Genomic DNA, 123,234 nt, shown 5'->3' on the forward strand with positions numbered 1-123,234 from the left:
AAAACCACCATAAAAGCATCTTATCAATCAGTAAATGATTGATGATTATTCAATTTGATATAGGTAACTTTTCACAACTAGATTTTACCTTACTCCAAGTATTGTAGTCTATTGTTGCTATCATAGTTTTTATTAAGTCAGAAAAAAGCTGTTGACAGGTATCCTACAGCCTACGATATAAGTTCTGTAAGACAATGGAATTGAGTTACCGTATTAGAAATAGAAATTGGAAATGAATATTTATGGACATTCCTTATAACCTAGGTTAAAACCTACAACATAAATAATTGTAGAGAATGACTTTGATGGAATCTGCCTTAAAAAATTTCCTCACAAGTTTCTTCCCTCAGTAAATTTGGATAAGTGTTTCTAGAATACATTGATTTAGAGTAGCCTACCTACATAATTTTATGAATATTTCAGAATCTATGTTTCTGGTTGTACTATTTATTTACTGAGAAATAAACAATTTGCACAACGAAATTTGTAAAAAAAATCAAATAATCTCCATGATATAGTACCCTACAATTCTCGGTTACCGGTACTTATGAGACTGCATTTCTCAGTTGAGTTATTTATTGAACTGCACTTTAAAAACCTAGAAATTTCAATAAAATATATTAACATTTTATGAGTTAGTCTGTAGGCCTACCGTAATTTATTAGCCTAGGTAGGCCTACCTATTAATTAATAGTTTCCTCAGAAATGTGATCGAATTTTTTAGAAAGCCAATCCATACGTATTTGAATTGCTCACCCAAAACAAAATTTGGATTCAATTTCGTGTATCTGGGAGAGAATTGGGAATGTACGGCTCTACCCACATCTGAATTGCAGGCTTAATATTACCACATTTATATATAAGTTATGTATCAGCTCTATACAATTTTGCTTTAAATAGTTCACATCAATCCCATTATCTGTCCACATATTCTCTGCTGAGGCATATCGGAACTGTTTCTTCAGCTTTAGTAAAATATACCCAATTGAATCTATCCTCCTTACCGCGCCAGTTGTGCTACCATAAAATCATAGGCCTAACACTTTTTTTGGTATCTTTCATTGGACATCTCCAGTTTTTTTTTAAATTTATTGTTACAATTGCGACTTGATAGCAAGTATTTTAAGCAAAGGTGATGATGATGATGATGAGTGAGTGAATGATGATGTTTGATGTTTACCTACATTGTGAATATACGGATACAGTAGGCTATACGGATCAACCAATTTTCTGCCTTTTACAAAAAACAATAAGAGCCAGTTCAAACCTAGGGCTGCTTTCACATTGGTGTATTTTGTCGTTTTGTTGCATTATTAAGCCTCATGTTTTCAAATTCATCTTTATAATATTCAAGATTATAATAAACATATGTAGGGACAAAATTCAAAACATGAGGCTTAATACATTAATACATGCAACAAAACGACAAAATACAACAATATGAAAGCAGCCTAGCTGTCTCAATACAAATTGCCAAGTCCGGAGTGATACAATATAGACTAATGAATATACTTACGATTTCAGCTGTAAGATCATATTGTCAACTGAACAAGGCTCAGCTCATGAAACTCTTATTTTTCTCATTCTTGTTAGATACCCTACCAGACTAACATAGATCTGCACATCATTGCTGATAAATAAAACTTTACTTTGTATTGATTATTAATAAATTTACTATTGACCATTGTTGGCCATTTATTTGTTGTTATATTATAGAAGATACATAGCAAATGAGATCAAATTTCCATTATAAATGTGGTCTTAATAGTGGATCAAATTGTTTCCTACAATTTTAGGTCAAATTGATAATTTTTGAACCATATTGACCGAGCTTGAGTCAATTTCCCATCTTTCCAGAGGGTCTTCTTTGCTTGGACAGACTATGCCTATTTCACTGAATTTGATCCAAGGTCAAATTCAGGATCATGGTGATTAATGGGTGAATAAATGAAACAACATTGCCATTTTATTCATTATTATTTTATATTCTAGCTCTAGAATGGATAGATTCTATTTCAATGTTTACTAATTCACATAGCAGAGATTGAAACATAATAGATACTACTCTATTTTCACAAGAGTATATATTGTTGATTTTTATTAGTATTCTACCTACCATATTTTAATCTTTAAACAAGACATCATCAAGTATTTCTCGTGGACTGAAATTTCCAATATTTTAAACTACTGTAGCTTCAAATAATAATTAATGCATTTAATCTTCCATCAAGGCATTTTCTAATTCATCAAGGTAGTTCAATAATTCTGAAATACAGTTCAAGCAGTCAACTTTGAAAATAATTATGATTCCCGCTTTTGAAAACATACTGAAAATGTAGTACCAAATGTCACCACATAAGTAGGTTAGTCTTGACCGTCCTGACATCTACCAGAAAATATCGGAATGTCAACTGTCATGGCTGTCGAAGGAGTACCACTCATCAAGAAGGCATTGATGTTTTGCGCACCATAAACTATGCCACGAGAGCGCAGCACAGTAGTTGGGTCTAGTGGTAGGTTGGGTCAGATGTCAATTGGGTCAGATGGTTTTGTGATGTTTATAACATTGGGGCAAATGGTATATTAGGTCAGATGTCTATTGGGTCAAGTGGTTTCGCGGCTTTTCTCGATTTAAAAAAAATTGGGTCAAGTGGTAGGTTGGGTCAAATGGGAATTGGGTCAGTTGGTATGCACCCAGTTAAATCATAGAGAAAACATTCGAAGATTCAATCTTGAGTGGGCCTAATGCTTTCTCTATATGGTTTGATATTGAAGAAAAATTATCTAAAAGTTTTAATAATTAATTACAGAAAAATTACTAGGAATTTTTCAGTCAAGGCTGAGTTTCACCAGTAGGCTTACCTTAAACTTTAGATCTCTGCTGTATTTTCCTATTATTATTGTTGATTGTATTGCATTAAGAAGTGGAATTCGATAATAAAAAAGAAACAATTATTACTCTACCTCACTTTTAAATATTGATACAATTATTGCACTTTGATTTCAAATTTGATTCTTCATTTTTAAAGACTTGCGATACTTACCTTTCTGACAATGGACAATGCAGCCAACATTATATTGTTGAGGCTATGGAGATATCATCGTATTCTATTGTTTGATATCAAAAACACAATAATAAATATTAAATTATGAAACAGTAATTCATAAAATATATTATAGACATGATACCGCGATTCACATACATAATTATATAGATTATCACAGTCGTTATGAGATTATCTCTATGATTTTTGTGAGATCGGACATGATCAGCTGTTATTCAAGGTCATTTTACAGCCCTAGGGCCGTAAAGTTTTACCGGCCTGGTCGGAGAACAATCACTTTTGGCCTCCATATGACGCACGTAAACCAGCTCATTACATCCAAGTGTGGTGAAAAAACATTTTTGCCCATGGTGAGAATGTTATTTTCGCCACACAGAAAAATAAACAATATAAATATGAGAATAATTGTTTATTGGGCACTTTCAAAAGCAAAACAGGAAGGTCATAGCTCTAGCAAATCTGAGGTAATCTGAATATTAGGAAATTGTCCAAGTATTTTTATTTTTTATTCTGATTTGTCTAAATAACCTAAAAGATTATGCTCAATAATTATGTAAGAGGTTGAGTTTATACTTTTTATTCTTCCAAATGACAATAAGATTATATTATTATAAATGATTTGATTCTTGAATAATAAACACAAACAATGAAGTTTTTTGATCAGCTGTTTTAGCAGACTTGAAATTTGGCCAATCTGAATGTCAACGTCAACAACGCTTGTTGTCATTGACTTCGGAAGTTTAGGTTAGAAGTTCTATCCTACTCTGAAAATCGAATTTGAATAGTTTATAATATACTGTATATCTTATCTGTATTATATTCATCCAAATAAAATGATAGTATCTTATTGCAGAATACTTATTCAATTCTAGAAGCATAAACTGATTCCATTTCATAAACCATTTTGTAAACACGTTCACATCAAATCAGAATATCAGAATCAGCTGACTTTAAGGTTATTTTACAGCCCTAGTTTTACCGGCCTGGTCAGAAAACAATCATTTTCGGCCTCCATATGATGCACGAAAACCAGCTCATTACATCCAAGTGGGGCGAAAAATATTTATTATAATATTACCAAAACTTATATTTTATTACTAGGCAAATTATGATAATGAATCAACTTAAGCACAATATTCCTTGAAACGATCATTTGGCACTAGGCTTAGCCTGCATGAAACATGACCGATGAAAATATAAAAATACTTATGTTTGAAAAGAAATATTTTTATCTGGTGCATGCCAATTCTTACATCCATAAGCACTGCATGAAACTACCATACTTTGAATATTTTTTATTGCTTCAATAAAAAAATATTATCATTTGAAAAAGGCTCTTTTTCTACACAGCAAATACAAATACCCGACTTCTTGCCCGAAATTTCTGGTAGCTACACTAGCGCAGTGGCATCATAGCGGACTTCGCTCTTCTTAATCTTATTCTCTACTAGCCGTCAGGCTCGCTTCGCTCACCATATCTGTCTAGCCAGGGGGCTCCGCCCCCTGGACCCCCGACTGGATCGTCCAAGAATGAGATCAGCAGGCTTGCTTCGCTTGCCTGCATTTTTCATTTGAGCATTTTTATCATATGTTAGGACAATCCAGTCGGGGTTCCAGACTAAACATCTGGCTAAACAGATATGGCGAGCGAAGCGAGCTTGACAGCTAGTAATATAATATTCCCAGGATTGAAGTAGCAGTGCCCAATCAATTTTCCGCGATAAATGCATTTAAATCTTCAACTTGGTGCCAACCTAACAAAGTCAACTCAACTTAATGCCAACCTGACAAAATTATTAATTCAGTTGCCAGTTAACAACTGTTTCAAAGAGGTACTCTATCTAGATTATAGTTCTATAGTAACATATGATATGGAAATTTCAATTATAATTAAGAGATTGGGAGAAGAAGAATATACATGCTAAAAGACAAACTTTAAACCCTTAAAAACAACCCTTAGAGTTGAAATATTTCCAAAAGATTTCTTAGTGCGCCTCTAAAGGGCCAACTGAACATACCTACCAAATTTTAACGTTTTTGGTCCAGTAGATTTTTAGTTCTGTGAGTGGGTCGCATGAATTGGGAATATCTGGAACTCAAAATATCGTGCAGCTGGCCGGAATTGGAAATATATGGAACTCTGAATATTTTGACAGGTGGAACTCTGAATATCGTGCAGACTGGCGGAACTCAAAATATCTTGTCAGCTGGTGGAATTGGAAGTATGTGGAATTGGAAATATATCGAATTCACAATATCGATCGTTATTAGCAAGACTGTGTAGATGTGGGATGAAACAAATTGATCACAAAACAAATGAAGGGTTCTATAGTTAACCTAAAATAAATTCATCAACACATCAACAGTCGTCAGTCTTTTTTGTTGAAACAGGTAACAGAGTTTTGAAAGCTTGCATAATATGTATGAATATAATGATTATAATTGAAAAAGAATGTCAGACCAGGTCCAAAAGTATTCTATTCCCAAATTTTGATAATGAAAAACAAGTCCAAAAAGATCAGCCAAGTTGTTTCTACTGTTTGAAGTTCAAGTCCAATATTTCCATTCAAAATTAATATATAATGAGCTATGAATTACCCTAAGTGGGCTAATTAGTCCATATCATTCCAGAAAATGAGTCAGACTTGAACCATTTCTCAATAACAAACACATTACCAGTACTCCCACTTTGGCACTGATATTCTGAGTTCCAGATATTTCCAATTCCGCCATCTGACAAACAAATAATTTTAGTTCCAGATACTCCCAATTCCGCCTAGCAACATATTTCGAGTTCCGGATATTTCCAATTCCGCTGTCTGACAAATATTCGGAGTTCCACCCAGCAACAGTTTTCAAGCATAGGACATTTAACATTAATATTTTTAGTTCCAGATATTTCCAATTCCGCGGCCCTCTGTGAGTGAGTGAGTCAGTCAGTCAGTCAGTCAGTGAGTGCCATTTCGCTTTTATATATATAGATATCAATGATTCATACTGAATGTCGATGAAGCCAACATCTGCTGCCACATCCACCCATCTTGACGTCACAACAGTGACGTCACGCATCATATAGAAATAATTATTACATTGTTGTTAAACATAGCTTGTTTTCCATAGCAGATTGTTATTTATTTATGTAATTATTATTTATGAAAAAGGTAATCACATAACACATTATAACTTAACCGATATCCTTTTTGTCCGTAGCTTGAAATAACCTAAAAACACCATGAATCTGAAATACACACAATCTGAAAGTTTTCCATACGATGCGTGACGTCACTGTTGTGACGTCAAGATCGGTGGATTTGGCAGTAGATGTTGGCTTCAGAGTCTAGACTTCCCAGCGTGTCTATTCTATAATTGGTCTAAGGTCGATGCTATGTCGTGTCGATGCTGTGGTCACTGTATAAATACAGTATGGAAACTTGGCTAGTACCCTGACGCTAAAATCCGCCATCTTGTTAGGAAGCGCCGCATTGTAATAGTATTGATGGCAGGTTCGGATCACTTTAATGCTATGGTTTGTCGATGCTGTGGTTTGAGCAGTTTCTCTTTGTCTCAGAAACAGAGTAGCGGCCAGCAACAGTCACAGCTATCACATAGTTATTCAAAAGTATTCTTCGAGTATCTATAGTGAGGTCCACGTTTTAATGGAAGTGTATGATTTGCAATGGTATTGCTATCCTTGTCTATCGTTCAACAAAGCAGATGGCGCTATCTCTTTCACGCATTGCAATGTTGCCGCATCGTTTATCAACAATGTAGAAATTCAACTAATTGACAAAATATTTCATCTCAATCATGAAAATTTATTATCACATCTTAAAGAAATATATTTGACAAATAAAATATGATTAACTATTTTCGAAAATAATAAACAGTTAAATTCATCAGATATACCAGTATCAGCTGTTTTGGTCGAAAGGCTGAGATCCGGCATCCTTTTTCTCCTTTCTTCCTACACTGCCATATTACAACATGGCCCTCACTATATCAGCTGATTGCGTGTCGGCAAGATTCAACTTGCTCATCAAGGGGGTTAGGGTCCAGGTAGAGTTATGTTTTTTGATGTTTCAAATGTGAAAGGATAGGTTAGGGGGTTAGGATTTTGCTTTGAACCACATGTTTGTGAACATGTTCGTGAAATGAACCACAACATGTTTATGGTTTGTTCTGAAGATGACTAATAAATCTAAAGTATTAAATGTGAAAGGGTAAGAGTTAGGTTTTATTTAGGTTATATTTAATAATGTTTTATTAGGATAGGTTGGGTTTTTGCTTTGAAATTGCAATATGCTGCTAGAGGGGCTAGGGTCTAGGTGGAGTTATGTTTTTTGATGTTTCAAAGGTGAAAGTATAGGTTGGGGCATTAGGATTTTTCTTTGAAATCTAAATTATCAAATGTAAAAGGGTAAAGGGTTAGATTTTTTTTGGGTTATATTTGATAATGTTCCATAAGGTTAGGTTAGGTTTTTGCTTTGAAATTGCAATGTGCTAGAAAGGGCTAGGGTCCAGGTAGAATTATGCTTTTTGATATTTCAAAGGTGGAAAGATAGGTCATGGGGCTAGGATTTTGCTTTGAAATTGCAATATGCTGGAAGGGATTAGATGTTCTTACCAAAAGTTATGTTTATTAATGTTTTAAATGTAAAAGGGGTGGTTAGGGGGTTAGATTTTGGCTTTGAAATGACAATATGCTGACTTAGTTATGATGTTTTTTAACATCAGTTAAATAACAACAGTTATATTTTATTAGTTATATTTTTCAAAAGTACTCTTTCTTTTATTGAATAAAGTGATAATATATTGATTATTATATTGAATTCAATGATAAATCATCAGTGGATAATAATATCATCATCAAATAGAATGACAATTGGCTGCAGTTACAGTGCCCATTAGCCATCATCACAGAGAACGTTACATTCAAAGAACTGACTGAATGGAACGGGAAAAAACCGTTACTAACGCATGTGCGATACGGTGCTGACTGAGACCGTAAGTGGTTTGTGCTTGTCGATGGTTTGTCCATCGCCTACTAGATATCTACAGGAGCTTCACTTTGTCTCAGAAACAGAGTAACGGCCAGCAACAGTCACAGTTATAACATAGTTATTCAAAAATATTCTTTGAGTATCCATAGTGAGGTCCACGTTATAATGGTAGTGTACGATTTGCAATGGTGTTGCTATCCTTGTCTCGTTCAACAAATGTGAAAGAGTTAGGGGTTAGTTTTCATTTAAGTTATATTTAATAATGTTCTATTAGGATAGGTTAGGTTTTTGCTTTAAAATTGCAATATGCTAGAAGGGGCTAGGGTCTAGGTGGAGTTATGTTTTTTGATGTTTCAAAGCACAGAATTACAAGGAGTTTTATAGGAGTTTTTTCTGTTTCAAAGGTAAAAGGATAGGTTAGGGGGTTAGGATTTTGCTTTGAATCACATGTTTGTGAACATGTTCATGAAATGAACCACATGTTTGTGAACATGTTCATGAAATGAACCACATGTTTGTGAATATGTTCATGAGATGAACCACATGTTTATGTTTTGTTCTAAAGATGACGAATAAATCTAAAATATTGAATGTTAAAGGGTTAGAGGTTAGGTTTTATTTAGGTTATATTTAATAATGTGTTATTAGGATAGGTTAGGTTTTTGCTTTGAAATTGCAATATGCTAGAAGGGGCTAGGGTCTAGGTAAAGTTATGTTTTTTGATGTTTCAAAGGTGAAAGTATAGGTTGGGGCGTTAGGATTTTGCTTTGAAATCTAAATTATCAAATGTAAAAGGGTAAAGGGTTAGATTTTTTTGGGTTATATTTGATAATGTTCCATAAGGTTAGGTTAGGTTTTTGCTTTGAAATTGCAATGTGCTAGAAAGGGCTAGGGTCCAGGTAGAATTATGCTTTTTGATATTTCAAAGGTGGAAAGATAGGTCAGGGGGCTAGGATTTTGCTTTGAAATTGCAATATGCTGGAAGGGATTAGATGTTCTTACCAAATGTTATGTTTATTAATGTTTTAAATGTAAAAGGGGTGGTTAGGGGGTTAGATTTTGGCTTTGAAATGACAATATGCTGACTTAGTTATGATGTTTTTTAACATCAGTTAAATAACAACAGTTATATTTTATTAGTTATATTTTTCAAAAGTACTCTTTCTTTTATTGAATAAAGTGATAATATATTGATTATTATATTGAATTCAATGATAAATCATCAGTGGATAATAATATCATCATCAAATAGAATGACAATTGGCTGCAGTTACAGTGCCCATTAACCATCATCACAAAGAACGTTACATTCAAAGATCTGACTGAATGGAACGGGAAAAACCCGTTGCTAACGCACGCGCGATACGGTGCTGTCTGAGACAGAGAGTGGTTTGTGATATCTACTAGATAGTTACGTATACGTAAGCAACGGTTTGTCGTAGGTAACATTGTTGTAGTGTAGCGTTTGCGTCATTTCGTGTATTGTTTTCTATTTTGCAGACGTGGTATTCAAGTTAGCTACAAGCAACAATAAATCACAGTCGGAATTATTTTAATTCCTATAATATCTGCAATTAATTACTTAGCTATTGAAGATGGATTTTATCAGCTCCATTCCAACACACATGGTAAGTTCGTCATAACCTAACTATAAACTACTTACCGGGAGCATTATACTTTTTCTAGATTTACTATCAATTATTTTGAATAAAAATTTCTCCACAATAAAAATACATAAGTTATGTTGTGTTTGAAGGGACGGATTCTAGGATCCAAAGGGTCAAAGAATTTCACACGTCGTTATTAATGTGATTCCCATCTACGTTAGTTAGGCAAACCAATACCTATGTCCAATATCCTTTACAAAATCCAGGAGTTTTTTCCCCTATACTAACATCCCATTCATCACCTGGTTGCTTGCAGCCAAAGAGAGCCCCTAGTCTATCGCAATCCAGTATGATATGCTTGGCAGTCTCTTCAGACTGATTAGAAAGCCTACACATCTGACTTTAATTAGGTCACCTGTGTGTTCTTTGCAAGATCCAGGAGGTTTTTCTACACTAACATCCCATTCATCTGGTTGCTCGCTGCCAAACAGAGCCCTTCTCCTTGCCCCTATATAGTCTCTCGCAATCCGATGTAATATGCTTTAGGATGATTGGTCCTCATGACCCACGTGATTTCCACTTCTGGCCATTTTTTAGCTTCTTCCGCTGAGGGATGGGTCGTCAAATCGCTTCTAGGCTACCATCGACTCAGCCTCTTGACCCACATTTGTGCCTAGAGTTTTACTTATTTCTGGTCTCTTGGTTTTTTCTTTTTGCTCCTCCAAAACTTTGAAGAGTCAAAAGCCTCATCTTTCTCAAAAAGTTTTGCCTGAATGGCCGCCCTTCTTTGAGCAGTGGCCTGAGAAGCTCATCCTACCTCTCCAGTTGTGATGATGTGATTGAGCTTACATCATACATGTCGTGATCAGTAGAAGCCTTCTCAATGTTAATAGCCTCTACATAAGAGTGCAACAGAATTTCCTGTGTTCCTGAAGCACCCAGATTTCAGATTAAGGAACCTGCCCTCATGGGGCAGATCCCGTGGGTTTGAAGGCATGGCCACTTCTGGAGTTGCCTTGGGGTTTAGTTTGTACATGTGGTTCCCACGAACAGCTAGGGAAGTGGAGTCAACCCAGAGCCCCGCATGTCTAGGCAAGGCAAAATACTGCAGGAGGGCTCCTAGTATCCTGCAGGCACCGTTATAGACACCATATAAAAGCACCGCTCATCAGCACGGTCCACATAACACCTTCGGTTGGCCTAAGAAGAAGTAAGAATGAAGAATATGACCAAGGAAGGCCGACAGACAGAAAAAAATAAAGAAAGGCACAAAGCTAAGTCAATGGAAAAAGTGCCATTCTAGAAATTAAACCTTCCAAACCATATTAAGAAGGAGGAGAAGGGTTTGGAAGACGGGCTTTGGAAAGGGGGTCCCTTTTAGTCGCCTCCTACTACAAACAGATGTTCGATAAAGCTCCCCCAACCCACAGGGGGCAATGTAAATAAGTTACGGTAAGTTTACTAAGACACTAAAAGCAGAGAGCAAAAGTTTTATTATGATTTATGGTTTGGGAGGATTGCTATTATTATGGTACCGGTAAGCCTATTCCCAAACGAACTGTTTGGGAATATCATCACAAAAAATTCAGTAATTTCTATCCATAACCAGCACTTGCTGGATAGATTGCGTAAAAAAGTAAAACTTGATAGCAAAACTAAGATCAAGATGGGAGGTCAGTGATAAGAGTTTCAGACTCACAATCTTCTCACGAAGTGCCGGCTTAAAGATTTTTTCTTGATGCTCAAGGAAATACACCGACATCCTGTTGTAAATCTTAAGTGCACGGACAGGGCAGTTATTATGTGATCGAGTCAGTCTGGGGCAAATTGACATAATTCCTCCTTCTTGTGTTGTGGCTATGGCTATGCATATTTCCTCTCTGCTGAAAGGTATGTAGGCCTCTTCTCAACAGTAACAGCAAACTAAACTGACTATAGACTGTCATAATCTTCAGTCGCTTAAAGATTGGCGCACAGTGTTCCAGCCGATGAGACGAGGTGATGATCCGGAGAACCGTCTTTTGCAAGAGCAGGATCGTTCTACAGCCGTCTGCATGACCCCAAAGCACAGTACCATAATTGATATGGCTATGGAAGAGGCCATGGTATGCTTTTGTCTTGTAACCAGGTACTACAAAGAAACGACCTCTCAGCTTGCGCATCAAATATGTGTCTCTTGAAAGTCTATTGCAGATCATGTCAACATGCTGCTTACATTTTAAAAAAATGTCTATGAACAATTGTCTGTTACTTCCAAGAATTATTTTATTTGTCTGTTACATAAAAATAGAATATTGAAAAGAAAAATATCAAAAAATACCAAAACTATTTGATATTGTGAATTCAATTAATTTCTTGTATCTTTCAGGACTTTGATGGTCAACATAAAGCTGAGAAGTTTTCCAGAATCATAATCACCCTTTTTGGAGTAAGTAATCAGTAACGTTAATTTTATTATAAAAACACAAAACAATCTATTATTCATTAGCACATGTGTACACTATTCATTTTTAAAGGTTGTGGACCTACTAAAGCTGCAAAAACGGGCTCCCAGAATCATTTTTGGGTCATCCATTACAGGATCATTACCCAAGTTTTGAGTTGAATTGATTACTGCCATCTTGATCTTGACAACTAGTTATCAGTTTTTTTTTGTCATTGATCCTACAATGAATGAAGAAAAAGTATAAGTTATAAATACAAATTATCTTGAATAGTAAACCAGTACCTCTGGGACATAAAAAGACTAAAATATTTTTTTAGATTTTAGACAGATCACTGAATTTTTCGTTGCTCCCAAATCGCTCAACTTTTTTATGGCATAAATCATATACAGACTCTTGAATTATTCGTTGCTTCCGAATCGCTCTAAATTTAAATTTTCTTCACTTTCTGAATAAGCCCCCCCCAAACCCCTAAACATTGTGTACCGGAACTTATATTGTTTAAAAACAGCTCTAAGTAGATATACTTAAGCTAATACAATACAGTAGGTAAATAGAAAATGGATCATCATCTTATATCCTACTTACTAAAAGCTTTATATAAGCGTCAATCAATCTCTTTATGAGATTTTACATTTCTTTATGAGTTGTATCATGAAAATGAAAGAAAACCATAAAATAGAAATAGATAATTTGTTTTTTTTAATAATGATAATTCATTACATCTCAGGAATGAAATCTTAATTTTCTTTCGCTACTTAATTCACCATTTTCCTTTCTCAGGCCGTAGGACTTATATGGGGTTACATAATTCAACAGTTTTCACAAACTGTCTACATTGTCGGTGCTGGATTCGCATTAGCTTCTATTGTAAGTATTTTTTATTCAATTTATTAATTCGATCTACCTGATTATATTGTGATTACATTTCATCATGGATGAAGATGATGCTTAAGCTTTTGTTACTTGCTTTAGCGCTTGCAAATCTCAATGATGCATTGCCATCGGACGGAGAAAATTTCAGTAATTCAGAAGTCTTGATGCAAGACCAGCACTTGCTGGATAAAAATTTTATTTACAATGAAACATCATTGTAATCCATCATGATTATGATGATAGCTTCTGGAGCGTATTCCGGTGTGATATCTACCGCTTCCTCGTCTGCCTACATCTATTTTTCCATCAATCTGCATTTCCCAAGCCTTTTTAAAGTAAGAGTTGGCGATGTAGACTACTCCTTAAGTGATTTGTTCATTTTTTTTAATAATTAAATTTGACTATATTGTTTAATAATATGAGCTAATGTCCATTGCACTCTTATTCTGTATGTGATCATGTCTCGTGTAAGCTTACCCTTAAATGATGCGAAGAAAACTCATTTCTGATTCTTGAATTAGTGACTCATCATTCTTGGTATTTGTCCATACCTCACTTTCGTTTTCTTTGCTAGCCTTACCGGTGAATAATTCCACAAGTATGGCTTTTGATAAATAACAACCGAGATCCGTATTTGACATGGTTTACCGGTTCCATGATCACAGTATTCGAAACTATTTTGGAAGGGCTTCTTGTCCCTAAATGCCATAACTTTTGATTTTTGAGCTGATATAGTCATATTAAAATTCCCTACTGGCAGCTTGTGAATTTAAGGGTGTGATTGAATGCGTATATATGCATGCAAGTGCACGTCAAATCATGAGTGAGCCGAAAAACAAAATCTGGAAAGTGCCATTGGGTCACGTTGTGACCTTGTCTGTAGCTACTCACACTGAATGCAACCAGCAAGTGCACGCGATTTCATCCATAATAAAGTGTGCACTGCACATAAATACGCATTCAATGTGACCACACCCTAATACTTGCAGCTTATCCTCTCTTGAGGTTATTAGCAAACATGTAAAGCAGTATAATATGCTAATATAGTAGAATTACTAATTAATAGACTCTATTGATGATGTCGTAACAGCTGGTAATAGGTTTTTATTAATTAAATAATTCAGTTATAACATTATTTTAGATCTTTTCATTCAATGCCGTTTCCACACACACACACACACACACACCGATTTCTCGCCTACATTATACGACCACGACACCAATAATGTCCTCCAATTATTGTCGATATGCCAACTCAATCAGCTAATGCGATGATATTCTGAGTTTCCTGGTTGTATCGTGTCTGCTAGAAATCAGTGTGTGTGACGGCCACATCTCTTCTTCACGGAAAAATAAAGTTCCATTGAATTGTACGTTGCAGTTCTCTTGCAAATATTATTTTCTAGACGGCAGGCGGCTTTATCATCCAGAATTGATAACAGCAGACGAGCTTTTCCAGCTAAATAAAACAGCCAATTTTTGGCGGATCTTTGGCTTTACAGTATTTCAAAACTCCTCCATTACAACATTTTAAAACTTGAGCTGAGCGTATGTACCAAATTTGAAATAAAAAATGCTGGAAACGTTAGGAAAACGCTGTAAAACCACTCATCTTGGGCGTAACTTTTGAGTCCTCTCAATACAAAATTTCTAGACCCTACCAAATCTGAACATTTCATCTCAATAGTTCTTGTAAAATCTGGTAAAACGCTGGGGAACGCTAGAAGGAAAACGCAGTAGAACCGCCATCGTGTGCGTATCTTTGGCGTTATCCTGAAATCCTCTTAAGACAAAATTTCTAGTACCTAGCTTGGCATCCATACCAAATTTGAACATTTTATCTTAATTAGTTCTTGAAAAAACTGAGTAAACACTCAAAAACCGCCGATTTTTGGCGGATCTTTGGCACTATTCTAAATCTATAACTCCTCCAATACATCATTTTTACACCTCATCTAAGCCTTTACACCTATTCTGAACATTTTTTGCCGACTAGTTCTTGAAAAAAACTGAGAAAACGTAAATTTTCGGCGTATCTTTGGAGATTTTTCAAAATCCGTTCTTAGTGCGCCTCTAGAAGGCCAACTGAACATACATGCCAAATTTGAACGTATTTGGTTCAGTAGATTTGTAGTTCTGTTGATTATGAATGAATGAATCAATCAATACCATTTCGCTTTCAATCAATCAATCTCTTTATTCAAGACATACTATGTATATTGTACATGAATGCGTCATCTTATTAAACAATACTTATAATTCTTAAACATAAATTAGAAAGATAGAAAGAAACAATAACAATCAAGGTAGGTACTGTATCCCTAATTCCCCCGATAAAATACATAAAAACTATACGTTTCTAACTCTATTAGGTACTTTTTCAACTCGATTTTGAATCTTGCCGTCTCGCTTCTGACGTTACTCGTACCTCATGAATTTCATTCCCATATATGCTGGACTTTGTTAAAATGTTTCTCTTCTATGTTCCATTTTAATGAAATCATTTCTATATCTTGTATGACAATTGGGAAGATTAATTGATTGCCTATTGAATGAGTGCTCGTTACTTTATACATGTAAAATTGTTCTGTGGATGTAAAGGCCATACACAGTCATAAATCCTAGTTTCTTAAAAAGTGACCTACATGACTGTTGATTATTATTAATATTCAATATTATTCTTACTGATTCTTTTTGTTGTTTGAGTATTTTGTTTAAATAAGCTATATTTGTCCCTCCATATATTTCAATTCCATATGCAATATATGCGTGTAAAGTGGCAAAATAAGCAACATGTTACTGTGTTGCAAATGGGTGCCAGCCTTCTAAGTGCATAAATTCCTGAACTAATCCTCCTGCAAATTTTCAGTACATGTTTTTCCTGTTAAGTGTGCTATCAAGACAAATGCCCAAAAATTTAATTTTTATTATCTAGTAGGCCTACATATAAATTCTTAATATTAGAGCTTCTACAAGTGAAATGGACAAATTTTGTTTTATCATTGTTTAGTAATAGATTTCTTCTACTCAAATAGTTTTTTAAAATCAATATTGAATCCTTACATTTAGTTTCTAGTGAATTAAAGTTTTTGTCCACTATGCATCAGCATTCATACACAATTTGGTATTTTCAATGGCATCATAATTTTATTATTATGCATATTTCGGCAGTCCTCCCAAAAACAAAGTAAAAAGAATGGCCCTAACACAGATCCCTGCGGTACAAAGTACTTAATATTCCTTATACTAGATTTAACGTCAAAGAGGTTATTTTAATAAAAATGTTTGATATTCACATACTGTCGCCTGCCTTCTGAATATGACTCTATCCAACTCTTTTCCCCTTATTCCATAAGGTTCAAGTTTGTCCAAAAGTATTCTATGATCAACTGTGTTAAACGATTTTGTCAAATCAAGGAAGGTGCCAACAATATTGTCCCCTTTGTCTAATTCATCTAAAATAAATTCTACATATTCAATCACAGCAGTTACTGTAGACCTGTTTTTTCTATACCCATGCTGTTCCGTATCAATTATTAGTTTATAGTATTTATTAGTTTCAAGATAGTTCATCAAATTAAATCTTTATTATTGTCATAAAAAAAACATTGATTGCATGGACAAAAGTCAATTGAACATAATTATTCGTATAGAACATACACAAAAGAAAATATACATAAATTCACACAACCACATAATCTGAGAACAGATCAGAGTTAAAGCAATAATTGAGAACAATAATATTATGTGGATAGGTATTTCAGTTAATGTCAGATAAAAGTTTTATCTTCAACTATAACATTTATAGCACTTGTTGAGATATTCCTAAAAGACGCTAATTTCTCAGTCACTAAGATCAATACTCCTCCCCTTCCCCCCTTGTTGAACTTCTAACATACCAGTTCAAGAGAATTGTATTTGACAGATCAGTTCCTCGAAGAAATTTATTGATTGATGTTTATGGCAAAATTTATATTTCAGCATAATACATTTCTTTGATTTATGATGTAGAACAAGGTCTATAACTACAGACAGAGGTCATGATACCAATGCTAATTTTGGAGCGAGACACTACTATAATATTATACTAAACCACAGTTCTAACCGTTTATTTAGTCTATGACTAGACTATATTCTTCAAACTAATAACACGTTTGCGGTTCATCAGCTCAGACTAACAGTCAGTAAACAAAAATTTTCAACAAGCAACAAAATGGCCGCTTGTCCAGACCTCTTTCTATGGACTTTGATGTAGAATAACCGAGGCAACTCGAATGAAAAAAAAAAATCGAGAGATCTGAGATATTTATCGTTGATAAAATTTACCGGTTTCAACATATTATTAATTATTCATTGTTGATGTTTTTTGTTGTAGGTAAGCATTCCTCCTTGGCCGATGTACAGGCGAAAGCCCCTGCAATGGCAGAAGCCAAGGCCTGATAATTCCACTGAATCAAGTCAAAAATCTAGCAAAAAGAAGAAGTAAAACATTCCAAATACATTAAATTCTTATTTTAAGTTAATTTCAGTACCAGTAAAGGTATATTATATTCTAAATTAAAATATTATTGAGTGATGCAATGGTTGAAAATTTGTTTTATTCATAGTAATATTGATTTATATATATTTATGATTATATTAATAACATAATTTGTAATTGTTTTATGGCAAATAAATCAATATTTATTAAATTAATTTCAATCAGCGATTAGCTTGGTAGTGAAGTTGGGAACATCATTTAGCCAAATGTAAACCCTTTGTAAACTCTAAGGGCCGATTTCCGAGCTCGGGATTTGCTAAGTTCTAGACTTTACAGCTGGAGTCAGAAAATTGGCTTTCCGAAACGGGGCGTAGTCGTAGTTTTTATGATAATCTTTATTTTCTCGTTTCTATAATATTGGAAACGTTTTCCTTGACAAAATGAAACATTCCTTAATAATTCAAAATAGCTGAAAATTTACACTATTTTCAATTATTTTATTTTGGGTTCAATTTTCTAGTCATTCGAAATTTAATTTAAACGTGGACTGGGACTACGCCCCGTTTCGGAAAGCCAATTTTCTGACTCTAGCTGTTCATAGTCTAGAGCTTAAATAAATCCGGAGCTCAGTAAACTGATAATATCGACCATACCCTATCGTTACGATCTATATGAGAGCTCTACTGAAAATAGATCAATAGCAGCTATGAATAGAATCATACGAGGGTTTTCCAGATTATACTCAGTGAATATTTTGGAGCTGTGGTCTATTGAGCGGCGATTCCACACCAGGCATGGTCTTCATTTGAATAAGAGAGGTAAAATGCTTATCGCAGACAGAATTCACAAAATTGTTATGGCTGGATCTCTATGTCTCCTTGATGGTACAAGTGGAGGTAGGTCAGGTAAAATTGATAACTGTAGTCGGGAGTATAATGCAGTAACTGAATCGTCTGAGATATTGGATGCTCCTCTTTGTGACTTACCGGTGAAGACAGTACTTCCATTTTTGTTGGGAACGGATATTGGGAAAATGTTAGTCATGGACCTGGTCCATTAGCATCTAATTATGTAGCAGTTGACCATGTCAACCATGAGTCACAAAATAATATTAACCAGAGTATTCCAGTCTTGACATCTTACAGACCTATTAATTTTTTAGAATGAGGAAGCGAACGGGAGCACCTGTGAACCAGATTCAGTATTCAAATCTCATTGACTGTACTCCCGAGGCTGAAGTGGGACAAGATGAAGGGGTTGTGCACATGCCGAAACATGAAACATTGAATGTCTTGCACTACAATATCTGTAGTATTCGTAACAAAAATACAGATTGAAAACTTACAGGCCAATAATCTTCTTAGTAGGATTGACCTCCTTTGCCTTTCTGAAACTTGGCTAAATGGCAGTGAATCAGTAAAGGTTGAAGGCTTCAACCTTGTATGTTGTTTCAATAGAGAATTACGTAAGGGAGGTGGTGTTGCCATTTATGCAAGACATGAATTGTCCTCCTCTGAATTTCCCCTGACAGGTGTTTGTGAGTCGGTCTTTGAGGCAGCAGCTGTAAATAATAGTTTTTTAATTGTTTGTATTTACAGATCTCCGGACAGTTGTATTGATGTATTTATTGAAAAGATTGAGCTACTCTTGTCCTCCGCATTCAGGAGATTCAAAGGATTACTTATAATTGGTGACTTCAATGTGAATTTTATGTGTAATTCTAGCTCCAAGCGGGAGGTGTTGTCTGAATTTGGGGCCTATGGCTTGCAGGATCTTATTAAGGAACCTACTCGAGTGACATCACATTCCTCTTCCTTGTTGGATAATGCATTTGTTACTGACGACCTTGCCGGCGCTGTTTCTTCAGGGGTTGTGAACCTGTCTTTGTCTGACCACTTTGCTCAGGAAGTGATCATTCCGTTGCCTCTTCATCCCGCAAATCCTCATGAATTAGTTAGGAAGAGATCCTTCCCAAATCATACAATTTTATTTATTTGAATATCACGAAAAAGCTCAATATAAATAAGCCGATAATGTGATTTATTATACAGATATTAATTAATTGTGTAATTAATACTAGAGAATTATAGATGATTTGTGTATTATGTAATGAATAAATAAATAGAGTAGTAGAAATGGGCATGACAAGCTACATAAGTCGTAAGGTCCGATGGACTAAAGTATCCGCGATTCTGATCGTACGATTTGAGTAACGCTAAAAGTGTCATACATGACATGTAATATTTTTGTATATTATTTTTGGGAGTTAGAATTTAGTCGTGCAATTGATTAGTCTATTGATTGAAGTAATTGGTAAAGCGATTTAGTCTCTAACGTGTAAATTGTCACGTCCATTACCTGAGTATTTTATTTTTATTCTTTATTGCTGTCTTACATTGGAGGTTGGCAAGACTGATTTGCCTGAGTGAAAAGCTACAGATTGTGCTCCTAAGTAAATTTAAATTATCTGATTGTCTAAAAGATTAATTTCTTCGAATTGTTTTATTTCGGAAAAGTCATATATCTAGTTATTTTATGTAGATAGTGTGTGACTAACTGGTACCTGATTATGATTGGTGTGTGTGAAAGTTGACTTCGTGTATTATAACCTCCAATTGTGTCTCCACGCCGCTTTCAAGAATTCTCTTGCTAAGAAGCTCAGTAAACTTTAAACTGTAGTTAGATAGGCACTACTGAGGCATTGGATTCATACTGGCATCTATTCGGCAACAGAAACTGTGTCATTCAATTCAGAGAGAGGAGCTTATCACCTTGCTTCGCCAGAATATGATAAGAGTCGGAGCTGATTGATGATAAGGTGACAAGGCGCCACAGTGGTGACAATAGATAACAGTTTTCGGCGTCGCAATAACAACATAGACAGAGCGCCTGATTTGAATAAACAATTCAATTATATATTTGCTTAATTATTGTTATTGGTGCATTAATTTTCTTGCATTGAAATGCCGTGTTAGGTTTCCTGGCTTAGTTCATTAAATATAAATTCCTTACCCTCTTCGCATTCCTGTTATATATACCCGTCACTTCAGGAGCTTCCAACTTCTTCCAATAGCCTTGAAAGCTCTCTTGGCTCGTCCTATTTATTTATCCTGTCATTCCCAATTCCATTTACTATTTTGTTATAGGCATTATTAAAACTTAATCCATCCATAATTAAATTGTTAGTGAAAACAAGGGCCTGACTTGGTATTTCACAATGAGTAATTTTACGATAGGTATATGTAATAGTAGTCGTGGTAACCCCAAACTCATATTCAATAATTTTAGTTTCAGAAAGACGGCTGACACTGCTACTGGAGATGTCCAGTGGCGTTGTCTTAATAAAGCTTGTAAAGCTTCTCTAAAAACAGATAAAAACCTATCTAGAATAATCATCGATTTCCCTGTCACTCATAATCATTCTCCCCCAGATGGTAATGCTTCTGATTCTATCAATGGCAGATCTTGCTCTACTCCCAATACAAATGCAAGACTCAATATAACTACAGTTGAACTGGAAGAAAACGTCTCTATAGTGAACCCTCCATTAGATAATGTGTCTTTTTCCCCAGATCCCTATAAATGCAATAATTGTTTTGTTCTGGTGGAGAGGTTGTTAAGTGAAAACCGAGCTTTAATAGATACTAATTCTCGATTGAAGATTCAATGGGATGCAGCCATCGATAGATCGATTATGAACGACAAGCTGATTATGGAGCTTAGAGACAAAGATCTTGTTGATATTTGTACACAAACTGAGTGTTTGGATGAAGATGTCTCATAAGTGGTACTAGTAGTATCCATCCTAGTTTTAATGAGCAGGACAAAGAGGGATACATTGCTAAATTAATTGAGGTAATTGAAGCCTATAAGAACAGTAAACTGATAATATCGGCCATACCCTATCGTTACTATCTATATTAGAGCTCTACTGAAAATAGATCAATAGCAGCTATGAATAGAATCATACGAGGGTTTTCCAGATTATACTCAGTGAATATTTTGGAGCTGTGGTCTATTGAGCGGCGATTCCACACCAGGCATGGTCTTCATTTGAATAAGAGAGGTAAAATGCTTATCGCAGACAGAATTCACAAAATTGTTATGGCTGGATCTCTATGTGTCCTTGATGGTACAAGTGGTGGTAGGTCAGGTAAAATTGATAACTGTAGTCGGGAGTATAATGCAGTAACTGAATCGTCTGAGATATTGGATGCTCCTCTTTGTGACTTACCGGTGAAGACAGTACTTCCATTTTTGTTGGGAACGGATATTGGGAAAATGTTAGTCATGGACCTGGTCCATTAGCATCTAATTATGTAGCAGTTGACCATGTCAACCATGAGTCACAAAATAATATTAACCAGAGTATTCCAGTCTTGACATCTTACAGACCTATTAATTTTTTAGAATGAGGAAGCGAACGGGAGCACCTGTGAACCAGATTCAGTATTCAAATCTCATTGACTGTACTCCCGAGGCTGAAGTGGGACAAGATGAAGGGGTTGTGCACATGCCGAAACATGAAACATTGAATGTCTTGCACTACAATATCTGTAGTATTCGTAACAAAAATACAGATTGAAAACTTACAGGCCAATAATCTTCTTAGTAGGATTGACCTCCTTTGCCTTTCTGAAACTTGGCTAAATGGCAATGAATCAGTAAAGGTTGAAGGCTTCAACCTTGTATGTTGTTTCAATAGAGAATTACGTAAGGGAGGTGGTGTTGCCATTTATGCAAGACATGAATTGTCCTCATCTGAATTTCCCCTGACAGGTGTTTGTGAGTCGGTCTTTGAGGCAGCAGCTGTAAATAATAGTTTTTTAATTGTTTGTATTTACAGATCTCCGGACAGTTGTATTGATGTATTTATTGAAAATATTGAGCTACTCTTGTCCTCCGCATTCAGGAGATTCAAAGGATTACTTATAATTGGTGACTTCAATGTGAATTTTATGTGTAACTCTAGCTCCAAGCGGGAGGTGTTGTCTGAATTTGGGGCCTATGGCTTGCAGGATCTTATTAAGGAACCTACTCGAGTGACATCACATTCCTCTTCCTTGTTGGATAATGCATTTGTTACTGACGACCTTGCCGGCGCTGTTTCTTCAGGGGTTGTGAACCTGTCTTTGTCTGACCACTTTGCTCAGGAAGTGATCATTCCGTTGCCTCTTCATCCCGCAAATCCTCATGAATTAGTTAGGAAGAGATCCTTCTCAAATCAAAGCAAGGCAAAGTTCTCAGCCTTTCTTAGCCAATGTGATTGGTCTCCTATCTTTCTGGATGAAATGTGCCTGGATGCTAGAATGAATTACTTTGTCAGTAGCTTTAGTTGGGCTTTTGAAATGGCATTTCCTGTGATAGAGTTAAAGGTTCGCAAGCACAATAGAGGACCATTATGGTCGAATGCTCATCTAAGTTATCTCTGTAATAGGAAGAGAGACCTTCATTTGTTTGTGAAAGCATTTCCTTGGAATGAGCTCTATCGTGACCTATACAAAAGGATCAACTTATTCGATCTCTCAAGAAAGATTACTCAAAAAGATTTATGAAGCTGAGAACAAATCAAAGGCGATTTGGATGTTGATTAAGAATGAACTCCCTTCCAAAAACTCCCTATCCAATTGAGACTGGTGGTATCACAGTTGACTCTCTGAGTGAGGTTGCTGAGGCGTTCAGTGATTACTTTTCCGTAGTGGTCTCTTCTGGCCATGACGATGATCATGTGGATAACCCCTCTTTCATTACACTGCTTGCGAACTCAGATTCTGGAAATGATGTTATTTGCGAGCCCTCAGTGTGGACTGAACAGGAGGTTGTGTATATGGCTGTTAGGTTGAAAAAGAAAATGTCAAGTGGAGTTGATGACATACCATCAAGGATACTGAGGGAATTCTGTCAATGTGTCAGTGGTCCTGTGACCCACTTACTGAATGAGTCACTTACCTCTGGATCGTTCCCGTCTTGCTTCAAAATTTCCAAACTCAAACCAGTTTTCAAAAAAGGCTCTCTGAAGGAAGTTAATAATTATAGACCAATAGCTAACTTGAACTCATTGTCAAAGATTTGGGAGAAAGGAATTTATGACCTTTTGTTTGCACACTTTCAGGGAAACAATCTCTTTTCATGGTCTCAGTATGGATTTCAGCCTACGAAGTCAACTGTTGATGCTCTGGAGGACTTATCATAAGTGATATTTATTCATCTCTAGATCGTGGTCACAGAGTACTGGGTTTCTTTGTTGATCTTAAAAAAGCATTTGACAGCCTGGACCATGAGATTCTTATCAGAAAGCTTTAGTAACTGCCTATCTCTGATAAGATCCTATCTGAGTGGGAGGAGCCAAGTTGTGGAGATTGAGGGTAGTATGGAGGGTGCAGTTGTGAATGCTAAATTTAGATCTAAGCTTTGTCCTATAGGAAGGGGAGTTCTACAGGGTTCAATACTGGGTCCACTGCTGTTTCTTATATATATGAACGACCTCCCTGCTAATGTTCATTCAGCCAAGTCTGTTCTTTTTGCTAACGATGCAAATTTCCTGGTAACGGCTAAAAATATAGAAGAACTTCAGTTGACTGGAAATGCTGTTCTTTGTGAGGTGACCAACTGGTGCAGGGCAAATAAGTTGGAGGTGAATATTACCAAAACATCTTTTATTGAATTTCAGATTCATAGATCACCTCCAAGCCTGGTCCAATTCAGTATAGATGGTGAGGATGTGCAGTCCTCCTCTTCTGCCGGTTTCTTGGGATTGGCAATTGACCAGGGCTTATCATGGACTGTTCACATTGATTCACTCCTGAAAAAACTGAATTCTGCAGCTTTTCTGGTGTCAAGGCTTTCTAGTATGCTCGACCGAGAGGCAGTTGTCACTGCCTACCATGGATACTTCGAGCTTCTACTATCCTATGGAATACTTCTTTGGGGGGGCTCAGGAAACTCTCTGCCGGTCTTTAGGGCACAAAAGAGAATAATTCGAATTATATTCAGAAAGCCACCGAGGTCCTCATGCCGTTCTCTCTTCCGATCAGCAGCAATAATGACTGTCCCTGCTCTTTATATATATTACGTATCTATATTTGCCTTCAAATACAAGACAAATTGGACAACAGGGTCAAATATCCATAGTCATAACACAAGATCCAGAGGTTCGTTGAGAATTGAGCCACACAGAACGACCTTTTACAAATCTAGCTCACAGCATATGGGTAAGAAAGTATTTAATTCGTTGCCGAACCACTTGAAAGAGGCTCAAACACTGACAGTTTTCAGGACAAAACTGAAAATCTGGTTGATAGCCCAGTGTCCCTATAGTTATATTAGAGAGAAACAAAATAAGACTGAAAAAATGTATTAAGAATCTATCGTGTTACTTTCGAGTGCATTGTTAATGTTTCCAGATTTTATTGTTTCTATATAAGTATGAGTTGTAACTGACATATTATTTATAAGTTTTCAAATATTATATATTCACAATTTAAAAACTTTATCTAGTCTTACTTTGTAAATGAATGTAAAAAATTTGAATGTATGTGACTATTGTCTATGCTTACCATTGTTTAGCCATGACAAGTAATAAATTGAATTGAATTGACATTCATTTATGAGTTGAAAATAGACATTAACCAATACAAAAACAAGATGAAAATAGATTAAGCTGCGTTTACACCAAAGTTATCAACAAAATGTTTATTTTTCCGTCCTTATAGATTTTATTAGATTGAACATAACTTATGATACACATGATGTGCTTGTCAAGCTCCGTTTAATCTAATAGAATCTATAAGGACAGAAAAATAAACATTGTTAATAACTTTGGTGTAAACGCAGCTTTAGACAATTTCAATAGGCTATATAATTATGTGTACTTATAACTACATAGCTATAATTAACATTTAATACACTAGTAGTTCTGTGAACAGTAGACCTCGCGCAGTTATAACGACGTCCTAAACCATAAGCACATCCACACTGATACACTATTTATTTGATCAGATCATGCTTACACAAGATTTAATAAATTATCATATAACGCTTTCCGGAATTTAGCGCGAGAAAACCAGAAGACATCTAGGCGCCCATACGAGCTGTTTATATAAGTTCTTTGCATCCTATTAATAGTGCATAAAAATTGCATTCAATGAGGCATGCAATTTTTATAGTCTACACAGCTGCTAATTTTTTACCAAGTTACATTGAGATATTGAATTGCATGCGTCATGGCATTCAATTTATAGTCAACTCGACAGCTGATTTATGATGAATAATTCTATAGTCTGATTTTCACTCTAATATTGACGTATGAAGGAGGCTCCTTTTTCCTTTTATATTATCCTTGAAATGCAAAATATTTCCAAAAACCTTGTATATACGACGACGCGCAATTTAAAAAGGAACATACCTGTCAAATTTCATGAAAATCTATTACCGCGTTTCGCCGTAAATGCGCAACATATAAACATTTAAACATTGAGAGTTTGTTTGTTTGTTTTTAAAGCTTCCCAGAGACTCTAATCAGATAAATGCCAAACCGTCGACTTGAATCTTAGACCTCACTTCGCTCGGTCAATCAATGTTTTTGTAGAAAAATAAATTTAAAAAATCTGGTGTGGCGCACTCACAAAACTTTCCTTGCCGTTATGAAAATTGATCACCTGACGCTAGTGTTCACGCGCATCTCAAGTCTACTATTTTAAGATCAAGGAAATATAAGATCAAAGGTCTCAAGGAAATATCTCGTAAATTGCCAGCTTTTAGCATACAATTTGGTACACAATGCATACCATGCAGCCGCTCTCCTAACTTTAAAAATCCTTGGATACCAAAATACGATCTTCCGACTACTTTTGACAATTGAATAATTTCAATTATTTCTGAGAAACTTTCTCACTTTTACCACCTACTTATGTTTGAAACAAAAAGTTTCTAGCATGTCGAAAATTTCATGTTTTCTATTCGAAATGTCTCGACATTGACGAACATAATCATTAATTGAAAAATAACTATAGGTCAGATAAAAATTATCCAGACACCAATAGAAAAACACATTCTCCCCGTTAATTTGATATAAAATTATTACGATTACGACGCCCTATGGTTCTGAGAGAAGTGATATTGAAAAAAAAATTCGTGATGTTTCCAATTTTATCATAAAAGTTAAATTTCCTTTTAATCCTTCAACCCTGGATCTTTTCTAGCACTACTGAGATATCGGGGATGATATTCTACATCCTTTTCTGACGTTGAATTTGAAATTTAAGAAAGTTGCAATTTTACACTATTTAGCAATCCTGTAATTTCTTGGGATGGAGGGCCAAGTCTCAGTCTGGGCAGTTTAAACCGTACATTATTGTACTTTTCCAAGATTAGGATCTTGTAAGGAAAGGTGGTGTTTTAACCATTCATTTTGTGAAGTTTCTATTTAACGTCGGTTGCCAATTCGAGACCTGAGGTGCTAACCTAAGGACCCGAGATCCATAAGGTAGGTTTTTAGATGATAGGAATTTTTAGCTCCACAATATTAATTACAATTTTTTTATTTGAGCGGCCCACAGACAGATTAGTGAGTAGCCCAATTAAACATTTTTCTTGTAATAGTATATTACGCTACAAGCACAGAAAGTTAGTGTTTACGGTATGAGGATAGATTCCCGGGCTTGGAATATGTTATCCAAATACCGTAAACACCTTTCTGAGAGAGTCGCGTACGATATTTTTCGCCACACTACAGGTATAGCTGACGCCAAAAATCGTGGGTCTCTTGTGCGTCCCAAAAGCTGATGTTTCAAGTTGAGTTGTCATCTAGCTTGGCTTAGGTGATGATTTTTAAATCAAAAGATACATAAAAAAATCTGGTGTGACGCACTCACACAACTTTCCTTGCCGTTATGAAAATTTATCACCTGACGCTAGTGTTCCCGCGCATCTCAAGTCTACTATTCAAAGATCCAAGCCAGCTGGTGACAGGACTATAACGCTGGAGACACACGAGGTCTGCTATCTCTTCATAGTGAATGATTTAATAGAATCAACAGTTGCCAACAGTTTGCAATTGAAATAAAGACATTTTCTTGAATTTCGAGCTTATTTTAAATTTTAGGTGAAAATGTTACTGAACATTAATTGTAGAGATTTTCATGCTCAATCTTTTCCATTTGGAATTTTTTGTTAAAGTTGTATCTGAAGCCTGACAATTGGGAATCTAAAATCAAACTTTGCATAAATGGGGTGGAGCTCCTGGAATTTTTACAGATATGAGACTTGATAGAGTTGATAGAGCTTATCAATGACTATTTTAGGTAAGAATTTGATCAAAATCGTTGGAGCCGTTTTCGAGAAAATCGCAAAAAACCCTGTTTTTGACAACATTTTCGCCATTTTGAATTGCATCAGATCGAAATTGTTCGTGTCGGATACTTAAATCGTAAGGACCTTAAGTTCCAAATTTCAAGTCATTCCGTTAATTGGGAGATGAGATATCGTGTACACAGACGCACATACACTCATACACACACACATACAGACCAATACCCAAAAACCACTTTTTGGACTCAGGGGACCTTAACGTATAGAAATTTAGAAATTGGGGAACCTTATTTTTTTCGGAAAGCAATACTTTCCTTACCTATGGTAATAGGGCAAGGAAAGTAATAGATGCATTGCATCAGCTGTGAGTAGGTTACACCATGTGACCCACGAAGCCCCCTAACTTTTTGGCATCAGCTATATAAGAATAATAAATCGAATAAGAATGTTTTATGAGGGGGGGGGGAAACTTTGATGTCTCATATCTCAAGAACCAGACGTCGTAGGGTACACAAAGTGGGGTGAAAATTTCCGATCTCACCCTCCTGAACACAATGCACCATATGGCACAGTTGTCCAAACACATTTTCAAAAAGCGGCCGGAAAGGGTACTCTTTCCGACCTTAGCCGGAAAGAAGCATGTTTTGACGTCAGACGAGAGTCGTCTGCAAACAATGTCTTTCAGATCTACGTAGGGACTGGAAAACAGCTGCTTTCTGTGCAGTGTGGCGAAAATTAATTTTATTTTCAGTATCAGTTGAGGTTTGAATCTTTTGTTTTTTAAATCTAAGACCCGGTTGCACAACAGCCGGTTAAATTTTTAACCGTGATTAATTTCACGAGAACCAATCAGAGAAGGCGTTTTTGAAAAGACGGCTTCTCTGATTGGTTCTCGTGGAATTAATCACTGTTAAAATTTAACCGGCTGTTGCACAACCCGCACTAAAAGTATTATCTTATTATTTATCAGTGAAAGTAATTTTAAATAAATTGTTTATCCATTGTTTAACATTGCTGTCAATCACACCCACCAACCCATTAGTTCTCTCTCATTTTTGAATCATATACTAGCTAGTAACCCGTGCTCCGCAATGGTCTAATTGAAAACTTGACGTACTAAAACCATGAATTTGAAATAGAACTATAACCATCTTTGGTGAATTAAGAATCTATTTTTTTGCACCACTTTCTCATTATTTTGTTTTATTGTGTGTTGTTTTTGATGTTTGCATGCATTATTTTTATTAATATGTAACAAAATTGTATGTGTGTGTGTGGAATAAATAAATTAAATTATAGGCAAAATTTCAAATAAGTCCAGTAGTTCAGACGTGATGATAAGTCATTCTTGAAATTCCTATCCCGTAGGCGTATAAGCCAATTCTTTCCTTTATTATATACAGAGTGATCAAAAAGTCCCTCCGCAGTGAAATATATAAATACCGTAAATACTCAATCACTCAGAAACAAGTATTTATAACAACAGTGTTTCAATTTATTGAACTTACTAGTATATTCATTACAGTAGATGTTGAAAGTACCTTCCTTGTTTAGGTGGAGTAAAGCGGTAGTAAATTGTCAAAGGGGTTTTTAAACCACAGAGAAGAGGAATCTCCTACTTTGTGTCCAAACAGAACACAATATGCCACTACGCAGCTACTGCGGAGAGACTTTTTTATCACCCGGTATTATAGATTTGGTGGGGTCGCATCCATAAAAATTTCTTTTTTATATAATATAAAGTATATTACAAAAGGCAACGTTCACACTGAAGGTCGCTCAATAATGCCTCATTCGTGTAAGTTCTACATGTATGAATATAATAATAAATCATCCTTTACAATCTTATTCATTATTATTGAATTTTCGATTTCACTTTTTCTTGAATTTTAATTCAAAACACTCGTCGCCTTCCAAATCCAAGTCGATAGGAGTGTCTTGAAGTCTCACCATTTCTCCATCGAACCACAATCTCATTCTATCAACGCTGCAATTCAGTTTTCCCGCTAACTTTGTTAATAGAACATGCATAGTCTGGTCCTTCTCTATCTTGACATAACTAGGCGCTTTCTGTCCTTCCACTAATATTTTGAAGTTCAACAGATTTTTGTTGTTAATCTCACTATCTGCATCTTCAGTACTATGACTGTCTTCGTTTTCGATCGCTTTCGATGATATACTTCCCTCTGCAAACAAAAACCGTATTAATATTTTGATAAAATCATAAAAGAGAAAATTTGTTATAGAGTAGTTTGAAAAAACGTATCACCATACCGAAAGATTGCCGGTCAGATAGCCGAGTTCAGTTTGCTAGTGCTGCCTGGTCGCGGGTTCGAATCCCGCCGAATCCCATCGAATAGGCATGGATGTTTGATCATCTCATAATTCACCCTCGCACTTCCCATTACCCACGCACAAGCAAAAAGCTCATGTGGGCATCATCCGCAATAAAAAAAAGAAAACCGGAACTATCACTGTATTATAGCCGCTTTTGCTAATAGAATTCAACTGTATATGAACACTTAATACAAGATTAACCTTCGCGCTGTTGTAAAAAGTACAACAGTGTCAGTTTTTTGCTGCACAAAACTATTGAAAGGGGTGGTGTCAGTGAATGAGTCACCTATGCATTCCACAATTTTCCCTCATCACTCCACTAGGTTGCAGTATCAACTGTGCAAAGGTTCAGTCTTTACGAGCCATTTAGTCGCACTGTGCATAAGATGGGGAAAGACTGTAAACGAACCAATAACACAGAATCGATGGCTTTGCTTGATGTATCTTATTGGGCTATGAAATGGTAGTCATCCAAAAGTTCGTAGGCGTAAAATAATCCAAGAAGATGGAAAAGTAATTATACAATTAATTAATATGTTTTGACAGTAAACAGAGTACATAACACAAGGAAAATTGGATGTTGTAAAAAATACAACACGCGACTGCCCGTGTGATCGAGTAGGGCGCGACTACCGGAAGGTTAACTGAGTTTTGGCTAAACCATGATACGTTCCCTTAACAACAATTAAAATTAGATTCAGACTAAGTGAAATATTGCACTCAACAATCACTGCTAACTTGAAATATAATAAATAGAAGAATTAATGGTTTAGACCATTGATATATCCATCCATTAAGACTGGATGGATAGGGTGCGGAATGGGGAGATACTGCGTAGAGTAGGTAGGAGAGGAAAGGAATATTATGTCAGTGATAAGGAGACGGAAGCGGAACTGGCTGGGACACTTGCTGAGGAGGCATGGCGGCCTCCTTGTGATGGCAATGGAAGGGACTGTGGAGGGAGGGAGGGTGCTGGGGCGGAGGAGAGTGAAGATGTTGGATGATGTCAGGGAGGAGGGAAAATACTTCATGTTGAAGAGAATAGCACAGGACAGAGAAGAATGGAGGAGGAATCATGGATGGATCTGCCCAAGAGCAGAATACTGATGATGATGATGATGACCATTGATCATCTATTGATGTAGAAAGTAAGAAAATTACCACATTATTGAATTGGACCCATCTAACTCACCTAGGATATCGATTATTCTCAATTTAATACTGAGCGGGGTCTCGTGATGCTTCACTATTTTCCCGTTTCTTGTAGAAAGGACAATTTTATTTACATCATAACCTTTCGTTCTTGATAGTTCTTCATAGATTTTTGAAAATGGTTCAGCCTGAAAATATGAAGAATGTTGTTGCTTGAAACTATTCAAAATATTATTAGTTTCAACTTATCATTCTTCAATTTATAATTTTCAAATTAATAGTATGTTAGTAAGTACTAAAAGTATCTTTGGTACTTATAATACTAGTAGTATCAATAGTATGTTAGAGTTAATACTTAATGTAACTCAGTATTTGATCAATTATTTCAAAAAGCATTTTAAAAAATCTGTCGAGAGGAAATCAGAGTGAAATTTTTCTGATAAACCTCATCTGATTATAAAACATCTATACTTGACATAAATGGTCCTACAATAATAACTGAAGTTATGAATGTAAACATTTTTTGCATTCTTGGTAAAAGTTTATACCAAGAAGAATTATTTAACACACTCAAATACATTATCAACATGATCAACCATGAACCTTGTCTATCAGTATTAGATTTTCTAAGGAGAATATAATTATTGGATAAAAGGAACTATAATTCGATTTATCTTAATACAGAAATTTTTAACACAATACTCTTACAACATGAAAATATTAGAAGGTTGATCTACTTTATTCAGAGCATTTATGAAGATTTCTGTTAAATTCATCGTCATGTCAATTAACAGACTAATTATGTGATGCGTCGGTATATCAAATAAATATTTATCTAGAATAATACAGTTCTAGTGTATAATAATCATAGATTTATAGTGGAGAAACCCCTCAATATGGTACACAAATTCCTCATCCACCTCTCCTACATGCAAGCTCTCAAGCTATTTTCGAATATTTAGTTGTATTACTTTAAATTTATCACCGAATAAGTGTTGAATGTAGAAATGCTCACAGCCATAACAACGTTTTATGAAAGAAAAACAAGTAATTATCGATTTCTTATGGGATAGGGCAGGCAGTACCAGATTTGACTTACTTCAAGCCAATCATCCACGTATTTATCATCTTACTAAGGCGCTAAAATTATTTACTATTTTTATTTTAACAAATATTTTACTGTTTTAATAGTTTACTTCAATAGCTACTGTGGTGCTAAAATCTCGGATTCTTGATCACTGATTTGAATATCTCAAAGCACGTGTCTACAAAGTTGCCAACAGATATCGCAATTCAATGCTAGGGGCGATTCAAAATTCTGGCTTCACTTCTTATCATGATGATAAACTTTCAATTTATTTATTCTTATTCTATGTTTTTATCTACTTCCAACTGTGACTTATTTTTACATACCCTTCCATGTGGAATAATTAATCCGCCTTCACACATCCACTCTATCTTGACATTCATGATATCATTCAAGTGATCATTTCTCGATGGTGTTTCATCATCAGATCCTAGTAATATCACATCATTCTGCTTGGAATTGAACTGAAATGAAATCGGTACGTGATTAACAAATCAAGTCAACTAAATAACTAAATAATTCATTTAATTACTAGCCTATAATGACAACATTTTTCAACAAAAGTATTGTATATCTAAAAACAAAACCAGATTTGGAAATGATTATCAAAATGATTGAGAATTATTCGAAAACTTCTGCGCATGGTTTGTGAAAATATAGAATCTGAATAATTTAGGGAGTTAAAAGTTGAATAAGTGTATTTTTTGGAAAGAATATACTGTAAAATAATCGATAATTTTCTTGTTTTATTACATTCTGAAAAAGTGAAGCAATTCTGATTCATAAGCTATTCATATGAAAAGTTCAATAGTATGGGTAGTTCTCCTCATTGAAAATCTAAATAACTGAACACACTGTTTTTCATTCAAAAGCGTATGGATTTTTCATGTGTAGTCTTTAAAAAGTGATTATGTTTTACAAGACGAAACATTTTATAATAACTCTTTGGTAAGAGACACTTTGTAAGACAGTGTCTAATCTACAGCAAAGTTATTTTAAAAATCTTGATTCCAGGTTTTTGTAAGGTATAATCTTTAATAAACTATAAGCTTTAATCATAAGATACTGTAGCCTATGAAATTTTAAATCCATATTACCAAGAACACCTCATATCCGACTATTCGGGTTATCCGAACAAGTGACCAGTGTATGCGCATCTGTGTAAATAGATGAGCTCAGAGTGCATGTTTCAACATGTAAACTAACTCATCAGTGCTGTACGTTGTTTCTTTGTTGAACTTGAATAGTAATTATGATTAAAGAAGCAGCACTGTGTGTATTGAGTGCGTGTGTACTTATAATATAAAAGTTTCGCAAATCTGATGACAGTCACTGCGAACGTTATTTAATTATTTATTAATTTACAATATTTTATTTCGATACTGAACCGAAAAATAGCAAGCGGCTAGTAATATAAAAAGTGCGTTAATTGTGTGAAAAATAAGTAGGAATTGAAGGTGACGCTACCTCTTGCCTTTTTGAAAGGAATGCTTGGACTTGAAGTGTATTGAATAAGCAGCGGCGAGATTCAACAAAGCAAGCGGCGCTTTGCACTTTGGATACAAACTACTACACATTTCTATTCGATTGAGAAATATGTTGATAATCACATAAATAAATACCTTTACAGCTTTAGAGCCAGCTATGGCTTTTTCATTAGATTTGGAAGAAATAGCGAATGAAGAGTAGCTGTCCTCTTCATCAGATCCTATGCAAATTACATTTGGATTTTTTCGTTTCCTGCCACGCTTAGTTCTAGTGTTTCGTCTGAAAAATCAATACACACAAATTAGAAAAAATATATGTAGTGAATCAGTATGTACAATATTATTGGTATAAGACTGTAGCTTAGTTCAAATAGATTTGTATTTTTAACAGAACACATTATGTGTGAAAACTAACAACTGACGTCAAATTATTAAAAGTATTTGGCATTATTTTTCCTCAAGTCTTGAAAAATACTTTGAAACATGAATTTTAGGCGGATTTCAGGTAGAACCAATGTCCTTCCATCAACTGATGAACTGAACTACAGCAACTTTCAATAGGATGCGGCCTAAGAAGAATGTTAACGTCGTACAAGTTGGTTCAGTCAACTTGTCAGCCAGAGTTGAAAGCAGAAGAAACTCCCAAAATAGGTTAAAATAGATTCTATGCCAACGAGTAGGCATACAAAAGAGCAGATTCTATCACTATAGTGAGGTCCACTTATAATAGCAGTGGAAAAAGATAGAAAAACAGCGTTGCCGATTCTCTGACTTGCCACTGCCTTCTATAGAGGATAGCTGATACCGTTATATTTGATATAATATTAACTGTTCATTTTTGTTAAAATAATCAATTATATTTCTACATAGTCAAAGCACGATCTGGCAATGTTGCGGAACTAGCAGAGGATAGCACTATCTGCTTTTTCGAGTGATAGACAAGGATAGCAACACTCATGTTGATTAAATACTGCCATTATAACGTGGACCTCACTATAGGAACTAGGCACTCATTAGAATCAAATAAACCTCAACTTTTAAAAACACTTATTTAGTGAAAATGTACTTACTATAATTATAGTCCATTTTCAATTTTTCTCGACGGTTCTATATGTATTATGGGGCGCTGAATTCGAATATGAAATTTGCTGACACGCCAGAGGGTGGCTTCACCCCCAAACCCCCAAAATTTCGGACTTTTTCCAATTTTCCCATTTTTTCTCGTGAAACACAAGTTTCTCAAGAAAAATCATTCTTGACAAAATTAAAGAGAATAAGATTTCCAATAAATTGAGTGGTCGCGCAGGATTCTACCATCCTTGGTTCCGGAGCTACGAATTTTCAAAAAAGGGGTATTTTTAAAGGGGTTTTAAATACTATGAATTTTCATTTTCAAAGTCTCGACAGTTTTTCGATAATAAACAGTCATGCAAGATGGGTTTAAGGCAACATAGCTTATAGAACATGTAATTCTTTTTCATTTGAGATTAATCGCAAGTTTCTATCATGTATCTTACTCGTTTTAGAGACTCTTGAATAACAGTAAAATCGCAGAAAAAATGAGAAAATTAAAATTATATTTTTTTGAATTAGCTGTAGCTTTTGAACGGTACTGAAATCAGGAAAACGATTCATGGGAGCAGAAAGAGGAAAAAATTCTCTACAACCTTGACTACTTTTTCGATTTTTTAACTGAAGTGTTTCACAAGATACGCAACTTTGGGGGGTACGAGGAGATCTGATCATTCTGTCAAAAGTTATAAGTGTTTAAAATTTTGATCCTTGACGTATCCTTATGACGTACCCCCCACTAGGAGATACTGAAATTAAATGTTTCTAACGGGTGATTCTCATAGAAAATAGCCCTCGTGAGATGAGTTCAGCCGAAATATGTATTTTTGTTAGGAAGGCCTTGAAAAGGTATTATAATGAAAAATTTGTATTTTGGCTGTAGGACATGATTTTCTATTTTTGGGTATATTCCCCCTCCCCCCACTACTAAATTCGAAAATTTCTAAGGAATCCTGTTCATAATGAATTGTTCTTTCACGTGATGTGTAGTTTTTTATCTATACTAGAAAAATATCCATGTTGTATAGGGTAGAAGTGGTAGGTTTGCATAATTTTGAAAACCCTTTAAAAAATACCCCTTTTTTGAAAATTCGTAGCTCCGGAACCAAGAATGGTAGAATCCTGCACGACCACTCAATTTATTGGAAATCTTATTCTCCTTCATTTTGTCAAGAATGATTTTTCTTGAGAAACTTGAGGTTCACGAGAAAAAATGGGAAAATTGGAAAAAGTCCGAAATTTTGGGGTTTTGGGGGTGAAGCCGCCCTCTGGCATGTCAGCAAATTTCATATTCGAATTCAGCGCCCCAAAATACATATAGAACCGTCGAGAAAAATTCTTTCGGGGCTGTTTCCTGAAAAACGACCATTTGACTAGTAGTGAGGATCGTTCGACCTGTTGTGAGTAAGTTCTAGATTAGAGTGAGTTTCTACAGTCTGATGATGACACACCCCAGGTCTAAACGATCCTCACTACTAATATTAAGTGCATTTCCACTTCAAAAGTGTTTTTAAAATTGAAGTTTCATTTCATTAGAGAAAAAGTATGGATATGCAACACAGTAATCGCATAGAGTGTAATATTGTCGAGAACGTAGTGAATAACAGTTTAAGGGGGATAATCAGGATTGATAACTTCTAGCTGGTCTTTGACAACGGAAACAAACTAAAGTCACTTGATAATGAACACAGAACTAACATTATGTTAGTGTTGCTATTTAAAAAATCTTGCATCAGAGTCTGGTCGATGAGAAAATAATATAAATTAGGTCTAGATATAATATAAATTATGACAGAATATAGATTATTATTTGTGAATCAGCTTACTTTTGAGTAGAAGGATTTTCACTACTGTGTTCCGGAGGTACAACTCTTCGCGCTGATCTCCGTCTTTTAGATGTGATGAAATCAACGTCATTATCAATTGACACGTTCAGATGAGTATTTTTTATTCTGGGAGATCTTCTCACGGGAGCAGAATCAACTACAATCACAGGTTCAATGCGTTCGGGAGATCTTCTCAAGGGAGCAGAATCAACTGCAATCACAGATTCAATGCGTTCTGAAGGCCGATCACTGGTGTCTAAGAGAGAGGCATCGAACAAAGCAGAATCTAATGTAGAATCCTGAGTACAACTTGCAGCATTAATATCAGACTCACTCGCATAGGAGGCATCAGGATCAATGCCCTTCTTTGTTTTTTCTGCAACAAAAGAGAACAAGAATTAATCTATTTGTAATAGAATGACTTCGAGTGACTAATTTTTCATAATACAGTATAATTATATTAATATATCATATAATTTTCATATACTACATAGATGGATAATTAACATTTGAGACTCCCGATCACTTATTGTATTTTTTGTTTAGTATTATCCTTAATTCTGAATTAGATTAATATCTTTTGATTCTAACTTACTATAGAGTATCAAGTATATTTTCTTTTAATTTAAATTTATTTTTATGATTTGAAGGTTTTGAGTTTTCCTTTTTTCCAATTTCCATTAACCCTATACCCTATTAATCATCCTTAGACCATTTTTAATACCTCATACTCTTTTTTAAATTCCTAAACTCCCAGTTTCATGACATTTCTTTTCTTAGTTTATTATTAAAGTTAGTATATCATTCTATTTATGTATTTTATCTTTTGTAGGCACCTGCTGTAAAATCTTTTAGGTTTAGCTGGACCAATTTTTTAATGCATTTTACTAAATAAAATGATTGATTGAATTCTGCCGACATTTTCAGCCAAAATTTTAATACCAATTTTAACAGCAATCATTTGTCTTAAATATGCACATGTAATCCCAATCCGGACTGAACACATATAAATATATTGATCAAAGTGGCTCATCAGAAGGAGCTTCTATTAGTTAGAGGTTTTTTCATGAACAATTTGTAGGATTGTGACCCTGCCTACAGTTCACGTACTATGTTAAAAAAAAAAAACATTCTGACACAATCTATCCAGTAATACACCTGGCTTTCATCATGGCATTGGATATTTGGAATATTGGAAAAATAAATAGAATGAAACATAACTGAGACGGTTGAAGGTTGAAGCAGGACCTCATAGAAGAGAGCAGCTGGTTGCAACCGTTAGCAACTGAGCGGCTATTATCGTGGAGTTGTTACTATAAGGAATTGCACTTCAAGACGTGCTGAATTTATTTTTATTTGCGCGTATTCAGAATGCATGACCTCTTAATGAGGAGCGTAGTTTAGTTGACTCCATAAGAGACAATACATCCTCCTGAAGAATTCAGCGCGTCTAAAGCGGCCCATAGACTTGGTTGGCCACTGTTTCCCACAGACGGTCAACCTGCTTTTGCCAACTTCATTTCCCGATCAGCTCTGCTGCTGTAGCGTTTACACTCGACATTTACAGAAAATGAGTGATTTCTTATTTTTTATTGAACTATACTAACTATGAGACGAACCTGGTTGTGAATAAATAAGGCTTTTATATAATATGACCTGGTTATGAATAAAAAAGGTATAATCTAACATTTAAGTTTAGAGCATATATTCCATCTTTTTAACAGGTCTATGCTTTATAACAGGCTTATGAAAAAGTATTACATTACAGATTTAATGTTTACACACAATTTTAATGTTTTTTTAGAACAACATTTATTAGAACAAGAACGATTAACCGCCTTCACTTAAGAAGTTGAAGAAATAGGTAGGCCTACTTCAAATAAAAAATTCCTCCAACAAATTGAATAAGCTCAATAAAAAGCAAGTTCTCATTTTCATTTGGCAAGATTTAACAATTGTTACTCAGCATACAAACAAATTGTATTGTGTTTTGAGATTCTGCTCCCTGGTTTACTATTACTGTGATAAGTGAAAAGGCCTGATTTCATGAAATAGCCTGGATTTGAGCAACAATACAATGTTATGTTTTTGACGGCTGCAAGAGATCTTTCAAGTATGTCTATATCATCTGCATATCCAAGTATTTGTGTTGACTTCATCATCAATGTGCCACTCCTATCCACTGAAGTCCTCCTAATAGCGTCAAATAGACAAAAAATAGTTCTAGAGACAAAATGAAGAGCATTGGTGCCAAACTATCTCCCTGCTTCAAGCCATGCGCCACACCAGAACAGTCAGTTAACTCTCCTACCACTCCAACTTGACAGTATTCTCCATTGTTGCTCTGACTAGCCTTACTAGCCTTACCATTGAGTAGAGCTTCTCATTTACGATGCTCTCATAGGCCTGTCTAAAATCAACAAACATGGCATACAAATTGACGTTGTTTTACCAGCAATGTCTGTTATTTGACTGAGTGTAAACAACTGATCTGTGGTTGATTTGCCCGGCCGAGATCCTGCCTGATATTCTCCAATAATTATATTTTCCACATATCCTTCAAGCTTCACCTTTAGAGGGTGTGTTTAGGAGACAAAACCCTCTATAGTTGTGGCAGTTGAGCTTGTCACCTTTCTATGCTTAGGACTGTCTGTGTGTTCCGTATGTGTAGCCGTCTGCCCATTTGCATGCCTCCATATTTCCAAAGTTTACCTGGTATTCCATCTGTCCCTGGCACTTTATTATTTCTTAGGGGTTTGTTCCCTTTAGCCTTGAAAAATCCTTTGAGCTCCGTCTGCAAAGCAGCAGTTTTTTTTTTTTTTTGCTCATTTCGGACCGCCCGGGGTGTTTTTATTTCCCTTGTACCACTTTTATCTAGAAGGCATCCCCCAGTCCGCCACCTGATGAGACGCCCACTAGGAGACCAGTAACTCCCGTGGGAGGATAAAATATAATTGATTATTTTATACAAAAATCAATAGTTAATATTATATAAGATATATCGATATTAGCAATCAATCTTATCAACGCCGTTCTTCATTGCCATTATAACATGGACCTCACTATAACAACAGGAAAAGTGTGTTAAACATGTGTGTCACACATATTCGACAGACAAGTTGAGTTGTCGGCGAAAGGCTTCAACCAATTTTTTTGAGTTAGGTTTTTACCTTTACTTTTTTGTTGTTTATATTTTCCTTGCTGCTTTTTTTGAGGTTAATTTATCTTTGTATCATTTTTAACTATTAGCCTATATTATTTTTTTGACTTCATTTATAAAATGTATTTATTTATTTAATTAGAATCTGCTGTTTAATAGGTGTTTTTCGTTTGAAGCTTTTTGTGTGAATGTCCTTTTTGTTGAAAGACATGTTTAGCACACTTTTCCTGTTGTTAGTGACCGGCCTAAAGGTGGAATTCCTTAGCGAATACGGCTGCACTTTAGTATATGGGCCGCGGAATCTAGCATTGGGACCTACATAGATCGATAGAGGAGGTCAAGACGAGATCAATCATGTATAACATTGTTGTCGATTTCCAAGGATTAGGTGATAAAACATGGCAGAAATTTCAAAATGTTTATATCAATTTTTTTTAATTTTCCATGGCTACAATAGGTTTAAAATGGTGCAATGTTATGTAAAATTTGTCGAGGAATCCAATGAAACCAGCTTCAGGTTCGTAACTCCTGTAGTTTTTGATATATTGCAAAAAATGTGCAGAAAAGTGCAATTTTTTTGCTTTAAAAGGTTAACTTGTTTTCATGGTGATTAATAGGTCTTTTGAGCTATTGGATTTAGTTAAATCAAGAATTCCAAAGAAAAAATGTTCAGTCACTTGATAGCATATACTTTTATACATAATTGTTTGAGATATTTGGGCAAATAAAAATATAGCAACTCCATTATTTGCTACCTAAGATAATCTTAGGTTAGGAGAAGCTTGGATCAGGAAAAGCTTAGGTTAGGAAAAGCTTAGATTGGGAAAAGCTTAGATTAGGAAAAGCTATGATTAGGGAAAGCTTTGGTTAGGGAAAGCTTAGGTTAGGAGAAGCTTGGATTGGAAAAAAAAGCTTAGGTTAGGAATTGCTTAGGTTGGAAAATGCTTAGATTGGGGAAAGCTTAGGTTAGAAGAATCAAGGTCAGGAAAACCTTGGGTTGGGAAAAGCTTAGATTAGGAAGAAGCTTAGGTTAGGAAAAGCTCAGGTTAGGAAAAGCTTAGATTAGGAAAAAGCTCAGATTAGGGAAAAGCTTGGGTTAGGAAAAGTGTAGGTTAGGAGCTTAGGTTAGGTAAAGCTCAGGTTAGGGAAAGCTTAAATTGGGAAAAGCTTAGGTTAGGAGAAGCTAGGGTCAGGAAAAGCTTAGGTTATGGAAAGCTTAGATTAGGAAAATGCTCAGGCTAGGAAAAGCTTGAATTGATTATATATTTTGAAAATCTTTTAAAGCTTCTGATTTGCATTGGAAGCTGAATAGAATGTGATCCTCGATATTGGTCTGCACTATGCCTATGAAAACATATTGAACTCTTCAAAAACTGAAATACTAAATTTTCTTGCATTTTTTCCAAATAGGCTATCTTGATAATTTATAACGTCATCTTAACGTCTTAACGACGTTAATTTCCTAACGTTAATTTATAACGTCATCTTAACATCTTAACGACGTTAATTTCCTAACGTCAAATCTATTTCAATGGATTCCCTGCAAAAATCTAAATGAGATTTAGTCAATTCAATAGTCACTAAAATTAGTAAAAATAATGGTTAAATATGAAAATTGATAAGTATTGAGTGTGCAATTTTTTTTTATTTTCCCAAATATCTGGAACAATTTTGAGTTTAGGCTATCAAGTGACTGAACATTTTTTCTTTAGAATTCATGATTTTACTAAATCCAATAGTTTAAAAGACCTATTAATCACCATGAAAACAAGTTGACCACTTTTAAAGCAAAAAATTTGCACTTTTCTGCACATTTTTTGCAATATCTCAAAAACTACAGTTGTTACGAACCTGAAACTGGTTTCATTGGATTCCTCGTCAAATTTTTCATAACATTGCATCATTTTTAAACTTATTGTAGCCATAGAAAAATTCTTTCAATCTATGTAGTTCTCTAAGCTAGATTCCACGGCCCATATACTAAAGTGCCCCCGCGAATAATCAATATTTTGATGTATCAAAATCAATGATTTTAATAACAATAATAAAGACACCAGATACGAAACTGTACCTCTCCTGAAGGCTCCCCCTCCTGAATTTAGAAATTGGTTTAGTTTCCACACTACTGTTATAGGAATAGAGTATAAGAATCACAATTTTCTTGCTGGAAGCAAAACATCAGACGGCTAAACTTTATCCCAACCAAAAATTTGATGTCAGGTAGGCTATTTCGGCACTGGACCTAGAATAACACCCATAAAACCCCTAAAAATTAGTTTTGAAATCAAAGTGTCAAAGAAATGCCTTGTAACAAATATCTATAACATTCTACATAATTTTTACACATAAATATTTTTTTTAAATTTGTTTAATTAAAGGTTTTTCTTACCGGCAATCTTTGCGTAAGCTTTACTTAGTATCCCTTCGTCATCAGAGTCACTATCATCTTTAAACATAATTGGCTATTGAAATATATGGGTGAACTAAAATATTAATAAAGAATTGAGTTTAAAATCTTGAATAAAACAAATAGCAGCTTAAATTATTACCAAATTCGATTTTACATCAATTCAACATCAACATAACCAAACAGAATACAGAAAGTTTACTTTATTTACTCTTTCTTTAGTCTTTTCCGCCGTGCAAAGTATAGAGATGATAGTCATATAGAGATGTATGGTGAAACTACTTTGCTTTATAATATTCTCTCCAGATGTTATAAGAATTATAAGTTCAGAATATTTTATGTGAGAAGATAACTCATTTAAAAAAAAAATCAATAGTTCAGTTTTCATACCATGTTTTATTATAATATGAATTTTAATTTGAATATAAGCACTCTATTTATCAGCTGAAATTCGTGACCCAACCAAGCGGACCGGTGTTGAAGAAATCCATTTCCTTTTCCGCTGTAGGGTTTTCGTGTCTACGATATGGCGTCGGTGTAAGTATAAAATGATTATTTTTATCCAATTGCATCTACCTAATTTGCATTCAAAAATAATTTTAACTCATTTAAAGCTTGTATCATTAAAATTTATACATTAACAAATATCATCAATCTATTCTTGAATGTTTCATTTTCAATTGAACTGTGACATGTCTTCAAAGTTTGGTTATGATTTCACGACTTAATACTTATGTCATTAAATTATAATTCTCTATCTAAATACTCCTTATTTATTTGATATATTTTAAAACTCTGTCTTTAGAATGAGGTAATTTCTTTCAATTACATTTTCTAGTCTTTTTTTTAATGAGTATTCAACATTCGGAATTATTGGCATCAGCATGGGTGATTGAGAAGTAGATGAGAATACTTCTTGTTTATGTGTAGGCTATAATCTTTACGATTAGTAAAAAATGGGTAATTACTCATACTTATAATATTTTTTCTATCTATTTATATAGCTTTACTTGTTTTATATTGTTGAGAAGTAAATATTATTGTTAACTCAACAAGAAAGTCCCTGGCTAATTGTTTTCAACAATGAATACCAGGGGACTTCTCTGAGTGCTCTAGGTTTTGTATATTGATTTTTCAATTTTCATTACTATTATTATAAAGCTTGAAATTTCAAAATTATTAATAAATATAGTAAAATTCAGGTTATTTAGCATCTGTAAAATTGTTTTATCTTGATCAGACAAAGCAGATGTAGTTTACTATGTACTAGGCCTATCCATAAATATGATGAACTACAATAATAATTAATATCAATAGTAAAAATATATAGGCTATTTGGCTTTGAAAATTATGAAGAAATAAATAATTTTAAGATCATACATATTAGTCTCTCAGCGACTCTAGCCTTGATGCATATAATCTATAAATTTATTAGATTCGATTATTAATTCCATTAGATTTTTAAGTTGTTTAAAGGCTATAAACATAAAACATTAAAAGTGTTTGCTACTATATTTCTTTTACTAGTCGTATCTAATGAATCATCAAATATATTGTTTATACGGTTCTTATCTGATGAATAAACGAATCCAATAGATGTATACGGTAGGCTATTACTCTAGCCGCGCGGCTTGAGTCTTTGCAAAGAAATTGCACTTTTATATAGGAGGAAAAGAAAGATGATTCACAATTTAAATTCCTCCACATTTCTATTGACTTTACAATGTAAATCTAACTATAGGTTAGGTAGACGTACTCTTGATTTCATAGTTTTGTAAAGTCTAAAAAACTATAATTTTAGTCAAATATTTAAATCGTTTGTTGTTTTACTAATCAATAGTATTTTATTACAGTAAGAAAGAAGCCACTCCTAAGAAGGACACCAAGAAGGATTCCACACCTGCAAAGGATGGCGCCAAGAAGGTGGCTGGCAAAAAGTTGCCTGCTGTTCCAGAATCTATCATGAAGAGGAGGAAAGCCAGGCTTGTTCGTAAGGCTTCCTTATTGAAGAAAACACTCAAGGTACGTTGCGCGATATTGAACAGGGTGGCCACCTACCGGGAGAACTTTGAATTCCTCATGATTTTACTAACCGGGAAAAATACTGTGAATTACTCATGAATTCTTCCAACTACTCATGAATTAAAAAAAATCAATTAATTTAGTAAAAAAAATGTATACAGTAACTTATTTAATTAGTAAACTTTCTATAATTTTTGGTCAGCCTATGCTTTTTTAAATGCTTCTTAATGTGCTAATGGTCTAAGGGTGTAACTGAAGACTGTTGGCCTAGTAGATTTAACATTAATTTCTGGCTTCATCCGATTTGTTAGCTTATTTTGAGTATAAAACAGTGAAAAAAATTTGGCGCTCGCTTATCCTTTATTTTAAAATGATAATATTTTCAGTCATGAAATAAATCAATTACATTTCAAAATTTAATATTTTGATGGCTTCATTCTCTTTAGAATGAGACTTATGAGAAGGTAGGAAGTGTCAATCGGCTATGGTACTGTACATACTTATATGGCTTCATTAGTAAAAGTATGACTCAGAATACATAATAAATGTTCAAATGTATTGATAACTTCGACATTGTAGTCTATTTTTGTGAGGAATGTTTCATTTTTTAACTTCTCACTGAGTATTGAAAATGGGCCCTGTCCAAAAGCACTCCACACACACATTAGTTGTTGAAAGAACGTACTAATTCCTCACAAAAATAGAATGTAGCACATGTGTCAAAATTATCAATATATTTGGAAATTTAAATCCGCAATTTGTCATGGAAGATCAAACTAAAAATTTCCATAATAAATTCTTCACGAATGTATCTTGTTCCTCAAATACCGGAACTATACCTGGAAGAATTGAAATTTTACTCTGGAAAACCGGGAATTACCCATGAATTTTTTATTTTTAAATGGGTGGCCACCCAGTTGAATAATCAAGTCAATTTATTTTCCCACATTGTATCACTAAGATACTTAAAATTACATAAATCAATTACTTATTTCTACAATACATTTATTCAAATGGGTAATTATATATTATCAGATTAATGTTAGTTTACAGATTAATGGGTGGGTAATTTCATGGGGGGCTCGTTGGAGTAAGTGATAACGCGCCGGCCTAATAATCAAGAGAACTATGAGTTCGAAGATCTGTCGGGGCAAAAGTTATTGACCACAGCACAATCGCATAGATACGGACACCCAGGCTTTCGTGGGAGACGATAAGCCATCGGTCCCGACTACCTTAAAAGTAGTCGTCATCTCTCATCATCATCCCTCTCAATCATTACCCACGCACAAGTCTATAAACTGATATGGGCATCACCCTCAGTATTATTATCAGGCCTATAGATGGCGTGCAGTTTTGCAGATGGCGTGACAAAGAAGACTATATGTCTGTGAATGGGAGAATCTATCTAATAGAAGTTTATATTATCGTCAATCGTACATTAGAACGGGCGTTTCACTTTTATAATTGCATCACCTTATTCAGTCACCCACGCTTTAACGAAAAGCACTAGAAGGCATCAACCGAAATTGATTCATTTGAAAATAATTTGCCTTGCATAGTATACTATCAATTATTAGACACAGATCATCATCAGGCAGTGGAAGGGTTTATGTGTTATAACTTCAATATTTCTATACCGTACTAGATCTAATTACAGTTTATTGACAAAGGTGGCTATAAGTAGCTATTATAGTAGGTAAAACTAGACCTCTTTCAGCCTTATTGGTTCCTGTGCTATTTACAGCTTTTGAATCAGAAAAAAGTTTCTCAGCCCTCCCTATTGTATAAATTACTTTGTAATTCTTGACACATAGCAATAAAAAAGTATGTTAGGTTGATTATTCATTTTCTTAATGTATCACTGGTTGATGTCTGCCTATGATTCTAAGGGGCTGGTTGACCATAAGAATCTTGTTTTATATTCCAATATCATCGTTATAATTGTAATTTCCTCCACACATTTTGATTCAAGTGAGAACGGTAGCAATAATAAGTTTTTTGTTAATTTCCAGAAAAAGGCGTTGAATCACAAGAAACGTATCCAGATCTTCAAGCGTGCTGAAAAGTACGTCAAACAGTACAGAAGCAAAGAAAGGGACCTGATTCGTCTGAATCGCCAGGCCAGGAACAAGGGCAACTACTTCATTCCTGGTGAAGCCAAGTTGGCTTTTGTCATCAGAATCAGAGGGTGAGTGTAGCTAGATGATTAGTAATCTTCTAAATTATGTTATTCATAGCTTTGCACCAATATCTATCAATTTGTATAAACCATCACCTATGAATTAATGATTTTACTGTTGAAATTTTGAGTAAGATAAGTAGTATTCTGAATTTACTTTGAAATGCAATTAATCTAAAAGAAAAGTAATTGCGATAAAAATGTTGGGTTACAGTCTTTCAAGTCTTGATCTCTGTCCAGTGTTGATACAGCTAACATTATTGTTAGATTCTTATACTAATGGTTTACTAAGGTATAAACAAGATTTATCGATATGTTCAAAGTAACAGCAAATTTCTCACAAATGATTTTTGAAATGTTCCATTTTTTATATCTATGAAAACTTATTGAACTTATCGAGGAGAATAAATTGTATTTTGCTTTTTGTTAACAGTGTGAACCAAGTATCCCCGAAGGTCAGGAAAGTTCTCCAGCTATTCAGACTGAAGCAGATCAACAATGGTGTCTTCGTCAAATTGAACAAGGTAAGTGAATGTGCTGAAAATTGAATTGCAGCATTGCTTTTAATCCATTTTAACTTCACATCATTTGATCAAATGATCTAATGAAGAATATCCTCCTTTAATCTTGGTTCCATACAATCAGGAGTTTGGCATTATGAGAAAAGTGTTTTAAAAACCAAACATTCTTCTTCTATCCAACGCCCGGCTGTTCAGCCATTAGACGCCTTCCCGTCCAGTAGAGCTTTGCTTTTCCTTCCACAGTGTTTCTTTCTTCTTCCAGAGCTCTACACCTAGCCAGATGGATGTTTAAAAACTAAACATTGATCTAGAGTGAAATAATGACATTTTGTTTTGAGAATTGAACCTGACTGGTTCAGGTCTGGTGTCATAGTTTTCATGTTGCACCTGACTTTAGGAATCCTGACATGACTTCACGACCGGTAGGCAGCCGGCGTTTTACATGCTCTTTCGAAACACGGGAGTGTTCCGAGATAATTATGTTGAATTTATTTTTAAAATATCTTAGAATTATCACTGTACACATATTCATAATAGGCACAAGGTTTACATTGGTCAACAGAAAGAAATATGCATCTGCTATTCATAAATCTGTTTATTTATTAAATAGCGAATCTATGATCTGTGAATCATAGATAGGCCTATTGATTGGGCTATATTGAGTGAGATCAAATATGGAAATAGGGTTGCACTGCGCTGAACAGGTATGATGATGATGATGGAATAGATTCAAAAATATGCATATGCATGATGTCTCCTATGTTAAGTAGGAGGTAAAGTGTATTTGAGCATGTTCCAACTATTTTTATTTTTTTTAACAAAAATCAGTTAGGAAATTCTTATAGATTTTCTTTTTGTGTTCCAAACATTGTTAGACACTAGTTATGTAGCTGAATGGCTACAGCACAAACATTTTATGATCACTTCTGTCTTCTCTACTTAGTAGTTCGGTAAATATCCATTATAATTTATTGACAGTAAACCTAATGTGGGTAGATTGAACAGGCATTTGCTTGAAACTGTTGAAATTCCCAGTTTAGACACAACATTACCAAGGTTTATTGATCATAGCGCATGAATTATTAGTAAACTTAGACTACATTTATTTCTATTCCATTTATGGACGATAAATATAATAACGCGAAATTCAACAACATTAGCACATGATTCCTTCAATTACTATTTCGAAAAACAGTCCCAAATTTCGATTGATCGCCCTCAGACGATTTTCATTGTTTCGAGTTCCATAGCTAGGTTGGGTAACAATTATTATATTCTTCGGATATATTGAAGGAAGTCTTGAAGTCTTGAAGTAATTACCGTAAAACAGTTTCACGTTCTATAAGTGCGCCATCATAAATATTATGTAATCTTCATAAGTTTTTATCTTTTATAATGAATGATTTGTTGTGTTTGCAGGCCACCATTAACATGTTGAGAATATGCGAGCCATATATCACATGGGGCCATCCCAACCTGAAGAGTGTCAGGGAGCTGATCTACAAGCGTGGTTTCGCCAAGGTCAAGGCTCAGCGTATTCCCATCACATCCAACGAGATCATTGAGAAGAAACTCGGTAATAAACATTCTATTTTCAATTTACATTCTTTCGAAATTGTACATTTAGCCAATTTTTGTAGGCTTGAAGTATAGTTTCGGAATATTTCGTGCATTACTATTGAATTCGATTTCGTTTTGCTGTGGTTATTAGTCCGGTCGCTGTAAGAAGCAACATGGGCCCTGATAGTTTAGTTTGCTGCCCTGATTCCTTCCATATTTTAGCTCATGGGCTGGAAACTAAAGACTTCATCGCATTCTCCATTCATGCGGCTTCCAATAACTGAGGAAAAAGTGCTTTTCCTCCCTCGGGGAAATTGTCGCCCTTGGCTTCACCACGGGCTCCAAACGTTCCCCTTCAGGGAGAAGAAGTCATACTTTTTCCCCTAAATGTTCAAGTAACTATTTCAACCTGCAACCTTCTTGAATTGTGTTACTGCCGTATCAACTATTATTATAGAAAATAAGTAATCAATTGATTGTTTGTGTTTCAGGAAGCCACAATATCATCTGTGTCGAAGACTTGATTCACGAAATCTTCACAGTCGGCTCAAAATTCAAATACGCTTCAAACTTCCTATGGCCCTTCAAGGTAAGCCAAAATACTTATTGTTGGTCTGTTCAAGTCGGTTCATAATATTAGTTATCACACGGCATTCGTTGATAAAGAAACTTTCATGCCTAGTCCACATGTTTGCCAAGCCTGCAATGTGACCCGTGCCCAATCAAGGCCAGCGGTAGGCAAACCACACTCGGGCGTTGGTCATCATTGGCCTTCATTGGGCCAATATGTGGATGCGGCATTAGTGTATTTCACCTCGCTGTAGAACCAAGTATTCACAATGTAAGAGGAACATGGCTTACCAAACCACCACACTGAATTATTGAAAAATTCTTTTCAATTGGAAAACATATATTTTTAAACTTTTTTCGTACTTGAGAAGTTGATATTGTGGTAACTATCTATATTAATTAAAATTTCTTGGATTTTTTTTTTCATTTTTATTTAATAGTTCAAACGTATAAACAGCAAAACCAAAACCAGTTTCAGGATCAAGATAACAACGTGAGCAGAAAACTACGTTTTTTCTATTTTTTCTGACAAGATAAAAGAAGAAAGTTCTAGTTCTATCTAATCTATGTTCGTGGAAATAATAAGCGTATAAAATTCATTCTTTAAATTCCAATGTGTATTTTCCAAACCTGATTGCTGTCGATAGAAAAATTACCTTACAATAACTTCACATATTGCAAACTACGTAATGTGTTTTGTCTTCCTTTATATTGTACATGATTTTAATTGAAGTAACTACTTATTGGCTTTCTACGACTTGTCTCCCAAAACGGGACACTTCTCTTCTGTAGCAGTGTATCACACTATTTATTTCGATTTGTTGGTATTAATGCTACTCTTCTGTAACAATGCATCACACTATTTATTTTGATTTGTTGGTAATTATTGTATTATATGTTGTTGCAGTTGAACACACCGACTGGTGGATGGAGAAAGAAGACCAACCACTACGTCGAGGGTGGTGATTTCGGTTGCCGAGAGGACAAGATCAATGCCCTTCTTAGGCGTATGGTTTAAACTCTGATAATAAATGACTATTTGTTAATAAATGAGGTTTCTACTCTGAATATTACCTCTCCTTTATTTGTTAGCAATTTGAGGTAGAGCCGTAAAAGTGTTTTGGATAGAACTTGAGCACGTCTGGTCAATTCGTTGGCCTGTGATTTGTACCTAAGTTTATGAAGAAATGGAGATTGGTGACGTTTTTGTATAAATATGATATCAATCCGGACTAAGCTTATGTGCTCACTCCAACAACACACTTATTACGCTCTGTTCACAATAGAATGGATTCGGTATATACTCCGCTACATTCAGTTGTAGCATAATATAGGGCACCAAGTATCAACATTTATACAAGGTAATACATTTCACTTATTTTTTTATAAATTAACGATCAGCTATTTTTTAAAACTTCGAGGATCGGTTGCACAAAAGCTGGTTAAATCCTAATCGTGATTAATTTTACGATAACCAATCAGAGAAGCCCTCTTTTCAAAAAAGCCTTCACTGAATGGTTCTCGTGAAATTAATCACGATTAAAATTTAACCGGCTTTTGTACAACCGGAACTAAGGTTTTGACAACCTGAGAATGGCTACCCAGCCGTAAGATTTAGTCAAAAGTGTGTAACTTTTAAACTTGAAAGTCTTGAAAAATAGACTGCTAGTAGTCGTGAAAAGTTTAAGTGAATTAATCGCAGTTCGTGATGGAATCCAATATTCATGATAAATATATTTTTTTTTTTTGGATTTATTTAATAGCAACTGTAATGCTAGGGTGATGTAGGCCTAGATCATCATCTGATCCAGTTTGAGATACTAATCGCTAGATTAGAATGGCATCTGATACTTGAAAACTAGTGTTGAAAGAAGATGAGCTATTCATAGATCAGGGACCTGTTGCATTCTAAAAAGTCTTGTGAAACTGGAACCGCTTACTGGATTTACTGTGCATATAACAATACTATCTGCTTGTTCTATGTAAGCACAATTTAATTATTTCCGTTTCAAAAAACTTCTTGAATCTATTAAGGCAGGCCCAACTTGAACCAATTAATGAAGCAATAAAAGAGTTTTATTGGGGCTTTTTTAATTCGTTGATTGAAATTTTTTATTATGAAGTACAATATTAATGAAATCGTTTTCAATAGGATTGAACCATAGATGAAGGATAAGTAAGGATAACTATATTATTCTTGTCTCTGATTGAACATACTAAAAATTTCATCCTAAAGTAAATCCACTTTGTCAACTAATTCTGAGCCTCCCGGTCACAACCACTTGAATTCATGGTTTATGTAAAATTTAATAGTTTCAATTTCCACCTGCTAATTTCATTTTCGTATGATATTATTTAAAGTCCATACAAAAGGACTTCCAGGAATATGTAGCGCAGAGAAATGGAGGGAGATCAGCCAATTACAGTGATGAAGTCATAAAAGGAAGCGCAGTTGCTATTGTTGATTAGGCTCAGTGCTTACACTTACTAGAGACTACAGACCTGGCCGCTTTAGCACGGCAACATCGCCGCTGCTGTATCCCTACTTTTCTCTGCTCCGCATATCCCTCCAAGTCGGAATTAATTTTGTATGGACTATAGTATCTTTCAATGTGAATAACTTAGAAACGTTTCGAGATATCGATGTGCGGCTTTCGCCATTAATTTTCTCTTGAAATTCTGTGTCGGAACCATGCATATGACCCCCCCCCTTCCCATTGAAAAAAGAGGTTGGATTCAAGATGGTGAACCAAATTTTTGAAGCGACAAAAGTAGTTTTTGTAATCCGAATAGGGTTCCCAATAAAACCTAAGCTTACTGTCAAATTATTCTTTTCAAAGAAATATGCTGTTTCCATAATGTCCACCAACTCTGTAGAATTGAAGTCAGGTAAAGATTGACTTGAACTATAAAAAAAACTCACTTGAACTTTAGTCCAGTCAATATAGACATAAAAGAGAGGGTGTGCTTGCAATTTATATTGTAGTTCTGATTTTTTGATATATTATTTGGGTACATAAGAGAAGTCCAGAACCAATGTCTTCATGCAAAATTTCCTTGTGCTAGATACAGAGTGGCCCAAAAACCTCGTATTTTCGGTTCATTTTCCAGTTTTCTACTATTTCTGCCAAATCTCGTAATCGGACAGAAAAATCTGCTTTCGCCTTTTTTTTAGATTATAAAATTCTGAATAAAATGAGATCATTCGGAACTCTATCTTCAATGAGTACTGAGTTATGATTTTTCAAAAATGAGTGAATTTGAAGAAAAAATCAATTTTGATGAATTTTAGTTTTTGATCAACAATATCATCCGATTTTTACCATTTAGATGTATAATTCAAAATCCCTCTGGGCGTATTTTTGTGCTCTACAATCCGAGATTAGGTAGAGCGCTCTATCTCATATAGATTTCCAGGTACACCTGACAACAATGCTCCTTGTATTGTGAAAAACACCTAATTTTCAGCTTCAACCATCATCACCAACTACATTGTCCTCACATTGATATTTCGCACAATGACATAAGTTCATGAGATTATGTTCTATGAGAATCACCTGTTAGATGCACCTCATTTCAGTATTTCCTAGTGGAGAGGCGCACTTAAGGACACCTCAAGGATAAAAATTTCAAACATTTATAACTTTTGACACAATGCTCAGATTTTATCGTACTACACTTCATTCTTCTCGGCTCGTTAAGGCGGTCCAAAATTATGCATCGTCAAATTCGGTTAAAAATTGGAAAATTTATTGTTGAGTGTACTTAAGCCCATATTCCAATACACAAAAAATGGCCAATTCCTATATTCAAAGCTTTGTATCTCGGTAACCCCTTATTAAGAAAATCATTACTTGTTCTTGAAATGTACAATACAGATTTCTCTTTCATCTGCTGTTGCGAATTTGTCTTATGATTGAGGTGTCCTTAAGTGCGCCTCTCCGAATGATCTCATTTTATTCAGAATTTTATAATCTAAAAAAAAGGCGAGAACAGATTTTTCTGTCCGATTACGAGAATTGGCAGAAATAGCAGAAAACTGGAAAATGAGCCGAAAATACGAGGTTTTTGGGCCACTCTGTATCTAGCACAAGGAAATTTTGCATGAAGAAATTGGTTCTGGACTTCTCTTATGTACCCAAATAATATATCAGAAAATCAGAACTACAATAAAAATTGCATGCACCAATGTATATAGTGACTGGACTACTTCTCTTTCATTGAATTATCAATCGAATTGCCTGTGGTAGTAAAGATAAAAGTACTCTGCTGTACCATGAAAAACACGAGAATAAACCCTAGTTCATCATTGAAGGCAGAAGGGAGAGATATCTAGCAAATATTCGTGACGTAGAGTTTTATCAATGAAGACTCTGATTTAGTAGATTATTATTATCTGGCTATATCAGTCAGATTACAACATGAAATTTCTTCTATACCGTACTTGACGTGTTCAATGAACTAGTGGTGTTTTTAGTCGGTTGAGTCCATTTTGTAGAGTAGGATTAATTATGTTTTAATTAATTTTGAACCTTTTAATGATTAATTCAATTTGAAAGATTTTTCTCGTTCATTATCAGTTTGGTACGGATTTCGGTGAAACAGTGTTCCGGCCCAGGGATTTTTGAGCAATCAAAGTTCAATTCAGGTTAGTAGCTGAAAGTTAAATATTATATTTTACTGCCTGAAAATATCAATAATATAATAGACTAACGCATTCGAGTTGTAGTTGAAAAAAATTTGGGTAAATATTTTTAATACGTTTATTATGTTCTTCATTCATTCTTATTTATGTTTCAAACGTGAGCATGTTGTTTTTTTATCTCATTTATCATTCATTATGTCTCCTTGTTATTATTATATCTCCTACTTATTATCTCGTAGGGAAATTAAAGAAAATATTTACAAAAATAATTTTTGTTGCTTTGTATGCGGTTATTGGGGTTTTCTCAGATGGTATAAAAATACTCTAGAGTAAAAATACAGATCTTTAGACAATCATTGATCATTTTTACCAGTCAGCTACCTAATTTTGGTATAAACGCAGCTTTACAGATCTTTAGACACAATCATCGATCATTTTTACCAGTCAGCTACCTATTTTTAGTGAATAGGCTACGGTAGTTTTGTTGATCACTGTTTTTTATTTTATTGAATTTTGTCATTTTGAAAATTCGGTATAATTGTTTCTAGTTTCTTTTTGATCATGCTTATTGTATCAGCGACTGCTCTGTAGGTCTTCTTTAAAGTGTCCTTTTTAATATTATTGGTACGGTAACTGTTTTATAAAAGTCATTCATGGATGGGCCTATCTATTAAATCATCTAAACTTTCTAGTAAACAGTAGGCTATTACTATCTATATACTTACCCCATTATTAAATTAATGTCAAGAGACGCATAAATCAAATACAATGCACATTAATCACTGTTGTGGTTGATGATTAAATTTTCATCAATAAAAAGTGATCGTCGCATTGTTCACATCTGTACCTATGTACGGTACTTATAGTGAGATTCTCTTCAAACTATGAGCATTATATTTATTGAATGGAAAGTTTTAATGTTTTTTGCATGAGCTAGAAGCTCTGACTGTTAAATAAGTGATTCTCTCTACTAACAGTAATAAACCTCACAAAGGAGAGAGGTTGTATGCTTCCAGTAAGAGAGGATTACTAAGAAAAATATAGTTGATCATTAGATCACACTTTGCTCCAAGTTTAAGATCAAACTGCTGCCTTTAAAAAAGGCTGTGCAAATGCTACAAAAAACTTTCTACTGGTGAAATTTTTTAGCGTTTTTCGATTTTTATACAATCAAGCTATCAAAATGAAAAAGTTTTCTCAGGAAAAATTGTTTTTCTCCGATCATTAGCCTACTTTTTGAGATAAGAGAGCATAAAGTTTTAATTTTTGGGACAGGTCATTTCAAATTCGGTAAGAAATAAATCCATGAAATTTGGAGGATAAATATTGTCCATTGTATGGTATTGTTGATTGAATAAAACAATTTTTTTAAGAATATCAATTTATGAGAAAGTTATTCAATTTAGCCTACCAAAAATGTCCAAAATTAACTTTTAGTTGAATATGTTTTGGTAAATTGAATAACTTTCTCAAAAATTGATATTCTTAGAAATTTTTTTTTTATTCAATCAACAATACAATGGAGAATTCATCCTCAGAAGTTCATGGATTTATCTCTTACCGAATTTGAAATGACCTATCCCAAAAACTTTAATGTTATGCGCTCATAATATCTCAAAATGTAAAGATCTGAAAATATTTTTTTAATTCTATGTTGATGCATATAATGAGGAGCATTATTTGAAATTATCACAGAAAAATAAGTTGGATTTTTCTAAATTTTCTATATAGGCAGCCCTACAGTATTTTTTAACTCTGAGAGTACAGTATAAATAATTAAGAATTGTTGCAGAAAAATAAGTTGGATTTTTTAATTTTTCTATATACAGTATTGTTTTTTATATTATAAGATTTGTTTGGGATTAATCTATAGGTTTTGGAATTGTATTGCTTTTTTCAATTTATGAGTATAATTTTGAGTTATTTTTCAATTGTTCATATACAGAATTTTCTTTACTGTATATAGTTATATCCTGAAATTTATCCAATATTCTCGCTGTATTGGCAACTGATATCAATTTGATTATTATATTATATATTTTTATCATAAAAATATACTATCTTTGCCTACATCAATATAATATACTGTCATATACTTTCATGTACTTGAAGTCATATCATTTGGACCTGTTAGTAGGCTAACCAAAATCAGTCTTTTGCAAAAAGCCCATTGTAATAGCAACTAAAACAGAATAATATCCTGCGCACATTAAATAAGGAGCTAAAAAGGATATCAATAGAATGGTACGGTACCTTTCGAATTATAATTGCGCTATCTTCTTATATATGCCTATACCGAACATGCTCGCGTGTATCTAGGCAAAAATAAATGCATCAATTATTCAAGTTCCTAGAAATCTAATAAACATACCTCTGATTGATTGAAAAATAAATATAATTATAAGGATATCATTCATCTAATATTGTCTTGTATTCGCCTCTACTATAATATAATAACAGAGATTCTAAACAATAGCTCAAGATACGCTAGAAGAGTAAACTTGAATATTATCCTGGGATGTTATGTAACCACAGCAAGTCAAATAGAAACAGGAATGGCCGATAGCCTGAGTGCTGTGAACTTCCAAGATTAGCTGTTAGTCTGTTTAGTAGCCAGTTTATAGGCTTACCGCTAACAACCTGTTGTGTGCTTCATTCATTCTCTTCATCTAAGATTCTTATAATATTCATCTGTCTAAAAGGTAACTGAATCAAATATAATTAATTTTAAAGTATTTATCTTAGAACGTAGTAAGGCTACCGTATATCTGAAGCCTGTACTGAATAAGTTAGTAGAGGTATGCAGGCTAACACTGCACACACGTGATTTTTATAAAAGTTTCTATCAAGTAAGGCATTCAAATTTGATTTGTTTTTTGTTTATCAAAGTTAAGTTACTGTTTAATTTTCTCATTTTCACTTTTTAGTCACCATTTTTATTGCCACATGAGAGCTGTAACAACAGTACCTATATAAAAATGTACCGAACGATATTTTTCTCTTAAAATGTTCAGATAGGCTTACCCGTACCTTTTGTAGTGAAGTATCTATTATGTAATTTGATAGGTTAACAATTGTATAATTTTCAACTTGTTGTAGTGAATAATGCAGTACCTATGGTATGTACTTCAAAACTGTAGGTACTGCTCTCGCTGCTCTCCGGTTTTTAACATTACGCTAGCGTACTTATTGAACTTATAAGCTCCTTGAATGTTTTATTGACGGTAGTGACAAAAACTATTCACGGAAATAATACGGTAGTGGATAGTGTATTTTATAATAAATTTTATAGCTTCATTCAAACGTTTTAGTGCTGAGAAGAAATTAAAAAAAAAAAACAAATGGGAAAATGAAAAAAATATTGTTCCATCTCAAATAATTAAATTATTATTTTAGTCCAGAGAAATAATATCCAATTTATACCGGTATAATAAAAGCATTTATAAGTTACCGGTACTATGAAACTTATTGTTATAATAAATTATTTTGCCTTATTCTATTCTGATAATTATTAAATTATTAAGACACCTTTTTATTTATAAAAATAAATATGATTTATTATTTCTATATCATAAATAGATAATATTTCATAGAAATATTAATAATTGTTTAAAAATTATATATTTTGTTATAATATTATGGCTGTAATTCCTATTGTTGCTGTGATTAAGTTTTGTTCAAGCGTTTCTTATAAAGCCAATCTAATGAAGTTACAGGTCATTCTGCTCTTTTGTCCACTCATAAATATTAGATTTCTTCTCGCTATGTTTATCTCATTCCAACTCAATACCAAATGCACAGGCTGTGAACTCTTAAGACCAGATTTCTGACTTCTGTTCAAAGTCAAAATATCGCTATTTAATTCCTGTGTAAATAGGGGGGAGATAATATGTTGACTGATCACGAGAGTATAATTTATTTAATAAACACAAATTTCATACTGCATTCATTCGACTTAAAGTTAGGAAACTTTCCATAAAACGACTTCCTTTTATCAGTTTGATAGAACAGTTGTTTATTTTTTATTGCATATGAGGAACATCGAATTCCTGAAGAAGTTCTCCAATTATTCAGAGCAAATAACAAATTTTGTTTTATATCAACAAACTAGCTTTGTTTGTCAATTTGAGCATAATATCAATCCACAGAATACTTACCGTATTACAGATTGTTTATTATTTTTTGAATTAGATACCTACTAAGAATAATAATCTGGAGTAAAATTATTATGGTGTTAATCAATGAGTTAGAAGCACATAAATTATACATTCATTTCATATTCCATCTAGCTTAAATGAAAAATATTTGGAGCTTTACTTTTTTATTACTTCAAATTCAAGATGGGTTGATTATATAATTAGCATCATCCCAACTTCAAAGTAACTATTGCATGTGCGTTCAAAAAAAAATTAAATTTGTTTTTAGTACGTTGACTCTAAAATTGTTTCTCACACTGGTATCAAATTCAAAGTACCTAGTTTTATCATTGTATAACATTCTACTTGAAATCATTATAGGAGATTTCTCTGATTGTACCTATGACATTCTACTTAAAATGAAATTTTCAAATGCATGAAAATATTGTCACTATTTTTTAATATCTATTAATTTATTATTTCATTTCATTTTCATTGTGCTACAGAATGCTGAGAATCTGCTATGAAGAATCTTATTTGTTGAGGCGAAAATGAGTGGAATACTGAATGGAACATCATTATATTCGGAGAGCTATCCTTTGCTTTCAAGTGAGTAAAACTAATTCTATTTCAGTTTTTCCTTTTTTGATTCAATTTATGCTATGAACTCTGTAAATATTTAATGTGATAAATCAATGTAAGGAAACACGCATGATATCGAATTCATAGATAATAATATAGCCTATGCTCACTTACTACAGTACCGTGTAGCATCCTTATTAGCCGCCTACTATGTCTATAGCGACCATTCTAAACAACTCATGTATAGAATTTGTAGAAAGTATTTATTTAAAATAGAACTAAACAAATATCTACATCACATAGATTGAAATGTTGAAGAAAATCCAAGTACTACAATATTGGTTTCAACATCTTTGCAAATTGTGTAAAAAACACAAGAATAATAAAAAAATTAAAATATAAAAAATACAGGAATATAAAATTCTGGTCTACTTATACGTGATAACATAAAAATTAATGATTAAGTAGTAGATTAATTAATATAAATATTAGTAAATTTGAAATAATTTTTGGAAATTATGTATGATGATAGCCTAATGTATAATCCATGGTAATGAGCAACTAAATTCAAAAACTTAGTAGAGTTGGCCTATTATATTAGCAAATGAGCACTGTGTTAACATTCATTGCAATTCTCGTGAGATAATTTGAAGTGTGAATAAGAGTGCAGTGTCTATTATTCACATTATAGAATACTGTATTAAAACTAATCCATAAATTCTAGTTCAATAACTTGAAAAAGAAAATACATATTAAAGTTATAAAAATCACAGTACCTTAACTAAGGTTAATTGCTATAACTATAAGCAATGCATCCACCAGTCCCATACTAGATATATCCAATTGGCAAAAATATTTTAAAAATGATGAAGAAAACATTCTAATTACAGAATTTTTGCATAATGACATCAATTTTCTATCAGCATTTAGAGAACAAATACTACTGGTGAGCAAATGTTTCGCGCGTAGAATGCAGCCAATAATAATTTGTAGTCTCTTCAAGTGTTATGTTTGAAAAGAAGCTAGGTGCTGCTGTTGCCCTTCACACGTCACTGTGTCAACCGAATTCGACATCTTCTATATTGTTCTTCATTACTCGAACATTGTTTGGTGTAATTGCATAGCGCGCTCTAGCAGCCATGCAAAATTGTCTTGGAAAAATCTTAGCTGTTAGTTTTAGTTTTGCTTATGTGACGACCGGATGAGCTACTAGAAAAACGTATCGTTCGGTTTCGATCAAATCGGATCAGTATGCCAGGTCATAAAATTTCAATTTATTAATTTGATTATACAATAATTTTAAACAAATCTATAATTCGTTAATATTATACGAAATGTATAATTTATTGATTTACAAGAAATTCGACTGAGTCATTGTCAATATCGTAGAACCTTTCCATAATTAAATAAAAACACACACATATATGTTGTCAAATTCTACACCAGTCAACTTGAAAATGTGACCTGTGTGATCACGAAACCGTGTGGTGGTTGTGTACCGAATAAAACTATGTAGAATTTAACAACATATGTGTGTTTTTATTTGATTTACAAGTAGTAAATCTATTATTCATTTACTGATACAACAATAACATTCTGTGTACGATATGTTTTGGACAGTAACCAGAAAAAGATCACATTTTATTTGCAAAATCTAACAAGCTTGGAGAAAATTTCTATTCTTGTGAACATTTCCCCCCTATAAGAACCAATAATGAATTAGGTTTTTCATGCAATTTTCTCTGCTCATCACAAAGTATAGATTCACTGGAAATCAGGGTGCTATTCAAGAGTACTATTATATGTATAATTATCAGTTTCAACTGGTGGAAATTTGCCAATTATAAATTTGGATAACTGGTAAAGAAACATAGATATATGAAATGATGTGAGATTGCTCATTATCGTTAATTGTAAGCAACTCTGTATACTATAATTTTGACATGTCGGTGATTTTTTTTGGTCAGAGTTCCAATGATGAAATTTCTATTATACCAATTTTTAAATGACAGTAAAGATCTTGAATTTGGACAGAGGCAGAATGGAATTTGGTGAATTTCACTAGTGTTGAATCGAAATAAACATAAATGGTTGGACTGAATAAAAGTAGTTTGTATTATATTCTTACACAGAATGTGATCTCAACAATAAAATTATCTTGTCTGTGATATTGCATAAAGTTTCATCGATGGCTATTCAATTAGCTTTTTATTTGTACTAGAATTTGATAGTACCTATAAAACGTTAACAACATATACTTAATATAGGTATTTTTGACTTAGGTATTCAATATCTTTTACTAGACATCGAGAAAACAGGACTTACAATGTAAACTTGACTCTTGTATTATTTAGAAAACTTAGCCGCAAATTTAGCATGTACCTGGTAATGTATCGTATGGATTGAATTCCAATATGATTGGGGAAAAAATCTTTTGATACAGGATACCTTGGTTCTCAACCACATTATAGGATAATCTTATTACTATAGCAAGATCAACTTCAGTATCTATATATCCTTAGTGATATAGTTATATCCATCAGTGTTTCCGTTTAACTAATGCTGACAGATTCAAGTGAATCTTATTACGTGTTCAGCCTTGCAAAAAAGAGACACTTGGAAATATAATAATATATGTTGATAATTTTTGTTTAAAACTTCATCAACTTTTATATTCGTCTTATAAAATTAATTGAGATTGACTACTAATATTAATTATATGATTCAATCAAAATAATCACATTCAAAGATATTATTCTATCATTCAATAATTATTCATTGATAAAGCTACTAGATGTAAGATAATTTAATATTGACTTTTTTTAGGCCTATCCTACTAAATCTCTAGTATAATGTAGTTGGTTTAATTAGTTTCAATTTTATTAATACGGTACAATTTCATATATTTTGTTTTGTTTTTTTGTATCGGTGTGAAAAGGTTTTGTTCATATTATTATTTCAGATGATACCGGCATCGGGGGCAGTGGCACAAATGAAGGCACCATTTCCAATATAACAAAGAACAAACTCTATAGTGCTGAAAAATCACCAAATCCAATACAAAATGCTCCAAAACAAACTTATTTTGCAGATGAAAAGATTGCAATACCGGACACGGATTCTGTAAGTAAGCTCTATTCCTTTCAAGTGTATTTTCTGTGCTTAGATTCTTAGATTGTATTATGGAATCAGATCTTGCAGTTTGTAATGCTGATTATTGAACTGTAGAGTGTTTAGTCTTCAGTCTTCAGACAATAAGTCAAACTTATTTCAATATTTTATTGAATACAACATAAAGCATAATTATGAAGACGAAGTCATAAAATAAGTAACCGTCACTTACGGTACCTACAAATGCCAAATCCAACTGAAAATAATTTTCAACTCCATTTTATGAATGAATTGTTTAGCATTATAGTAAGTTAAAAAAATAATTTAACGTTTTTTGAAAATAGTTATTAAAAACACTTGAACTTTGAAAACCAGTGTTTTTGTAGCGAAAAAGTTGGATGCTCATTGGATAAGTGATTGATATTATGAAGCTAAAAATGTTTCATGCAAAAAGTAGCCCTAAACTGATTGTAAAGAGTAATTTTTTAAAATGCTGAATTTAACACTTGAAGTTGATAAATTCTATGTAACTGTTACTTTGAAAACAGTTGATAGTTGGTACATAATACCATAGAGAAAAGATAGACAAAAAATACTCTAATATTCATGGAAAATACATCATTTTACGCCGGAATGAGATTTTACAATAAACTACCAGCAGCCATTAGAGACATAAATTCGGTAAAATTTTTCAAAAAAGCAGTCAGAAAATTTCTAATTGAAGAAAACGTGTACTCCATTTCACAATTTTCATTTAGTTAATATGTTACCAGTCATATGAGTGAAACTCAAAAACTTGATGTAATGTGACAATGAATAAATAATTAAATAGCATGATGCTATCTTTCCTCTATGATACTAAATAAGCTTAATAGCATAATGCTATGTTTTCTCTATGATAATACATAAGCTTCTAAAACTTGACTTCTTAATTTTCTCTTATATTTAAACTCAACAAACTACTCAATCATTAGGTAAATTACTGATTAAAACACAATTCTTATTTGTAGTATATTAATTTATTAATTCATTTTTCATAATTACGATCATTGTTTCCCTTATGATTGTTTCACAGAACTCCTTCAGTTTTCGTAAATTATGGGCTTTTACCGGACCAGGCTTTCTTATAAGCATAGCATTCCTTGATCCAGGGAATATCCAGTGTGATCTTCAAGCAGGAACCTCTTCTAGATATCAGGTGAAAATCAGATTCTTCAAACCAGTTAGCAGTACCTACTAGAATCGTTCTGATTGGTTGCACTCACTGTCAACACCTAAGGTTCCCTTGACAACACAAGGGATCCTTGGGTGATGGTAGTGCAGAAAGAGAATATTAATTTGCTGTTTTAAATGTGAGATGTAAAATTTTATTAGAAATTACAGTTTAACCAACTGCTGGAATATTATAACTGTTTAATAATCATTTCAAATATCCAATTGCCGGAGGCAACGGAGAGGTGCCGTACCGGGTTTGATTCCCGATCTAGGCGCAATTTTTGGACAGTTTCATTCCTTCTGCTATTTAGTTATTCCGTCAATATTAGCAGTAGCAGAAGTCCTTAGTTCTATTTGTATAGATTTCATTGGATATTTGTAATAATTATTATACATGAATAGTTTTATATGTGTATGTATTATTCATTTTTATAGTACGTTTTATACTATTACGTACATTGTACCTTCATGTTATTTATATATAATTGATACTGTATTGTAAGTTGCAGTCATGTTGCAATACATTTAAATTTCAATGAATGTTTGGACAGTTGCTATGGGTAGTGCTGTGGTCGACAGTGCTGGGTTTCTACATCCAATGGCTGTCAGCCCGACTGGGCGTGGTGACAGGCCTTCATTTGGCCGAGGTCTGCTACCGTCAGTATGGCAAATGGCCGCGAGTCTTCATCTGGCTCATGATGGAAATCGCCATCATCGGATCGGACATGCAGGAGGTCATCGGCACCGCCATTGCACTCTATCTGCTCTCCAACAAACTGTAAGTACTATCAGAGACACAAATAATCTAGGTATCTTTATTAATAATCTAGAAGATATCCATGAACAGTATCTTTACTCCATGGTACTATTCACTAATGCCCGATTTCACACGATACTCCTTTCAAATTGACTTCCGACTTGGGATGGTCATGCGCAGCATAGAAGGCACAACGGCGGCTATGTTGCCGTTATGTACCGGCCAGCCTTCTCTAATTTCCAGTGAGTATTCAAGCGCCCATGTTAACTTAGGAAGTTTCCTCTCTGCAATCACAGACTCGACTGACTATATTCGACAAATTGACAACTACGCTTCCACCTATGACTCAATCAATCACTGCAATTGGCTGATCTCCCTCCATTTCTCTGCGCCGCAAATTCCTCCAAGTCTGAAGAAGATTTGCACAGAGTATAACTTACGGTACCGACACTCATTTCAGCACCACACTCTCGCCAAATCGCTTTCCAATAATATGCTTTCGCAAAATTATCGCGCTTCAGTACGTGTCGCCTTATTATGTCATCTTTTTTTATTGCGGATGATGCCCAACTGAGCTTCTTGCTTGTGCGTGGGTATAATGGGAGGTATGCGAGAGTGATTTGTTGAGATGTTCAAACTATGGGATTCTGTGTGATTCGAACCCGCGACCAGGTAATACTAGCAGACTGAAGGGTGCAACGCCTTAGGCTCAACTCACACTTACGCGACTCGGGTCGAGAAGAGACTCGACTCTAGTCAAGAGCATGTGTTTCCAAATTGTGACACTCAGACCAGTCGATTCTAGTCTCCGAGACGTCACCATTTGAGAACACATGCTCTTGACTAGAGTTGAGTCCCTTCTCGACTTGAGTCGCGTTAGTGTGAGTTGAGCCTCAGTTGACTCGGCTATTTTGGCCGGCGAGGATTTTTATCTATTGTTTCACGCAATAACTGTTGTTTTTCTCAAGCAATAAAGTCAAGTTTTATGCTCTTAAATAGCTATTTTACAGCTTAAACCTCTGTACAGAATGGGTACAGAATGACTGACAGCAATATCAGTGTAGGCCTACACACAGTGCTCGTCTACTATACTTTCTTTGAAGTTTAATATTAATAAATCTTCAATTATAATAATAAGCAAGCAACCTTCAGGACTAAGGGCTCTCAGATTGTTTGAAATAGTTTCAAGTGAGATTGATTGTGAATTAAGCTAAAGAATGAGGATACAGTAATGATTTATTAAAGCGTTTTATGGATTCGATTCGGATTCTTCTGGATATTGAGATTTCGTATTATACGTACTTTATTTATTATCCTGTCAGCAAATCAATTCTATTCCTTATCATGCAGTATTCTTTTTGTTGCTGTTGGAAATTGATGTTTTGATTTTGATTCGGAAGAGCTCATTTTGTATTTTTCAGAATTCCCGTTTGGGCCGGTGTACTTATTACAGTGGTGGATACATTCACTTTTCTGATGTTAGACAAGTATGGCCTACGTAAGCTGGAACTGTTCTTTGCTATTCTGATTGGAGTAATGGCTACCTCCTTTGGATATGAGGTTGGTAATTTATTCACGTTTTGACTTTTCTTACTGTATCCCTCATAAGTATGTGACTTGTGTCTGAGTATAGGGGTCAAAACATAGTGAAGCGACGGAGGAAACGGGTACAAGGAAGAAGGAAGGTGCAACAGCTATTCCAAATCCTCCATACTTCATTGCCCAACTCTGTATATTAACACTCTCAGCTACCTTCTCTGCTACACTCTACCAACGCCGCTGCACTATGTTTTGACCCTATAGTGAGGTCCACGTTATAATGGCAGTGTTTGATTAGCAATGGTGTTGCTATCCTTGTCTATCATTCAACAAAGCGGATAGCGCTATCTCTCTCTCGCTTTGCTCTCTTGCCAGATCGGCTTTTAACAATGTAGAATTAATAATTAATTAACAAAATATTTCATCTTAATTATGGAAATTCATTATGAAATTATTGAAAAATATAATTCCTCGCTTAATAAAATATAATTGATTATTTTAAACGAGAATGAACAATTTATATTAAATTAATAAACCTGTATCAGCTACCGTCAAGAAGGCATTGACAAGACAGTGAGGATCGGCAACATTGTTCTCCTATCTTTCTCCACTGTCATTATAAAGTGGACCTCACTATAACAGAATGTGTCCTGGCAGGTGGTATCGAATTATATAACACGTGATTGGAAAAATAATAGTTCATCAGAGTAGCTATAAATTTTCATCTCTCTTACTCTACTCAACTATAAAAATGACAAAAAATGTTGAATTAAATATCTGTTTCAATCAGAGAAATTTTGCTTTTTTAAATCTATTTAATGTTGACGGTTTTAAAACTATTCAAATTACTTTGAATCAACATTAAATGATAAACATTACTCTGTTGGCATTTTATAATCTTACAATGTTTTTCTTTGGTTGTAGTTCTTTGTTGTAACACCGGACACCACGGAGCTGATGAAAGGCCTGCTGATTCCGGGATGTTCGGGCTGTGACTCTCACAGTCTACTGATCGGAGTGGGAATCGTTGGAGCAATTATAATGCCGCACAATCTCTACCTGCATTCGGGACTTGTAAAGGTCAGCCAACAATTATTATTCTAGTCGAAAAGTATTTTAATATTTTTTTTTCAAAGTGGAGATTTATGCAATGGTAAAAGGTTAGTGTTAATGAGTGCCAAAACTGAAAACCTATTACCTATTTATTCTTGTATAGGTACATATTGTCATCACGGCATATTTTTCTATAAAAACCCGAGCAATATAATTCAATAGAATTTTGAAAGTATAGGCGCCAACCTCTGAGGCTTCTATCTCCTGCCTATACTCTTTGAGCTGCTGTAAAAGTTCTTGTTTTTTCACTCGTATTATTTCATCATCATACATTTACTACAACCCATCCTGGGCTACTTAATTCATTCAAGTACGGGTATAAGATGTTTCACAATACTTTCCATGATGGAATTTCATTGTGCTTTAATATATTATGTAATCGCGTATTTATTCATTTTATTGTTTATTTTATTTGGTTGAATAAACTTTTTAATTTTAGGGACAAAACAATTCTGTGTACTTCGAATAAATAATTGCATCAAATTATATAAATTTTTATCAGGCTATATTTGAGTGAAGGAAGTGAACTACAGTGAACGCTAAATCAACCAACCTAGAAAACATAATAAAATTACAATGAGCATATAAAAACTACTTGCTTAGTAACTTCTTTAAGCAATTCCTTAATTTCATGATAAATTATCTAGCCTACTTATTAATATTCTAATATTTCATATATCTTAATGTGATGTCAGAAACATTGAATTTCATCTTGATTATTGTTTTCAGTCACGAGAGATCGATCATTCTAAACCGGCCAAAGTGAAAGAGGCAAACATGTACTATTTTATTGAGACTGGAATCGCTCTGGCTGTTTCCCTAGTTATCAACGTTTTTGTTCTCGCCGTTTTTGCACACGGCGTATTCGGTAAAACCAATCATGAAGTGGTAAGTTGCAAAATTCAATAAGAACTAGGAAAAGTAGAGAACCATCAATAGGGTAGCGCATTTCTCAATTTCTCATAGGATGTCGAGGGAGGCGTACCGTACCGTATCATTTTTTACTCATGCTTCTCGCTTACTATACCTGCTTTATTACAGAAGTACGGTATTTTGTTCGTGGGAAAACTATGCTAACACTAAAGCATTATCTCACTCTGTATTTTTTCATTGACAATTGGAAGAGATGATGTTTCAATATTCAAAAATCGTTCTATTTTAATAGTCTCTAATTTCATCTTGAAATTATGACTACGATGAATTAGAAGATTTACTAGGTAGTTGAATAATGATTTTGGTTTAGTTTATATATTGGGAAAATATTTCATAAAAAATACTTTTCAGCTGTATACGGTTTAAGCCTACAACAATATAATGTACCTACTGTAGTTATTCTTATGAGTTACTACTGTATATAGGCAGTCATTTTAATAATCGCCACAATAATACGCAGTCATTTCAATAATAATCCACGAAATTCAGCAAGCTAGGATATTGATATTTTATTATATCTAATATTAGTCTATTATTCTATATAATATATTTTTTACTTATTTCCAGAGAGAAATATGCATAGCGGCCAATAGTTCCTATCTAGAAACAATACAGGTGAGCTGAGTTGATTCTTATTTAAATTCTTGCATTTTTTACAATAAGTCATGGTACCAAAACTATGTTCAATCTAAATTTTACTCTGATAGTATAATAGCTCAAAAGTAGCCTATGCATCCAATAATAATCTCCGAGTGTAAAATATATTTCAAATGTAATCAGGACTAATATGAATATTTATTTATTTAACAACAATGACAAAACAGCTTTATCATAAAATGATTGGAAACGGAAAAACAGGCTTAGCCTATAGCCCTTACTATTCCATTCCTGAATTTCAATTGCATATTAGTCCGAAAGAGGAGTTATATAAATATTCGTCAGGATTCAATAGTTATAATTTATATTTATAAAAAAATAATGACAGTAGATAGAACACATTCAGAGATTTTGTAGTATTGTTCGATAGTGAAATAAAAACACCTAGGTTTTGATGATATTCCTGAAATTGCTCTTAATATATAGAGAAAATCTTTTTCAATGTTTGAGGGATCATTATTATCAATAGTTGTGGTTTGAGTTTTGAGTAGACCATTTCCATTTTGGAAGAATAGACAAGATGTTGTTTTTATTTCAATATTATTTTTTCAATAGCAATGATATTATTATTTTTATATCTTCTATACCTATTTCATACGTTATATTTTATAAATATTTATACGTTATTTATCTTATTTTATATAATTTCACTATCGAATAATACTACTAAATCTCTGAATGTATTCTATCCACTGTCATATTTTTATATATAGAATTGAATCTGTAGGAAGAATGGCTGTCATGAAATTCGCAGACTTGATTAAAACAATTATTTCCATTGAGGAATAGATATCTTGTTGTTGTTTTAATTTACCCTATTGCTTGATAGGATTATTAATTTATTTTATGGGAATCTCAGTTCTATAATATGAGAAGCAAAGTTTAAATTAGTAAATATGAATTAAATCAGAATTGATTGTTTTCTTGAGACATTATTTTTTGTTGTTGTAGGATGACAACCAGATGGCTGAAATGGACATCTACAAGGGAGGAATATTTCTGGGCTGTCAATTTGGGGTGGCGGCCATGTACATATGGGCTGTGGGCATTCTGGCTGCTGGGCAGAGTAGCACCATGACTGGATGCTATGCTGGACAGTTTGCTATGGAGGTAAATTCAAAATCAAAATCAGAATAAAACTACCATTATTATTATTAATCGGCTGATGTACTTATTTGTGACATAGTTTCTTTGTCAACTCCTTGTGGAACACTCTATTATTGCATGTTGTTTTCCATTAGAACTGCGTACTATTAAATCACTTTTTTGTTATTAAATAGAATGACTAGCAGTCGTTCCATACACTGATAACCCTATAGACACCCAGTCAGACAGTCAAACCCAATAGACACCAATAACATCATAGGTACTAAAAATTGGCATCCAAACCTTCCACTCGTCTATAAGTACAACCATGAAGATGGAAGACCTGCCGAAAGATCTCGTTGTCTCAGTAAGTGAATAAATTCTTTTAAGAAATTTGACTGTTTATCGTTATATTCAATTTAATAACAAATAAGTGACTCTATTATTAGTTGGCTGATGTACTCATTTGTGACAGGATTTTCTTGTTATTAACTCTTCTCAAAACTCTATTATTGACTGGTGATTCCCTCAGCCAGCCCTGCCTATTTTCACCTACCATACCTACCGGTACCTACTTCCACTTCCCTGTCACCTCTTTTCCCTTTCTGTTGAACCTTTTACCTGCCTATTACATGAAAAACCATACCGTGGCTTGCAAGGTATTTCCCTCCTCTTTTTTCCAGCACACCACATCAATTATGCAATTTCGTCTTCATTTTTACTATAAATTACTATTTATTTTTACTTCATTTTATATTTATTTTTACTATTACGGTATTGTTTATTAGTTCTTCTTATTGTATGTTTGTGTGGTGTGAATAAATTGAATTGAATTGATGTGCTTATTTATTACATGGTTTTCTTGTTAACTCCTTGTGAAACACTTTAATTAATTGGCTGATGTACTCACTTTTGTGACAGGATTTTTTTTGTCAACTCTTGTGGAACTCTATATATTATTAATCGGCTGATGTGATCATTTGTGACAGGGTATTCTTGGTAACTCCTTGTAAAACACTCTAATTAATTGGCTTATGTGCTCATTTGTGACAGGGTTTCATTGTTAACTCCTTGTGGTAAATTAACTATTATTAATCAGCTGATATGCTTGTTTGTGACAGGGCTTCCTGAACCTGAAGTGGTGTCGGTGGAAGCGAGTGCTGTTCACGCGGCTGGTGGCGATTCTGCCCACCTTCTCCATCGCCTTCTACTCGAACATCGATGAGTTGAGCGGCATGAACGACATGCTGAACGCTGTCATGAGTCTGCAGCTGCCGTTCGCCGCCATTCCCACAGTTGCATTCACCAGCGACCCGCGTATCATGGGCGAGTTCGCCAACGGAAGGTGCGCGGTCACCTATTATCACAATAACATTTCATTTGTTTTGGGGTGTGACATTGTGACACATAATCATATTTCTTCAATGTTGTTTTCCATTACGAACTGCTTATTATTAAATCACTTTTTCCTATTGGAAAAAACGACTAGTAGTCAGATTTTTTACAATAAATTTAATGAATTAATCACTCACTGTGACAACGAGATCTTTCGGCAGGTAACTCTTCTTCTTGGTTGTCATGCCAAAAGATCTCGTTGTCACAGTGAGTGATTAATTCATTTATTGTGAAAAATCTGACTGCTAGTCGTTTTTCCAATAGCAAAATGTGATTTAGTTATATCTGTTTTGAAGTGTATAAGTGCTGCTTGCATAGAGGGTAGTTGAATTTTAATCGTGATAAATTTCACGAGAACCAAAGTAGCCTTTTTTCGAAAAAAGCCTTTCCTGATTTGTTGTCGTGATATCAATCACGATTAGAATTAAACATGATTTTGTGCAACCGGACATGAATCTTTGCAAATTTTAAAAATAAGAGTAGATAGTTTTAAATTTGGAATCATTTGAGGATTGCAGTATTGTAGTATACTATACAGCAGTCTTTAGTAATGTAGTATACTACAATCTGTAGTATTGAGTAACTTATGACAATTAGTGAGTAGTTCATCACAGGAACCAATAATTTCGATTCCATCAATGTCTTGCATATTTTTCATATTCAACCCTTTCAATTCCATTACCTTTACAAGATTTTCGCCGAAAGACAAACGCACGGAGCAATAGACTTGTATACGGACACACACAGTATGCAGACAAACTGAGGAAATATCCCTCTCCAGGTGATCGAATGTTGCAATGCACACGGACGGGTCGGGACCGTCTATATGCTTAGGTCGTCTGCTCACGTCTACATGCAGAAGTTTGATTTTTCCTCTCCGTACCTGTGTCTGTTATCCTTAACGTCGGGGCCACACATGTCAAACAGGGTTTCGTCCGATCACCGATGACAACGGCCTAGAATGCTGCATATCATATGATTTGTCTTGCCACAAATCCTTCACTCCACAGAAATATCTGTCATAAGTTGGATTGAAACTCTGAATGTGGCACCCAGCTTGATAATATATTATTATGATTTCTGAACTCGTTTCTTCTTGCTTTGCAGGTTGATGCGAACACTGGCACTGAGCTGTATGTTTGGTGTCCTGGGCATCAACGCGACATTCCTGCTCTTCCAGGTGGCTGACTTGATTGACAACTGGCTCATTCAGATAGGCGTCCTCATCTACAGCACGTTCTATGTTACCATTTGCACTTACCTGGTCGCTCACATGATCAATAGTATGCGACCGTCCCCAATGCCAAAGGCCAGTAGCAGTTGAACGCACAACTCAACCAAGAAAACCATAAATATAATTTGCTGAGAGTAACTATGAGAGTACCAGCATTTGATTGCACTTGCTTCAAAATACTTTAGTCAATAATAGCTCCGAATATGTGAAGCACTATCACAAAAAAAAATGTGTAAGACTTTTCCAGGGTGCTTTTAAATTTTTTATGGAATGAATTTTGATCTGTTGAATGTATATTTTATTATGTGATTGGTTGGCATCTGCTATTGTTATGTTTTATATTTTTGTGGAACGAATTTTTCTTGGTAGAATATTGTGGTGAAGATGAGAAATCTTTCTGTTTCAGAAATATCCATAGAGTTGGAGAACAAGCCATACTTGATTGAATATTACAGTAATGAATATTAGGATATAGAGTAAGAATACAGAAAGGATGACTGTTTTCTTTATGATATTAGTGACTTTTTGAATATAGGGGTGCAGATGTGAAACATCCTTTTTTAGAAATATCAGAGTTGGAGAATGAGCCTTCACGGTTGATTGATTAGAAATTAGTATTATACCGTATAGTACATTGAATCTATATCAAAAGCGTCTTGAACAAGCATTCCATCTCGGCGCTCTTTCCCTACAATCTTCAAAAGTTTGAAAATACTGAGAAGAATTCAATTTCTTAATGACCCATTCTTGTTCAATCTTTGAATTGAATGTCTAGTGTAAGAATATCCTCAGTTTAAGAATATCCCACATGCATTGCAACCGTCATTCCAGCTTCCTCCAATTCGCTAAAACCATGTAATACTATAGCTATTCAGTTATTATAATGCTAGTCACATATTGGTGCATTATTTGTGATAAATTTTATCCAATTTGAACTCGTCAACAAATGATAATGTTTGAGAAACTAAAAAGTGATAGAAAACTAGTTTTATGTCAATTCTTGAAAACTTGATACAATTCGTTTTAGGTTCTAAAAATCATGCCTGTTTCACATCACTCTATGCAATCTTTGTATCAGTGTTCATCTAAATATCTTTGTTGAATTTCCAATATATGTGCTACTGTATAGCAAATTACTAATTTAAACTTCTCTGACTCTCTTCCACATATTATAGAACCACATAAGAGTTTATTTCACTAAAAAAATTTCACTAGCTTGAATCTAGGTACATTTAATCACTGTCCAATCTGCCATAAAAATTATTATAAGTACTTTCATCTCCGTTTTTATTAGCTGATCACTAATCCTATCTTAAAAAATTTGACTTATTCTTTTTCTGAAAAAAGATATTTTAGTATCTAAGAATGTTATATGCACTGGAGTGTTATTGTTTTTAAAAGATTTATGATTAAATTTTTTAATGAATTTCTGATTATGAATAACTGTGATATTGAATCTGTCAATAGTCTTCCTCTCAATATAGCCTACGATTTGATTGCTAAGCCTTTCTCAATTGTGATATTATAACTTTTCATGTATAATAATCAATAAATTTATAGTTAAGTTGAAATACTTTATAAGTCTTTTCATATTCCTCTAAAGCAGCCTACTTTCATAAACTTGATGTCTCACAAGAGTATACAAGGTATTTCTTTAACTGATAAATTAACATAATCTATGAACATATTCCAAGTCATACTTATTTGATAATAATAAATTAATCATAAATTGAGGAAACTGCAATTTTGTTGAATCACTATTCACTGTTGAATACTTTTGTTATTATTCTGAAATGTATTTTATGAAACTTGCTAGAAGAAATTTTTTTACAGTATCAAAATTTACTTTGGAGCTGTTATTGAATGAAAAATGAACTCTGTTGCTGCAGACGATGATAAAGAAAAATCAAGGCCAAATGAGAAGCAGCCAAAAGCTCGATAGCCTATACCCTATATCAAGCTAATTGTCCAAACTTCCGTTTCAAGCTAATGAAATAATTTGTGAAAAGTTATTCAATTACGAATGATTATATACGTATAAAGCCGAGGACACTCATCATGTCATGTGCAGTGTTCCGATCCGACTCATGATAGATATCTCTCTTGGAGGGCGATGGTAGAGTAGAACATCAGGTCATTTGATGGACAGGTGTGGCTTGCCATATTCAAATCAGTTGTCCATTTCTCTGTCATGCAGTCGTCCGCCTGTATGATCGGAGTGTAATCGGAACTCTGCACAACAGCCGAGTCTCTTCCTATTTCCAGGAAGCATAAAATTATATAATAGTTATTTACTATTTTTTCAAAATTACGTGGATAATCTACATAAGAGTTGAAAATTTTCTGCAAAAAAGAAGAGTTTGATTGGTACCTTCCATTCTTGAACCGCGCATGCTACCAATTAAGCTACTGAATCACTTGGAGAAAGCTCTGTTTGGTTAAGCTGTTATAGTTAGTTACGTAAACTTTGAATCACAAATTGAATAAATTTGTTTTATTATTACATTTAAATTAATTGATTAATATCAATAAAAACAAGCCTATATCCATCCTCGGTGAATTCAGCATTTTTATGTAAAAATAAATTAATCAGTTTATTAGTTCATAAGTAATGTATTTCTTACCCTGTTATATGTATAAGCTGATTCCTTCCTCTATTAATAAGAATATTGTTATTTCTCAAGTTCCTATACTTTAACAAAATTTAACTGTTTATAATCAATTTTTATCATGTAATAATAAGTTTGATAATGAGAATACTATAAGTGGCAATTATTTTTGATAAAATTATATCGGTAGTAAAAATGTCATCCAGCTGAAACGCCATATCTATAAATTGGAATGAGAAACACTTTTAAGCTACAAAAATACCGTAAATCACATCCTCTACAATTCATGAGATTTTCAGTTTCTCTCTGCTATACAGAGCGTCCCACGAAAGGTGTAACAGCCAAAGACCATTTGATTCTACATGCAATTTGCAGCAAAAAATGTTCACGTTTAGTAAAATTCTCTTTTATCTCTACCTTAGTTTTTGAGATATATCGATTTTTGATATTTTTTAAAAACGTCGATAACTAAAAAACTATCAGATAAAATCTAATTCTAAAAGGATATCGTTGGAATGAGGATTAAATTTCCAATAAGATACATATATAGGTAATTTGATCACTTCGTTTGACGTTTTTTAAATTTTTATGAGCGCTCAAAGTTGAAAAATCCTTCGAGTTCAAAGCCAAATTTCAAACAGTTTCAACACTCATAAAAAATTTACTTTGTGAAAGAACACAAAACAGGAGATGAAAACTTCTCAACACCATCTTTCAAAAGATAAGATTCACACCAATTTTTCACGGCAAAGAAAAATGCTTTCTATTTATTTCCAAGCTTGTCCAAATTAATATTTATTATTGCTTATTATCAAATTATTAATTGTTGAATAACTAATATTATTAGTTCAATCTAACTTATACAGTATAATCATTCTCTATGCATAAAATTCATTTTTATATTCTACTCTGGTAATATAAATTTCCTATTTTTGACACCAATATTGAGATTACCAGTAATGTGATTAGTCAGTGTTTGTTGTCTGTTCTGTGTTCTGTGTGAACCACCGATTACGAAAGAGGAATAATTGAGATAAAAATTTGCTGTAAGTGTGATTCCCATTTCGATAAGTCTCTAATCAACTTAGATTCTGATGCTGCTAATCTTCATTCGCATCGTCTCTTGATGAAATAATACAAAAATGAAATAATGACAGCCTCGTACACGTGGTACATGAATTAATTCCTATACATCAGCCCCCTCCATAACACACATCACGTTCAAACACAGAATGACGTCAGGATTTATATCAATTGAGTAGCTCTGCGTTGCCAGTAGAAAGGCGTTCATCTCTGTCCTATCTGTTGAGTTCTCAGTTGGCGGCTGTGGTATCGCGATCGCGTCGGTTCGGTCTGGCAGTTTTATCTTCGACATGCCAGCAGTTTCATTCAACTCGTCAACCGCAGCACAAGGAATGCTGTGCACTGTTTTTCTATTCTGAGAAATTGTTCAGGAGCACAGATGGCGAACTTCAAGTGATAACCAGTTTTCAAAAAAGACAATTCAGCGACTGAACAACGTTCGCTGTTTTCGGGGGTTTACGAATGAGGTAGTAGTGTTTTCAAGTTGTGCGGTGTTAAGGATTTGCGTGAGTGTTTACTATCGAGACTTGTGGTATCGTGGCAGATCACATTTTTAATAATTTTCAAAACTAGAGACGCGCGTAGTTTTAAATTCACCGGGCGTGTTATTGCCTGTTGCCCTCAGCAGATAAGGTGCTGATAATAAAAGTTACTGTATTACTTTCCAAAACAAAGTAAACTACTCCTTCGTTAATTTACACCAGTTTGCCAAAGGTAAGAATTTTACTTCAGAAATTATAATATCGTAATTATTTTGTTTGATACCTAATCAAAGAATGATAGACATCTATCAGCGTTTTTTATAGTGGTTTTATACTGAAATATATTATATTCTCTGTGCATACGATACTAGTAATTTTATATACCGTACCTATTTAGAATAATAATAATTATTGAATTGCCTAATAATTTCTGAAGCTCTAAATCCAATCAAACCTATCTCCAACTATAAACTTAGTTCATCCTTATAAGCTATTCCTAATAAAAGTAAACAAATATTGGCATTTTTTAAACAAAATTAACAAACATATAAATTTCAAAATACAAATTTTACATTAACGTAGTATTCAAGTTTCCTCCTATAAAATGAATTCTTTCAACAAAAGAGACAAGTATAAAATGTACACATTTTTAATTTTTTAGCTGTTCAAGTTCGACAGTAATACCAGTAGGTACTTGACTAGAACAATAAAAAAATAAATAATTTCTAATGCTTTAAATCCAATCAAGCATATCTCCAGCTATAACTTAGTTCACCCTTATAGGCTATTCCTAATGAAATGAACAAATATTGGCATTTTTTTAAATAAAATTAACTTTCTGGATTTTTATTTGGAAATCTTTCATATTCCTTGTATGGATCTGTATATAACAAGTTTTATAATGCCTGTAAAAAGTATTGAATTTGTAAATTTCTATATCCTCTTTGCTCTATTTCTATCAGTAATCTTCGAATTTGTGCATTCGAAAAGAGATTTAATTTTTTATTCACGGCTATTTCATATGGAAGGATCTTCGCGCCACATACCTTGAAACGTAATATACCTTCATTCCAAAATGTAAATTTTGAAAATTCGCTCCGTTGTTATACGGTACTAATTTATATTTTTTTCTAATATTTATTTGTAATTCAATGTTTGAAAGTACTGCTGCTTTAAGATGTTTCATGTAGTAGGCCTATATTGAGTGTTGAAAAAGTGTACCGTACATAGATTATCCAGTAAACTAGCTAGGAAATTTATTCTGTCCAGAGGATTCTTAAATAAGTTTCTTATTTAAAGTTTTAACATGGAAGTTCAATTACATATTAGCTAGGATATACAATCTTAGTCTTGCGATTATCCTAGCTGAACTCTTTAATATTTTTCAACCATCATTAGACAATACAGAGAATGGTTGATATTAAAGTAGATTTTCTCTTTTATATACTTATCTTTAAGATAAACTTTTATCTTACACTTTTGTTTGATTAGAGCTATTGTCGGATGTGAGAGAAATAAAATTATTGTAATGACAGCTTTTACAGGAAATATTGACCAAGGGCATTCAATTCGATGTATATTGCTTATTATGAATCATTCATTTTATACCGTACTTTGTCATTCAAATCAACGGCGGTTTAATATTCAAAAAATGATTCATCATTTGCAATGAGCTTGAGATTTTTTAACCGCATCTATACACATCAATGTGTATTTCAGGGGTCACGTTACGACAGTCTAGTGCATAGTTCATAGTCTACTGTGTGGTGAAAAAATAACAGACATGATAAAATTGAGTCACATATTGAACTGTTAGAACAGTTTTAACGGGTGCACAGTTATTCCGAGACCGACTAACCGGTTTTAAGATGATGTTCTCTGGCTATGCCAAAACCAACTTACAAGTTTAGTTGGCAATTTATTCAACCTTCGTTGAAGTCGAAAGTAAGGTCAAAACGAGAAGTTTACTTCTTTTATGCAAGCATCAAGCCATTGCCAAGTTGCCAACCTCGAGTGCAAATACCTTTCTTACCTGAACTATAGTAAAAATCATATTCGTTATTCAGTGTAGGCCTACTCTAATGGCCTCTGCACTCTGCGTGCGCATAAGAAATTTTATCATAGTTTCTTACCTTATATTGCATTACAAAATAAACTTTATATAACCCCGGAAATAGCAATATAAATCCAATGTGCTAGGATTTTGAGAATAAGTGTGATGGATATAATTATAGTGTTTGATATAGTCAGGTTCTACGAGAATCGTAGCATAACCCTAGTCAGTTATCACGTTTATAAACTCAACAATTTATTAATTGAAATGTCAACTTACGGATAAAACCAAGGAAAATAGAATAGGTATTCATTGCATGAAAGCATAAAACTATAATACTTTGAAATACGAATATATGAGAGCGGGACAGATATAATCAAATCTAGAATAAGCTACACACGGTACCGTACGGTTCATACCGTACCATAATGTGCTAAAAAGCGGTAGTTGAAAAAATCGTGCTCTAGAAGGAAACTTTCAATATCAGCGCTACCTGTAAGCCAAAACAAGCAACATACGACATTTGATTCTGCTCTTCACCAGGAGTACAAAGTAATGTTTCTTTTTTTCTATACCGGTACCTAATAATAAATTAAATTCTGTCAATTACACTATCATTTATTGAGAATAGTTTAGTTATAAAATCCTTCTGGAGTATATATAACTAGTGACCCCCTCGGTTGGAGAACTCGCTCATGAACTGTTCGTATTGAAATCTTTGAAACCCGCAACTTTCAATCATACAGAGTTGGTAAAAATTATGGAAACAACAAAATATTTCTTTTGCAAGAATAGTTTGACAGTAGGTTTCATTGGGTATCTTATTTGAAATGAAAAATATTACTCTACTGTCTCTTCATAATTTTTGGTGTATACCGGTACCGTAATGCAATTTGTATAAGAATGTATGATTGAATAGCTAAATCATGTCGAGCCAAATGAAATGATTTACTCAATAATAAATTATTCAAATACCATACCGTTGCTCAAAGCGTGTTAAATTATAGCAATGATTGAATACCTCAAATAACCAATTCAGAGAAGCTCTTTCTATTTTCATTTCTTTATTTGAAAAGAGCTTTCTCTGATTGGTACTCGTGACATTTAATCATATGATTCAAATTTAACAGGCTTTTGTGCAACCGGGACAATGTCTGGAAACCGAGCCACTCTTGAAATTACAAATAAGGCTCAGGGATAAAGATACACTACTCAAAAGAAAATAAGAAAATTTAAGTTAGGTAGTTGATTTTATTTTATTCTAGCCACCCATATGCACTGCACGCATATAAGACACGATAATACTACCATAATACAGTACCTATTATGTAGGCCCCTATAGTAGATTATTGTGAATTATCACATTTGAATGGTCAACAGATGGAAATAAATTGTAAGTTGCATTAAAATTTCCATCTAGGCTGTTTACCCTGTTCTCAATATTTTTGCCGTAGCAGAAGTCTTCGGGGTGATTTACAGAATTTAATTGGGATTTTCGTTTAGTAATAATTATATAAAGTTTTCTTGCCCTCTAAATAAAATTGAACAGGGAATAGCAGATAGTGATGAAATTGCTTTTCTTTTAATATGTTTTGTCCTGCAATACAAGCATTTGCCACTATGTGATTTACACTATTTCAAGGCTAATTAACATTTTTTAATATTTTTTTTATATTTGGGACTCAGTTGTGATTGTGAGACGTTTTCTCATGCTACTATTCTTCCCAAGCAATATTCACAATTATATTACCAGCACTGAATTGAAAGATTTAAAGAAAAAGTATATCTCTCTTATTGTTCTAACTTGGCCTTGAGAGAGACAAAACACCGGTAGCTTGCAATATGCAAGGTACAATTACTTATTAGTTAGGTACTTCTTGAATATTTGGATAATGTAATTTTATCATTATCTCATCATGGAAGTTAATAGAGCTCACATGTTTAAGACTGTATCATTAACGGGTGCATGAGACCATGAAAATCATTCAGTATTTTTCGAGCCGTATTTTATAGAGCTACAGAAGTGAGGCGAACGCAAGCGAGTATAGTGGAGAGTAGATAATTGCAAAATAAAATCATGAATCATGGAAAAAGAGGAAATAAATCATTTTTTATCCAACAAAATATGGAAATATATATGTTAAATATATTATGAAAATAATCATAGGCCTACAGTAGGCCTACTATTATAACAGCAGATAAGAAACTAGTAAAATAATTTTCAGTCAGCAAAATATATGTTAGGTACTAAAACTTGAAATGATGATCGCTGTATCTCTACAAAAAAAATCTTATTCATCAATTTGATAACACATAAACCATAGGAATGATTATCTATATAACCAATACATAAATTTCAATTCAATTGCTAGTTACATTTAGTGTCTATTGTTATCAATGAATAACTTGAAAGAAAGTTGAAATCCGTATCTGCTGCTAAGAGTTTAACGACCTTCAGTAAAAAAATTCAAGGTAAATGGAACAGGTATTAAACACTATCTGCTAAATTCTGTATTTCAGTACCAGTACGATACCGGTACCGTACTCAATTAATTGATAATTATAGAATCCGATCAACGTCACAAAGTATGAATCCATAAATGGATTGTCAGAAATGTTAAGTCGAAAAACGTTGAATTTGTCACGTTCCCTTCAATTTCAAGAGTCTTGATTTAAAATTCAAGTACCTATCAATTTGAAGAATTTCTTTCAAGATTATAAAATCGTCAGGAGCTCTTCAGACTCGATCGATGCTCTACTCAGTTTTCCCACTACTGTTGAAATAATGTTTGAGCTCTTCAGATTGTGGATTAGATGACCGAATTACGGTTATTCAAATTATTGTAAGATTCAAAGATTCAAACATGGAGCTGAACTTTTTCAAGATTGAAGCGATTAAAAATAGGTGGTACCTTACAAATTACTTATATATTTCCTTGGTATGAGTCCAAATCGAAAATTATAGAAATATTATTTTGATTTTGATAATCCGTTATAGTCCGCCAGACTTTGCTATGTGAAACCCACATTTTCTTCTTTCAAAATTATAGTACCTACACTAATAATTAATTATTATAGAAGTCAAATTACTTTCGAAATGAAAATATTTGTCTATAATATTGTGAGAAGCTGTTCTAATTTGTTTTGTATGAAAATAATATAAAAAGGTAGGCCTCTACTAGTTATTTCAATAACAATATATTTTTGAAATATATAGGTAATATAGTAGAAGTAGACTATCAACCTTTAATCAAATTAAACGACGAGAAATCAATTTTGAGTTTAGATATGAATACTTGAAATGCTTCATATGAATTTAGATATGAATACTAGATACTAAATAATATATAATAATGGTGATAATTATCTATATAATACTCAATATTTGATTTTTGAAATTCAAGCAAAGAGCAGCATAATAGGTTATCCTATAATATTAAACGAGCAACTTCTGTTTATTTGTTTAGATGTTTGGATGATTAGATGTTTATATGTTCGTATTTCACCGGATCTTAAAAACGGCTCTAACGATTCTCACGAAATTCAGAACATAGTAGGTTTATAATATAAAGATTCGATTGCACTAGGTCTCATCCCTGGAAAAACTCGCTGAAGGACATTAAAAGGATAATTATTATCCATTCTTGGAAAAACAGCTGATAATAATTATTTCGTCGTCTGTTGATGATGGAAGTGAGTGAGCGAGTTCATGTGTGTGGGAATGTGTCAAAATTATGACTAAGCTGTTAAACTTTTGAATCATTCAATCAGGTACTTAGTGCCGGTTGCAAAAAAACCGGGTTATTTTCAATCCTGATTAATTCCAGTAGATCCATCTTTCTGAAATGGTCTACTCTGATTTGGCTCACGTGAAATTAATCAGGATTACAATTTAACCGGCTTTTGTGCAACCGGGCCTTTGTGACGAAAATTTTTGCATTCCTCTAGGAATTAATCTCAATTTACTGTGATTATATAGAACATTTCTGTATGAACTGTGAATGTTATTATAATTTCTTCTTTCGTAATACATTTTATATGCTTTTGTACTCCAGAGCGAAGCTCGGTACCCGATATTAAATAATTATGTTTCGACCAATAGCAATCTTTTGGCATTTTCTCTGTTAATATTTGTAATTAGAAGTGATAGACATAAATTATAACGAGATTGTTAAGGTGAATCAATAATATATTCTAGTGGAGTATTATAAATAATATGTTTGTCCAATCTTTTGTGTGTGTAATCCTACACACGATATTCATGGATTAAATGGCGACGGATTCACTTTATAAAGGTACCGTGATATTTTATGACAAAAAAGCGAGTTGTTGACTCAGAATAATAGAGGTTAATCTTTATGATAACACATCCTGAGATAGAGTAAGCACCGGAAATGTATAGCTGTATCCTTGATCCTAAAATATATATGTGATTCAGTACTTTCAGTAGATCTACCTATTATAATAGCCTACAGCGGTCAAGATTGATTTATTTTTGAGATGCTTGCTCATTCTCAACCCTTTTCCTCTATCTTTGAGATCTTTGAGTATAGCAGCATATGATTAGGATTGGTATAAACAGACTTATTTGTCTATGAAACCAATTTCAACTACCTACTGTTTTACATCAATGAATATTACACTACGGTAGCACAATCTTTATTGCATCATAAATATTCACTTTTATGAACATAACTCCACCGATATACTACTTATTCAATTTTTAATTCTGTTTCACTCTTTTTTTATAGCAATGTTTATAGTTTATTAGTACCGTTATAGATTTTATTTAGTATGGACATTCATGATAGTAAGGCCTCCTCGAGTAATAATTGTCTGCCACTTTATTGGCGTAGATTGATGTTTGACATTGGGGCAGCCTCTCATTCATGATTCAACTCACTTTCTTTGTCACTCTTGCCTTTTTGGATTGATATAGTGATACAATATGATTAGTATAGGGGCGAATTATTGGTACATCACAAAATCCTTTGTTTTGGAATAACTACGGTATGACATTGAAAATAAAATAGTCAATCTTTGTCAAACCTCTCAAAATTCACATCCTGCTACCAACACAATAATAGATCTGGAATTTATATATTGAAATGAACCACTGTAATAGCTACTCTTGCAAAACGGGCAGAACATCTGTCAGATTCAGAGAGCACACGAAGAGGGAAGAGCTATCATTTTATTGAATACCAATTCCACTTTTCTAGGACACACTATTATTCCCACTGAACTGACTTTGAAAAATTACAATAATATGTATTAGAACAGTTTTGAATTTGAAGAGATAGACTAAAAGATTTAACCAAACAATATTTTACTAGATAAAGAAAATATAAAAAACAGAATTATGATCTTGAATCATTTCTTCACCTATGACTATGCCAGCTCTTCCATAACCCTCTATCATTTCAATTTTTTGAATTTGAATTTTTCATAATCTTCAATGATGAATGTTTCATTTTATGACTTATGGCATATATCAACAAGATGCAATTATTGTCGTGCCTTGAAACTAATCAGTTAATTAGTTCTAACACTAATTGTCACTGATTAACTTTGTTTATCAGCGAAAATAAAATGGATGAACAACAGAAAGAAAGATCTAAGAGAAACTGATGATGATTATCCTGCATTAAAAACCAGGCTTTGTTGTAAATAAATTCCCGACTGATTTTAATTCTCTTCAAACTGTCTTGATGCTGACATTTTAGTTTTAACCTTCTAGAAGATAACCTATTTTTAAAAAGTTATAAGTGGAAAAAAGAAATATTTCCCATCATTAGCTAATCGAGCGATTCTAATACATTGTTTCTGACCTGAAGTGATTAAAAACCTTTGTATTTTTTTTCATTTGACTTCATCAATCCTACTTCCATTGAATTTCCTTATTTAAAAACTAGGGTTCAACAAATTAAATTTTGTGAGAATTTCAATGGGCCGTCTATAGAATAATTGAGACTTTTGGTACAAATAGCTGTTTATATTATTTTAATCAAGAATGTCAAAAATATGTAATATTGTTGGCTCAAATTAGTTTTCATATCAACTGAATCATTATAGAGTTAATACATTATTCTCAAATAATCAATTGTAACAAATAAGATTTATTATATTTTTTCTCCTTTTATATCACTGGATTCTACTCTTCTGATTAGATATCTTTATTCTCAAAACAAACAAATTCATACATTTGTTATTTTGGAGCAAAAAAATAAAAGATGAAAAAATAAAGCCTTTTTTTAGGGAAAAAAATAAAAGATGAAGTAAACAAGTTATCTTCTCATAGCAAACTAAATAAATTCAGCTTCAACCATGTCAATTTTGTGTCGATCTTGTTGTAAATTGATAGTTCCAGAAACTGATAATCTGAATTAAGTAGATTACAGAAACTCTATATATAGGCTCAATCAGAATACAGAAGTGTTATGTATAGGCTCATTATCCAATTTGATTGGTATTTTCCTTCTTGCATTGAGTTAATTTGATTAATTAACTTGAGTAAATTTTATTTTCTAGAACTGAGTGGAAGTTGGTGAGTTTACAACTGATATTATTTTTCCAATGATTACATTCACGTCCTTTTCTTCTATTTTGGAGCTCTCATAATAATATGAAAGCTATTTCAATCACATCATAGTAAATTATTGTTCTATTGCTTCATAATAATTTCATTGTTAGATAACTTCATTAATGTATTGTTCTGTCTAAAAATAGTATCCATCCTAGTCGAAAATGATTTGTTTCTCGTTTGAATTCTTATCAATATGAGCAATCAGCACCAAGGCATAAGTTAATTACTTTTGATGCACACAGGGAAAAAGCAAGGAATTGAATTAGTGCTTGCCTTAATTTAAGCTTGTATCATGATTATTAACGAAAATTGTTGTTATGCAATTGAAAAGATTATTTTTAATTGATAATAGACTTGAAACTTTCCACCTGTGAGACCAATTATATCAACCCAATTTGTATTCAAATACTTAGTTTTCCTTGTGAACTACTGTATTACATTTTGAATTCGTTTTGAGATAGAAAACTAGCTAATTATATTTTGATGTTGAAGATTTTTTTTCTTCAACCAGTATATCATTTTTAAATGTGCATTCTGAACTGCTATTGAGATAGCCAGGCTAGGCCTTTTATCATTTATTGCTCCCACAAAAACATTCTCTAGTCGAAAATTTACTGTCGAAAGATAATAGAGAAATAAATATAAGAGGTGATTGGATGAAATTGATTTATCGATGGCAATAAAAATAATTTATTGGGAAATCATTACGTTTGTAATATATTATGCATGTTCATTAGCCTATATATGGTAAATACTATTATTTTTATCATTCTACATGAACTCTATTTCTATCTGTTTCCATTGTTTGAACAGGTATAGGACTTTCAAGTTGAGCTATTTCAAATCAACTGAATTAATTTATATCTTTACAAAATGTTAGATATTATTTTATAAGTTTAAAACGCTTTTATTAAATGATTATTATATTGCTCTGTGCTGATTGATTTACTATCCGATACGTACTGAAACACACAGTCAAATGCACTGACATCAGTCTTTAATACTCTACCGCTATATAGAATGACGGTTTATTTTATAATTTTACACTTGACGACTTGACGCTCCAACTTTAGGAACTATGTGTTATGAGCAAATGTATAATTGTAGTTTAATTCAGTATTATTTTTTCCTTTATTCATTATGCATTATTCTCTATTAATTCTGAATGAAACTGCGGCTCAAGCAGAAGAATAAATCACTCAAAATGTCATCTATTATACTGCATGAGATTTGGCAAATCCGTTTCTGTACAGTAAAGCTATCCTCTAAAGCCCTGCACACACATATATCGATTTTTGGTCGTGCGGTATTTTGCCGTCCTTATAAATTATATTAGATTGAACAGATGATTTCAAACAGATTATGTTTGTCAAGCTCTGTTTAATCTGATAGGATTCATAAGGTCGGAAAAATATCGTACTAACAAAAATCGATGTGTGTGTGCGGGGCTTAATCTGTTCCCACTTCCCAGCCAATCCAACATATATATTATTAGGTTCTCATTTTGACATTTTCATATCAAAATATTGTTTTTAAGTTGTATGAAAGATCAATAGAATATTTCATACTGTAGGACTGTAGGTCGATCATAATAAGAATCTAATATTGTAAAAAATAGAAGATATAGCCTACCGGTATGGTACTCGCCAAAGTTAATTTTTGTCTTTCAGGACTCAGTTGTTCCATTAAAATAATGAGACATTGGCAAGAGTCCATGCACCTTTTTAATAAATATTTATTATTTCATAAAATATTCTGCTATGGATTACACTATACAGTATAACCCCCATAAGATTCAATTTGAAAATAACTTGAAACATTGTTGATGAAGCTTATTTTTATTCAAGGTAAGCAGCACTTTTTTGTACAGTAACATGAGCAATAAAGTAACTATTTTTTCTCAGATTTTTATTTTCATATTTTTTGTTCAATTAACTAATATTTTCGATTTTCATGCCGTATTATCGCAAACCAAGAATATAGAATAAATAAGAATAAGACAGGCTTAAATCTTTGCTTATAAAAAAATCATTTATAAGCTGACGTTAACTAACAGTTTGGCAGTTATTTGAATAAAAGACCAAACAAGTTCACTACAGAAAGAGGAGCTAGTATTGAACAAAACTATTACGTAATTTTCATTTTACTCAATTTTTGTTTGAAATTCTACAATTTTGAATAGTTTTGCCACATTACGTTATATAAAATGATACATAATTCATGTTTAGGCCTCTTCAAGAAAAAAAATTGAAGATTTATAGTTTGAATTGAGGAGGAACATGAGGATTTATAGAATTTTTTCTGCGTAAATCATATACGGTCTACCGTAAATAATTTAAGTTTTTTGTAGATAGGTAATTTTTACCTTAACTTATCATCCATTCAAATGTTCTTTTAGCCATCTACTCAGATCTGTGCCTATTTCACAAAGAAATTATTAAATTTTCAATAAACCAAATTCACTAAACAAGAATGACTATAACAAAAGCCGAATATGGATTTGAAATTTGGCGCCAATTTTCTTTTTCTCTGTAGTGCAGTGCGCATGATTACATAACAGCTGATGCACACTTGAAATCTACCAGCTGATGATGGTTACGTTGCTATTGTTGTCTGTAGTCTGCTGCTGTTCTGCTAGATGTTTCAACTTTCAAGTTGGAGCTTTTTAGTTTTTTGTTTATTTCTTTGTTGGATCACGTTAGGGTTAGTGCTAAGAGTGATTCGTAGGGATAGTCTAAATAATTTCTGCAAAGCTACTTTTTGTTTGAAACTAATCAACGTATTTTAAATTAATACAGCATGGCATTCATATAAATTTGTAAATAGTAAACCTAACCCAATATGCTTTTGAGCCGCCATCGGTAGCTAGTTTATGGTTTTACTTCTTCCTAATGCATCTCAAGTGCTCTTTATTTATGATCTCGATTAGATAACACAAAAATCCATATGTCATCAGGACAGTACATGCTACTGGTAAGTAGATAAATAGATTGCACAACTGCTTTATGCTTACAAAGTACGGTATCAAAGTTACTAGTATTGTGTTGAAATTTTAAAAATTATCAGCTAAAACTTTATTATTGCATTTGGCTAATAATTACATCTATACAATAAGCTGTTATTGGGTTTATGCTAATAATTTTGTTGAGAGCATTTCAATTCTGAGTTGTAAATGTCTCCAGAATCAAATTTCTGACAAAACAAGTTCATTACGGTAGATCTATTCATCATTCCGTATGCGCACTTTCTTGTGTTGAATTCACCAATATATATTCTATTTCCAAAATTTTGGAAATTAAATTTCCAAAATTGGAATGTATTTTGCAATTCTTATTTGAATTTTTGAAACGAATCTATACTGAATTCTCATTTGATGTTGATTAGTAATCAACTCGCGGGCTTGAAGTTACATCCATCAAATAGATCCAATTTATAATATCTTATACTTATATATTTCTTTGCAATGGTGTAATAAAAATAAATTATTAAACTCTTACAAAATACTAGTTAGTAAGTATCAATAACCCCCTAGCTATAGCCTATACTTAGTGAGTATTGTTAATTTTTGGTGTTTCTCATTGTCTAGCTTAAATTACGGGAACATTACCCTCCTCTGTTCTTATATGACTACAAATACACCAACCATAGTGAACTACCAACAATGTAGGCCTACTTCTAGGACAATTTATGTGCTTTTGTTTTTATTTTTCACATATTTTAGCCAGTAAAAAGCTTTCAAGTGTAAAATATTCATCACTTATCTCATTTTCAAATGATGGTTAAAATACAACATAATACTGTAAATGATAAATGATTTTATTGCCTTTAAACCATCAAATACAGCAATTGGTTCGTAAAAGTTTACAAGGTACTAAAATTGGTTTTTAATAAATATAGAGTTCAGTCTATCAAAATACAGAAATATCACAGTAAGATTCAGGTACTTTTGTAAAACACATTGATAGTCCTTTCAGGAATACTGAAAAACTCATTCATTTCATATATAGGAGTTTGTATCAGAAAATTATAAGTGCCCCGGAGAAACTCCTTGGTTGGTAGAGACGTAGAGACCTAGCTGCTGCCGGAAGCCTGTTGAAAAGTCTGGCATTTAGGTTGCTAGGGCTATTCCTCACTCTGCTCAGCCTTGTGAATGGAACGTCGACCTGTTACCTGCCCCTGGTGTCATTACGGCCTCGCATATTGGTTGATTGCAAGAGTTTTAAAACGTCAGAAGTTCAGTTTGACATCACAATTTACTGTATATATTTTGTACAGTATAGTGTATACTTTATAAAATAATACTGCATACTGTACCGTATACTCAATTTGGGTATAATCCTTCAACATAAGTTGAAGAGAAGTTATGCAACCGATCCATGATGAGAATAAAAGACATTAATCCGCGATTTAAAACTCATTTTTTTACTAATTACAAAAAAAATTGAAATTACAAAAAAACTCATTCAATTATAATACTAACAAATTAGTCTTTCAGGAAAATTGATCCATCCCTGTATAAGGGTCATGTAGGCCTAATCAAGTGATGTGTATTGTATCTTTTGTGAGATAGATTTAAAATGTTTATGTTTGTGCGATAAATTCCCAATTTTGTTCAATTTCAAAATTAATTAAAATACTATGTTTAATTTTTCCTTTCATTTAAATTAATTTATAATGCGCCTGAATAAGTAAAGCCATTGATCCTAATTCTAATTAGTTATTTTAGATGAAATGCTTGAGAAAGAAATAATCTGCTCTGTATTGAGAATACTTGAAGATTTTTGAATAGTTGATAATTTTACAGAGACAAGCTGTTACACAGTCAGTAATTATGATTGATGTTGTATGATGTGTTGTTTAAAGAGTCTTATCGGGTTGCGTAATAATTTCGAGCGATTAACCAACAGTCTCAAATACAATATTGATTAATGAATTCCAATCGGCTCTACCATTAACTTTGAACATTTAACTAGGATATTTACAGTGCATCGATTCACAGATTTTTCATTTTTGCTTATTATTGAATAGAACGGATGCAGTTTCAATAAAAGAATTTATCAACAAAAACGAGTGACTTGATTTTTGATAAATGATGAATTAATTAGTTACATTATTTAAAGTTGAAATAATTACCATTAATGAAAAAAAATCAGTCTCCACTTCGTGTTAAATTAAAAAAAAATCAACATCTTATCATAATAATTTTTTTAATTGCTTTCTGCATGTGTCATTCAAACTCTGACATTACCCATCAAGGATTTATTAGCTCATTCAAATTTTGAAAATGAAATTTAATTGCCCAAAAATAGAACATTTTCAATTCCTAAACAAAATATACTAATTGATAGAAATATTTTGCCGGATGAGAATCCACAAGATCTCAGAACCTGCATATTTTAGCCTGGCTCGAAATCGCTCCTAAAAACAGAAAATTTTGTGCAAAACTGCAAATGAACACTACATAGACATAGGCTAACTAAAACCGGAAGTGCTGGTGGAGAGACTGAGGGCCAAGCCACATGGAGCGTTTTTACATTGGTGGCGGACGAGTCGGGAGGGCAGGAAGCTCTCAGATTGGCTGATTATCAGCTGATTCCCGAGCGCCAAACCAATCAGCTGATAATCAGCCAATCGGAGAGTTTCCAGGCCTGTCGACATGTTCGCCGCCAGTGCAAAAACGCTTCATGTGGCTTGGCCCTAAATGTCTTTACACACTTAGCCATGCTACGATAAAATGCGTCTTCGGAAGATCTAGCCGTTCCATCTCCCAATATTGAAAGCTACGCTACGCTGTTGTGAACGGGACAGATTCATAGCTTGGATTTAATATTGCGACATAGGACAGCTATGTCTTCCGAAGACGTTTATTAAGCTTAGTGTGTGAAGACCTGCACAAAACAACATAACAAACTACATAAATATGTGTGATAACTGTATCAGCAAGCAACAACGAATCATAATTAAAAAAGTATAAAGCATAATAATAACAGTAAAATAATCAACAGTCTCTGACAAAATAATCAATAAATACGAAGTTAATGGATCTTTTCTGTTCAAATTTAAATTAATTAATTATATGTTTAGAAAGCGTACATTACAATAAATCCCCCTGAAAATTACTCACTCAATATGGAACAAGTCCGTGCTTACAGGAGTCAATACACTAGAAAAAGTTGTAAAGGACAATTTTATTTCAGTAATCGATTATTAAAAAAAATTAATAACTTCTTTAAAACTATGTCCATAATTAATTCCACCAGTTTCTGAAATTTGCATATCTTGTGATATATTTAATCTTTTGGCAAAATTCCCTGTCCTTATATTGACTTTTCCATCTCATTTGTTGACCTGTTTCTTATTGGCTTGAATCCAACCATAGGATATTTGTATGTTTTCTCCATGGCCCCAGACTCGGGCTTATTATTCTGAACAATTATTGTCAATCTTATGAACTATCCGGGTTGGTGTAGTGGTTGGAGCGTAACAATCCTGCTAGCACCGCCTGGTTCGTGGGTTCGAATCCCGTGGATGACATGGACGTTTGATCATCTCATCAATTCACCCACGCACTATCCATTACCCACGCACAAGCAAAAAGCTCATGTGGGCTATCATCTGCAAAAAAAATTACATCACAATTCTTAGCTTATTCCTCGTCTTTATTACAGATAAAGCAATTATTCAAGTTAATGTAACTTGGGCAATTGCTCATTTTCTGGAATCAAATCTTTTTTGTAATTTTTCTTCATAGACAAGAATAGTCCTCGTTGGTGAAAACTAGGCCTTGTATTTAATCTAATTTCTCTTGAATATACTTGAATTTCCAAACTAAGTAGCCTATACTCGTGAGTTGAATAATACAAAAATGTCTGTACAAATTTGGGAATCAAACTCCGTACTGTAGCTGCAGTTAGGTGCCCAAACCGTGGGTAGCTATTCTTGTAATACCGTTTTGAACTACTACATATTATAGATCGTCATCAATATAGTTAGTTTAATATTGTTCTCCTCAATATTTTGTATCACCGATTTAAACAGACAAATTGCGGTTAGTTGAGCATGAAATTGAGAGACCTTCCATACTGTAGTCATTGTTAATTTCATTGTCACTGTGTCAAGGTCATTGATGTTGATGCTGTTGCTTGTCTTCAGAGAGGCCTAAATTATTTGTCTTCCAGTTATAACGACAATAATTTCAATCTGTATTGTTACTGCTTTCTTGACACCGAAAACAAGAGTACATCGTATACTCCTTAAGACTCTTTTATCAACCACCTCTTTATACGGTATAATACAGTTATTATTTTGAATTTTGTCATTGTCATCCTTCACTTCCTTGTTTTCTTTTCTCATACTCATTGTTTTTCTTTTTATCTTTCCTATTTTTTGTGGTTTGATTTTTAAAATAAATGATCAACATTCAATAAATGTTCTAATATTCAAAACATCAGCTTCCACGTTCCTTCTCCATCCTACGTCTCCCTCTTCTAATAAACAATCTTTCTCCTATTAAGTAAAATCATTGAATAAGAAAAATAAATGAGGGATGATAATAAAAATAGAATAAAATAGACTGATAATAGTAATAAAAATAGAGAGATTAGTACCTTTGTATTCTCTAAGGCAAAACTAAATCAGAGAAGAGAATCAAAATAAAATTCTATTCAATTCAAATGTATTCCATTAGACCTTATTTTTTTAACTCATCAATTCCTATCACTCCTCTTTGACTTCAGTGGCTGTTTTTTGGTTGTTATCATACAATATTAATTATTCAGGTGTTGGATACAGTTGGATAATATCAGTCTTCTTTGTACTATTTAATTTCTCCTCTCTCTTTCACTCGCTTCACGAAAATCAATTTAACCCTTCAAAAACGTTTCTCCCTCACTTCATCATTTTTCTTCATGACTGGTCTATATTATTATTGAATGTATTTCCGTCTTTCGGAGGAGACGATAAACCGTCGGTCCCGACTACCTAAAAAGTAGTAGTCTCCCATCATCATCCCTCTCACTCATTACCCACGCACAAGCCTAAGAGCTTTTGTGAGCATCACCCTCAGTATTATATTATTATTATTATTAATGTGTTTCGATGATATTTTTCTTCTACCTCTCACCCCTCTCCCACTAATTCATCCTCATCTGTATCCTTCTCCATATCGTTCATCCTGCAATACCATGTAATTTACAATAATGTCATCACTTGTAGTGTTGATATTGAAAGAGGCCATCACTGTCTTCAATAAGCTCTCATCATTATCAATGACCGTATCGAATTGGCGCCAATGACTCTCCCCCCACACTTCCCCCTCCCCCCGACCATTCACCCCTCCCCCCACATCCCATTTCATTTGTCGTCCTTCCTACTTCCCTGTAGTGTAGATTCACTTCAAACCATCAGCATTCCTTATAGATTCCCATTCAACAAATGCTGACAGTTCAAAGTGAATCTCACTATATCACCCTCTCTGTTTTCCGATTCGCGCGCGATCCACCGGATATTAGGCCACTACTCTACTTGTCCATTATCTTGGCAACAACATTAGACGACTTTACAAATCCTTTTATTCCGTTCTATTCTATTATTCTAGTTTCTTATTTCTCTACTCTCTTCTTTTTTTCCTCTATCCTCATCACCTTCATATTCTTCATCTCCTATTCATCTTCTAATTCCTCATTTTCTTGTAATTTCCCATTATCGTCTCTTTAAATCTCCAATCAATATTATATTTCTCATCTTCTTTATTGCCCTATTTTTTCTTAATTTGTCTCTTTCCTCTTTCTAATTTTAATTCAATCATCTTCCCCTTCATCATGACTTTTTCTTCTTCTTCCCCTTCACAGTATCGTCTTCAGTTGTTCACGTTTTCTATCCATAACCAAATATCATTCTCATTTTGTATCTTCTCTATCCTAGGTTTTAAATAAAGGCAGCAAATCAATCAATCAATCCACCTCCATATTGTTCTCTCAGTCTGTATCCTGTTGTTTTCTATATTCTTCTCCTTATTTTTCTCTCTTCTTGTCTTGTTCGGTCATCTTATTCCGAATCTTATCCCTCTCTTCCTCTTCCTTGCTAGAGATTCTTTTCATCTCATTTTCTCCTTTTATCTTCCTATTATTCCTCGCTCCTCCTCTTTCTCATCCTCCTCTTCCACCTCCACCTCTACTTCCTCTTCCTTGCTAGAGATTCTTTTCATCTCATTTCCTCCTTTTATCTTCCTATTCTTCCTCCTCATCCTCCTTCACCAACGCTTCCTTCACTTGGCATTGTCGAAGGTTGTCCTTGAAAACTCATCCAATAAATCAGTTCAATTACGATTTTTGATAATAGTTTTGCTGATGACAATACTGTTCTGATCGATTCATCTATTGTGGCCGGATAACCTCCGGTTGGCCAACGGCATAACCTCCGGTTTTGTTTCCTTTGGGCTTTGGCGGTGGGAGGGACGGACAGGGTCTGGTTAACTGGTGTCGGCCACATTTCGGCTTCGTGGGTCACTTGGTTGGGTGTTCAGTATGGATGGGTATCACTTCATCTTCGGTCAGCCCTGGTCTCACAATTCCAGGTGTAGTTCAGTAAGTAAAACTCGATCAACCGTATTTTATTTCTTCAAAAACGTCAATTTATTGATCTTTTCCAGAAAGTTTATCCTTGATATTGAGTGTTTGCTTCTTGTAAAAAGTCCAAATTAATTCAATATTTTCTTTTTTTCATGATTTTCAAAACCGAATACAGTATCCCATTTCCATTCTCATTCAATCTCACAAAATCTCAATTTCAAGAGTTGGCCCAACTAATTTGTGGAAAGCAGGCCTAATGTATTCAGAGGTCATCAATCCGCTCCAAGTTAGTAAAAATCGTCAGTTTTTTGTTTTGTAATTCTTCAATTTTTCTGACGAAATGTTCCAGATTAATTTTTTGCAATTTTGGCTTTATTAATCTTTAATAATCTTCGTGTTTTGATTACAATTTATAATTTCAGTATCTTTCTAAATAAGCTAATATTTTTGATGTTTTTCTTTTTGTTTACAAAATCTTTTCTTTTCACTTGTTCTCACGCAAATCTGTTTCATCAACGCGTAGGCCTATTCAAATTATTTGTTCATAATTTTCATGTTCATCTTAATGATCTCCAATAGGTTTCAAAATCATGGAGGTTTATATAATAAATTTGTAACACTTGAGGTGATGATGCAAATAATGAGCCCAAATTTTTTTTATGATATTATGAAATATTTTTGAGAGTTAACAAAATTATGGGTTTTTGTAGATAGCGATATTAATGCAAAGTTCATAGAAAATAGTTGGGTTCAGTAATTAAAGATGAGCATGCATGTGTTTTTCCGGCTCTCTTTTCCACGGTTCTGACTATTTTTAATTTTCTGTCTTTAGTTTTCTTAAATGCTACCATTTTTCAAATGTTCTAAAATCTTATTTGAATTGACTTTAATGTTTCACGTTTATCACTCTTGTTTGATGCAGCAATAGATGAGATAGATGTCATGTAATATAATCTAGTAATACATTACAAAAGATGTAGGTCACGCTAAAATAGAAAGACAATAAAGTGCTACTGGACAAAATAAAGCTTTTTGTAGGTGATTGTACTCTAAAAGCAAGGTACATAGGTACCAGCAAGAAGTGTAAACAGTTTACTTTCATGATAACATACTTCAGCCTAGAACATCAAAACTGTCAACTTTCCTTTTTAGCAGTCTGCTAAAAATTCCAACTTGAAAGAAATGCTAATCTAGCAAAATAGAAACAGGAAAAATTTGCAATATTTTCTTGTCAGTTTTCATAACATATCTTATTACGTTGTGTTCAATTAACACTAGTCAACTTCATTTAGATTTTTTGATAGTTTTCCTCTCATAAATGATTTCTCTTTAAATTTTTAATTACCGTACCGAACCGACGGTTCGAATTATCTAGTTGTTGAACAAGTGAGCTGAAGTGAGTATTACAAGGTCCTCAACTATGGTACAGTCCCACAAAATGTTACTAATTCTTTTCTTAATTAACTTATTTTCTTACTTTTTTTCAATACTTCTAGATTGCAATGAATACTAATTCAGTTTCTATTATTAATCAGCCTTAAATGCTTCACAAAATGCGTGTATTTGAAAAAAATCTGAATACTATTTAATTTTTTTAATCCTCTACGCTCTATAGTATACTTCTAGATTAGTAGAGTGAGCAACATTTGAAAGTTTTCTGCAACAAAATTGCTCCTTACATCTTTCTGTTACATCTGGAATACATACTTATAAACTTATCTCAATTTTCGAACGCCTCTCATCTAACATCTCTTTGTTATCTAGAATGAATATTTTTGTTAATTATTATTGTATTGATTGCCTCACGAAGAATCTCAGTTGTTTCAGTCTTCTCATAATAATGAGACACTGTCTCTATTTTAGTTCAAGATATACAGTATTTAATTATCTTCCTAAATCGAATCACTTTTTAAAAGCGTTTTACTCTTAATAGACTTTTGATTCTATGTTTGTTCTAAAGATATACTTGATAAATATAGATAACATTATTATTATTTACTATAGATGTTCTATACTTATGATGAGCATTATCCTTGCTCCAAAAACGTTATTGGTTCTTTATTGTTCAGCTGTTCAATATTTAATTGTCTGAGCCACTCTACCTTATTCTATGGCGTTGAAGTTACAAAAAAGACAATTCTCTTATCTTTTGCACTAATGAAAAACCCTGCACCAGCCGTAAATAATGTCTTCAATTATCTTTTGCGGTGAAGATAAGTTTGCAGTTTTTTGTGAGTGCTTTTTTCTAGTGAAAAGCTGTTCCAAGTTAACAAATGATTGTCCTATAAGGTGATTTTTTTCAAAGTGGTTTGACTAATGAAAAAATTGTATTTTTTAAAGTGGGTAAGATGTTCTGTAAAAATTAAATTAGTATAGAATCTATTTTTTAAACTTTAATCCTGTATCAAGTTGAAGTGAGAATTTTATGAGAAAATTCACCTTCAAGGGTGAGTTATGAATATTTCATTTCATTCATTCAGCAAAGATTAAAACACATAATCATAAAATGTTTGGAAATGGAAAAACAGGCTTTTAGCAAAGTTAGTAGACAGTCTACTAACGTTGGGCTTATAGACCTTACTATTCCATTGCCATTATAACAGGTAAAATGTATGTAATGCACAGGTAATGTGGTAAAAAAACTGTTGAAGAACAACTCATTCATGACAAATACTTTTAAAATGTATTTTATAATTGACATTGAATCTGAAGTTTTAAAAACTATTAAACAACTAGACAGTAGAAGATTGAAGGTATCAGAAAAGCTTTCTTTTTTGACTGATTGATTAGTTTCGAGTATTGATTGGATTCGAGTTCCAGTAGAATAAGCATGGTGCTAGCTAGAAGCCAGTGGGACTAGTGAATCAAAGCAATTCTTGAAAGGCTTCATCTACTGAGTTTAGTTGGTTCAGGTTCAATATTGAATCGTAGTTCCTGTCCAGTTAATAACGATGACCTAATTGAAAGAAAACTTGGAAATTTTGTGTGATTATAGTCAACTGAATTCAAAATACTGCCTTTAAAATTTATCTGCATTAAGAAATAGTCGACAACTAAAGGCAGTGTGAACGTAATTCAATATGCAGAATAAATCTTTATTCCTAATTTATCAAACACTTTGCTCCTAGGCTCTAATTATATCAATGCTATATCAAGCAAACAATTTTCACTCTTTCACGAGATTTTATTGCACTAAACCACGAAATGGCGGATTACTGACAATGAATTATGGATTAAGGTTTACGGTATTGATATTTTAGAAAGTATTTGGAGTCTATTGGGGAATTGAATACCACTATTATAGTATTGGGTTCCCATGCTTTTGACCCGTACTTGAAGAGAAAATAATAGTTCAAATGCGATCAGTTTTCTTGAAATCCTGATACCAACAAATTTTTGAGGGTATGGATTTTAGTACTATGATGAATTTATGTGGTGGAGACATCATTGACTATCAATAAATGCTACTGGAAAGGCGAGACCATTAGGCGTTTTTTAGGCGAATCTAATTGGCTGATTCCGAACGCCAACCTAAACAGTCAATCGGAGACCTTCCTTCCCTGCCGACTCGTCTCATAAAACGCCTAGTGTGGTCTCGTCCTTGGGTGTATGAATTAGAGTATCAATTTGGGGACTGGTCCACATCTACTAAATTGGTTACCAATAAAATGTTACGTTAATTTATTTATTCATCAATGATAAAAACATGATAGAATGATGTTAATGAATATAGATGATGAATATAATGATGTTATTGAATATAGAATGATTGGAAATGAAAAAACAGGATTATAACACTAGGTGCGGATCCAGAACTCTGACCTGTGGAGGGGGGGATGATTGGGTGGTCGTTCGAGGGGAGTCGAATCCCCCACCCCGTTCGACTCTCCCCCACCTGGAAATTTGTTGAAGTTTTCAATCAAAAGCAGCATTTGAGAGCTTTAATTTTTAATATTTATTAGATTTTTGGATTTGTTCATTCAAATTCCAAGGTCATGATACTTGTTTCTGCACCCTCAATATTATTTCAAACATCATTTGTTTGAAGTGGCGACTGGATCCGCGCCTGTATAATGCTTACTATTTCATTCCCGAATTATGATTGAAAATTAGTTAAAAAGGTTATGTTTCGTATGCACTTTAAAATACAGATATTTTTTTAATGACAAGAAACTTGTGTGAATTTTGAAAGGTGAATTTAAGTATTAATGTATTGTGTGTTTGCAGCCCACAATGGACTACATGGAGGAGAATAACGATGGAGACAAGCAGAGCAAACAGATAAACAGCCAGCAGCAACAGCAGCAGCAGAGACCACCAACAGAAACGACCAATCTGGCGCGCTATGGCCCCTCGCGTCAGACCTACTTCAAGGAGGCGCGCGTCTCTATACCCGACACCGAATCGGTCAGCTACCAACTAAAACCACAACTTCAATTAAAACACTAGATGCTGTCACAACCAAAAAATTATATAAAAAACACTAGAAGTTGTCACAACCAGAAATTTATTAAAATAACTAGATACTGGTTTCGGTTTTATACCACATTAACAAATCATTTTCGGACTCATATAAGAATTCTATCCATTATTCTTATGAGGTAGATAGAATTTTCCCGTAAGGTAGATTCCTCCTGGAACACTCTAGCTACTAACTGCAATTGAAAAATAGTAGAAACACACACATCACTATCGATGACAAGTACAAATTTAGTCAAACGTGCGTGGTGTGTAAAGCCATTGCCGTCTCTATACAGACTGTATAGAGACGGCAATGGTAAAGCCCACATCGATTTTTGGACGTACATATGTTAGCCGTCCTTATAAATTCTACAAGATTGACTGGGATTTTACAAACACATGATACACATCATATGTTTGCCAAATTGTGTTCAATCTAATAGAATTTGAAAGGACGCCAAAAAATCGTACATTCAATAAGTATCGTATTGTATGTAACTCAAGTTACATTAAACATTATGAACCATTGGGAATAATACAATAATTACAAGTACTTGATCACTGATTTACATTCAATAATTGCAGAGAATACAAGTAACAGATGTAAGATGCAAAGTAATAGCTAAGTTGGTGCTACCAGCTAGAATTGCCTTCAAGAAAGCACACGGGGCCACTAATGAGAGTAATGAAGCGGAATCAGAGGACAATCATGTATACTAGTCGAGTTTAGAGGATGCAACTTTTTGGAACAATAGCCCAGTGCACAGGTAGCGCGGCCCCGTCTCCTTTCTTTTACCCGAAAATTTGTCTGAATTTTCAAAAAAGTGAAAGAAAAAAATTCTTTGTGAATTGAGTAATTGTAATTGTGAAATGAATGAGATAATATTGAATGAATTTACTTTCTATGGTATAAAACACTTATTGTTTCAAGTGGAGTTTGCCAGACTATTTCAAGTAAGTGTGCGAGAATTTTTGCGTTAATTAGAACAATCTCTCTCTCCCTCCTTCTCTGTCTTGTTAGACGTTTATAAAAGGATAAACTTGAAGTTGCAGAGTGGTAGGCCTGTTAAAATTGAATCTGATTCTCAAGTACCTGTCACATAGATAAGATTAGCCTATTAGAAATTCAATTACATTCGTTGATGAATAGTACAGTGTTATAGATTATATAACTGTACTCAAAATTATATCATACTCGTTCTTCACGATTATTCTTGAATGTCTTACTGGGTTGAGAAGTATAGATACAAAAGTACGGTATAAAATTAAGCATGTAGTATTTATTCTTCATGATAAGTAGTTGCTGAAAATCTTGAATGTAAAATTGCAAACCTATTCATGAATTTCCTATGCGAATTAAGGTTTTGTTTGTCATTCTAAGTTGGAGGCAACTTAATATTTTTTATTTCAAGGATGTAGTAATAAACATTTAAAAAATAAAATATTACATTTCGAGTGGTATGTAGTAAAGTCATTTTTATTGTGGCTTCATCCAATTGATGAAAAATTTGAAGTCATGTTAATGCAACAGGCCAATATCAAAAATCAAAATTTCAGAATGAAAGTAAAGATTCGGTAATAGAGTTTGATTTGTTTTTCAAAACGCTATTTTATTACTTATTCGTGGTACAAAACATAAAAAATGATCATAAAAATACTGTGGAATCATGCTTTTTAATTGGCGAAGACATTAGTGTATTAATATTCTATGAAAATACTGTAATTATTTTTCAGCTCTGAGCCAATTTGAAAATAATTGAAACTCTAGTAAAATGTTTGGGATGCGATACAGATTTCACTTTTTATTAGAATTTGCTTTGATTTGTTGGTATGATAATATATCTTTACACAAAATTCTTGTATACTATGATTAACTTGAATTTTCCTCACCTTTCCAACATGTCTTTTAAAAAAATATATTTTAAACATAAAATATACAATTTATAACTAATCTTAATTTTCTATCAACCTAATCTCCAGCTTCTTTATCTTATTCAATTTCATTTATTAGTTTTCTGTGTTATCAATTGGCTCGTATCTTTTTTTTAAAGTTAGTTATTTTGACATATTTGACATTAAATGAACAAACAATTTTCAGCCTAATCGGAATGTTTGCTAAAATACTCACCTTTGCACGATTTTGATAATTATTGTGATGTTTTATTACAAAAAGAGTACAAATACGCTATGCTATATTAGCCTATACCAATGATTTTATAAATATTAGAGATTAGCCCAATAATCCAAAGAACTTATAGATTCGTGAAAAATAATAATTTTCTTTTTCCCCAAGTTTGATGAAAGAGTATAGCCTTGCATTTTTTTGAAAATATTAACAATATTTCATTTTCTCTTTATTACAGACTGGGTTCAGCTTTAAGAAGCTATGGGCATTTACGGGTCCTGGCTTCCTTATGAGCATAGCCTACCTTGATCCAGGAAACATAGAATCTGATCTTCAGTCCGGTACGCAAGCTAAGTATAAGGTAAGAGCTGACTGTTGGATTTCAACTTTATTCAGTACTTCTACTACTCTTTTGTCTGAATACAATTCATAACTTTTGCTATTGTTACTGGTGTGTAAATACAACCATTTAGCTGTGTTGAAATGAGTACAATCAGCATCTGCTAGGATGAAACAGCAAATAATGCTAGTTTCAAATGTTATTGCTCATTGTATTCAATGATTGGATACGCTCTTATTTGGATCATTTGATTGTACTTTATGTTGAATTGAAAACGTACTAAAGTGTTTTATACGCCTCGTTTATTTATTTCACGTGTTGTTGTTTCCTGTATTTTCGTCTTTATTCCCTGATTTTTCCACGAAGAACTATTATTCAATGGCACAAAATGATAGCCTTGATTCCAATTCAAATTTGAAAATTATTAAGCACCTCAATGAAAGACACGTTCCACAAAGCTTTAAAACGATCAGATTGTATGAAATTTAATCATCAAGAATAGTATTATTACAGCAGTCAAATGGTAACCGATTATAGTGAGGTCCACGTTATAATGACAGTGTTCGATTAGCAATGGTATTGCAATCCTTGTCTATTATTCAACAAAGCGGATAGAGTTATCTCTTTCTCGCTTTGCTCTGTTGCCAGATAATCTATGAATAATTAATAATTAGTTAACAAAATATTTCATCTTAATAATGAAAGTTCATTATGAAATTATTGAGAAATATAATTTCTTGCTTATTAAAATATAATTGATTATTTTAAACAAGAATGAACAGTTAATATTACATGAATAAACCTGTATCAGCTACCGTCTATAGAAGACAGCCGTCATTGAAAAGATAGAGGATCGGCAACGTTGTTCTCTTATCTTTCTTCACTGCCATTATAACGTGCTCACTATGATAGTACTGACATAGATATATTATAATTTTAATACTAGTATGGGTGGTTACTGGTTCAAAATATTTTTTCAGAAAGCTTTAAACAGTCATGAAAACTCAAAAATGTAAGTTTTATCATTTTTATTTATTTTTTTTATTCTAGTTGATTTCGTTATGATTAATTGATTAAACTTCCTGGTTGGCAAAAAAGGTTTAAGTACCCCAATACACGGTCAAGTTTTTCATTAAAGTTTCGGCTCTTTATCAGATTTGTGCTAGGCTGTTATATATCTGATGAAAGATAACCTATTGTACCATCTTTAATAGATCAAATATTTTACCTTGTAATGGAGCCCTAATAGGGAATTAAATCTTTGATAAAAGTTGGCCAAATATCTATGATAATAAATGTAAACATATGACTGTAATGGAGCCCCAAGGGCCAACTCGTATTGAAGATTTATTCTCTACTAGGCTACTTGCTGGCCCGGCGAACTTCGTACCGCCAAATAGTTAAATGCATCTTATGACAAACTTTAGCTGGGTGCACACCTGAAGGGGCGCGATGCGGCATTTTATTTATATAGATAATTTTCCAATTGCAAATATGCAAAATATGAACTGCTATATGGGATTTAAAATAAATAATTTACTAAAAATCAATTAATTCCAAACACCGAAGACAGCACACTTATTCGAAACAAAACAATGTCTTTAGAGCTTGTAAGTCTTTAACCTGAGGCCGCACTGCTGGATGGTTACACACAGAACAGTCTTTTTGTTTTTAGTCGGGGTGTTTAGAATAAAATACATGGGCGGTTATGGAGCAGCACACTCTCTTGTGCTAATACCAACGGCTGTTGTATGACGCAATTATTATAACAGCTGATTTTTATTTCCTTGTATGGCCAGCTCACAAATCTTCTCCCATAAGGATTACATGTAAACTTTGAAGGACCGTAGGAAAGAGTCCTGAAGTCGGATTATAAATTTGATTAGCCTTAAACCTGGTCCTGAACATAACGAAAACAACTAAACAAATCATCAAATCCGGTGCACACATAAAAAATTTATTGAATGTCAAAATTTAAGGCTCGATTATTATGTATATAGATTAGAATCAGACACGTTTTAGTCCATCATTTCATAGAAGATATGGCATATTACACCATTGAAAATTGTTAATCAAAGATTTGATCAAATATATGACCGTGTAAAATGATGTCAAATAAAGAGTTCTACTCTTTGTTTCTAGAAGTTATCTACTCATCTACATATTTATTTTCTGTTCTGAATATGTTAATTGTTAATTTGTTTCCATTATAATGTAGTGTTAGTATGCAATGGGTCTTGCAAGACCTGGCAATACATTGGCATTTGTGATGAGGAATCAATAAAAATATTTAAATAGAAGTCATTTTGACACTTGAAAATGGCACGAGTGCTCGAAACTAGTTGTGTTTATATAAAAAAGTAAAAGAGGGTAGGCTACTAGCATAGCCACCTCTAATACAAGGCCGCGGCCTACGATATTGCAACGTCGCAGTGTAGGCTTAGAATCTAATACATGATTGGTGAAAAATATTTTTAAAAATACCAGCTGATCTTTTTCACCAATCATGTATTAGATTGTAGGCCTACACTGCGACGTTGCAACATCGTAGGCCGCGGCCTTGTATTAGAGGTGGGTATGCTACTAGTCTTCTTTTTCTTCTTCCTTTCAAGGATTAGGCATTACTGTCTGTTCCGAACCTCTGTGCCTCTAAAAATCAATCCACGTTTTCCTAGGACGTCCGCAAACTCTTCTTCTATAATGAGGTCCACGTTATAATGGCAGTGGAGAAAGATAGAAGAAAAATGTTGCCGAACCTCTGTCATGTAATTGTCTTCTATAGGCTGATACAGGTTTATTGATGTAATATTAACAGTTCATTCTCGTTTAAAATAATCAATTATATTTTATTTAGCAAAAATGATATTTCCCATAATTTCATAATCAAGATAAAATATTTCTTAATTAATTATTAATTCTACACTGTTAAAAGACGATCTGGCAACAGAGCAAAGTGAGAATGAGATAGCGCTATCCGCTTTGTTGAATGGTAGACAAGGATAGCAGTACCAATCCTAATCAAATAGTGTTATTATAACGTGGGCCTCACTATAGCTAATTCTATAATAATTGAACGGTCTTATTTCGTGGTTTGCAATTTCTATGTTTGTTTGCAATCTCTTGTTCTAGTAATTTCTAGCTATTTCTATAATAATTGAACGGTCTTATTTCGTGGTTTGCAATTGCTATGTTTGTTTGCAATCTCTTGTTCTAGTAATTTCTATAATAATTGAACGGTCTTATTTCGTGGTTTGCAATTGCTATGTTTGTTTGCAATCGCTTGTTCTAGTAATTTCTATAATAATTGAACGGCCTCGCTTTGTGGTTTGCAGTTGCTATGGGTGTTGCTGGGCTCGACGATTCTCGGACTGATAATGCAGCGACTGGCGGCCCGACTGGGCGTGGTGACAGGCCTGCACCTGGCCGAGATGTGCTACCGTCAGTACCGCAAGTGGCCACGCCTCTTCCTCTGGATCATGATGGAGATCGCCATCATTGGATCGGACATGCAGGAGGTCATCGGCACGGCCATCTCGCTCTACCTGCTCTCTAATAAACTGTAAGCACCTATAGTAAGATTCTCTCTCAACTCTATTCTTTCTAGCTCAATCTACTCCCAAATTATTTGTAAGTACCTTTAGTGATAAACACTTTCAACTCTATTCTAATCTAGCTCTATGTACTCCCAAATTATTTGTAAGTGCACTTTCAAATTTATTCTATCTAGCTCTATCTACTCTCAAATTATTTGTTAAATACTTATTGTGTACTTAACACAATAACTACTTACACTATTAACACTCTTACCCCCAGTTTTTCGTACGTCGGTTAACGTTTAATCACGATTAAATGCCATACTTTAATCGAGATTAGTGCTAACCGATGCATTTTGGTTGCACAAAACAGAAATCTCAAACAATAACGCCGATTAAACTAACCGGCGTAAACAATTTTTAATTCTGATTAGTTGGCACCATTTTAACCGCGATTAGTTGAAACGTAGAAGGTTTGGTTGCACAAAGGTAAAAATCGAAAATTAACGCCGGTAAAAGATTTTTAACAAGCCATTCACGGGGAATTAAATCCAACTAACGCCGATTAGGTACCAACTAAGCTGTCTTACAATTGGTTTTTGGTAAAAAAACTATAGAATTCAAAGTATGAGCTAAATATATGCATAAAATTCATCCGTTGATAAAATAGAGAACTGTATTTAGCTGATATTAGCATTCAAGATTATATTCTGATTTTTGAGGTTAGTTTTCGATCTGGTTCGTCTGCAGATAGCACTGGACACTAGCAACAGACAGAACATTTTTATGGTTCATGCCTATTGAATGGTCACCGCTTCAATAACATAACCTCAATTTTGTGGCATTTGTTCACAATAATAACATCTGTCGGTTAAATTACAGTGTTGCCAGACTGTGAAACCGTTGAAATCTTGGTTAGTTAACCGGAAAACTTAATCGGGATAAAAACTAACCGATCTTTGTGGAACAAAAATTAATCCGTAAAACTAACGCTGATTTGTTAATCAGCGTTAATGTCCATATTTTGCAGACAAACTGGCCCTTAGCATTATTCTATCTGATGCACTTTCAACACTTTATCCACTTTTAACACTATTCTATCTGCTTTCAATTAAATTGTAAGAACGTATTATGAGATCTACTTTCAACTGTCAGCATAGTTCAAAAAGAACACATTTTCATGTAATTTATAAAGATTCATGGCAAAATCGAATCTCGCTATACTCCCAAATACTTCCACACTCATTCAAATAGTCAATATCATTCCTTTGTTTACTAAACAAATTCTGCAATAATAGAATAATTGGTTCAGTCAAGAAACAATTGGTTCAGTCTACAATAGTAGAATCGATTCAGTAACAACAAGTTCCTCTAATGGCAGTTGTTCAAATGTTAACGCTCAAGTCCCATATGCAAAGTGACAGCTTAAACGGATAATGATTAGCTGTAGGTTTAAACCATTTATGAAACATATTATAATAAATACATCAAGTAATCGTGGTTGAGCGTGGTTAATCGTAGATGATGCGTTTGTTTCACTATCTATAACTTGAATTTTTTCCTATATTGAAACATTCAATCAAACACGCTATGTTCTATGTGCCGGTTGCACAAAAGCCGGTTAAGTTTTAATCGTGATTAATTCCAAGAGAACCAATCAGAGAAGCCGTGTTTTCAAAAAAGCCTTCTCTGATTGGTTCTCGAGAAATTAATCACAGTTAAAATTTAACCGTCTTTCCTACAGGGCCTAAATCTTACAAATCAATATGATTTCTTCTTTTCAGCATTCCATTGTGGGCCGGCGTACTTATAACCGTAATAGATACATTTTCGTTTTTAATGCTCGACAAGTATGGATTGCGAAAACTCGAGTTCCTATTTGCAATCCTTATAGCTGTGATGGCTGTCACATTTGGATACGAGGTGAGTAGCGATTATGTCATTCTAATTTGCACATTATTTTTCTGATTTTTCTTATCATATATTATTGTTTTTTTCACTGTTTGCTCTTTCTCCTCCGTTTGCATCTTACTCTGAATTGTAGGATTCTCATTTCTTAATTCAATCATTAAAGACTCTGTTTCTGATGTTTTCTTTAAAGAAATGTTTCATTCCCAACATATGAGAAATATTTCACTAAAGCATTGTTCGTGATAAACTCTTATATTGTTTTTCTATATCCTCGTAATAAACTTCTTTTGATATCGATTATGAAAACTGTAATTTGACGATCAAGAGCTGATTGTAAGGGTAATCATGAAGAAATATCGAGAAAAAAACATTCACCTGTTATAATTTTACCTCTTAAGGTAGATACATCACTTAGGAGTTAGGAACAAAACATAGTGGAGGGGCAAAGGTAGAGTGTATCACAGTAGGTAGCTGAGAATGTTGAAAATGATGCATGTATTAAAATGTATCAGAACTTTGAAAGTGGTGAAGGTAGTGTAGAAGGTGGAAGGAAGCGGATACATTTAGAGACATGCATTAATTTTTAAACATTTCCAGCTACCTTCTCTGCTACTCTCCTTCTCTGCTGGTCCACTGTGTTTTGACCCCTTGGTAGCGACCAGAATAACATTCAAGTAATGCTCTATTCTTCATAGAGTAACTAAAATTTTAATTCTTGCAATTCATGAAGGAAAAATAATCATGGAATGAAAATTTCATGAAGTGAACAACTACAAGACTTAACCTATTTCGGACTATGTTTAACGTTATCTAAATTTGGGAGAGGAATATCACAAGGTTACCTTATTTTTTCTCTCCCTATCATTTTTGATGATGTACTTATTGTATGAATCAATAAAGAATAATTAGGAATGGAATAAAGAATTAGGATTCGAAATCATTCGAAATATATAGGGTTAGCCAGTGAAATGGAAAGATTTAATTAAGTGAGTAATTCTTTAAGAAAAATAATTTTATTATTTCATGGCTATAAATATAAAGAAAAAAGGTAGCCATTTACTGTACAGTAAGTGAAAAATTGATTTTTGAATATAATATTTACTAAATGGTCCTCCATTGAAATCTATGCACTGATGCAGCCGGGCCTGGATTTTCTCATGTAATTTTGCCGCATATTGACTGATATTCATTCGATTTCGTCCCGAACTCGTTTTTGTTGGGCTAAAACAGTTTTAGTTGGATCGTTCTGAAAAAACATTTTTTTTAAGTAACCCCATAAAAAATTCCCAGACTGACAAGTCTAGTGAGCGAGGGGCCAAGGCATATCCCTGTTTCAGGAAACGAAGTCGCCTGGAAACAAAGCATTCATAGCAAATCTTGCAGTGTGCGTTGTTGCCCCATCTTGTTGGAACATTGTGTGCTCATTCACTGGAAAACGGCCGAGGTGGCGTAAGAAAGTTCTGGATCATTGCAACGTAACGCATAGAGTTAACAGTCACAGCACTTCCATCGACATCCTCAGGGAACATCTGCAGCAGTGCATAGATTCCGATGGAGGACATTTGGCAAAATATGTTATATTCAAAAATTGATTTTTTAACTTATTGTACAGTAAATGGCTAATTTTTTCTTCATATTCATGAACATTAATATTAGAATTACTTTTCTTAAAGAACTAGATACTTATTTAAATCTTCTCGTTTCACTGTCCCTGTATATAGAATAAATAAAATACTGATGAAAACATAACATTTTATTAAATATACTTTGAGATAGATCATATCCCGTTTTAATATAAAGCCATATACACATGTTAATAGATATATCTTTTGCTTTTGTTCTTAGTTCATCGTCGTAAAACCGGACGGCTTGGAGATAATGAAGGGTCTTGTCTATCCAAGATGTGACAGCACAATTTTACTGCAGGCTGTGGGAATAGTTGGAGCAGTTATAATGCCTCACAACCTCTACCTCCATTCTGGATTAGTAAAGGTAAGTGAACAGTGATACACTTGAAGATATGTATAGCCTACACATGCTACTAACTGAAAAAAAACTTTAAGTAACGAAAACTAAAATAAATATTGTAACAATCAAACTTCGTTCAAGTACAAAATTATTTTCATATATTTTTATTTTTCAGTCAAGAGAAATCCAGAGGTCGAAGCCAGAGAAAGTAAGAGAAGCCAATATGTACTTCTTTATCGAAGCGTCAATAGCGCTGGCTGTTTCTCTGGTCATCAATGTGTTTGTTGTATCTGTGTTTGCACATGGTCTCTATGGCAAAACTAATGCTGATGTGGTAAGTACGAGCTAAAAGTCAATAGAATTTATTAAAATTAATCTATGATTTAAAAACATGTTACTCTCAATCTGTGATTCGAATACATTTATCGAATTCTATCGATTATTTGAAATTATATATTATTATTCTACATCACTTCTGATCATCCATACACAATCATACAATAAATTGTGATCAAGATTAATAATAAACTCATAAAATTCTAAATCAATTTCAAAACGACCTGAGGTGTATGATCATCCATCAAAGTGATTTCAATATTAAAAATTTTGATTGTTCTCCTTTTGAGGTGACCTAATCCGATTTTTCCAATAATATTCCATTTTAATCTACCAGGCAAAGTAATTCTTTATTTTTTAACATCATTTTCTGTTATCGTATTTTTTCAATTGTGTTTTTTGTTTTCAGAGGCAAGTTTGTTTAGCGAACCACAACGAGTACTTTGATAGTTTCAAGGTAGGTAAATATTACTTCATATTTTTATTTTTCATAATTATTAATTCATAACTATGTGTAGCTGACAACATCTCTTTCATTTCACCCTAATATAGAGAAATTCCACAATATCTCTGTTCATAGTGTACATTGTAATTAAATACAATGTGCTTAACGCATTTATCATGATGCTAATTTTAATATTATCATCAAAACTCATGTCTCAAGTCTGACTTTATAAATGCATGGACATTTCCTATTACAAATGAATTGATAAGGCTAAGCCGCTAAGGAATTGGAAATCATCAAGTTACGATAAAACTAGATTGAAAATCTATTTTTCTACATAGGATATAGATCATGGATTAAATAAAGCTTTGTTTCCACTGAGTCATTGAATCCGAACTATTGCTGAAATATAAACAGGTTAAAATAATTTGATCTCAAATTCACAATAAATAAAAAGACAAATTATACATATTTCCGAATAATCAAGTATTAAAACAACCTCAGTACTCAGAACAATAATTTTGTTTTAGCATCAAGTCATTCTCATTCTCATTCTCATAATTAAAAAATGAAGTAAGTTTATTAGGGCAAGTTTTTGAATTACTACATTTACTTTTGTATCTACTCTACATGCCTCAAAATTTAGTGACGACATAGGAATTTCAAGCCCGAGATTTTTTTAGCTTACTTTAATATTGTAAAATATTTCCAAGAGTTTTCTTCCAAAATTATAGTTCAATATAGTTCAATAGTTTTTATATATTAGCTTTCTTTAATATTAACTATTTTGGTAAGGGCTTCTCGTATGTAAAAATCAAAGTACCATTATTAAAAATTTTATGCCGCTCACTCTCTCGAAAATGGCATTATATGTCGAAACATGTCGTGAGTGATAAAATAAAGTTGAAAAAGTGTACTCTGATTTCTTTTAATTTTTACATTTATATTCGCTATTCATTTTTTAGTGAAATGTGACGTTGAACATAACCTTACTTTGGACAATTTACTGTATCAAATTTTGAACAGGAGAAGTTTCGGGCTAGTGCCATACTGCCATTATTGTAATCCTCGTGATTCAATGAAATACTATGTTTATGTTTTTGAAGGGACGGATTCAAGGATCCAAAGGTTCAAAGAACCTCACACGTCAACCGAAGCTTATTGTGTGTCCCAAGTATGTTAGTTGGGCAAACCAATACCTATGTCCTTTACAAGATCCAGGAGTTTTTTCCCCTATACTAACATCCCATTCATCACCTGGTTGCTTGCAACCAAGCAGAGCCCTTCTTCTAGCCCCTAGTCTATCGCAATCCAGTATGATATGCTTGGCAGTCTCTTCAGACTGATTACAAAGCCTACACATCTGACTTTCATTTCTGAGTCCAATTGTATGGAGATGTTTCCTGGAGTGGCCGTGTCCAGTTATCAGGGCAATCAACTGCTTGACCTGACATCTACCCAAACTCACCAGTCAGCTTGTGAAGCAAGGGTTTGCGTCTGCCTGCAGCCTTTTGCTAAGAGCTTGACCAGGGTGACCTTGCCATCGCTGGTGATGTAAGTCCCTGGACCATTCACTTATTGTATGGAGGGCAGTTGTTTTATTTATGTCACAGCTTGGATCTGGACCAAAGAATGGCATACTGGAACCCCGCTTAGCAAGCTCATCTGCACGCTCGATGAAATACTAGCGTTAACTCGCTCTTTGTTTTATGTTGCAGAACAATACAGAGCCTGCTAGTGTGAATATCTACAAGGGAGGTATATTTCTGGGCTGTCAGTTTGGTATTCTGGCCATGTACATATGGGCTGTCGGAATTCTAGCCGCTGGGCAGAGTAGCACCATGACTGGATGCTATGCTGGACAGTTCGCTATGGAGGTAAGTCTATATATGTGATAAAAAAATATGAGCTCAATTATTTGTAGGTACCTCAATAGTGCAATAGTGCATATACGAATAGTAACATTGAAAAATGACACAGAATCTAGGGAAGACCTTGGAATTGCAGGATTGTAAAGTGGGAAAGTTATAAATATTCTTCATGTATTTCTTCAATATACTCAGATCTATCAACAACTAAAATGTTTGATTCCTTTAAATTTCAATATACGATTCAGAAAAGCCGAATTGCAAGATAATAATGTTTTATATCATAGATCACTTCACAATTGTTAATTTTAAAGTGGGGTAAACATTTGTTTTCACATTTGAGATTTATATCCTAATCTTATAATTTATAAGATCCTAATCTTATAAACTTTTTCAAGAGATCTACATCACATTCCTTTTTTCCGTTTTATGTATTTATCAATTTGTTAATTCCATTACATATCATATAAATATGATTGGGACGATAGAACAACAGGCTTAGTCCAAAACTACATGTACCAAAATAATATGTTACGTTTTCACTGTTAATTCAAGTCCAATTTGTTTTAGGTAGAGTTGGTCTTCAACATCAACGAGTACTGTTAGATATCTTCTTATGTTAACTTTTCTCTTTGATAAACAGAATAAACAGTCTGATAAACAGAAAATCAATTAAACGAAATCAATCTATATCAACGATATCAATCTATAGCAACGATATCAATTTACTAAACCAAATTTCAGTTAGAATCCTTCAATAGAAATGTCTTTCTATGTATTTTGAAGATAGTTTAATCTACATATCTTCAATTACTTTGAAGCAATCCTAACAATTTTAAATTAAATAGCAGTATATTCTGAACTTCAAACATTGTATTTGTGATGATTTTAGGGCTTCCTGAATCTAACATGGAGCAGATGGAAGCGAGTACTGTTTACGCGTATGGTGGCCATTCTGCCCACCTTCTACATTGCTTTCTTCTCGAGGATTGAGGATCTCAGCGACATGAACGACTTCCTGAACGCCGTCATGAGTCTGCAACTGCCGTTCGCTACCATACCAACCATTGCTTTCACCAGTAATCCTCATATCATGGGCGAATTCGTCAATGGCCTGTGAGTAATCGGTCTTATTATAATAGTAATTATACCATGAGTTATAAATCAAGACCAATACATAGTATTATAATAGATAATAGTCTTGAAATTTATAAAAGTTGCTTCATAAAATGCAAGTCAATATTTTAGTAATTTCCTTCTCTTATAACCAGCTGACTAATATTATTAGATGAAATAAAAACACATAGATGAAACGATCATGGAACGTTTCTACAACATCGACCACAACTCAGTTGAAGTTTTAATATTATTAGTTTGTATTTTCTCATACAATAGGCCCCTGGAGGTAGTTTTTTTCATTATTTCTCTACATAGGTCGTAACATTACCAAGACCCGGCTGCACAAAAGCCGGTTCAATTTTAACTGTGATTAATTTCACGAGAACCAATCGTGAAGGCTTTTTTGGAAAGACAGCTTCTCTGATCGGTTTTTGTGGAATTAATTACAGTTAAATTCAACCGATTTTTGTGCAACCGGCACCTAGTCTCTTTTTCATCCACAATATCAACTCACTACTATACAGAAAGCTTTACTACAAAACATTGTGTTTTAAGGGCCAAACTACACAAAGCCTTTTTTCTGGCGTTTTCAGACTAGTCGACAGGGCAGGAAGCTCTCCGATTTGCTTATTACCAACTGATTCCCGAACGCCAACTTGATAAGCCAATTAGAGAGCTTCCTGACCTGCCGACTTGCTTCGTGTGGCTTGGCCCTAGATATTAAATATTTCCTCCACCTCAAGTCGTACTTTACTCTGGACAGAATACCATAGTATTATTTCCTTACACGGCACTAAAAGCAACAACATTTTACATTTTACATTTATTAATTGGGAAGAAATCTGACAGCACACATCGAATGTCATCGTCTGCGTGTACTATTTAGTATCAAAACATAGTGGAGCTGCAAAGGTGTAGAATAAGAAAATAGTGGAACATTCAGATACATGCATTATTTGAACACTATGGCCCGGTTGCACAAAAGCCGGTTAAATTTTAACCGTGATTAATTTCACAAGAACCAATCAGAAAAGGCCTTTTTGATAATGCTGCTTCTCTGATTGGCTCTCATGGAATTAATCACGGTTAAAATTCAACCCGCTTTTGTGCAACCGGCCATATAACTTTTCTGCTAAACTCTACCATAGAGAAGTTATGCTATCATTCCTCTATGACTCCACTGTCTCTGCTACACTAACACTCTACCTTCACCGCTTGTTTCGACTAACATTTACGTTTTGGCGTGTGCCATTGGCTTGGCATATTGTCATTGTCACATAGGTGGCATGTTTATAGGTCATGTTGGAGTCAATTATTATAATGTTTGAACCTTTAATTATTAGTGTAACGGTGGGATGATAAAATACACGTTTCATCTTTACACATTGGAGATCTAATCGCTTTATCAATTACATTTAATCTGATTATTCGGTTTTAATAATTAATTATTAAATGTAATTGATAAAGCGACTAGATTTCCAACTCACAAAATAATATTTCAATAAAATTGAATGGGTTTTGATGTCATGTATGACAATAGTTATATTCTCATAGATATTGGAGGAGGAAAAATGTTGTGTGCATTACATGACCAAAGTAATTGTTATCCCTCATAGAAAAAGTTGCACCTAATCTCAGGATGCACAAATAACTATTGTCGGTGTTTTTGCAGATGTAGCAAAGTGACAGCGGTGTGCATCTCGGCCATCGTGATTGCGATCGACATCTACTTCGTGGCTGACTCGATCAGTCATCTGAGTGAGAACTGGCTGATTGTCACATTAATCGGCATCTACAGCGTCATCTACCTGCTCATGTGTATCTACCTCACCATACACATGACTGTCAGTATGAGCTCCAGTGAGAGGTTCAGCAATAACCATGTAAGACAGTAGGCCTATTTCGTTTACGGAAACAAGATACTGATTCAAGATGCTTAAATTATATTCTAAAAGTTTTTTCATTCGCCCTGGCATTGGTACAACGAAAATACAATAAATTGAAGATTTTGGGCATGGGCTACAACTGTAAATATGTCCTGTTAATATCAGTCTCTTCTTGATGTATTAATTACATTATATTCAAATTAGTCACATCAAGTCAAAAACCAAATTTAGTTTAAAAAGGTAGAAACCACTTAGGGCCGGTTTCCAAGCTTGGGATTTGGCTAAGTTCAAGACTTTAAACAGCTGGAGTCAGAAAATTGGCTTTCAGAAACGGGACGTAGTCGCAGTCATTGTCATAGTCAAGTTTGAATTAAATTTCGAAAAACTAGAAAATTGAACACAAAATAAAATAAAGAGAAAATAGTGAAAAGTTTCAGCTATTTTGAGTTATTTAGGAATGTTCAATTTTGTCAAGGAAAAACGTTTCCAATTATAGAAATGAGAAAATAAAAACTGGGACTACTGTCATAAGAACTGCGACTACATCCCGTTTTGGAAAGCCAATTTCCTGACTCCAGCTGTTTCAAGTCTAGAACTTAGCTAAATCTTGAGCTCGGAAACCAGCCCTTAATCATTATAATTGTAAGTAAAACTATTATTCTATAAAATTGTAGTAAATTTTGTCAATGGCCATGAGCATTGTATCGGAAATTATTATTTTTTTTAATATGTCGTTAAATACGTACAAATCTGTACAATAAGCTTCGTCATTGAAAATAGATAGGCCTCGTCGAAACAATAGAATAAAACTTTGCAGACTAACGAACTTGACATGTTGCAACGATGAAACTTGAATTGAATCGTCATGAGCATTGTATTGGAAAATTTCATTTTATTTGTCATATGTCATTAAATAAAAATCAGTACAATAGGCTTCGTCGTTGAAAACAAATAGGCTTAGTAGAAACAATAAGATTGGCAAACTTGACATGTTAATCGTCAATGTATTAATCAATGAAGTGATGATATACTCTGTCTCTAATCGATTTTTGAACTGATTTCAATGAGGAATGCAATATCAACGGAAACTGAACAAGTACACCTCATCATACACTCATCAAGTAATAAATATAGTTTTATCATCCTGAAAGTATATTAATTATGTAATCGTTATGTGGTTTGAAGATGAAACTTGATAGTCAAATTAGTATGATTCTACTATTTTGTATAATTTTTTTTGCTGAGAATGATTCTCAACTAAACCTTGAGCTTATGTGTGGGTAATGGAAGGGGTGGTGATGCGAGGTAAGAGAAATATTAATATCGACGCATATTATTCAAATTAATAGTTATTTTTAAATATTATTTAATTAGTTTAATTTGTTTGTTCGCAGCTTATCACAAAGTACATCAGTGTCGATCCACTAGTCGACTACCATCTCGACCAAGACAATGTATCGAATTCAAGGTAAAATTAGTTGTAAACAATGTGCCATTATATTTATTTTGTTCTCCCAATCAATATTCGTAATAATTAGTATTGGATACTTTTGCAGATCTTCACAGTATCAGATCCTAACAAGATCCATAGTAGAAATACGCATTAGACGACGAGAGTCTTGTTTTAATATTGTGATTATAAGTAAAACTCAATTTCTCGGCATGTACATATCAGAAGTTCAATAGCTTCCTAATTTAAGTTAGTTTTATTTAATTAGTACTATAGAATTATTCTATTATTTTCAATGCTCAGTAATCTTCAAACTGTGTTGCAAATGGCATTCTCTCAATTGTGTTACCTCTATTGTCCGAATAAGTATTGAATTAATTATGATTTGATGAGTGGAATCGACTTCCAAATATCAAATTTTGATTACTGTAAAAAATAATCTATACATTCTTAAAAAAAGGTTTCAACTAGAAAAATCTTAGAAAGTTAACTAGCAACTGGTAATTTTGTTTCTCAACAAAATTATATTTTTAAAAGTATCTTAATAGGTACATTAATTAGTCTCTTAACTTGGAAAATAATAATATTTATCCAGCCTACATTTTTTTATAATTTCTAAAAAATATAAATGCAATAGTTAATAATTGGATGGTCCAGTAGAAATTGTCTGATTCCTTATCATTTTCAATATTTAATTATAAACTTTCATATTATGTACTTTATAATTAAAGTACATATTTTAAATTTTCTTCAAGACCCTACAGTTATAAACTCAAACTAAAAAAAAATAAATCTAGGTATTAACTTAAAGCTTTAAAGCCAATATTTTTGTCTTTTGGCTTCCAGCATAATATGCTAAATCAATTGAATTTATCCGTAGTGGTAAAAATATTCTAGTTCAAATGATATCCTAGCATAGAGAAAGCTAGTTCATGTATGATTATTCTATGATACTAGGTAGTAATATTTTTATAGTAGAAATACTGTAACTGATTCTTTAAATATCTCGCATGATCGTTGCTAATTGTAGAAAACCTGTGTTGTTGGAATTTTTTATATTTACTTTCCACTTTTATTGTAGTATGTTCCAATAGATATATTAATATTTAGTAGTATGATAGATTATTATGAATTTGTATAATGTTTAGAATATTATTTCTTTCAAATTAAGTTAGTAAAAAAAATTTCATTTGTTGTGATTTTTCTTCCCTTAAACTCTATTAAATAGCGTGGATGTGTAGTTTTGACTTCAGTTGAATCTTTTATGTATTTTTTGCTTTTAAAGTACTTAGCTGTGCTATTTTTAGCATTATCATATTTTCCATTTTTTTCAACTAATCTTATCGCATTTTATTTGTGTTTTAACAATGTAATGTGTATTGTATTCGTCTGTTGTTCCTAATATTTACTTTGTTTTGTTATTGTACTAATTCATTTCATAAAAATCATCCATTCATCTTTAGTTGTTTCTTTTTATTTATACCTTTTTTGCTTATTAACCTTTTATTAACACAATTGTCTTCCACATTGATAATGATCTGTAGTTGTAGCTTTCTTTTTCGGGTTCTAACGCTGGTATTTTTTTTAAACAGAATACTTTATTCTCCAATTTATAATTAATCGTAGGACCATTGTGATTTAATGGGACTTAACTTGGTGGTTAGTATAGTTATAGTATTTCTAAAGTTTACCTTATTTCACTGTAGCATGTTCCATTTTCTCATGGTTCACCATGGTTTTCGCATCGGGAAAAGTTTCCAATATTAGTGCTTCTCCAAAAAATTATCTCTCTTTCCTATTTAATTGAGTATAAATTCGTGAATGTTATTTAATTTTTATTGAATAATTTTCAACCATGTTGTTATATATTTTTCATACTGTCCATAAAAGTAAATTATGAGGAAAACCTGATACAATAATATTCTGATCACTAACTCATTAGATTCGATGAAACATGATGAAATACATTTCATCAGTGAAGCTTTTATTCTTGATATTATATTAATAATTTCCTTTTTGAGATGAATTAGTGATTATATTTTCATGAATATCAATTAACTACTGTAGAAAAACGTATTATTGAAAACGAAAAATGCAGCCTGCAAGGCAAAAGTAAAAGTATTAACTTTAACAATATAATGAACAATCTTGGTTTGTTCTTTGTCCTGAACAAGCTGATACTGAAAAAGTTAGTTTCAGCAAACTTGGCAACACATAAGGTAAGTTTGAAATTGATGATGATGATGTTGTTCAAGTACAGTTTTACTACAAGCCTACACTCTATTAACAAAATAGCCAATTATTATACTTGTGGGAGTTTGAAGATCATCATTGAAACAAAATTGTTGTAAAAACAAGATAATGTGCTTTGTTGGATAAACTGGATGGTACATGTGAATTTATGCAGTAGGAATAAGCTACCCACACACTATATTTGTATAATAATATTATATGTACCTTATGAACTTTCACGTTCAGTGTGCAACTTATATCCGCTGCCTTTATCTGAGAGTGTTAATAAGTCATAAATATGCACCAAGATTTTGTCAATGAATGTGGGATTAGCCTACTGAAGATGTTACTTGATATTAATGACATCTAATTATTTTGTGAGATTAATAAAACAATAGATGTGTTGAGATTTCTGAAACATACTGCTGCCAAGTTATTTCAATATTCAGAAGTATAAAATCAAATGTTTAATTATTATTAATTCGCTAACAAATATGGCACACAAATGAAGTAGCTGCCTGGAAAAAAGTAAATATTATTTTCATTCAAGTGCGCAGTAGTTTTTTTAATAATTATCACAGATATGTTGATAATATTGCAATTCCTCTTACAACTGAATAGATTGAAACCCCTCTCCACAAAATATTATACTTGTAGTTTCCTATTTAAACATCAATATTTTAAATTGTTCTACAATATCTCATCCAGAATGACAGATTTGATCATATCAACTTCATTTTATGAGATGGAATGCCTTTTATTTATTTTTTTATTCGTGGATACAATCACAAATCATATAAATATGATTGGGAAGGAACAATAGGCTAGGCCCAAAACTATTCCTTCCCAAATTTTGATAATGTCCAAAAAAGTAGGTTATATTTCTAATACAAAAAGTGATATTCTTATATAGTAATGTCTCTTTCCTGACGCTAAGACTTATCGTCCGATTCTCAATTCAAAAGATATAATAAATTATAAAACTAATTAACTTCAATGCTTATTCAATCAATTCTGAAAGTTTAAAGTTAATCTCACTTTAATTCATTTTTTTATTTTATATAATATATGTTCAATGAGTAAACTTGAACATAAATAGCATAGTAAAGGATTTATAGATAAAGCTTGCTGTGAGGTGCATTCATTCATTTATCGCAATAGGTGTTATTATTAGGGAGGCCCACATCGAAGCTAGTCTGGTTTTGCTAACTCGGACATTGTAAATAATTAAATGTTGCTCTGTATTTGTATTGCTTTAACAATTGCATTTCTATATTTCACTGCAGCCTTGATGATCCGAATCTGTCCATATAAGGTGGTGAGAAAATGGCGTTGGTGGTTGGTGATGGTGGAGCATTTATTGCTATTTCTAAATAAAGAAACAATTAGCTCGCTTTCACAGGTAATTCACTGCTGATTCTTCATATTTTCAAGCATGACTGGTAATTCTCTATCTTTTTCTACTTTTCCCCATTTCATCACACTTCAACCTCTGTTTTCTGCATTATTATCACACTTTTGTTTCTCAATTAGTATCTGCAACTCGCCGTCAACTTTTTTCAATAATTCATCTTGAGCTTCAAATTCATGCTTCTGTATCTTATTCGGCATCATAGGAAATGACATTTGGGGTTTTACCGCAAGGCGGAACATCCTTACCAGGATCTCTCTGACAATAAAAAAAACCATTCACATAATAATAATCTTTAAATAATGATACCGTAAAGTCTCGATCATCTAACCCTCTCAATTTTTAGATGATGAAGTCTTTGCTATCAGAATACATATGTTATCATGCATTATTATACATGATAAAAAATACATTCCGTTGAGTTCTGACTGATGGATGAAACACCGTCCTATTCAGTTATCGCAACCGCGGCCTGTTTAGGTGATATAATCGAACTCTACTGTACTTTCATTTTAATACTGTATTGTTACACACTCCCCCTCCAATTATTGAGATAGTTAACAATAATTATTATTAAATAACGTTGTTATCGTGGTTTACTTTTGTTTTTAACTCATCCATTCTTACTCTTCTATGAGTTACATTGGATACCATACAAGTTTTTTATACATGCACCAGAACTTTACAAGTCAGGGTTTAAAGGAGACAAAACAGCAATCTTTTTAAAAATTACTTTTTGACTGTTTTATAGAGAATCTGATTTCAAAGAAAAAAAGTTTAGTAACCTTTCCTTCTACAATCCACCCAAACCTCACAAATCAGGATTTAAAGCAGACAAAACAGCAATGTTTTAAAAAAATACTTTTTGACTGTTTTGTCTCCTTTAAATCCTGATTTGTGAGGTTTGGGTGGATTGTAGAAGGAAAGGTTACTAATTTTTTTTTCTTTGAAATCAGATTCTCTACAAATACAAAATACCGGTCAACAATACGGTACTGTACCGTATATCCATTTATATTCCTTTAAAGATGAATAATTTGAGCTTTATTAAGCATATTTTGCTCACCATTTCGATAATTATCAAACTTATAGACTTCCAAGTGTTTCCATTGAATTGCAGCTGATTTTACATAATATTTGATCACTCAAGTGCCCTCATGAGGCCGCCACAAAATTATAAAATTGAATGTTTGAAGAAAATTGTAAAATCTTTCGCCAACATTATCTTGGTCTTGGTAACAAATCATTCTAGGACCCATGTCTATTGGAATTTTTTCCTCTATTTTGATGTGAGGAAACCACCTCACGACGTTTGTCGGTCTATTTCGATAACACTCTGTATATGTATTGACAGCCCACATGAAAAATAATTCATGTAGTTCAATACTTTCGAGGATGGCATATTCTTCGTTACAAGCGATTATACATTTTTGTATTTTCATTATTGGTGAGAGGACTCACCAATGGTGTGATTTATTTTACAGGTATACGTCAACGTTCAGTATAATTGACCCGGATCGAATAAAATCGTGATTTGTGATAACCACAAAAGTCAATTGGTGTCATGAGGCCAAATAGCAACCAATTGAGTGGAAAATATGAACTTTTCCTGGAACGTCATGATCGTCGTCGTCTGAGAGACAGTGGTATTGTGAAATTGCATAGACATGTTCATTTGTAAAATCTCCAAAACAGAGTATTTTTTATAATAAAAAATGTGCATAGTCAACAACTACCTGTGATTATTAGGCTTAGTTTGTTGGTGTTTAAAAACACTGACGTTTTACTGTAAAAAATCTATTTGTTGATATAATATTAGTAAGGATAAATTAATAATATTATTGTGAAATTATACGAGTATAATTTTGAGCTGAATGTGTTGATCTGTGTATGGTTGTTCCCTTAACAAGTAGACCTGCCTATTTTTTATTCAATAAGAAAGTTGATAATAGAGTGCTGCACATTTCTATATAATATGCATAACTAAAAATTATAGTTGAGAAGTCAGATACGTAATAGTTCAGTAGATAGGCCTGTAGCCCTTTTGATCAAAAATCAGTGAACGTTTCCTGCTACATGGTTGACGCTTCACGAATTAGTTTATTTTGGTTCAAAATTGATGGTTAACATTTCAAATGGCAGTCTAGAGCCATGTTGTTGTGCTCCACTTATAGGTGGTGGAAGAACGTGCTCCACCTCCATAATTATAATCGTGGAAGAAGGAAGTTATTTTCAAAGCTATGTTTTATTTCTATTTAAAAATGCATTGCAAATATATCAATTTTACGCCATTATAGGTACGGTACTGGAACCAGGGTTGAAAAGAGTTGGTCGAAGTGTGCACATTATTTTCGAGGTTGATCGCCTATCCTCCACCCTTTCAGAGGCTTTTATCCGGCCCTGGTAGTCATTGACATTGATGGAAGATTTATAATATTTGGAGCAGGAGAAGATACAAGACTAACAGTAATCTGTTTATATTACACATGCAATGGTCAATAAGGTAATGCTTTAATGCCTATTTTATTGCCATGATAATATGCTAAATTTCTCGGTCCTCGCCAGCAGTCCCAAGGTTGCGAGAGTCGTCATGGCTCTGTATAGGCCTATCACCTTTGTGTCATATCCACTGCAAATCAAAAGTCAAGATCTTCAGAAAAATCTCGATCAAGAACATAATAAGAGCCCTTTTTTATACATTGGGTAAGTCAAGTAAGCTCATGGTCAAATATTTCTCCTTTCTGTAATAATTCCAAGTACGGTATATACTTCTAACTTTTAACTATGGTAGTGTGGATATGATATTCCGACATATCAGACATCAGACATATCGACATAACATTTAAGTTTTCAAAGCATGATTTATCCTAACTTAACAATTCTTATGATAGACCTAGTTGTTATAAGAAGTCCCAAAGTTTCCTTTATTTTTAATTCGCTGTTCAAACACCCTAAATTTATATTCATATTTTCAAAATGTCTGGCAGTTTTTAGTACTATAATAAAGATAATAAATTAAAATTGACTATTTCAATACGGTACCGTTTATTACCGGTATGAATTGTGACCAGACCAATTCAACCAGAAAAATAAGTTAACAAATCAGCGGGAGCTATTCTTAAGCTATAATAAGGTGAAATGCTTTGTTCTTTAATGAATCTTAATCTTTGTTCTTTAATGAATCTTAAGTAAGATTCACTTTATAAATTCTATTAAAACAATATAAGACGACAGTCTTCTTTATTGAAGTGAGATCAACGTTATAATGTCAGCACTTGATTGGTGTTGCTAATAAGTTGCTATCCTTGTCTGTCATTATATAAAGTGGATAATGGATATCCGCAACGTTTCCAGATTGTTTCAACCTTAACAAGGTAAAATAATTAAATACCGCCAAAATATTTAATCTTCATCATTGAAATTTATTACAGTATTAAATCATTGAAAATAATTTATATTCTCTTAATGAATGAGATATCATTATCAGTTAGATATCTACTAACGTATAGAACGCAGTGGCAACAAAGAGAATCGGCAACGCTGTTCTTTTATATTTTCCACTGACATAACGTGGACTTAACTATGTTACGGTAGCTGTAATTAAAGTAGGCTAGTTACAATAACCATTCTCTCTCTATGGGTTGGGTTTAAATCGTTCTGATATCAGCTATAATGTCAGATTTGTTGCACCTTTGCAGCAACTGTCAAAACTTATAAAAACATTCAGTTTTAAACAAATTTGACGTCTTGATGAATAGTCCAGTCAAGGAAAGGTTATAGAGGGAAAATTTTGGAAGACAATTTTTGACCCCGCAGTTCACTCAAGGGTAGTAAGGAGGTAAACATATCAAAAGTCCCCAACCCTACCCCTTATGCTAAGGGGTTGGGGTGGTTCAAAGGGACCATGTTTTGGTTTCTCGCATATTCCTCGAAAACTATGTATCTCACGGACATAGCTGTCCGTGCAAACAGAACGGCACGGACGTAACCGAAGCAAAATGCTGAAAATGCAACTTTTAAACCACCCTCATCCCCCTAGGCTAGCACATGATTTGGGGATGGGGACTTTTGATATGTTTTCCTCCCAACTATAGTCTCAACAAAGTCAAAAAAATTTGTACAAAACATTCCCTTCAAATTCCTTTGTCAATTGGTCTATTTGTTGAAAAATTGGAGATTTCACACTCAACACTAAAGGGAAA

The 123,234-nt window shown here is 33.4% G+C and overlaps 5 protein-coding genes across 17 annotated transcripts; 4 read left to right on the forward strand and 1 right to left on the reverse strand.

The window, feature by feature from the left end:
• Positions 1 to 9,455: 9,455 nt before the first annotated feature.
• Positions 9,456 to 17,583, forward strand: LOC111045746 (signal peptidase complex subunit 1). Its single transcript, XM_022331198.2, has 4 exons — positions 9,456 to 9,693; positions 12,041 to 12,100; positions 12,900 to 12,986; positions 17,368 to 17,583. Exons 1-4 carry the CDS (start codon positions 9,661 to 9,663, stop codon positions 17,476 to 17,478), a joined length of 291 nt encoding a protein of 96 aa, XP_022186890.1. The 5' UTR covers positions 9,456 to 9,660; the 3' UTR covers positions 17,479 to 17,583.
• An 11,921-nt stretch (positions 17,584 to 29,504) lies between these two features.
• Positions 29,505 to 42,796, reverse strand: LOC111045755 (uncharacterized protein CG4449). 2 transcript variants are annotated; one of them, XM_039419412.1, is made up of 6 exons: positions 42,290 to 42,796; positions 36,741 to 37,116; positions 33,979 to 34,123; positions 32,683 to 32,820; positions 31,310 to 31,457; positions 29,505 to 29,966 (listed from the first exon to the last, which is right to left on the reverse strand). In XM_039419412.1, the coding sequence occupies exons 1-6, from the start codon at positions 42,354 to 42,356 to the stop codon at positions 29,653 to 29,655; spliced, it is 1,188 nt and encodes a 395-aa protein (XP_039275346.1). In that variant the 5' UTR covers positions 42,357 to 42,796; the 3' UTR covers positions 29,505 to 29,652. The 2 variants fall into 2 exon arrangements, with proteins under 2 accessions (XP_039275346.1, XP_039275347.1); XM_039419413.1 differs by having other exon boundaries at positions 32,683 to 32,808; positions 42,290 to 42,522.
• LOC111046776 (60S ribosomal protein L7) lies at positions 42,735 to 50,230 on the forward strand. Of its 2 annotated transcripts, none has more exons than XM_022332411.2 (7): positions 42,735 to 42,844; positions 44,161 to 44,329; positions 46,345 to 46,520; positions 46,945 to 47,035; positions 48,452 to 48,608; positions 49,084 to 49,181; positions 50,070 to 50,230. In XM_022332411.2, the coding sequence occupies exons 1-7, from the start codon at positions 42,834 to 42,836 to the stop codon at positions 50,178 to 50,180; spliced, it is 813 nt and encodes a 270-aa protein (XP_022188103.1). In that variant the 5' UTR covers positions 42,735 to 42,833; the 3' UTR covers positions 50,181 to 50,230. The 2 variants fall into 2 exon arrangements, with proteins under 2 accessions (XP_022188103.1, XP_039275348.1); XM_039419414.1 differs by having other exon boundaries at positions 42,804 to 43,118.
• Positions 50,231 to 53,569: 3,339 nt separating this feature from the next.
• Positions 53,570 to 73,136, forward strand: LOC111046775 (protein Malvolio). Of its 3 annotated transcripts, none has more exons than XM_039419408.1 (12): positions 53,570 to 53,810; positions 58,450 to 58,552; positions 61,488 to 61,648; positions 62,712 to 62,834; positions 63,403 to 63,629; positions 65,030 to 65,168; positions 66,072 to 66,227; positions 66,990 to 67,148; positions 67,761 to 67,808; positions 68,802 to 68,960; positions 70,058 to 70,281; positions 71,439 to 73,136. In XM_039419408.1, exons 2-12 carry the CDS (start codon positions 58,495 to 58,497, stop codon positions 71,653 to 71,655), a joined length of 1,671 nt encoding a protein of 556 aa, XP_039275342.1. In that variant the 5' UTR covers positions 53,570 to 53,810; positions 58,450 to 58,494; the 3' UTR covers positions 71,656 to 73,136. The 3 variants fall into 3 exon arrangements, with proteins under 3 accessions (XP_039275342.1, XP_039275343.1, XP_039275344.1); XM_039419409.1 differs by lacking the exon at positions 53,570 to 53,810 and adding an exon at positions 56,273 to 56,509; XM_039419410.1 differs by lacking the exons at positions 53,570 to 53,810; positions 58,450 to 58,552 and adding an exon at positions 59,638 to 59,783 and having other exon boundaries at positions 71,439 to 73,129.
• Positions 73,137 to 74,916: 1,780 nt separating this feature from the next.
• On the forward strand, positions 74,917 to 120,907 carry LOC111046774 (protein Malvolio). 9 transcript variants are annotated; one of them, XR_005570336.1, is made up of 14 exons: positions 74,917 to 75,971; positions 98,175 to 98,354; positions 100,772 to 100,894; positions 104,206 to 104,432; positions 106,191 to 106,329; positions 108,163 to 108,309; positions 108,461 to 108,619; positions 109,031 to 109,078; positions 110,785 to 110,943; positions 111,827 to 112,050; positions 113,726 to 113,936; positions 115,334 to 115,407; positions 118,908 to 119,023; positions 120,517 to 120,907. XR_005570336.1 is itself a non-coding variant. In XM_039419405.1 (13 exons), the coding sequence occupies exons 2-13, from the start codon at positions 98,181 to 98,183 to the stop codon at positions 120,563 to 120,565; spliced, it is 1,734 nt and encodes a 577-aa protein (XP_039275339.1). In that variant the 5' UTR covers positions 74,917 to 75,971; positions 98,175 to 98,180; the 3' UTR covers positions 120,566 to 120,907. The 9 variants fall into 9 exon arrangements, 5 of the variants coding, with proteins under 5 accessions (XP_039275339.1, XP_039275341.1, XP_039275338.1 ...); XR_005570337.1 differs by lacking the exon at positions 74,917 to 75,971 and adding an exon at positions 86,966 to 87,081; XR_005570335.1 differs by lacking the exon at positions 74,917 to 75,971 and adding an exon at positions 86,986 to 87,351.
• Positions 120,908 to 123,234: the final 2,327 nt, after the last annotated feature.

The sequence above is a fragment of the Nilaparvata lugens genome, chromosome 1 (assembly GCF_014356525.2).
Source record: "Nilaparvata lugens isolate BPH chromosome 1, ASM1435652v1, whole genome shotgun sequence".
Classification (NCBI taxonomy): domain Eukaryota; kingdom Metazoa; phylum Arthropoda; class Insecta; order Hemiptera; family Delphacidae; genus Nilaparvata; species Nilaparvata lugens.

Coding starts and splice junctions, on each gene's coding strand:
- LOC111045746 (XM_022331198.2), top strand. CDS start 9,661: ATGGATTTTATCAGCTCCATTCCAACACACATG. Junction 12,101..12,899: donor TCATAATCACCCTTTTTGGA/GTAAGTAATCAG, acceptor TTCCTTTCTCAG/GCCGTAGGACTTATATGGGG. Junction 12,987..17,367: donor GATTCGCATTAGCTTCTATT/GTAAGTATTTTT, acceptor TTTTTGTTGTAG/GTAAGCATTCCTCCTTGGCC.
- LOC111045755 (XM_039419412.1), bottom strand. CDS start 42,356: ATGTTTAAAGATGATAGTGACTCTGATGACGAAGGGATACTAAGTAAA. Junction 31,458..32,682: donor TAATTATTCCACATGGAAGG/GTATGTAAAAAT, acceptor TCATATTTTCAG/GCTGAACCATTTTCAAAAAT. Junction 29,967..31,309: donor GAGAATAATCGATATCCTAG/GTGAGTTAGATG, acceptor TTTTGTTTGCAG/AGGGAAGTATATCATCGAAA.
- LOC111046776 (XM_022332411.2), top strand. Junction 46,521..46,944: donor TTTGTCATCAGAATCAGAGG/GTGAGTGTAGCT, acceptor TTTTGTTAACAG/TGTGAACCAAGTATCCCCGA. Junction 47,036..48,451: donor TCTTCGTCAAATTGAACAAG/GTAAGTGAATGT, acceptor TTGTGTTTGCAG/GCCACCATTAACATGTTGAG.
- LOC111046775 (XM_039419408.1), top strand. CDS start 58,495: ATGAGTGGAATACTGAATGGAACATCATTATATTCGGAGAGCTATCCT. Junction 67,149..67,760: donor GTAAAACCAATCATGAAGTG/GTAAGTTGCAAA, acceptor ACTTATTTCCAG/AGAGAAATATGCATAGCGGC. Junction 68,961..70,057: donor CTGGACAGTTTGCTATGGAG/GTAAATTCAAAA, acceptor TGTTTGTGACAG/GGCTTCCTGAACCTGAAGTG.
- LOC111046774 (XM_039419403.1), top strand. CDS start 93,903: ATGGATGGGTATCACTTCATCTTCGGTCAGCCCTGGTCTCACAATTCC. Junction 110,944..111,826: donor CTGGACAGTTCGCTATGGAG/GTAAGTCTATAT, acceptor TGATGATTTTAG/GGCTTCCTGAATCTAACATG. Junction 115,408..120,516: donor GACAATGTATCGAATTCAAG/GTAAAATTAGTT, acceptor TTTATTTTACAG/GTATACGTCAACGTTCAGTA.